This window comes from Rhodamnia argentea, chromosome 1 (genome assembly GCF_020921035.1).
Source record: "Rhodamnia argentea isolate NSW1041297 chromosome 1, ASM2092103v1, whole genome shotgun sequence".
In the NCBI taxonomy this organism is placed as follows: domain Eukaryota; kingdom Viridiplantae; phylum Streptophyta; class Magnoliopsida; order Myrtales; family Myrtaceae; genus Rhodamnia; species Rhodamnia argentea.
The window spans coordinates 13,481,655-13,593,640 of NC_063150.1; the positions used below are offsets into that span (position 1 = coordinate 13,481,655).

General features: G+C 40.8%; 8 protein-coding genes across 10 annotated transcripts in view; 3 read left to right on the forward strand and 5 right to left on the reverse strand.

Moving 5' to 3' along the window:
- The window catches only part of LOC115751360 (homeobox protein knotted-1-like 6), a 10,476-nt gene extending 7,137 nt beyond the window's left edge, over positions 1-3,339 (forward strand). For all 3 annotated transcript variants that reach the window (XM_030689251.2, XM_048271162.1, XM_048271152.1), the window contains exons 5-6: positions 2,507-2,748; positions 2,961-3,339. In XM_030689251.2, the coding sequence (XP_030545111.1) occupies positions 2,507-2,748; positions 2,961-3,119 (401 nt within the window). In that variant the 3' untranslated portion in view covers positions 3,120-3,339. The remainder of the gene's footprint in view (positions 1-2,506; positions 2,749-2,960) is intronic.
- Positions 3,340-40,238: 36,899 nt separating this feature from the next.
- LOC115751304 (octanoyltransferase LIP2p2, chloroplastic-like) lies at positions 40,239-44,375 on the reverse strand. The gene is made up of 4 exons (XM_030689147.2): positions 44,021-44,375; positions 43,671-43,935; positions 41,811-41,961; positions 40,239-40,894 (listed from the first exon to the last, which is right to left on the reverse strand). The coding sequence occupies exons 1-4, from the start codon at positions 44,191-44,193 to the stop codon at positions 40,566-40,568; spliced, it is 918 nt and encodes a 305-aa protein (XP_030545007.1). The 5' UTR covers positions 44,194-44,375; the 3' UTR covers positions 40,239-40,565.
- Positions 44,376-49,715: 5,340 nt separating this feature from the next.
- LOC115751303 (protein trichome birefringence-like 2) lies at positions 49,716-53,564 on the reverse strand. The gene is made up of 5 exons (XM_030689146.2): positions 52,315-53,564; positions 51,629-51,821; positions 51,344-51,534; positions 50,925-51,083; positions 49,716-50,095 (listed from the first exon to the last, which is right to left on the reverse strand). Exons 1-5 carry the CDS (start codon positions 53,157-53,159, stop codon positions 49,756-49,758), a joined length of 1,728 nt encoding a protein of 575 aa, XP_030545006.1. The 5' UTR covers positions 53,160-53,564; the 3' UTR covers positions 49,716-49,755.
- A 4,413-nt stretch (positions 53,565-57,977) lies between these two features.
- On the reverse strand, positions 57,978-64,293 carry LOC115751301 (protein NSP-INTERACTING KINASE 3). The gene is made up of 11 exons (XM_030689144.2): positions 63,158-64,293; positions 62,558-62,690; positions 62,341-62,412; positions 62,029-62,172; positions 61,857-61,928; positions 61,719-61,778; positions 61,532-61,629; positions 61,289-61,435; positions 60,387-60,728; positions 59,341-59,732; positions 57,978-58,588 (listed from the first exon to the last, which is right to left on the reverse strand). The coding sequence occupies exons 1-11, from the start codon at positions 63,264-63,266 to the stop codon at positions 58,271-58,273; spliced, it is 1,887 nt and encodes a 628-aa protein (XP_030545004.1). The 5' UTR covers positions 63,267-64,293; the 3' UTR covers positions 57,978-58,270.
- A 14,342-nt stretch (positions 64,294-78,635) lies between these two features.
- On the reverse strand, positions 78,636-80,082 carry LOC115751343 (F-box/kelch-repeat protein At1g23390-like). The gene has a single exon (XM_030689227.2). The coding sequence runs from the start codon at positions 79,988-79,990 to the stop codon at positions 78,788-78,790; it is 1,203 nt and encodes a 400-aa protein (XP_030545087.1). The 5' UTR covers positions 79,991-80,082; the 3' UTR covers positions 78,636-78,787.
- A 13,072-nt stretch (positions 80,083-93,154) lies between these two features.
- On the forward strand, positions 93,155-96,294 carry LOC115751344 (signal recognition particle receptor subunit beta-like). Its single transcript, XM_030689228.2, has 6 exons — positions 93,155-93,487; positions 93,603-93,685; positions 94,178-94,264; positions 94,484-94,632; positions 94,732-94,863; positions 95,715-96,294. Exons 1-6 carry the CDS (start codon positions 93,328-93,330, stop codon positions 95,902-95,904), a joined length of 801 nt encoding a protein of 266 aa, XP_030545088.1. The 5' UTR covers positions 93,155-93,327; the 3' UTR covers positions 95,905-96,294.
- A 186-nt stretch (positions 96,295-96,480) lies between these two features.
- Positions 96,481-100,665, reverse strand: LOC115751361 (CRS2-associated factor 2, chloroplastic). Its single transcript, XM_030689253.2, has 6 exons — positions 99,940-100,665; positions 99,715-99,842; positions 99,041-99,266; positions 98,395-98,522; positions 97,582-97,693; positions 96,481-97,094 (listed from the first exon to the last, which is right to left on the reverse strand). The coding sequence occupies exons 1-6, from the start codon at positions 100,628-100,630 to the stop codon at positions 96,649-96,651; spliced, it is 1,731 nt and encodes a 576-aa protein (XP_030545113.1). The 5' UTR covers positions 100,631-100,665; the 3' UTR covers positions 96,481-96,648.
- Positions 100,666-104,149: 3,484 nt separating this feature from the next.
- Positions 104,150-106,675, forward strand: LOC115751354 (purple acid phosphatase-like). Its single transcript, XM_030689244.2, has 8 exons — positions 104,150-104,356; positions 104,438-104,641; positions 104,768-104,879; positions 105,140-105,369; positions 105,458-105,596; positions 105,931-106,151; positions 106,228-106,349; positions 106,448-106,675. Exons 1-8 carry the CDS (start codon positions 104,165-104,167, stop codon positions 106,632-106,634), a joined length of 1,407 nt encoding a protein of 468 aa, XP_030545104.1. The 5' UTR covers positions 104,150-104,164; the 3' UTR covers positions 106,635-106,675.
- The last annotated feature ends 5,311 nt before the right edge of the window (positions 106,676-111,986 follow it).

Genomic DNA, 111,986 nt, shown 5'->3' on the forward strand with positions numbered 1-111,986 from the left:
CTAATTTTCCTATGTAGGCAACTAAACGTGACCTAGGAACCCACTTTGGTGGTGGCATGGCAGCCGCACGAGTCCCCCCCTTGCTTGGAGATTGCTCATGGAAAGTGTAAGTTGGCACCATTCGATCAAGGTCGTAGAAGATAAATTCAAAACTAGGGCATGAACGAAAGTTTCCATGGAGGTCATAAGAGACTTAGGAGCGAGGCTTGAATCTAGGGTTTGGACCGTGGGACAAGAACATGCTTACCGTTTGCCCCACCCATCCAAAGGGTTTTCTTTGTTCGCAACGTAGAATGGTGATGTTATTCTAATCTTATGCGCGGATTTGGTGGCTAATTTCATTTTCCCTATCTTGTTCTTCTTTCTTTGTCTTCTCTCCTTCTATCCTCTTTTTTTTCTTCCTTTTCTGTTTCTTTGTGATTCGGTTCTTCTTCCTTTTCGCCTGAGTAGTAGCACGGTGGATCCACCATGCCACTCACCGTGGCTGCGCGACGCGCCGGCCTGCAACGTGAACCCCTCGCCCTCTTCCGCTTGAGTTGGGCAATGTCCCTCTCTCTCTCTCTCTCTCTCTCTCTCTCTCTGGCGGAGGTCATCGGCCTCCATAGCCTCGGGTCGGGGCTCAACTGGATCGGTTTCACCTTAATCACGCCGGTGGTGAGTGGTACTAAGAGGTGGCGATGGCGGTGGTTTACAGATTTTTATGGTGAAATTGCAATCCCTTCAATAGTAATAACGAGTTGCTACGCACGTAGGTGGTGGTCAAAGTCAAACCCCTAGGGGTTAGTGGGCAGGGGTCATAGTGGGCCAAATTGGCCCCACATGCTTTAGCTCCTACAACTTAATAGTGGGCCCACATGGGGATGGAGAAGAAGTGAAAGGCCGTGCCTTGCGGGGATATCTAATCTCCTCCCCTGCCCAGATATGATTGATTTGACGGCCGTACCGCCTTGTCTCCCCTCCATTTCCCACGCGCGCTCTCTCTCTCTCTCTCTCTCTCTTTCACTCTCCCGGACTGGACGTTTGACACAACCTTTCACTGAGGCTTTTGTCTCCACGTTTTCATTTACCCCTTTTTCTGATCTTTTACAGTAGGGGGTGTGTGTATGATGTGTACGTGTGTATCGTGGTTGATTATACAGTGAGATTTAACGGTATTTGATTGGCTAATCCTTTGTGTTCAAATGGGTGAAGTGATAAATGTTTCGGCATTTCCTTGATGCATGGCATCCTGGTCTGGCTTGATATTCCGATTTGATATATCGACGAAAGTATCGGACTACTATGACGCTTCACGGCTAGGCGGGTGCTCCTCGGTTGGCGGGAGCACCTCCCCTTTGTGGCCGACACTGTCGAAGGTGTGTAGTTCACGAGTGCCCCCACCATGTGTGGAGGCTTTCTGGATCTGGGCCCTGGCCCATTATCTTGTAGTATCGCCAAGCTAGGTACTTTGCTTTGTTTTGGTACCTCTTTTTCTCTCTCTCTCTTTTTGGTCCAAAAGCTCAGCATGGCGCTTCTTCTTTTTGCCTTTCTTTTGAGCTGAGAAAAGCTCAATATGGCACGTACTGTGCAAAAGAGAAACTACCAATTCCGTGTAGTATGTACTACTTGTCTGACTAAGTCACGAGTGAAATGCATCATCTTCCACAAATTATTGATGGCTATAGTCATGTATCAAAAGGGTGCTTGGAATCTCAGGTTCTGTTGTAGGGGTTAAGGATTATTCAAAGTGATAAAGGATGAATTGGCATGAATGACATTTAGATTTGTCGGAGAGCTTTTACATCTCAAGCATTGTTGTTTCGGTTTCCCGTTTGGAAGTTGCTGGAAATGATGACATCAATGTAATTTGACAGTCGATTTGCATAGTTTATAAGGCGGTGGTGCATGCACAGCAAGTTAAAGTTCTTCCATCTTTTTTACTTCTGTAGATGGTCTACAGATTATACTGTATGCTAGCAGCTGTGTTGGGTTTGTGTTTGTTCAAGCTGTTGATGAGAATGTAACTTGACTTGTGGTTGTAGTACTAGGGTTGCATAAGGACACTCAGATTACAATAACTTGGTTGGCAATGTCACATGAACTTCCAAACTCTTAATACGATGTTTGTAAGACATACTTTATGCCAAGCTGTGTAATATACACTATTTACCACCACTAGGACAGTGGGATCAAAGTATTTGACCCAACAACTTGAAATTGTAATTCCTAATGATAAAACTGATTGCCAGTTCAATCGAAGCAAGTCATGGCGTCTTATATTTCATGTTCACGTTCAGTATTTTGGGTCACCTGTTGCATCGACATCACTAAGGATTGATGATCTTGTTTGATGCAATGTTCGGTTCGATGCTCGTCTCGGTTTTTGGTCCTTATTGAACAAATTTGGTTTGTCTCCAGTGAGGTCAGTTACACTTAGCTACATGTTTCTTGTGACGCATAATGAGTTATTCATTTGGGATAAATGTAACGACCGTGATTCCTGAGATTTGCTCGTGCAATTGTTTAGCAAATGAAGGCGATGCGTCATCGGACGAGGACTTCAGCGGCGGGGAAGTGGAGGCACCTGAGTCTCAACCGAGGGGCGAGGACAGAGATCTCAAGGACAGACTCCTGCGCAAGTTTGGGAGTCATATTAGCACGTTGAAGCTGGAATTCTCAAAAAAGAAGAAGAAAGGGAAGTTACCAAAGGAGGCAAGGCAAACACTGCTCGAGTGGTGGAACGTCCACAATAAGTGGCCTTACCCGACGGTAACCCCCGATATTCGAACTCATACTTATGTCCAACCTACAAATAACCTAGTCAGAAGATCTATTGATTACTTGTTTTCGCTATGTTATCATATGAATATGCAACATCAATTCCATTTTTCTTTGTTCGATACTCAGAAATGCAATTCGAATCTTTGTCGATTTGAATGTCCTTGATCATAATGCTCTCCTTTTGTTGGACTTTGATGCAGGAAGCCGACAAGATTGCGCTGGCCAAATCCACTGGCCTCGACCAGAAGCAGATAAACAATTGGTTCATAAATCAGAGGAAGCGTCATTGGAAGCCCTCGGAGAACATGCAATTCGCTCTCATGGACAATCTTCCTGGGCAATTTTATGCGGCTGATTGAGGTGAACTGGATGTCGTGCTTGCTCCGACATTAGGTGATCACTTGCTGCTGCGCTCATGTCGTGTCTTTGTGTACATCACATCCTTTGCAACTCTCTAATTCCCCCAAAAAAGGGGGAAGCCATTGTGATTTTACATGCTGTGTAATTGAACTCATGCAAGACTGTTTAACAAAATGTCTATATGACTTAAAATGTGTGATCTTTAGCCGCACACAGCAACGATCACTCTAACCTATGCACTACTGGGTCGATAACTGGTATTCTTAGTCAATATCATCTTGTCTAAAAACTCTGCTGAGGCAGAATGGGTGACAGATTCACTCGTGGCCGAGGTCGATCAATATAAGTTTGTAAAATTCGCACTTCATAGGGAATAGGGGATTCAGAGTTCAGTGCCAAAGTCATCTTGGTAGAGAAGATGATTCGTATGGTACTGGTATAAACCATGCACACAGAGAAGCCCGAGTATCTTTGCTTCGTCATCTATGTCCTCACGTTTCATTACTATTGACCATTATTGCGAGACACCAATTAATGAATGTGCAACACCCGTACGTCTGGTCTCAATTTGTTGTAGCCGCCTATAAGTATTCGTATGTGTAGAATAACGTTGATGGACAAACCTGAAACCAAACGTAATGAATAGTCTGAATTTAAAGGAATGATTCGAGCCCAACGAAATGACGTTGTGTCCTTAAGACAAATTTGTCCCCTCAATCGGTATCCAATGGTCTTGGACAATTGCCTCTCATAATAGAATGAATCGCCTTTCCTCTAAAGCAGTACTTCTTCAAAGGAAACCTTTGAACGCACTTCGTAGAATAATCGCACAAATGATGAATAGTGAAATGATAATGATGAAAATGGTAGTAATTTTTAATGCGACGGTCAATGCTCTATTTATAGACAATAATACGAAGAGTCACGAAATAGAGGTTAAAAATGAAGAGTCACTAATCCGAACAGTTCTCTTTCAAACGAATGAAGAGTTACGAAACCGAATGGACATCTTCCAATAGAATGAAGAGTCACAAAATCGAATAGACATCTTCCAAAAGAATGAAGAGTCACGAAATCGAATAGACATCTTCCAAAAGAACATGTTTGTTCAAAGAAAAATCAGACAGACATGTTTGTTCGGATTTTGCTTCATCTTTCACTTCTCATTTATCTTCTTACGGGATTTGGAGATCAAAGTCCCAACATTTCTAACTAAGATGACGATGGAACGGTCCAAGGGTATGGGGTTGTACCTCCACACTCACCTTGGAGAGTCATCGTAAAGACCAGCTCCATCGTCTAAGATGAATTATGTTATGATAAAGGCTAACCAAATCCGACGTAGGTATGCCGTTTGTGACATGGCCATTCTCTTGGCCTTTTAAAGGAATTAGATACCAGTAAAACCAACTCATCTTATTTATAGAGCTTGTAGTCGGACCTTTTCATCACGGATAATACTTGACTCGACCCACACTAACCAGCCCTATATTAGGCTAATTAAGAAACTTTATATCTTTACTTTATTAGACCAATTGATTAGTTATAATATTAATTAATGTAAACCACACAAAAAAATTCTCACATTTGTTCCATTTAGGCTATATTAATTAAAATTGTATTGTATATGCGATTTTTATATTGGTCCGGAGATAATTCTTAATAGTCAATCGGATCTCATAAAATCTCAAACACCAAATTATACCAGTTATTGCATCAAAAGACACAGAGCCATTCATGATCACAAGTACTTTTAATTTTACTAATATAGATTCAATATGGTAGTAGCAAACGAATAACACCTCATAGAATAGAGATACTTTATGTGTCATGCCTTTGTTAGTCACCATTCTCTCCCTTTAAGTATACTGAAACCTAATATGCCACCAGAGGATATCCTTATGGTTCCAATGAACCCATATATATTTTACATTTATAGTTAACTTTACTCTATGTGTAACAAGACATTCTTAAAGCTAACAACCGAAAAGCCCTAGCATTTTGTTGACACCTAATTTTGGTGATCCCATATTATTATTATTATTATTATTATTATTATTATTATTATTTGTTAAATAAGAATACGTCTAATTTATTTTTGTCTTATTGCAAAATAGAAAAGTAAAAAAATTATTGTAAAACAAGAAAATTGCGAATAAAAAAAAAAAAAAAACGATCGGGTGGGACCACGTTTTCTCCACCTCTTGGGCCGGCACATTTCGCCCATTTGCCTCTTTTTATTGTCCGTGGTCAAGAAGCCCACACATGCACCCTCACGCTCCGCCACCCCGACCACATACTCCTCAAGGCCGTAAATCACCCACCTCACTCAGCTCCATGCCCACACACTTTGCACGGTCAAGGAGGGACCACATCTCACGTCCATTTTGGTCCACAAAATCAGACTTGGTCAGCAAGTTGGGTGGGCTCTCTCTTACAAAAGAGGACTCTGGGGAACAAAACAAAAAAGAAAAAAAAGAAAAGAAGGTCTCTCACACGTTGAGAGCAGAGGAGGAAAAAGAAGCAGAGCTGGTGGGACACAGAGGATGGCGAGCAAGGGAAAGAGCACGCAGAGGCTCTCGGCAATCGAGGGCGTAAAGAAAATCAAGAGGGCCCATGGTGGAAGATAAAGGAGGTGAAGAGGGAAACAAAGAACAGAGAGCGGGAGGGAGGCTTGAGTGTGGTTCGGATCGCGAGAGAATGAGAGAAAAAATCAGAGAGCACGCATAAAAAAATCGACGCATCTCCTGGTTGAATGAAGGTTCACTTACATCGAAACTCCTCTCCCACGACAAGGTAGTTTCTATTTCCCTTCACCCTTGCACCGCGAACCAAAAGATCGACAACGCACATCCTTATTTGATGCAGTTGATGCCGTTGTTTGTCTTTTCCGAATATATTTGTCTTCTTACCGATATGGAGTTCGATCTCGAGTCCTCGTTAAGAGCTTGCCCTCTCAGCCTTAATTTGCACCTGTAATTCGTCGGGGTGGGCTGTCCGCTGGTCGAGGGTGTCTAGGTCAGAGTCCGTTTTGGCGTTTTGAGGTTGAGCCGGCTCAAGCGGTTCGTGTCGCCCACCATCTTGCACCCGACATTCAATAGTGTCCCGTGAGCGTGAGCAGAGGAAACGTGGGTTCGAATCGGTGGCGACGCCCACATGAGTGAAGGTGGAGCGCAAGCGGGTCATGGCGGTGAAGCAAGCGGAACCGGTGTTTGCGCGTGAGGTCCGGAGGTGATTACGAGTTTGGGCCGAGGCGACGCGAGCCCGAATCGAGGCGAGGTGAGGCCAAACAGAAGCAACGCAGGTGTGAATAGAGGGCGACGCAAGGGTGAGCGGGATGGCACTAGAGCTCGAACTCACGACGACACCAACGCGAACAGAGAAAGGGAATGCCGAATCGGATCGGTAGAGCCTTGCAAGGTAGGCGGACCACACGTTCGTGCTAGCGGACCAAAACGAGCGAGTTCTGATAGTAGTTGCTGGCTCCCAGAAGTGATGGACGGTGGTTGGGCGAGTCGGTCGACGACGATCGCGGGTGGAGGCGACGCAAACGTCAAGACATGGTGACACCGGTTCGGCGGACGTGCTCCGGCAATGGTGCGGTGAACGGTCTCCGACGGAATGGAGGCGACGCAAGCGGAGGATGATGGTGTCGGAAGTGCACTGTCGCGTTTGAGCGCTTCTGTTTGCGGACGCACGGAGAAAGAGAAGATGAACAGTAGAAATGTGGTGTTCTTCATTTTCGTTGGCTTCATTGGGCCGGCTCGATGGGCTAACGAGGAAAGAAAAAAAAAAGAAGGGCATCCATTTGGGCTACTCGAACAAGCTGGTGGAATAAAAAATTGGCCCAAGCGGGTGGGGTGTCGTGGGGAAAAGAAGAGAGGATTGGGCCTGTGCTAGTTGGTTTCGGAAATGAGTGGTGTGGGATGTCATGTGGGTCGTTCGAATGGGCTGGCATAAAAAGAAAAAGGAGCTATTTGGGCTGTCTTTGTTTTGGGCGTGAGAGAGATGGGCCAGAAGGAGGCCTGGAACCCGGTTCGGTCTAAATAAAAAATTGGACCCGAACCCTTTTGTGTCCACCGGGCCCGGGTCTCTCCCGCGGATCGGATCGAGCCCGACGACCCGATCCAGGTTCGGGTCCGGGAACCCGACCCGGGCCCCGTTCCCTTTAATAAAATATTAATAAAAATAAAAAAAATATAAATAAAAATTCAAAAAAATCAGAAAAATTTTGAAAATTTAGAAAAATGGTTTCTTTGACCTTTTTACCCCTAATGTGAATTTTAAGCCTAAAATTGGCGTTGATTGAAGACCGATATCCAATCCGGTCTGATAATTTTTGTAATTCGACCTTCGAGTCGAATTTGTTTGTTTAAATATCGCCATCATAGATTTGGTTTGCATGTGCTTATCCCGATCTTTATTTGGCATATTTACTCGATTGAGTGTTTACATACACTGTCTTTTGAAAAATTGCCTGTTAATCGCTTTTCCTATCTGTTAGGTTAAGAATAAATAGGTAATTGCACGAAATGACGGAAAAACATTATGCATGATCATTTAGTACTTGTTAGATACCTGGTGAGTTTAAAATGATATGCAGAATGTGTGGTCACCTTAAGAAATATCAACTGGTTAGGTACCGAAAGGGCGCTAATTATCTAGTTAGCGTAAACAAGTCCCCGAACCTAGAAGCTCGGGTTGCGTAGGAATTGAGATAACCCTCCCGCGTCTCGATTGGTTTCTAGCCGACCCCAATAGGCTAGTGGCGACTATTAATAGTATTTTAATTTGCTAATAAGTAAAAAGAAATCCAATGTCACGCGAGGTAGGACTTGGGAGAGTCCATGCCATTGACCTATGGCAATACCTCTAAACCCCGCCGGACCCTCTCGCGGGAGGCCGAAGGCGAGGTCGCGACAGCTTGGCGACTCCACCGGGGATAAATAGGTTAAAAATCTATGTAGACTTAGGCCGTAATAACCAGTTGATTATTTCCTAACTTGATCACCATTTTGCTGTATTGGTAGAAAAATCAGGTTAATCTGCTAATTTTGTGATTAGATGTTCTTGCGGGTTTGGGAGTCATAAGGGGGCGGAGTGATTGTTGACATATCCGTTTTGCGGGAAGTCGTAGGAATGTATGCTTTTCGTATGTATATAGAAGCGGTGTTTAATATACCCCGCTATGCATGCTTTTCATACACTACACTTTTTGCACATACATCCAGTGGTCAAACCCGGACTGCGATCCCGGGAAACCCTTAGGAGGTGTCAGAAATAGATTCGGCCATACGCAAGTCCGCAAATGGCACGATCATTTCTGATCCCGCTCATCATCTCGGAATATGTGCCCCGACTCGATTATCTTGTCAGCATTTTTGGGGGCGGTACATCATTTGGTTGTGGTGGGAACCTTTAGCCATTAGTTTACTCTACCATTTATGTGTCGAACCTCACTGTTAGCATGCCCATGTCAATGCCATTAACAGGTACCGTTCACCGACCACTGTGAGTTGATTTCAGATTTCCTTGGTTCACTCCAAATTTTATTTCCGATAGTTCGCGAAAATCAATTGAGTGCCTTGCATGATATAAGTACGCAATTGAAAAATTTTGGCGATCACTTTTTGTAGTGAATTTGAAAAGTAAATTTCAAATGAACAAATCATTTTATCACAATTTTCATGTTGTTTTTGCAAAAGGATTGTCCTAAAGCAATTTTTCAAAATTGATGCCATTTTATGTGTGTTAAACTTTTGAAATTGAATGGGCATCCTATTGATAATCGCGAACGATCTTTTAATGATATCCCCTCTTACAATGAAATTGTAGCAAAGTACCGAATGCCTTTAGATTGAGATTACGGGGTAGGTATCGTCGCCTCATTTTCATATAAGAGGCGATATCATTGAAAGATCGGTTCTCTTTTCAGGTGCTAACATTATTGTCTTTTCCTTGTAGGATATGAATGAAGATCATTCTTTGAGATTCTCTTGACCGACTATGCAAAGATTGTGTCGCAAAGTGACGCCTAAGATGTTAAACCCGTGTTCATTCCGTAATTGGGCGAAGAGCGTGAAGGCCACGCTTCCAAACTAGTCGATGACCTATCATCCAGTTCAGCAGAAGGGGAAAGTCTCATTCCTCGTTGTTTTTCAAGCCAAAGTCGGTTAGAGAAAGATGCGCCGAAATGGAGAAGAAGAACCAATCTAGAGCAACTCCCCGAAAGACGGACCTATTATGATGATAGTAGAGGATAGTCACTATGGAGGAGCAATCGCGCCAATGTGTGAATAAAAAGGAAGTCGTTCTCGATCTCTCTCATTCTGAATTATATGCTAGATATCGTCCCCTTTTTGCACGTGCAGTAAAACGAACTAAACGTGGACAAGATAGCGATATCGGATGATCACCTGCCTGGAGGTGATGAACATGGATTCAAATGTGATGGCTAGCCCTCCTACCGAGGAAAAGTGACCTCAACCTCCGAGCCAAAAAAAAAAAAAAAGCCGAAGATTGCTCAAACTCGAAAAGGATCGCTAGACGGACTCAATGGAGCACCTGGTGTTAAGACCTTTCGGACAAAGGACGAAAGAGGATAAAAATGATATATCTCGTTCCTGTTCTTAGTCCGAATCATTGCAAACAGTTGATCTGTTTTGTATTTACCATGTAGGAAGTTCTTAATTAGAAGAAAGCGCACAATAGGTCATGAACATGAAATGTCATGGTCACCCAACTCAAATGAAGAAAGGTTCAACATAAACCAGACGATCCGATGAATGATACGATACGCATCCAATCATGTGGATAATACTAATCCTCCTTGTTAGAAAAGCTCGATAGAATGCAATCGCCCAAGCCTGTTTCAAAAGTCAAATGGGGCAATGGACCCGGTCATTGAGGCAACCTCTAGACGCCAAGCGTAACGAGATCATGTGATCCGGGGAAAAGGATGTGTCGTTCCAAATTATCGTTTGAATTCATTTTCGGAATGACGTGTTATAAACCTTTCCTTGCAGATGACAAATGGAAAAGTCATGATAACAACCACAGTAGTAGAGTTTGAAATGTTCAAGAAAGCGGCATCGATCCACGAGGAGGTCATTATCTTGTTGATGCCATCAAGGAGTTGGAGCAACAAGTCAAGCCACGGGAGTTCCCTCCTCGGTCGTTAGTTTTCTTCAAGGAAAAGACCAATGACATTGCTGAATCCCAAGAGGAAGGCTCTGGAGGAGCACCAACACTTAATTCTCCAAGTACACCTCGGAATCAAGGACACGGCCATCATGCTGCGAAGACAAGATGTACATGGCTAAAGTGGTTTAGTATCGACGTTTTCATATATGAGGACCTCGATGACGATCCCGATAAAGTCGTAACCCTACACCGCCAAAGATCCAAAAACCCATCCCATGTGCTACGACGGTTGCAGAGTTTCGAAAAGAGGACCTCGACTGGAGGACGGTCGCTGAAAGCAGAGAGCCTATTCTAGATGCGATGACTCTCGCCAACGAATTTGGATCAGAAAGAATCATTCGACTTCGGTAGCAAGGTGTATCGTTTCAAACTTAGCTCAATTGAGAATATGAAATGACTCGTTCTATCTCTCAATTTGCAGATAAATGAGTGTGCTCAACCGTAGTGACAATGCATCCTACGTGGAAGAGACGATCGAAATGAGCCGTCTACTCAAGATAGAAGGGGGTATTTTGCTCCCAAAGTCGAGTTCATTTGAAATGCAAGCTAACGAATTATTTTCGCTTACGCAGGTGAAAATGAAGAATGGCCCAAGCGAGGAGCATAGGAAATCAAGCATGCTATCTTGTATGTTCGTAATGAAAGCACCTATGACTCGGATTCGTGAGAAGGGAGTTCTTCAAATTTAGATAGTGACACGAGAATCCAAATGAAATAAAGTTCAAATGGAACCATTGTAAGGAGTCGAAGCTGGCGACGGTAGAGCCAACATATGCCGGTAAACCTAGGAGATACATACAGTGTCAGAAAAGTCTAAAGCTGGGTGGGATTGCAAGAAGTAGAAGTCGCCAGATTGGCTAATATTCTTCGAGAAATCCAGATCACTTGGTCTTGCACCGACACACCAAGGCTGAACCCGGGCATTATGTAGTGCTTTGGCAACCAATCCAGATATGATACTAAAGAAACATCGGTTGAGAAGGACAAAGCCTGAGTTGTCCAAGGAGATCGAGTAGGAGGTGATGAAGCCCCTAAAGAATGTCGGAGCCGCGTAGTAGAGAGCCCAGGAAGCATGGAAAGCCGTCAAGCATATTTACGCCTCTTCTAGAGTGCATCTAATCGGGGCAAATGCCCAAGATGCGATCAATCCTTGAGGGCAAAGCGGGTCTCCGTCGGCGGACGTGTGGATTCAAAAGACACATTTAATGACCAATCAAGTTTGGTACTAGAATGTCTGAGTCACCCAATCTGTTGAAAAGAGCTACAATCAAAAGGTCATATCACAATGTGGCAAAGTAACCGAAGAGCCTTTTCTCCCAACGATGGAAAGGTGGAAATCCAGACATGAGGGTAGTTTTCTCCCTATCCGTTCGTCGAGTGCATGGATTCCTCATCAAACAAATATGCGGCAGTTCAACTAGGAGGCAATACCCCCCAAGCGCCACAAAAGGGATTTTTGAGTAACTTCAAGTCGGGAATGGCAAAGCTCAAGCGAGTTCGAAGAAGGGTAACTTTGTATCGTTTCCAATTTACCCTTAATTATTTCAATTATAACATGAGTTTATTTTATTCTTGATAGGGAATTGTCAACCGACTTGAGATTAGTACAAGGCGTGGCCGTCCGACGTAACATCAAGAGTCGTGTCGTCCGAGATTAGCGCTTAAATAAAAGGCAAAGCACCTCAAGGACGCCAACAGCGCCGCGGCCTGGTGGCATGGGGAGTGACAACGGTCCGAGCGCCCCGGGTTCGATCCCCGCGGTCGGCATCAATGTATATATTGTATAAAGATTAATAAAAACCTTTTTGCACTTCCCTTATTTTGCAGAAAAAGGCGAGAATACAACCCAAATCAATTCCCTCATAATGATGGCTTCAACAGTCCAGTTCTCAACGAAGTTTAAAGGAGTTAACCTGGATGGGTGCGGAATCTCGGACAATACTTGAACCTTGGGCGCTGTTGATCCATTCAACCATCATCGCCGAGTGGCGAAACCGGTAAAGGAAAAGTGCCGAACATCTAAATGGCAAGTCGACAAAAGGGGAGGTGCAAAGCACCTTAAAAGACGAAATCAAAGCGAAGGGTAGCTCGGTATCGATTCCAGTTTATCCATTTTAATCACACATCTGACATGCTTTTGACTCTCTGACAAGAGATGTAGACATTGGAAAAACAAGCCTACGATTAGTAGGGAAATGTGGACCCTCGAAGTCAACGAGTTTGCTTGAATGCTTTCGCTCGGGTCTCGGATGATACTTCAGCAAAAAAAAAAAAACAAAAAAGAAAAAAAAAAGAAAAAGGAATCAAGGCATCGCAGATTATTTTTCATTCCTCAAGCAGCCTGAAGAATTACCCAAGAAGCTCGGATGAAGTCATTAGAAGAGCAAACATGAAGAATCGCCTAGTCGACGCGGATCAACATCCGGTGTAGCCAAGCCCAAGACGAATCAATATTTAGTCCGCCCGAGAAGATTCCTTTCCTAACAATGAGAGTTGGAACTTCAACATCAAGAAGTTAGGTGAGCCAACAAAGATAAAAGGGTTGCACTATTCTGTCAACCGGAATAGGGAAGCGAAATTAGTGAGTCCATGCAGGTCTTAAACAATGAATTAGACCATGGCAACAAAGGTTGTAGACCCCCTAAACAGAGGCAATCTCTAGTTCATTGGACCATACAACGAAGCTTGTCATCCCTGTAATTGGGACTTCTATCCCTAAACATATGTGGAGATGATTGGAACAACCGGATCCATCACTACCATGTATTAAGGGATGAAGTCAATTCTCTAGCCGATAATCGAGAATCTCATCAAAGGGTTATCGGATCGTTTCGCTACATGCAAGTCCCTTGAAGAAAAGCAAAAATCGGATGAGAAACTCTCTCACAAGGAGAGAGCTACAAGCGAAAAGGATCAGCCTTCCGGCATGGATCGAGTAAGTATCCTTCTCACCGAAGCCCTCCAAGAAGAAAGGTTCCCTAAATGTCGTGCTTCCCGTAAAGTCCTAGATGCGGAATCTAGGCATTCCGGAAAGTCCTAGATGAGGAATGTGGACATTCCGCCAATTCCTAGGTTCCCCGAAAGGAGGAGATTCCCGGAATAGTAGTAATTGTTGCTTAGGAAAATTGTCATGTAGATTTATCCCCAGCGGGACCATCGTGCAAATTTTCCCTAGGGATTCCTGAAGAAGAATGTGTATCCCTAATCTAGAGGGAATACATCTCCAGCAAGCGTCAGAGATAAAAAGTTTTGTCATCCTCGCAATAATGACTTCTATCTCTATGTGTAAGATATGTTATCAGCATCATTCCCCGGGAAAGCGGACACAAAGGGATCGGTCTGTCAGAGTGATCCAGGTAAGTATCCTTTCCCTAACCTCTGCAGAAAGCTGTCCAAATGTTTTCATTCCCGGCCGGATCACGAACAATGTTCGTTCCATGAGCATAATTGAAACATCTCATCCCGACATGAAGCCCGAGTCAATGTTTCATCATTAAAAAAAAAAAAAGGAAGCAAAGCATCCACGTTCACTCAACGGGTGCGTCCATTCGTGCATACATGCATCTTGCATTGAAATTTCTTGCGGGTTCATTTGATGAAATGATTTTACCAAATGAAGCAAAGATATTGAGTATGTCAAGTGAGAGTGCTTAGGATGAAAAACAAGCCCCACCTAAACACATTCCTAATACACTCTGAGATTGAGTGAAGTGAGAACAAAATTCGTGGCTTGGGACAGAGGATTCATTCGCAATGTATACATGGGTCGAAGTGACGAAAGACAGGTTCTTTTTCTCCCCATACACAATATATCCCTTGCTAGCCACTTTGAGCCCGAGAAAGGAGAAATTCAAAATACCCCTGTCAAGAACCACCCCACACCGGGGCAAATGCATGAGATCGTAATTGAAAATCAATTGGAGAAAAGGTCAGAAAGATTTAATTGTCTTCACTTGCATTAATCTTTGTGTGGTAACTTCAGGTGAATCTTTATGGAGGCTCGAAGCGTCCCAAAATGAAGAAGAGCATTTCTTTCTCTATCCAAACACCAATATCCTTTGATAGCCAAGTTGAGCCTGAAATCATTCATTTCTAAACCATAGTGGTGATCATTTCCCCAAATTGGCGCAAGACATGTGATTTACCGGAAAATCGGTATCGATGTCAAATGTCTCAAGAGTCCAGGGAGCTCATGAAAATAGCAAAGAAGAGAAGAAAAGGAAAATGAAAATCAAAGGGCTAAAAAAAGCAAAGTGCTTAGTAAAAGCAAGGCCAAAGCCCAGAGAGGAAAAGGCCAAATGCAGAAAAGCATTGAGCTTACCTCGAACGTAAACAAATGCAGAAAATAGAGAAAAACTCTTTTCTTGCCAAGCAAAAACAGACGGCTCATTGGACTCTCGAGGCAGGTTGTAATCCCCAGAGTCAAATGCTTTCCCCAAATGGAGCGAGATTGGTAAAAACACCAGGATGGTCACCAGCTCATAAACCCCATTAAAAAAAAATTCATCAGAGCCTACAAGCCTTCCCAAACCGACATTACAACCCATCCGAAGACTCTTCCGATTGGGATGTTTCGAGTTGACATGAAGGCTTTACAAAGGAGCTACCGCTCGAAGGAGTGGAGTCAATCATTTCTTGTCTTATCTTCTAGGTTCTTGACTTGTAAACTCGGTAAAGGTAGTCATTTCAAATATTTCCCCCGGTCTGGCCTCAAAGCGGTAGAAACCCCTTGTGTAAGCCCATTGACCAAACCAACATTTCGGTCCCCGAAAGACCTTTCGGATTGATCAATAATGTATGCATTGCGAATATGTCTGAAACCTTAGACATGAAAAGATTGCGAGGTCTCGAGAGTATTTGTTCCAGAAACCTCCAAGTGAGCGATTGGGATCGACAAAATATCCCCCAGCGAGAGTGTGTGAGAAACCCTTTCGGATTAAGGATTTTAGCCTGGCATGCTCAATAAACCCTTTTCATGAAGCAAAATTGTTGTTTTCATTAACCAAGGTTTTCATAAAAAAAAAAAATCAAAAATCAAAATCATTTCTAGGAACGACGGTTCTCTCATCAATCAATTTTCCCCATGAAGTCTAATAGTCGGCGATGTCATCTAACCGAGCGATAAGCTTTCGGTATCGCGTTGTGCCAAGTAGCTTCCCCAGCAAGTAGATGTAGCTTTATCCGCCCATGCATTTAATGTCATCTGTGCATCATTCTAAAATTGTTTCGAAATTCCTAAGTTGCGTAAGCACCTGGCTTGAGCGATTCGGTTATTGGCGACAAGTTCCAAGCTATGAAGTGAACATATCACGGATGTTCATTGGCGTTAGTATTTGTTCGAGTTAACCTTGTTTGGACAGATATGACGCTAAGTAGTTATCAAGAGCCAAGTCACGCGAGTGTAAGTCACGGTGGCAGAGTTCGTTCACAATATTTTCACTTCATTCAGCAAGTTCCGATCGACATGTAAGCACTAAGGTTGAAAGCTTGTCCCATGCAATCCAGAGAACGTACTCCAGAGGCCGAAGTGTTAGTTCAGCCCCGAGCAAGACTCTCTCTTCATTGAAATTATTATTTGTTGGAGCTAACTTTTTTTGGACGAGTAAAGTGAACTTTAGCTTCCCGAAGCCTGTTTCATAAGCAGGTTTCCTCATTCTCGTGAGCATGATACAATGCTAAGCCCACCCCGTGACTTTTTCAAAATAGCCTTTTCACGAGTTAAAGACTCTGAATTGAGACTTTCTAATAGCCTTTTCACGGGTCAAAGACCCTAAACCGTGACTTTTTCAAAATAGCCTTTTCACGAGTTAAAGACTCTGAACCGAGACTTTCTAATAGCCTTTTCACGGGTCAAAGACCCCGAACCGTGACTTTTTCAAAATAGCTTTTTCACGAGTCAAAGACTACGAACCGAGACTTTTCAACAGCCTTTTCATAGGTCAAAGACCTTGAATTGAGACTTTTCAAAATAGCCTTTTCATTGGTCAAAGACCTCGAATCGCGACTTTTCAATCGCCTTTTCACGGGTTAGAATACCGTGAACTGTGTTGTTCCCTTTGGGGCCAAGCCCGTATCATTTATACGGTCGTCCCGCAGGTGTATTTGTTTGAGCTAACCTTGCCTCGAGCGGTACGAAGAGGCGCGGAGCCCCGAAGGCCGTTCCCCGAGCAAGTCCCCTCAAGTCCGGTGAGCCTTAAAGCCCAGAGCAAATGCATTACCAAGTGAAGGCCAAGCCCGTATCGTTTACACGGTCGTGCCATTTTCCTCTGATGACTAAGCCTGTATAGTTTATACGGTCGTCCCAGAGTTTTGTTTGTTTCAATTAACCTTGCATGCGCAGGTATTGAGAGGATTGGAGCCCCGGAACATATTCTCCGAGTGAGTCTCCCCATTTTAGGTCTCGATAGTTGCTTTGGCGATTCTTCCCAAACACTGTCAAGTTAGTTTACTAACAAAATTAGGTGTCCTTTCGTCTTGAAATGGAACCTCTTTGAGCTCCCATTCCAAGAGGGGCAGTTGTTGACACCTAATTTTGGTGATCCCATATTATTATTATTATTATTATTATTATTATTATTATTATTATTATTATTATTCGTTAAATAAGAATACGTCTAATTTATTTTTGTCTTATTGCAAAATAGAAAAGTAAAAAATTATTGTAAAACAAGAAAATTGCGAATAAAAAAAAAAAACGATCGGGTGGGACCACGTTTTCTCCACCTCTTGGGCCGGCACATTTCGCCTATTTGCCTCTTTTTATTGTCCGTGGTCAAGAAGCCCACACATGCACCCTCACGCTCCACCACCCCGACCACATACTCCTCAAGGCCGTAAATCACCCACCTCACTCAGCTCCATGCCCACACACTTTGCACGGTCAAGGAGGGACCACATCTCACGTCCATTTTGGTCCACAAAATCAGACTTGGTCAGCAAGTTGGGTGGGCTCTCTCTTACAAAAGAGGACTCTGGGGAACAAAACAAAAAAGAAAAAAAGAAAAAGAAGGTCTCTCACACGTTGAGAGCAGAGGAGGAAAAAGAAGCAGAGCTGGTGGGACACAGAGGATGGCGAGCAAGGGAAAGAGCACGCAGAGGCTCTCGGCAATCGAGGGCGTAAAGAAAATCAAGAGGGCCCTTGGTGGAAGATAAAGGAGGTGAAGAGGGAAACAAAGAACAGAGAGCGGGAGGGAGGCTTGAGTGTGGTTCGGATCGGCGGAGAATGAGAGAAAAAATCAGAGAGCACGCATAAAAAAATCGACGCATCTCCTGGTTGAATGAAGGTTCACTTACATCGAAACTCCTCTCCCACGACAAGGTAGTTTCTATTTCCCTTCACCCTTGCACCGCGAACCAAAAGATCGACAACGCACATCCTTATTTGTTGCAGTTGATGCCGTTGTTTGTCTTTTCCGAATATATTTGTCTTCTTACCGATATGGAGTTCGATCTCGAGTCCTCGTTAAGAGCTTGCCCTCTCAACCTTAATTTGCACCCGTAATTCATCGGGGTGGGCTGTCCGCCGGTCGAGGGTGTCTAGGTCAGAGTCCGTTTTGACGTTTTGAGGTTGAATCGGCTCAAGCGGTTCGTGTCGCCCACCATCTTGCACCCGACATTCAATAGTGTCCCGTGAGCGTAAGCGGAGGAAACGTGGGTTCGAATAAGTGGCGACGCCCACGTGAGTGAAGGTGGAGCGCAAGCGTGTCATGGCGGTGAAGCAAGCGGAACCGGTGTTTGCGCGTGAGGTCCGGAGGTGATTACGAGTTTGGGCCGAGGCAACGCGAGCCCGAACCGAGGCGAGGTGAGGCCAAACAGAAGTGACGCAGGTGTGAATAGAGGGCGACGCAAGGGTGAGCGGGATGGCACTCGAGCTCGAACTCACGACGACACCAACGCGAACAGAGAAAGGGAATGCCGAATCGGATCGGTAGAGCCTTGCGAGGTAGGCGGACCACACGTTCGTGCTAGCGGACCAAAACGAGCGAGTTCTGATAGTAGTTGCTGGCTCCCAGAAGTGATGGACAGTGGTTGGGCGAGTCGGTCGACGACGATCGCGGGTGGAGGCGACGCAAACGTCAAGACATGGTGACACCGGTTCGGCGGACGTGCTCTGGCAATGGTGCGGTGAACGGTCTCCGACGGAATGGAGGCGACGCAAGCGGAGGATGATGGTGTCGGAAGTGCATTGTCGCGTTTGAGCGCTTCTGTTTGCAGACGCACGGAGAAAGAGAAGATGAACAGTAGAAATGTGGTGTTCTTCATTTTCGTTGGCTTCATTGGGGTGGCTCGATGGGCTACCGAGGAAAGAAAAAAAAAAGAAGGGCATCCATTTGGGCTACTCGAACAAGCTGGTGGAATAAAAAATTGGCCCAAGCGGTTGGAATGTCGTGGGGAAAAGAAGAGAGGATTGGGCCTGTGCTAGTTGGTTTCGGAAATGAGTGGTGTGGGCTGTCATGTGGGCTGTTCGAATGGGCTGGCATAAAAAGAAAAAGGAGAAACCGCTGGGCCTGTCTTGTTTTGGGCGTGAGAGAGATGGGCCAGAAGGAGGCCTGGAACCCGGTTCAGCCTAAATAAAAAATTAGGCCCGAACCCTTTTGTGTCCACCGGGCCCGGGTCTCTCCCGCGGACCGAATCGAGCCCGACGACCCGATCCAAGTTCGGGTCCGGGAACCCGACCCGGGCCCGGTTCCCTTTAATAAAATATTAATAAAAATAAATAAATATAAATAAAAATTCAAAAAAATCAGAAAAATTTTGAAAATTTAGAAAAATGGTTTCTTTGACCTTTTTACCCCTAATGTGAATTTTAAGCCTAAAATTGGCATTGATTGAAGACCGATGTCCAATCCGGTCTGATAATTTTTGTTATTCGACCTTCGAGTCGAATTTGTTTGTTTAAATATCGCCATCATAGATTTGGTTTGCATGTGCTTATCCCGATCTTTATTTGGCATATTTACTCGATTGAGTGTTTACATACACCGTCTTTTGAAAAATTGCCTGTTAATCGCTTTTCCTATCTGTTAGGTTAAGAATAAATAGGTAATTGCACGAAATGACGGAAAAACATTATGCATGATCATTTAGTACTTGTTAGATACCTGGTGAGTTTAAAATGATATGCAGAATGTGTGGTCACCTTAAGAAATATCAACCGGTTAGGTACCGAAAGGGCGCTAATTATCTAGTTAGCGTAAACAAGTCCCCGAACCTAGAAGCTCCGGTTGCGTAGGAATTGAGATAACCCTCCCGCGTCTCGATTGGTTTCTAGCCGACCCCAATAGGCTAGTGGCGACTATTAATAGTATTTTAATTTGCTAATAAGTAAAAAGAAATCCAATGTCACGCGAGGTAGGACTTGGGAGAGTCCATGCCATTGACCTATGGCAATACCTCTAAACCCCGCCGAACCCTCTCGCGGGAGGCCGAAGGCAAGGTCGCGACACATTTACTCAAGGTTTATATAATGCCTTAAGATTTTAATCGGGTATATATGTACTCAACATAAACATGTTCATAAATACTTAGTTGCATGCAAAAGTGTTGGTACATGCCTAAATGTTACAAAATGTAACAACCATAGAAGTAAATTTTATTAGAGCAAAACTGAAAACAACTCCCATTAAACAACATACCATGATACTTCTAAGCCCAGCAAATAACATGTCATAACAGCATCCTCTGATGCTTCTAAGCCTATGCTAATGACATACCGTTCAAATAAAAAAGGGCAAAGATCTTTAGTTAGTGGGTTTGCAACCATATCATCTACGGAAATATGCTCTACGTAATATCACCATTCTCATCTGTTACCTTTATGGTCAGAAACTTGTGAGCTAGATGGTTAGATCCATTGAGACATTTGTTGTTGTTAATAAATAACGCTACTGAGTTATTGTCACAATATATAACCATATATGTCTATCCATAAAGTCAAATATGATCAACTTCTTCATAAGGTTCAGGAGCCAAATAACCCGACTAGTAGTAGAAAAGCATGCTATAAACTCCTCTTGCGTGATAGGGGATGACATATGTTTTTGATTCTTGCTTTTCCATAAAACTGCACCTACCTTCAACATACAGATTTATCTAGTTGTCAACTTCATGTCATCTTAATAGTTTGCGAAGTTTGAATCCCGAATACCCTACTAGTTACAGGTCTTGACCATGTCTGTAAATCAACATATAGTCTTTTGTCTTCTTTAAGTATCTTAAACTTTTTTAGCAACAATCCATTGATCGTATATTGGATTTGATTGTTATCTGCTTAGAAGTCCCATTGCAAAAGCAATATCTAGTTTGGTGCAAACTTGAGCATACATGATGCTTCTAAGTGCTCCAGCATATGGTACATTCTTTATTTGGATTTTCTCAATATCCGTATGAGGACACCGTGACGGGTTCGGTTTATCTCCCTTAATCAAAGGCGCAATTCCCGACTTGCAATGCCGTATACTAAATCCTTTCAAAATACAATCAACAAAAGCCCTCAAAGATAAACCCAATACACGATAAGAATGATCCCTAAGACAAAAGACGGCTTACCATGTTGATTCATGTCAAAATACTTTGATAACATCTGTTTCATCTCATATAATAATCCGAGATTACCGCTTGCAAGCAAGATATCGTCTACATAAAACGCTTGGAAAATAAATTTTCTCCCACTAACCTTGCAGTATATACACTAATCTACTTTGTTCTTGATATACCCGAATGAAGTGACAATACTAAGAAACTTCAAGTGCCATTATCTAAAAACTTACTTGAGGCCATGAATAGACTTTTCATTCTACACACAAGCTTACCCGAATTATCTACTGCAAAACCTTCGAGTTGCATCATATAAACTTCCTCATCAAGGTCTCCATTTAGAAAAGATGTTTTAACATCTATCCGGTGAAGCTCCATATTATAATAAGCTACTAATGCCATAATCACTATGAGAGAATCTTTAGAAGAGACTAGAGAAAATAGTTGGTTTATAGTCTACTTTTGTCTGAGTGACATCTTTAGCTACCAGCCTAGTTTTAAGCTTCTTAATATTTTCTTTGGAGTCCCTTATAGTTTTATATACCTAATTGCAGCCGATGGGCTTGTGGTCTTTAGGCATGGCAACAAGCTTTCAAACACCATTATGCTCCATAGTTTGCATCTCTTCTTTTAATGTGTCCAACCACAACTCTGATTGAGGACAAGAAACAATATTTGTATAAGTTCTTGGATCAACCACACACTCGATATCGTAGTCATGCTCTCTTAGCTAGACTATATAGTGTGGTGGTATAGCCGATCAAATCTGTTTGATAGATCTTTTAAGTGGAGCAATTTCAACCTTATCCTACGCTTATGGGGCTTGATGGACTTCATCAAGCACTATGTCAATAACAGAATCCTAAATCCCAACAGGCTCGGTTTATCATGTGAGAGGCTTTACGATCGACCGTATAAGCAGAAAAAAACGACACACTAGTACATACAATACTATTATCCTAAATAGTCCGTGAGGAGCTACCTTATTCAGCCACATCATACTCCAGAAACTTCGTTGTCCGTAATTTCACAATTCTCGTGCCTTTGTTGGAATCATAAAATTGATGCCTCTTCAAATGATCTAGGTAAGATATAAAGTAAACCGAGTAATTCTTGAATCCAACTTACTTGATATTGGATTATATAACTTCATTTTTGCAAGACAATCCCAAAACGTAATATAGTTCAAACTAAGTTTACATCCGGTCCATAACACAAAAGAAGTCAATGGAACAACTTTGGTAGAAATGCAGTTCATAATGTAATGGGTTGCTTTAAAAGTTTCACACCACATAAAATCTGGCAAGTTAGTTTTACTAATCATACTCTTCATCATATCCATAAGGGTGCGACTGTGCCTTTTCGCCACACCTTTTGGTTCAAGAATCTCAGGCATAGTAAACTAAGTTAATATCCAACATTGTCATGCTTGCCAAAATACTCACCACCTTGGTCAAATCTGATAACTTTTATGACTTTTCTCAACTGTTTCTTGACTTTAGCTCGAAAAATCTTAAACTTGTCAAAACATCCAAACTTTTCCTTAATCAAGTACAAAAAATCATATAGGGAATAATCGTCAATAAAAGTGATGAAATTAAAAAAAAAATCCACACAAGTGTTGACGTATAGGGTTCACTTATATAAGTGTGAATGATGTCCAACGTGTCAGAACTATGAACTATAGTTTTCTTCTTTATCTTAGTCATCTTACCTCTATAATAGTTTACACATATCTCTTGGTCACTTTTAAGAGTAGGCGGGATGTCAACCTTTATCATCACTTCAACTCTTTCCCTAAAAATGTGACCAACTCATTTATGCCACAATGCATATAACTGTCCTTTAGGAAGAGGTTATTTTGAAAATAATATTTTCAGCTGTATAAATGATGTATATATCATTGGGAGTTAAACATAATTTGTACAATCCATTGGATGTATAGCAGCATTCAACTTATTTGAATTAAAGAACATAAAAAAAATATTGTTCCTTATTTCTATTGGGGCTAACAATCAAATTAGAAGGGGGGTTGAATAGGTTGAGTGATGATCTTTAAAAACTTTTGCGGAATAATAAACAATCACCAGTAATAATGTTTTAGTGCGGTGAACCGGTGTGAGTGATGCAGATATGTAAAGTAGATAATAGCAAAGCAAATCACACACGGAAGTGTAGTGATTTGGCTTATGAGGAAACTTATGTCCACTCTCAAACTAACAACCTTAACAGAAGCTGAATTCCACTAGTAATCGGCACTAAAGATTACAATCGGCAAGTGTTGTTCCTATATTATGATAGATCACATTATTAGGACATGAGTACTACTCTTACACTTATATGAATGCCCAGGCCACTACAGTGATCACAGACAATCACGTAAAAGGAGCAATGATGCTGGTAGAACAAGTGGCTCGAAGGTGTTTATGAGGTTCTGAGTAGGTTCACTTTTTTTCTCAACTCTTTACTCACTCTTTTCAGCTCAACTAAACACTTAGCATTATACTTCGACTCAACTCTTTTTCGCTCAAATTTTTCCATACTTGCTCTTCCTTATCCTTCTATAGACCTAGGGACTTCATACTAGCCGTTAGATTTCTTCAAGGATGGATAGCTGGCCATCGGAGAATGTATAGTTGGATAACATGTACACTAGAGATCCTTATCCGCATGAGAGACAATGGCGGAATTGATCCAGGCAAAAGACAAATAGTATTGGTCCTGGTCAGAGACAATCCATATGTGTCAATACGACTTTAGTCTTCGTCGGGAGATCAACGGTTTCAGTCTTTATCGGAAAATCAATTGGTACAACTCCAAATCACATGCAAAGGATGATCCTGGATAAATACTATTCATCCGTACTATGTATAATGTCAACCTTCAACAGTCCTTTTGCAAGATTTTCTATGAAATCCAAAGCATCAAACGACTACGTTATGAAGTATCGCGATCATCTTTGGTGTACGAATATCACATGTTTATCACACCAATATTGTTACTCTAAAACCAACAAGCACACGCATAATCTCCAGTACAAACGCTCAATTACCAATGATCTTGCGAGTAACTTGGCGTACAATCATCGGTGGTGATATCGACTCGATAACATGTTGATTCAACAACAATGATTTTGCCAACTTTCATCAATACCAAAGACTTCCAAGAACACAATTTGGATTGGTCTTTCCAAGTTGCCATGATATACCTTCTTGGCACTTATTCACTCATTTGTTACAATAATTGGGATCACCAGAATTGGGATAAAGATCTCCAACCATTTTGGGCTTTTTCTCTGATGGGAATATGCCATTGTAGAATGTGCATCTACTATTGGGTCTTAATCTAGCACGAGTACTCAAAATGGAATTGGCATTAGAACTTCAATTGCTTCTTCTCCTAGTTTCATCCCGCCAACAACCGGATCTCATATGGGGCCCTTTCTATTTTTCCTTGGTCAACTAGTTGCTTTTAATCTCAATCTGCTAGTAGTGAATCAACAAGTGAAACTAAAATTGCTGCGGGATTAGTGCTGCTTTCATTTTTTGAATTGCCTTTACCTTCGCTTATGGTGGCAAATCAAGCGATTCTTTGACTGGTGTTTCAACGGGGGCATTGGAATGGGATAAACTAGATCAATGGATGAAACCTTTGCTTGTGCGTATCCTTTTCCTTTGATGCTTCCGCCCCTATTGCTCCTTCTTATGTCTTTGAAAAAGGCTCTATCTTTATCTATGCTTCCTTTCCATCAATTGGTTATGAATTCATTGTTGGGTAGTTTTGCAACTACTCGCTTCAAAATTGGAAGAACTAGATCTGTAGCCGGGCTAAGAGAAGCTGGGACTGGATCTTGACCTAGAAGAGATGCTACTAAGTAAACTCAATCAATTTGTGTTGGTTCTTTGGCATTGGGACTATAATTGATTCGGATGCTTACAAAGCAATAGCCACTAAGACGGATGAGGGGGTAAGAATGAAGAGAAGGCAACTAACCAATCTCTTTTCCGGATGCCGGAGATGTTTGATTCGTAGGGCGAAGAAGAGGGCCCAACAAGCAAGAAGTTCTTCCATTATGGCTACTCTGAAATATTGAACTACCACCTTATCCATCCATTACCGAAGACGGAAGCTGCTATCCCTAATGCCTTGCCCCTCTTCTTCCAGTTAAGAGCTAAACCCCGGGAGTGAGAGAGATTGAATGACCCGGCAAGCAGCAAGCAATATTTGATTCCACTTTATCGGCGATGGTCTGTTTCAAAATGGGATATGCAAGGGATTCCCTACTTCGGATATAGAGGAAGCGTTAAGGTCCATCCCCAACATTGATTTCTATTTTGCCGATTTCGGGGCTCATTTACTATCTATTTTCATTTAGGAGGCAAGACGATGAGTTAGGAAAGGCTGGACGAGAAGAAGATTGTCAAGTTGTTGTTATTATTATTATTATTATTATATATACATATATATTAGTTGGGGAATTGAATTTTGTTGGAATAGCATATAATTAGTCCGCTTTTACGTTCCTAAATATGTTAATAACAAGACAATCTCCATCTTCAATTAGAAGTTACTAAAATGTATTCTTATAATATTATTATTAAGTAAGAAGAATACATTTTGGCAAGCATGAAGCAATGAGCAAAGTTCGCAGAGGAAGTGCTAACATTGAGAAAAGGCCAACCAAGAGGAGAGGGGAGGTGGGTAGGCATATAGAATTTGCTTGACAAGAGCAATGCCACATGTAAAGCTCTTTTGTTGTGTGTGCAATCATGACGGGACTCGAGGAAGAAGCCCCAGCTAACCCCGTACCAGCAATCGCGGTAAGACAGGGGGGCAAGTATTCTTCAAAATGAACGGGCATAAAGGGCACATAAGCAATGAATTGGGTTGAAAGTGAAAGCAGCCAAAAAATGGCGGAATGCTCCTAAAACCAGTTCACTTGAGTGAGACAGAGGAGAGGAATTTCGTGTGTAGTGGTGAAATCCGGAGATCTACGAAGGAAGGCCAAAAGCGAAGGCAGCTCTTTGGGTCCCTACTAAAGTTGGTGTGCGAAAGCGTGGGGAGAGAACATGATTAGATATCCTAGTAGTCTATGCCATAAACGATGAGGGTTCACCCTTGGTCCATGCGGATTAGGGGCCCAACTAACTCGTGAAACACTCTACGTGGGGAGTATAATCACAAGATGAAACTTAAAGGAATTGATGGGGGCCCACACAAGTGGTGGGGCATGTGGTTTAATTCGATACAACGCGCAAACCTTACCAGCCCTTGACATATGAACAACAAAACCTATCCTTAACGGGATGGTACTAACTTTCATACATGTGCTGCATAGTTATCGACGGCTCATATCATGAGATGTTTGGTTAAGTCCTATAACAAGTGAAACCCTCATTTTATGTCGGCGAGACATGTGCCTAAGGAGAAAGTCTTTGCAATCGCAGTGAGTCGATTAGCCGAGTGACGTGCCGGCGCTACTAATCGAGTGCCGGCATGCAACTATCTTTGTCGGTCGAAGGGAGCCGACACCTTTTGAAGCACTTTTCGGTGTGCGCTAACGTTTGATTGTAGCTAGTGCACTTGACTACATAAAAAGGGTTTTTGTCGCTTGTTATGGAAATCAAATTATTGGCCTTATCTTGCGGGTGACGAAGATGTCGAGTTAGCGGCGAAGAAAGGTTCGGCATTCAGGCGAGTCGCCTAGTGGTGTGATACGTAGTGGTTTTAGTACGTCCTATCAAAAGGGTTTCGAAACAAGCAAAAGTGTGTGCCGCACTCACGATGGACTGCCAATAATATCTTGGAGGAAAGTAGGGACGACGTTAAGTCCGCATGGTCCTTATGGGCTGGGCCACACACATGCTATAATGGCAATTACAATGGAAAGAAGGGCTATAAGGCATAGCGAATCCAAAAGGATTGCCTCGGTTTGGATTGTTCTCGGCAACCGGGGAATATGAAGTTGGAATCACTAGTAATTGCAGATCAGCATACCGCGGTGAATATGTACCCGAGCCCTATACACACCACCCGTTACACCCTGGGAATTCGTTTTGCTTGAAGCATTGGGCCAATGATCACCCATGACTTCTGTGTACTACTAGTACCACAAAGGCTTTTGGTGGTTTTATTGACGTATACCACGGCGGGGTCTTCGACTGGGGTGAAACCATAACAAGGTAGCCATAGGGGAACTTATGGCTAGATTGAATCTTGCGCAATGGAAATGTTCTCTTCCCCCGCAAGCACTTACGCCTAACAAAATGAAAAGCAACGAGCTTCGCCACAAAAGTGAAGTGAGCCTCGCTAGTAGCGCACATCCGTTTTCCAACCGGTTTTATTCCAAACCTAACCTAGGTAGGGAAAAGCCCTCTCCATGTTCTTAGTCAAACCTAAATTGCAATCAAATATTAGAGCTAACAAGCACAAGTTGCTCAATCCCTTACTTCTTAATTTCGAGCCCAACCTTATATTTGCTTAGCTAGGTTGCTTTAGTTGCACAAAAAGTTACTTTTCGAAAACTATTCTATAATGGCGCCTTAGCCTATCAATAGTCGGGGGCTTTTTCTTCTTGGGCTTGAAAAATTACCAACAACCTAGAGAAAGGATCAAGGGGCAACCAACATAAGGGGCTAGCTTATATTGAAGTAGATTCAAAGATATTGTACACAAGTGAAGCATTGTGTCTTTCTTTGTAGACCTCTACGGGGCTTTCCAAACAGAACGAATAGTAAACAATCTATTAACGTTAGTGAGTTTGGGTCCCTTGGTTTTCTAACTAACATTTTTCCTTTACTATTTCTAAAACTTCAATCGTGGGTCATCTCTTCTCTATATCTATGCAAATTCATCCTTTCATTTCCTATAGGAAGAAACTCCGTTCATCTGCTCTTCTTGATTACGGGTAAACTACACCGTTTGCCTATTCGAATGCATCCGAAACCGCTTCTTTTTTGTGTTTCAAAATGGAAGTGAAGACTTCATGCTTTAATCGGGAAGACCCCTTTCTATCCCAGCCCTCAAGGGCAAGGATGAGCATAAATTCTGTCATTTGATCCGTCTCATAGCCGGAATTTCGTGTGACCTCCAGATAGAAAATGATTTTGGCCGGGTGTCTAATGAGGAAGAATGTCACATTGAAAATCATGAGATGGGAAAGCATTGAAAGGTTGGTTTGGCTAGCCCAGTCGGGCGTAGTATGTGGAAGCATTGGGTAATGCGTCCAGGTGAGCTACACTTCCATTATGTACAACATTTCCTTGCCAATCCGCACTCTACACAGGCCTTGCCTCCCAAACCTTTCCTGGATGAATAGTCCCCCGACCTTCCTTAAGCCGACCTCTTTCTTTTCCCCTTTCTTTGAAAATTTCCCACCCGAACGACTCTCATCTACCCGAATTACCCTATTCTAATTTGTTGAAGCTCTCTTATATCAAAATCCTTATTCTCATTATTCTCATTATTTAGTGCCGAATATGAAGAAGGATTCAAAACAGAAGTTGCATCTTAATTCGCTAATCCGGGACGAAGGGTGGTTTTTGGGAGGACTGCTTAGTATGGCTTGACTCGGTAAAGGAAGATAAGAAAGTAGAATAAAAGGATTGATTTGAACATGTAGCCAAGCCAAGGTGAAAGGTGGGCCTAGGCTTCGGAAGCATAACCGAAATAGCCTAAATCTTCCTTAGAAAAAAGCCCAAAAGCATAAATTAGGTTAGGCCTTCGGGGTCGCTTAGCATGGTGAGTGAATCGGATCAAAGTGACACGGTCGTCCAAAGCTTTTGAACCATAAAAAAGATGGAATTTTCCTTTAAAAGAAGCCAATCTTCATAAAGACGCCGGCCAACCTAGCTCATTATTGGATGAAGAGCCCCTTTTCATATGCAAATCCAATCTTCAAACCAAAAGCCAAATCTTGCTACCACATCGGGGCAAGTGGCTATTACACTTTATTTTTAAAAAGAGATTTAAAGGGATGCTACAATCTTGTCTAGGTAGGAAGGGCTTTTGTATTCACACTATTGAAAAAAAAAAATTATGAATAGCATGAAACATAGGGGCCTTATTGACCAAGAAGGAACTAGGGATAAAATTTTTATTGATTCATCTATTTCAAATAGGGAAAACTGAATTAAGAAGGGATCAACCGAGCTCGCTAGGGGTAGTCGATCGTCGGCTAGGAGCTCTGGTTGGCAATGAAGCTAAAGCTTCACATTGGTCCACTCGCAACTTACATGGCTAAGTTTAAACTCTGTTGATAAGAAAAAAGAAAATCCCCTAAGAAGAAGACTTTCCACTATTCCAAAAGAAAGGGCCCATTTAAATGCTCCATAGAGAATCCCCTCTATCTCGTTCCTGTCCAATTCATTGGGAGATCGAAGAGCGATTTGCTCCCGAGCCTCCAATACTAATAGATGCTTAGATACCTGCAACCAAATCTATAAGTAGTGTAAAGCAAGATGGACGAGAAAAGCGGCAAGAAGAAGACAAAAAGAGAGGGGGACCTACTTCTACTACCTTCCCTAGTTAGATCGGGTCCAGCAATTCGGTTGAACCGGTCAATGACCGGTCTAGTCGAAAGGCCCGAGTTAAATGGTTAACAAGCCGAGTCGGGTCAACCAAGTCGGATCGGGTTGGACTTCGGGCTAAGGTGATGTTGTGATGACGTCAGCCCTGTACATGTAGGCGAAGCCCTTGCTCGTGGTTTACCTTTTGGAGTGTGGCCGCCATGCGCTCTATGTCTAGTGGTACGTTCGATGGTTGTGGGTAACGATATACCCACGATTTTACTCGTCTCATCGAGCACAATCGATATATGTGATCAAAATTAATTTTTACCGAATAAAAAATTCAAAAATTAGCCAAAACGTGATTTCGAGTTCTAAATTATAGAGGCTCTAATACCACATCTAAGTTGCAATTAATACCGTAAGCGGTAACTTTAGATCTTCATAATTTGATACAAGAATCAAGATATCAAAGTAAAAGAATTTACACACCTTGTTTAGGATCTATCATTCTTGATGTAGAATATTGATGACTCAACACTGAAGAGTTTCTTCTCTATAACTCTCTGAATCATTGGCTCCAATGAGACCGCCCTTCATGTATCATGTTCTGTGACGACTCTTTATGTGAGGCTATTTGTGCATTAGGGTTAGAGGAGAGACTTGAGCTCTATTTATAGAGTTTATAGCTAGACCTTCTCATCACGGACCGAGTTCTCAGTCCACACTAACCAGCCCTATATTATACTAATTAAGAAAATTTATATCTTTGCTTTGTTAGACCATTTAATTAATTACAACATTAATTAATATAGCTCGCACGAAAAAATTCTTGTAGTCTCGGGGGTTTGCATCCCCATACCCACCTTGGAGAGTCATCGCAATGACTAGCTCCACCATGACGTCCAAGAAATTCAAATTCCGCTTAGTAGTAGAATTCAATATATGGAATGACTGTGAATTCCAGTTTGTTGCTCAGAATTGAATTTCTAAGGATTAAGTGACGGAAATTGGAAATTTCCCGATTCGTCAATCGAATTAGTTTAGGTTTTGATCGTTTAGTTGTCACACTGTAGAATTGGAATTCTAGTGCCCGAGCCTCGTTTTGACCAAATCGACCCGAGATTGGAGTAAATTACCCTCCGTTGGATTTTCGGATGTCAGAATTAACCTTGGTTGCAAAATGACCAAAAAGGCCAAACCAAAATAGGAAATGGCGATTTTTCCCCTAGGTTTTCATGAATGCCAAGACAAGAAAATAAATGAAGTGGGGCCCACTCTTATCTCTTTCCCTCTTGGTCAAAGGCGGCAGCTACCACTCCCTTCTTCTCTTTCTCTTTCCCCCTCTTTTCCTCTTCATGCTACTTTTCCCCATAACTAACTCCGCCCTTTTCCTTCTTCTTTCTTCTTTTTTTGTGTGATAACACCATACCGAGCCGCCGCCGCCGCCTCTCTCAGCAACCACACTACCTACACGTTCCCCTCGGACTATCGCACGCTACCGTGAAACCGCCGGATAGCCCCCGAAGCCTAGCCGACCCGCTCGCTCATTACGTTTCCGCTGGCTATGGTCGCTTCCTTTCTCGCTTTTGTACCGTTGTTGCTCTTGCTTCCAAAGACCACCGATGACCACCCACCACCACACCAATACCCTTACGGCCGCCTCAAACCCCTCTCACCACCGGCGGATAGCCCGGAAGCTGGTGGACAACCCTGTAGAACCCGGCGATCCCTGTTTCGCCTCCCTTGTTTCGGGCCGGTGCGCGCTACTACTGCTGTTCCGCTTACGTCCGTTGTCTTAGCCGCCTTTCTCAGCCACTAGCGACCACCACCATGACCCCTAAAGCCTCATCGATAATTCAGCAAAGCCTCGACACCGGTGGAGTCCCAAGCGACCCTAAATCGTAATTGCCTAGCCTTTCCTGTTTTGATTCCCCTGTTCCCGCGCCACTACGACTTCTGGTTGCAGCTACTCGCCCCTACGCCGGCCACCAATAATCACCAACAACGTCCCCCAATACTCCCTTAGACCCCTACCAGCCTCACTCCTCGTTGCCTCGGCCATCGACCGTCCAAAGAAGCCCCGGAACAGCATATCTTGCCCCCCGCCCTGTTCTAGATGTGCCCTATTTTAGGCCGGATTTGTAGGCCAATTGGCTGGGCCTTGTCATGTGAAGTGGACCGAGAGCCCGGGCCCATGAGCTCGGTCCGTAGGCCAAGTTGGCCGAGGAATTACGCCCGGTGAGCCTACGCCGCGAGCCAAGAATTTAGGCTAATTGACCAAAAGAGTTAGCCCCGTGAGCCCACAAGTTCGAGCCGCATTCGATGTTCATGCTCGAGGATTTTCAAGGATCGCCATCGTACTTGCCTCGTATAGTTGATTGTTAGTTAACCCCTAATCCTTGGTTAAGTCACTAATTGCGTTCGGAATTAGTGCGATTAGATTATTTAGGCGTTTAAGTAGATCGATTAGGAATGAAGTTGGTCCTCAAAGTGCTTATGTTTGTTATGGAATTGGCTATTCATGTTATTTGCTTGATTGCCTAGATTATGCAATTATGTGATTTGATTGATTAAGGATCGGTTAAATGATCGTTTGGGATTATTGACCTTATATATTCTTGCTATGTCTAATGATTGTTAGCATGCATTTAAATGATCTCAAATGACGCAAGAGGCACGTTTTAGCATGAAAATGGCTCGGGGCCTAGTCTTTGAGTACAAATGTGTGAGCATCCAACTAAATTCAAAGATAAGAGTGAATTGATTATTGGATGAGTTGATTGATCATATAACGGAATGATGATGCGTGGCCCGATGAATTCGTATCATGTCTATGGCATGAACCACATGAGTTGTTGGTTGCCCGACCTTCTATGTTGTGTCATGGATCGTTTGATGTCGATCGTAGCTTGTGATGAGCCGATGCTCCTTAGGGAATGCCTACTTGATATATTAGATTATCACTTGTATTTTTCGTCGCCGAGAGGAAATGGGACGATGCCTGGCTTACCGGATAACGGCCACAGCATTGTGTTGCGTGGATCGTATTAATAGATTCTAGCATTGAGTTGTATGGATCTAACCATATCAATCATGCGAATCATCGTTAATAAATGGACTTCATATGGTGTTCAAGTTCTGATTTGGTCTGCCGTGCCTTATGATTATTTGATTGCCTTGATGGTCGATTTGAATAGATACGACTACATACCACGTTCACATTGCTTTATGTGTGGCATCCCCGATAGGTAAGTTGCTTGTGACCGATATGTATATGTTTTGCGATATGTGATTAATTGATAGGACATTCTAGACGAATCAACGCCTTAGCCGAGCTTGGGCATTGACTCACCGAGATTATATCTCACCCTTTTGTGGTTCCCACTTTTCGGGATCAAGGTAATGATGTCAAATCAACCGCGTCCGGTTAGGTTTGGGATCCCATCTCACACTGAAATTCAAGTTAATCGTCACTCGATACCTAGCATAGAAAAGGTTTGGGAAGAACATATCACAACTATCTACGTGAAGGAGGGAATGGAGGATTTGGTACCTCATCCCTTCAAAGCATGGGTTCTTCATGATGGCGATTGCTTTTTTAGCTCGTGCTAGGATCACTTTGGTTCGATGGCGAGATAGTGGATCCCGACCCTAAACCCGACCCAACCGACGATGACATAGTTGAAGTTTCTCCCGATTGTGACCCCTCGGTCTGATTGTTGGAGTTCGTAGTTCTGGAGCTATATCTTTGGAGTATATGAGAACTTAACCCCGCCCGACCTTTAGTCCCTTTTTAATGATTTTAGAGAGTCGTCCTAGAGTGTGAGGTTGTACATTACGGTAGCTTTGTGGGGTTAATTATCATTTGTTTTTTGTATTGTATTGACAGACATACTTTATTTTTGACTATCATGGTTGATCCTATGTTACTATCCTTGTTGTTTTATCCAATTGGGATTTTATACGTTTTTGTATGCGTGCTATAATATTGTAGGTCGATAGCGTACCTAGGACATTATCTATTATGACCCGAGGCGATTTGGTAGGGACGCCACATACTCGATAGTCAGGGCGTGACATCCATAGTCGAAGATGAATTAGGTTATGGTAAAGGCTAACCTAATCTAACAAAGGTATGTTGTTGTCGCAACCCGCCTTTCGATTTTCTATGATATATCGGGGATGGGTTAATGAATTGCCAAGATGCCCCGAAAACGGGCTCTTAGCTCGAGTCCTCCCAAACCATACCAAATCATGACGTCGAAATTCAAATTTCAATTTTAGTGTGATTGGATGGCATGTACGAGTGTACATGCGAAGGAGTTGCCACCGACCTTTGAGAAAGGTACGCCGAAAAACCCCATCGAGCGGTTGGGAGAAATCACTCGATTTCGCACAACCAAAGATTTTGGCTCCGGAGATTTGGTTACCCTAGTATTTCTACTAGAGTTCTTTTAGTTACCGTGAGGTTTATTTTGTTACCTAAATTGATCACGCAAGGTTTAGTCACTTTTAATTGCAAAAAATGTTTTTTTTAAATCATGCCAGGTGTTCATGCAAAATGGTCTTATAAAGGTTTGTTTCATGCCAATTTCTAATTTTAGATTTTATCTAAAAAAATAAAAATCAACCAAAGCATCCAAAGGGATAAAGGAGGAAACATTTAAAAAAAAAAAAAGCTACTATAAAGCGATAAATGAAAAACCCGTAGCCCTCGGGTATTTAATTACAAGGCTGAGAAATCGAAACTTGAGAAATGATTGGATGTACAACAAATTAGACCGAAATAGACATTGGTCATCCTCCATCGTGAATCAAAGTCTAATTGCGTCGAGCATGCAATAAAAGATCATTTTAAATTTTTCAAAAATTTTCAATTTTTCGGGATTTTTCTTTATCTTTTGGAATTTTTTCGTGATTTTTCCCCTTTTTATTTTTTAATAAAAAGGATGACAGGACGGGCCAAGCACAACCGACGGTGAGTCGAACGAAAACGCAACAAAAATCTTACTTGAAATCGCGGTTTTGGCTCATTTTCCAAAAACAACCTTCGTTTGAAAAACCAACCATCGGGGTGTTTTCTCGTGAGCAAATCTCGATTTTCGTGCACAATTAGAAAACATTGTTCATACCTTACAAAACTAGGCAAAACAAGGTTTCCAAAACAACCAAGGCTTAGGAAATGATCAACCGAGCACATCGTAATAGTTCATGAATGTGGCAAATCACATACCAACACTCAACAAATTTCGACCTAACTTTACTGCTCACCGAGGCATTTTATTTGGTGATTATCTCGGTGCTTAAATCAAACCAAGTAAAACTAATTATACCACATGGAACTAGGTATAATCAGTATAATCAGGTTTCTAAAACAATCAATGGCTTAGGAAATGATCAACCGAGCACGTTGTAATAGTGTCGTAAATGTGCTCGGATGCAAATCCAGACCCGGAAAAATCTCGGGCCCTTGACTTTGCGGTTCATCGAGGCTTTTTCAATGGTGATTATCTTGGTGCTCACAAACGATCAAGGAAAACCGATCATACCACATGAAACTAGGTAAAACCATGTTTCCAAAACAATCAACGGCTTGGGAAATGATCAATCGAGTGAGTTGTAATTGTGTCATGAAAGTGCTCATACGCAAACTTAGACTTAGAAAAATCTCATCTAGCTTTGCAGCTCACTAAGACATATTCTCGGGTAATTACCTTAGTGCACAAACTTAATCAAGATCATAACCAAACATTAATGTGAAGTACTACACATGAGGAATGACATAGAAAAAGAACGGCTCTTGAATCGCACGAAAACACCATGAAAACTAACCCCGAAGTTGGGGGTCCGAACTTTTAATGCAACAAACGGAAATCTCCGGACTCGAAATAGTCTGTTCACAGAGGCAACTTTCAAGGAATTTATCTCACACCTCGATCATAACTAACAGCCAAACATCATACCAATACGAAAAGCTACTTACGGGCAATGATATGAAATAAAAACAACTCTTAAAGCAAGTAACATGAAAGAGAAAAACAACCTCGAAGTAAGGGGTTTGCACTATTTTGTGCATAATTTAAGCTTAAACTAGACCGACGAGGCATATTCCTAACCTCATATCTCAACACCCGAGCACAAGTGACTACGAAATTAAGCACAAACATGGAGCACTACACACATAGAACATGCTTGAACAAGATATGTCCAGCAAAACATGTAAAACACCAACGAAAAATAGATCTAAAGTTGAGGGTTTGAACCACTCAAGATATTTCACTAAACACGTAATATGCGACCCCAAAAAATCAAATTGGGGCAGAAAATGTGAAACCAAAATACATGAAAGGTCGAATTTGGGTATATGAACACAGACCAATGAATGGGAGTAGTCGGTTTGGCTTCGTTGGACCCGAAAGTCGAACGGAACCAAACTTGGTAAAAAACTGAGCAAAAACAGGTTAGGGGAGAACTCGGGAGTTGCAGCCCACCTTTTGAGTGGCGTTGGGGATGAAAAAAGCTCACCGACGGTGTAGAGGCTACCTTGGATAGAGGTAGTGGTGTGTCGTGGCTCTCGAGTCATTCAGAAATTCTCGCGCCCCTCCAACTCTCTCGGCTTCCTCTCTCCCTCAATCTCGATTTTCACCTCATTCTCCTCTCTCTTTTTTCGAAAAATTTGAACCCCCGTCCACAGACCTCTCTCCCCTCTTTATCAAGCTCCACCGACCAGCTCATAGCCTCCCCTCTCTCTATATGTTGCGGCCCTCAACAAATTCCTTGATTGGGAATCCACAAAAACCGTTACTTCCCTCCCCCCAAAACGCTAGCTCATAGTATCACCTTGTACTGAAAATGGATTGCTTGCACCTTGGATGAAGGTTCTGGAATTGAGTGATGAGAGGACGTCGTTTTTGGTTGGGTGGTGGAGTATGTGTACGTGAAAATGGAAGAAAAACAGGTTATATTCTCTACCGCAAACCCAAGTTGGTCGGGTCGAGTCGGGTCCAACCAGGCTAACTTGATTCAACGTTTTCGTTAAATTCAACATCAATTCGACCCATTTTCCCAAAATTGATGCTGAAATTGGGTTCTACAACATGTTTTTCATGTAAGAGTTGTGTTTTTAGGACTGAACAATTTAATTTGGTATAGAAACCCCAAATATAAAGTTTGACCCAAAAATGATTTTTGAGAAATCCAAACCCCAAACGACAAAATTGAAACCAATTCAACCCCACCATTGGATTCAAAATGACAAAAAGTATAGGGTAGTGGTCTTGGATTTGCGTGGGCATCCCTAAAAAAATGACTAATAATTAGATGATTGATGCAAATCATTTCATATGGTTCAACCATAGACAGCATCAACAGACCGATAATAACAAGCACATGCAATTATAAACCGATAAGAAGTAATGCAACATGTTGATATCAAGTCTTAAGATATACCGGTGAAAGTGTTCATCCGAAGATGACTACTAGACATAAAAGAATATAGCCATTGGCAAGCTAAGGGTTGTGCGCATGATAACACTTTTGGAAGTGAATTTTTGCTCTAGAAGCACTTCTAGAGCAGAAATTCGTTTGCTAATACTGCTTCTGAAGCAAAAAATCAGTTTGGTAAAAAGTTTTACTTTTGAAAGAATTTTCTATTTTTGAAGTAAATTTTCACTTTTGAAGTTGTTTTCCCCCTAATTTGAAAAATTAAAAAAAGTTACTTTTCAACTCAAGAAATACTTCTCGCATCACTCTCATCTTCTTTTAACTACGCCTCTCTCGCTCAACCATGCCTTCGATGTTGCCACCCACCACCTCCAAACGCCAACCTCCGCCACCCAACGCCGCCAACCCCCTCCCCCCGGCTGCCCACCGTCCCGCGGCGGCCGCTGCCGTCCCCAACCTTCGCCTGCAATCGCCGACCACCGCCTCCCACCGCCGCCCTCGCCAACCACCTCATATTGCTACCGCCAACCATCACCTTTGACCTCTATCGGCCTCCTTCGACTACCACCCGCCTTTGACCTCCACCGGCCGCTGCTTCCCATCGCCGTTACCGGTGGCCGCCGCCGCCTAGTCGCCATCTCCGGCCGACGAAGTAAAAAGCAAATAATAATTTTATTTTTATTTTTAAAAAATCTGAATCACTATAAATTGTTGTGTGTCCGATAGCATCTTTTGCGGGGTTTTAAGTAGCTCTTGCATAGCTAATGCCATTTTTGTGGACATTCTGGTCAACAAGGTCAAGTTTGACCTGGACTGTTGAAAGTTGTGAGTTGACTTGAACACTTTGTTTTGGGCAAGGGTATTTTTATTTTGCCAGTTCAAACGGCTTCAGCAATGCTTGTTTTCTTTGTTATTCCCGACTCATAAAAAAAAAAGATTTCTCTAAGAAGTCTCTAAATAAGTAAATCAAGACAACCAACTTTTCTTAGGCTTCCTTTGTTCCACGAAAAAGGAAAATATTACTAGAAAGTCATTTTCCAAGAAAAGGATAATACTTTCCTTTAGTCGTTTGGAAAGGAAAATCTAATTTATTTTCTAAATGCACATACATTATTCGGGGGCTAATAACTTGCCCAAGAGCATTCGGAGAACTCACACGTGCATCTAGTCCGGCCTCGATGGACCATAACCCAAGCACTAAGGACACGGGCATTGACAATTGCGTCCCAAGCAAGAGCACAGGCACCAATCCCAAGTCCACAAAGGTAGGTCTAAGGCCCCGGTGCTCGTGCTCGGATCCTTGGCACTCGTGCCCCGGTCCACAAAAGCCGGGTGCTGAATCTTAGTGCTTGAGCCTAGGCCCGATCCATAAAGGCTGAGTTGGGGACTTAACGTTCGAGCTCATATCCCTAACACTCATTCCCCGGTCCATTAAGGCTAGGCTCGAAATGCTAATTTCTATGCTTGGGTCCCCAAATACTAGGCCCAAGTCATCGGTGCCCAAGCCCAAATCCATAGAGGCGACGCTTGGAGGCCGGGTTAGGAACCCCGGTGCACGTGCTCGAGTCCCCGGTACTTAGGCTAAAGACCCCAATGCCCGTGCCAAGATCCCCGGCACCCGGGCTCGAGCCTCGATGGACCCGGGCACGGGCGCTTCTACAAACTTGGAACGAGCATGAAGAAATTAAGGTCCCAAGTCGCAATCTCAACGGACCTGAGCAAGGGCACAAGGGATTTAAGCAAGGGAACTAGGGTGCCAGGCCTTGCCTTGATGTACTTGGGCCCAACCTAGATAGATCCGGGCCCAAGCATTGGGGACCCAGGCATGGGTAATGGGTCCCCGGCCTTGGCCTCGATGGGCCCCAGCTCAAGCATGGGGGATCCAAGCACAGGCACTCGAATCCCTAACTCGACCTCGATGGACCTAAGCATGGGCACCAAGGACCCGAGCACGGGAATAGGGACCCGGGCTCGCCCACCGAGTTTCCGAGCCCGACCTCAATGGACCATGGTGTAGGCACCGGGGTCTCGGTCCTCATTCTCAATGGACTCGAGCTTGGGCATGGGGTCTCTAGGCGTGGGCATAGGAAACCCGAGCCTAAGCACTGGGGACCCGAGTTCGAGGTCAAGAACCAAAGCACAACCTTTGTGGAACCGGGTCGGGCATTGGGGACCCAAACATGGGTAACGAGTTCCCATGCTCGGCCTTTGTGGATCGGGACCCGGGTGCGGGGCATTGGGTACGAGCACCCCGGCCTCGGGACCGGCCCCGATGGATCCAAGCACTAGCACCGGGGTCCCAAGCCTAGCATCGATGGATGCGAGCTCGGGTGTTGGGGACCCGGCAATGAGCATTAGGATTTTCGTGCCTAAGTGCAGAGTTTTTAGTCCAAGCGTTGTAATCTAGTCATGTTGCAAAAAATGATTTCTGATTTTTTAAAGAGGAAATCGTTTTTCTGGATTTAAGTATAGATTTTCCGTTGACTTGGAATACATTTTTCGTGGACTCATAGTCGTAAGCTATTCGAATGCCAAAAAATGTTTTCCGCGTAACGAGCAAATAATAGGCATCCGAGGACTACTAGGCCAACACAGAAAGATGGGTAGAAGAAAACTATAATGGAAAAAAGAATCCCGATGATTCTAACACAAGTAAGCAGAGATTGGACCTCGCGTGCTCGGTAGTAATGTGCCCGAAAGTTCTAAATGTGTTTTCTAGTATCGTTTAGTTTTTAGTTGAGGTCCCGTTGGCATTGTTTCTTCGTAGAGTAACAAGTAAAAGGGGTAGATATAATTGGGAAAAAAAAATTCTAACAAAAAACTTTTCTACGGTTTAAGCTTTATAATTTTGAAAAGGAGATTTTCCGATTTCGCATCGAATTCAATTGTGGAAAAAATGGAGAGAAAGAAATAGTATAGAAACTGGCGAAATGGGATATTGTATAGTACATGCATGACTATATCGACAAGCAACAAGAAAATAATAAAATAATTATCTAGTACTTCTTCTTTATACTACTGAATAAAATTGCGTTGCTGTGTTAGAATTAGGATAGCTATACCGTGGTATACTTGAAAAACACCCTAGGTACAATATTGACAATCTAACACGAATGGAACTCCAGTGTTCACGTTCTATTGACAAAAATCTATAAATGATTTGAGTTCTTTGTAAAATTTGCACAAATTTACTATGGATATCCATCGGCAGTGAAGTGTATCCGCACATACTTCTATTAATTTAGACTCAGCCCATAACTTATAGGTATGGCAGCTCTTCGTTTTGGAGTCATATTTCAAGACGAGAATTACTTGGGAATGGATACTTTTGAGTTTTTCAAGAGGTAAATTAATAAGATTTCAGATAGTTTGGGTCATTTTGCAATCTACAAAATTGCGATGTCACAGAACACCATGAGGTCGGGCTCAACCAACAAAGCCAGCGGGTAGTGTTCTGCGTCCACAAGAAGGAAAACCAAAGTAACAGGCGACCAGCAATTAAGGATGTCATTACCAATGCCAAAGTTACAAAGAATAATCTGCGTTTTTCTCCTATTACACAATGGTCGCAGCAGCCGCGATAACCAGTACCTGATCGTTGCAATGAGCATGCTTCTCTCACTTGTCGTGGCTGCCATTGCAAACGCCTTTCCATAACTGTCACGGCTGTGAGAAAAAACAGGACATTCCTAAAACAGACAAGAACAGATCCTCCACAAATTTTGAAAACTCAAAGCATGTTGAGTATACAAGTCAGAATGATTTCCCCATTAAAAATGCCTCTGTGAGTGGTTTCCGGCAAACTTCAAGCTGAAAAACTTCCGCAAATGCTTCAATCAGAGCATCGCAAGCAATATCAACTAAATGGCATTCACCAGGAATAAGTACATCGACATATCCACAATTAATGGACGAATAAGCTTCTCTGAGAATTCCCTTTATGCTTCCGACTCGTCGATTTCGTAGCCCACATGGAATTATCCATTGGAAGGGTGTCAGATCTGCAGTGACATTCAGAGCTAACCCATGATATGCTATCCATTGGGATACTCGAATTCCAATGGCTGCCAATTTCTCATCTCCTGAAGGTTAATACAGCGAATGATCTTATATCAATAGGACGCCAGTAATTGTTGTGAAAGAAACAAAACGTCAGGCAAATAACAATCAACAAGTTTCTTAAGAAATCACTTCCGAAGCCTTTAGTATCACACAAATGCACATTGATCCATGACTAGCTGTGCCATTTTGTTAAATTATAAAACATACATGCTAGTGAACAATAGGATGTGCAATTATCAGTGGACGCATAGATCATCTTTTCTCTTATGGTAACAGGGTATCCACCGTGTTTTGAACCTTGGATCAGAGTCACCAGACCAACCAGTTGGACAGTCTGAGGTCGAGCCCAGTTCAGTGTTAGACCCCTAAAATCTCCATGGTCAGAACATGGATAACTGATGGTTGAACCAGTCGAACAAAGAGAATAGATGTGACAATCCTAAATACATTGAAAGCCTGCCAAGAACCTCTCAGCTATGTTCTTTTGTGTTGCTGCTTGAAGAGAAATTGTTTGGAAGGGACAATATTCCAACAGAACCAGTGATTGACCTGTTCAACCACTAGTCTGGGAGTCATAAAATTATTTATTTAGGCCTTTTTTTGTCACCTCACTAATCCTCAGGCACATAAAGAGCCCCTAATTCTACACAACCAAGTATTTCAATATCAGGAGGCCTATGGTAAGAGGTCATCTAGATCTATCTATCGGAAGATACTTATTCACTCTAGCTTGCGAGTACAATAACCGCAGGTCAACACAGGAGATTCTATTATATCTAGCTATAATGTTTGGATCAACAAGAAATAACAGAAGCACACAGAAAATAATTTGGAAGAAAAGGACAGACGCGTAATGTACAGTATTCACATAGATGAATGATCACCAATATATAATTCAAACAAAATATCCATACAAGAACAATTTATATAGCATACCAACCCAGACACCAGTAAAGCCCTCGAGACGGGAGGCCTTGATAGAAAAGGCTGATAGCAAAGCACGAAGAACCACTTCTTCAAGCGACCTGAGATACCAATGCAGATCCATCTTGTGATTCCGTAGATTGATGATGGGATACATAACTAGCTAGAATGCAACATGAGGACGAAAGGAGTTAGGCATATGTTGCATATATGGAAATAACGAATGGCAATAATCCCCATTTGTACGTCTAGGATCACTGAATCAATTAGAATTTCAAGACTAATAGAAAAACCAAGAAAAGATATGAAGGACAACTGCATCCCTTAATTGCCATGCAAAATTGCATGATACTCAACCGCATGTAATCTTCTGTGTACAGTTTCAGATACTTCCATATATCCTCCCTGCCTAATACCACAACTGCATGTTTTAATTATTAAAACCTAGTTCAACTTCATTCAGTTTCTCAGCAGCTAACTTAAAAACCGCGAAAAGGAATAAGAAAAAGATGAGACTTCTGAAAAATGGAGTTTTGTTTCCAAAAAACGATGCAAGGGGGATGTAACATGTCAGTGTCTATTACACTGCAAAACCAGAGAACCTCAACGACTTGACATTAAAACTGAATTGGTGAAAGCTAGTCCCTGAACTGTTTCTCAATGACTATTCTATCACAAAGACACCTCTGGAAGCTGCTGATTAACCCTGGAAACAATATCAGGAAGAGCTAACATTCACATAAATATCCTTCCTGAATGGTATAGTTCTTCAACTCCCTTATTTTCCTTTGGTGTAGAATTTTGAGATAACAAACATGAAATGCCTTGCCCTCAAGAGTATGGTTTGCAAAACTAATGTCGTTATTCAATTATTAAGCATCAGAGACTGTCAAAATGCAAAAGAATGTTTCGGTTTCTCTAGATAAATCCCTGCCTTCTCGATCATTTCCAAAAGAGAAGCAAAAATTCACCTGCACTTGATTCTACCAAGAGTCTATGCTGTTTGTTCATGGTTTGATGTTAGAATATGTAGATAACTAACCAGATTCCAGGATATAACCATATAGACGGGCTGATGATGAGAATGGCTATTCCTACTTTATGTATATCAACATTATCATTTTGAGAAATAAGAAATGCCATTGCTCCAACTGTAGTTCATTTTCTTTGTCGCTAAATTGGACTTCTCTCAAATATTTCTCAGCTTATCATTCACCTAAAACCTATTTACATGGACATGGGTGATGTTTACCAAAATAAGTTGGCTAGAACCTTGCCTACATGTAGAGCTTCTACATTTGGAGCGAGACAGGAATACTTTTCAAGTTTGCATATCTAGAAGTAGTCTTTGCGGTGAAGTGAATAGTCCATTGGACAAAGTCCCATAACATGCTCTCTACTTGCTGTTTGAGAAGGCAGGAGGCTTGAGATTTCTATGCTCAAGGGCATCAAATTGTTGCATCACCATTCAAGTCTCTTTTCCTTTTAACAGAGAATTGTCTCCCTGAAACTGTGTCTTTTTCACCATCCACGAAACTCCAAAACAATACCTACAATTGGTGGCGTCCACAATATTCCACTCTGACTTTCAGATATGTCCATCAACCCTGATCTACAGAGTCCTCAAACCAATAGGTCTTTGTGGCGATACCAACATAATCTTTGGCATATAAAATCAGTATCTTTAATTCAAGATGATACTTTCTAAGATCCCAACTGTATCAGCTACATGGTATTAAGTTAGCTACTAGTTTCAAACCAGCTGCGACATCGTATTTTAAGAAAATCGTTAAATCACATTCTGCACATTAGTAATCGCCAAATTGAAACATCAATTGTACTACAAAACGGTTAAAAAACAAAACGACATACCTGGCCAGGACCGTGATAAGTCACCTCCCCGCCGCGTTCAGTCCGATGAACATCGAAAGGAGCATTCTTCGTGTCGAAATTAAGATACTCCTCCGAACTACCAGTGCCCATAGTGTAAACAGGCTGATGCTGGAGTACGATCAACGTGTCTGGGCAATCTCCACCGCTTTGGATCGATGCTTTCTTTTGCCTCACCAGTTCCTTTTGCCATGCCCATGCCTTCCCATACGGGACCAGCTCGTTATGCAGATCAAAGCATTCACACCTGCACCAAAGGAATTTGCTAATTGAAGGCAACGCGTTGAAGGTGTTTGAGGAAATGTCCGAGAGAGAGAGAGAGAGACACCCACGTTCGACTATCTGGGTCGGCGATTGAGTTGACTGATACAGAGAGCGTAGATTTTGATACGTGGTTCGACATTGTCGAAACTGTTCGACAGTAAGATTGGCTTTTGCGTTGTGAAAGTCGTCGGCTTGGGCATGAAGTGACTGAGGGCGAAGTTGAAATAGCTGCCGGCACCATCTCTCTCTCTCTCTCTCTCTCTCTCTAAATGGCCTGCGTTGGCACTTGGGTTTGAGCGGGAAGGCCGACGTCGACGCCGTCGTCAGTAGCGAAGTTGTTTTCGTCGCCCCCGAGGCGTTATTTCTTAATTCCCATCACGTGTTTGAGAATTTGCATCAGCCAGGTTCAACATAAATGTTCTCTGAGTTTTCGTTCAACATTCAAACGAATTTTTAATTTATTTAATATAGTTCTTAAACTATACATATATGTTTAGTCTAAATCCCGAAACTTTGACACAAAAAAAAATTCTAAATTATATGAAAATATTCAATATTATTATTCGGTTAATTCAAGTTAATGAAGTCTCGTGACGTGGCTAATTTTGAATAGTGGATCAAAAGAACGTTATAAAATCATGATATAATAATCTAAACTCAAATAACAATGGACACGTGAATGCCCTAATTTTTTTTTTCTTTTGAAAAGTAGACGGATAAAAACAATGGACATGCTAGACTCATCATTTTCCAAATCCAAGTCAGCATTTAATAATCTATGTTACCAAACAACGTCTGATGCGTCATTTTGAGCAAACGAAATGACTACATTGAATATTTAATAGTAGTTCCGATATCATATTGAATATTTTGAAAGTTCAAAAATGACTAAGGGTGATCGATTTTCGGTCCGGGTCCTTTTTTTGGGAACCAATCCTTCCCGCAGGTTTTCGGGTGGTATAATGGAACCGGTTGCACATGCTTGAAATACATATTCACAATGTGCAAATTTACCCTCAATAATTAATAGTTTAAATGATTTTTTTAAAGATCTTTAAGAAATAAAATTAAAATTAAAAAAAATCGGTTCGGTTCGGGCGGTCCGGGTGGGCGATTCCACCATTGAAACCAGGAACCGGACCGACAATTACCGGTTCTAATTTTATGGAACCGGGAATCTGACCGAACAAGCCTATTCGATCCAATAAGGGCAGTTCCCGGTCCAATCTGTTCTTTTTGCTCACCCCATGAACGATATTATATATTGGACTAAAAATTCATGGGCCATTTATATCATTTTTCTTATAAACTAATTATTATTTGTTGGGCCGGCTTTTTCTCAAATTTCTTGGGAAGATGCCTGACTATGACCTGCAATGGGAATTTCATGTCCACAATCAAAAGCCGAGGAATTGCCAGTTCCAAATCCCAAGTCGTATCGAGCCCAAAGTGATAGGAACGAACTCTCTGCTGGGGCTTTGGGCTTCCAATTTATGTGAAGGCAAACCTTGAGTCCACACTTCATTCCACAGCCAGTCAGTGCAGGGGAGAGGAGGGCGGCCTAGGGTTGGCGCAGAAACGAAAGTTATCTCCGTTCCCCGTCGAGCGCAGGGCCATAAATAAAAGCTCAGATTCCATTTCTAGGTCCCGTCTTCCTCTTGGCATTGGCTGATTGGCTGTCAAGATGGGGGGGGCATCATTCTGATGCGACATGGCTCCCTCTCAATGGGGCTGGGAAGAAAGAAAAAAAAAAGGCATGAATCAGCAGCAAAATCGCTGTCTCAGTTCATCCCAATCGCTGTGTACAATGATGAACGGTTCCAACTCCGATAAGACTCTGGAGATGATAAGAGACAAGACATGCAGAACGTTTGGGACATCATCAACTGCCCTCACTCGTAATCATCAAAAGATTCAAGAGGGGGGCATAGACCATGATGCTGAATTGCCAATTATTAATCCTGGGTGAGCAGCAACAGCTCTAGTTGTATGAGTTCCTTCAAGCTCTAAGGTTGTTCACAGGTAGGGGGCAGGCCATAGCATGGCAACTTTAATGGAAGTCATTAGCATGGAAAGCTAACAGTTTGAGAAGGAAACTTTTCTAAAAGGTGGCAAAATTAGGTGGAGATCCAGACAGAAAAAATGAAAAGTGCTTGTACATAAAACATGGTGTGTATGCATTTCTTCTCTTTGGCCAATACAAACAGCTATAGAACAGAAATATAGATTCACCAATAAAAATGAGTAGTCACTAAACAAAAAATTTGCTTTAAATTGTTACATTTCCACTACACATGTTCTAAATAATTGCCCAAGATGATCTTTGGATAAAAAAAATTGAAGAATTTCTTTGGATCATGAACTCCAATAGGAAGCACAATCTAACATTCCATTTCTTGCGAAACCGGATTGTCATTTTTAGTTGATTTTTCCCTATCTCGTGCTTACATTACTGTTCCTTCTCTGCACGGAAATTGTTGCTCCACTATGGAATTTAGCAGTCTTCTCTCTTTGCTTTTTGCCCCCCTTCTTCATTTTGGCTGGGAAGATTTACCAGAGGTCTGTTATATACACTGTTATTTCTAGAGCAACCTTGCAAAAGTAACACAAGCCGAGCCTCTTCATCTTTTCAGAGAACAAGGAAATTCAAATTGTCTTTGCAGGTCAAGGTAAAAATGTTCTCAAGAGTGCTTTTGGAGCCCCATGAAAAAAAAAATCAGATCAAAAGGGAAGATTTTCTCTGGTGTTTTGTTTATTCTCATGTCAAACTTTCTCCTCATTCCCTGTGACCAATGGAGAGCATCATGACCATAATGACCACAATGATGACTACTAGAATACCGACTTGTCCCAAGACAAATGGGGAGTGAAAGAGGATCAAAGCAACCAAAACTTTCTCCAAACAATCAGAGTCAAAATCACTAATGAGTGAGCATAAAAAGCAATACCGTATGGAGGAGAGTTGAAGTTATTTTCAGGGATCCTAAAGTCCCGAATTTTCTCTCATAGCCACACATCATTCCCCAACACCTTTTGCCCCCAACTTGCTAAAAGTGGTTTGCTCGTCAATTGTTTATAATCAATGATTAAGCATCCAGACAACACCTGTAAACCCCCACATACTATAATGGGATATATTCCTCTGATGTAAGCATCAACTGCAATAACAGCAAAACAGAACAATTTGAAAGAAATGGGCTGAAACAGATTCTCTCTGAAGAGGAGGAACAGCAGAAAGGGGAGGCTGTTTTGTTTGTTTGCATTAAACAAAAGGAGGTGAGAAAATGAGTGAGTGGATAGTCTAACTGTTATCATTTGGGTGCATTTCTGAGAAGGAAATCACTGCTTTTCAACAAGCAAAAGACCTCATTAAGCTTGATGGGAGGCAGTGAGAGAGATTTAGTAAGAGGACATGACTGTAAAGGCCAAACTATGAACTTGCAACTTTTTTTCCCACTTAAGAAATTAGATTGGCCATTGAAGCGACGGCACGTCTTCTTTTCCGCCCCAGGAGCGATTATGGGGAAGACTGTGGCAATCTCCCTAAAGAGAAGCCCCACAAGAGATTGCAGAGTGAGAGTGAAGGTGAGTGTTCATTTTGGTTAGGCGAGACCAGCTCGATCGGCTCAAATTTGGCTAAAAGACGAAGTTGAAGTCGACACCATTAAGGTTTTTTAATGCGTTGCGGGACTTAGTTGAGAAAGTCGGAGAGAAAAAGCTGGTTTCAGATCTGATTAGTGGGATATTAGGAGGCTTAATGGAGTGGGAAAAAAAAAGGCATAAGATGAGCATGAGTTAGTGGATCCACTGGTGCAATTCCAAAAGCCAGAAGGCTCCAATAATCGAAAGCATTACACAACGAGAAAGGAAAAAAGTGAGTCTAGGGGGGCACCAACCCTCTTCCAATTTGACACCAATGTCCTCATTCCAACAGCAAATTTCACAGACTTATGTTGAGTGAAACAGTGCAGATCTTTTCTGTGCTGACACGGTTTGCTCGGTCTCGACAGCTTCGTCTCTTGGTCACTCGCTTTGCTCGGTCTCGACAGCTTCGTCTCTTGGTCACTCGTTCAAATATTCACAGTATTTGCACACTGCAGAGCCATGGCTGTACCTAGGAAGCAGGAAAAAGACGGCAACTTTGAGACCTTAAGATGGCAGAAATTCAATGGCAAATGCAAGAGAATGAACCAAGAGGGTAAGATGGTATAATCACATGACAAGAGGAGACAAGCACAAATTATTTCATGCTTTCCAACCCTGGCAAGGCAACTTTCAATGGTGAAATCATAAAGTGAACAAAAAAAAAGGCCTTTGTTCTGGATAATGAACCAAAACACGTTGGAATTTAATTTTTCATCCTGGTCTGCTTAACACCACCACTTCTCAAAAACAATGACTTTGCCTATTTAAGGGGCTCAATCTCTGATACTAACACCTCCACTTGGCTCTTGTGAGAGAACCCATTGGTGCGCATCACCATAAACCCACCTATCAGTTTGCTCTGAAATCTGATATGGAAGGCTTTTGGCAGGTATCTCTCCACGGGTCTTGAAAAAGAAGCAATTGGCTATATGGGGATGGAGAGGGATTCCTCTCACTCCTCATGAACATCCATCAGTTTGCCAGGACTTTAACCAATAGCATCGGCACCCGTCGGGCCGCATCAGAGGGAGTTTCCAACTAACAGAGACGGAGGCTTTTGGGTATCGCCCTGGCAAACCGGCAAGTCACACAACGGCAACGGACTCAGTCTCGAGTCTTTCAAGACTTTTAATTTTCAGGTCTTTCGTTTATCTTCGTGTTGTTTGCATGTCGCGTGTTTATCTTTACTTCTTCGAAATGGAAACCTTGTTGTATGTCTTCTCTTAAGAACTTCGACCTGGAGTTAGCATGCTGGTTTTATAATAGTTCCTGCTCTTGCACGTCTCTCTCTCTCTCTTCCCCACAATGAATGTAAGGTGCTAATCAGAAGCAGATGCAGGGGGGCTACATTTAGAGCAGCGTTCTCCAATTCTGTTCTCATTGCTGCGCATACTAATGGTAATAATTCCACATCCTATAATCTGAACCTAAACTATGCCCTCAACTGTCGCTACCTAGAAAGATTCAGCAAGAAGTTATGTCAATTGAAATACAGAGGCCTTTTCTGGTATATCTTCCAAAATTTATGGACCGATAAAACCAGAAGAGCACCAAATGTCAATTGGAATACACAAGTACTCATCATTTGAACAATCAACTCGCCATATTGAGCGAGTAGAGCTTCATGTCTTAGTCCATCTAGACTTCGTTTGAAGGACAAAGGAAATCATATTTTTTTAGCATATGTTGTTTAGGCCTGCGTGAGATTCACGATCGATTTGACCTGCATATACCAATTGAAAGGCATTACGGCATTAGTTCAGCCGTCAATATGTAAGATTGTTTTTGCTCGATCAATCAAAGGCCGAGCAAACCGGTTTACACAAATCTTAGCTACTTGTACACATGATCCGAGAAACGAAAAATCACTCCTCACAGATATTCTTGATAAACAGCCAAGCTCCAGGCATAAGGTATGTACATATGATGATACCTGCACTATGAAGCCACAAAATCATCGAAGAAACTTGATGTGCTTTGTATTTCTTGTCAGCATCTTGGAACGTGTTATGTACACTTTTCAACTAAGTGGGAAAAAAAATCTAAATAAGGATAACCTACGATCTGGGTAGAGTTGAAGTTCCCTGAACATTCAATACACTGGAACTTCTGACAAAATTTCAAGAAAAAAAGCTGCTGTCCGTGCCAATCTGTTTCACTACGTCGGAGATCCCCACCCCATTTTCAACAGAGAAGCATATAGCAACTCATTCCAGGTATCAGGAACACCAGGTAAGCACCAATGGCTGCAATCTTGGGATTGCTCGGCAGTGACTCGTTCTTGTGTGGTCCTGTAAGCCAGTCTGTAAACAGAAGGGTGCCCGTCTTTTCTGTAGTCAGTAAGTCTACTAATGTTTAAATATGTTACCGGAGTTCTCATTTCTTGAAGCACATGCTCCAGCACCCTCATTTTCGAAGGGTAATTTTCCAAGTATGTATCGTTGAAAATAGGTTCCGTTTCCTTATGACACTGTCCCCCCGAGTTCCACTGCCCGCCCCTGCGAGCACACGAAATTCCATGGTACTCAATATGGAATGTCAGGCGGGCCAAAAATCTAAGAATCCTCGTGTTAAATCGACATAACTGACCGTGAACGTCATTTTTGTGTAATTCAATATACATAGGGGAATAACAAAATTTCTCACTGGTGCTTCATCTGTTCACCTACACCTTATCATGTTGTTTGGGTGATACAGGTAGCTGATGGAGATTATCTTCTCTCATAGACTAAACAAAAACTTGAACAAATTAGAGCTCTAAGAGGATCAAGATCTCTCAGCTTTGCATTGTTTTGCATGACACATATCTGATGGAGGGCAGTGAATTACCTCACTAGCCGAAAAGATGTTGAGATCATTTTAACGAACACAAGCAAAATCTTCTCTCATAGACTAAACAAAAACTTGAACAAATTAGAGCTCTAAGAGGATCAAAATCTCTCAGCTTTGCATCGTTTGGCATGACACATCCCTGACCAAGGGCACTGAATTACTTCACAAGTGGAAATAATGTTGAGATCATTTTAACAAACAAAAGGAACATTTTCTTTTGAAGTTGTCCATGTCAGTCCCCAATCCTCATTCTTACTATCTTGTATTTTTTGCTTCCGAAACTTTCTACTTCTGAAATTTTAAGTGTGAGGATGCACGGGTAGTGGCCAAGTTCACGGCAAGGTAGCTCACAAACTTGAGCACCTTCTGTTTTAAAGTGTGTGTGTGTGTGTGTGTGTGTGTGTGTGTGTGTGTGTGTGTGTGTGTGTGTGTGTATCTTTGTCATGGGCACGGGGCATGATATTTAGAGGTAATAACGAGGAAACAGTCGGCTACCTGAAATGAGTGACTGAATATCCTCTGAAGAAAACCTGTGTTCGGTTCCGGTGGATGTTTTTGTCTATCCATTTGGCCCAAGTCCTAAGAGCTCTCTTATATGCCTCCAGGACCTTGAGTCTTGGGTGCACATACTTGCCTTCTTGATAATAGTGTTCCCTGTCCGAAGTTCAGATCCACAGAGAACAAAATAAAAAGAAAGTTTACTTTGTCGATTCAAATTAAGTTTTCTTGTCATATGTTTGAAGCTCTCAATTTCCTTTCAAGATCATTTTACTCAAGCCCCATCACAGGTAATCAGGAATTCCAAGTTGAGATGAACTTGCCATACCAATTACTGGCTAACTTTTTAACCTTCTGTGTTACAAACCAACAAGGTCATAAAGATGACGAAGGTAAAGAGAAGTGACAGCACTCACCCTCTAGTTGTCTTCTCATGGGTCCACCAGTGACCTGTGTTGAAGACTATTATATCAGCATCACGATACATTCGTGCTGTGCGGTCCATCAAATCTAACCTCAACGTCCCGAACGACCGGTTCCTAATGCTAAAAGAGGATTCTCTAACAAGAAATGGAGCACTAACAAAGTCGACCGAACAATTGTACCCCTGAAACCATAGAAATAAATGAATGAGATGCGAATCAGCAATTATAATATTTCAGATTTGCTACACCAAATGGAGAATCTTCCTGGTGACGTGCCTCAAATCTGAAGGCATAAACTCCCTTCTTTTTGAACTCCACCCTTCCAGATATCTCATGGACTCTTTTCTTATCTTTGACGCTATGGCGGAGGATGCAGACGAGAGATTCCCACATGTTCCTGTTCAGCGAATCCCCCACAAAAACCAGCCTCCTTCCTCTTAATCTCTCTAGAAAATCAGTCTCGTTCAAACTGAGGAAAATGTTTTCAATCATCAATTAGGAATTCAATTACAGACATGTCCCAATAAACTGACAGATAAAGCATTCTATGCAAAGGACTATACATATCAATCGCTTGAACCAATCATGAATTGACCATCCTAGGCTATCTCCAAATGTCGTCCCACAACCAAAGATTACTTAAAGTAGTCCATCCATTTATAATATACATAAAGAACCATATCTCCGGATTGATGCCTCACAGCAAAACCAAATTTATCGTAGTCAGTTGACAAAGATAATACAGAATATAACAAAAGCATGCGACCAAGATAATCCGGAATATATCAAAAGCATGCGATTAACTTCAACTCATTACACAACAAGCACGAATGTCCATTGTGCTATTGTGCAAAGCAAAAGTTCGCGCATCCTTCCTAGAGACTAAAGCAAAGTAATGCTTATCAGATTGCATTCTATAATCCTAACACACATCCCACCAAAAGCACCAAGCTAGCACATACCTCGGTATGTCACATCCATTAGGCTGCCACTTCCATTTTACAAATCCATCATCTGGCCTACCATTAAGGTGGCAATTGAAGTCCCTATCAACATAAGGGCACGAATTCGCAGGATAATACGGCTTCAAATCATCCCTCACCCATCTACCATCAAATATATCACATTCCCCACCACGAATTCCCAATACTTGGGAGCCGTGGCTCGCGATCCTCAGGTTAGGCTCCTCCGTGGCGACGGGAGAGCTTGAATTACCACTCCCTCCCTTCTCTAGAGAGAAATTACCACCCTCGTGATGATTTTCATAAGACACCACAGCTTCCTCGCCTAGATTCGCGCCGTGCCTCGCTTTAGAATCATCCACTAACCTACTAGCTGCTTCATAGGTCTTCACTCCAAAACTCCCTCTATGAACCGTCAAGCTTCTATTTTTCGAATCCCCTGCAGGATTTCCCGGCACCCTCTCTGTTTCAGCTTCTCTTGTCACATTTGCCTCGTATGTTGAGTTCAAAACCCTTTCTTGAGAACCGCCATCCAAGAAATTCAAAGACTTCCCAACACCCGACGTCGCATTTCCACAGCAGTGACGGGCATTGGTCGTCAAGTTCGCAACATGAGCCGAGGACGAAACGAGGGTGGCGTCGGTGGGGGCGGTCGAGGAAGAGAACGGCCAGAGCGAAACAGAGGAACTAGACAACTCTAGACACAGAGGAGTCACGCTCAGAGTGAAGGCCACCATGAGAGCGACGAAGAAGAGCGAAGCACCAACGCTGAGCCCGAACTTAGAGGCCACCATCCTCTTGGCGTGGAGAAGCTGCTCTGAGAATGCAAGCTTCAGGGACTCCATTCGCTTCGGCTCCGCATTTACCCTCTGAGAAGCGACAGGGCACAGAGCGAAACCAAACTTGAGAGGTCGTTAATAAATGAGTTGGAGACGATGAAACAGAGACAGAATGTTCGTGCCGTTTGTGTCGTAGCGTCTGGTTGCGTTCGAAAAGGATCGAAGAGACAAGGAGAACGACGAGAGAGAGAGAGAGAGAGAGAAGAGACAGAGTAGAGAACCTGTGTCAACGGAATTACGAGGATGCCCGTGACAACGAAGGAGGATGATTGGTCGGAATTGCCCCTGGACTTTTGCCCCATTCTCGCGCCTGGGACTGGAACCCGCCGGTGGTATCATGTCTTTTCGCAGGGGGCCTTCGGTTTTCGGAGGTGGTTTGCTTATCAAAAGATTTCGACCGAAGACAAATCTTAATTCTCGCCAAAAAAAAAAAAACAAATCTAAATTGAAGTTGAACTTAATTTTGGGCTTCGGAAAACTTATCTATAACCAAAAGAAATCTTTTTTTTTTTTTTTGGCTGTGTTATTGTCTATGACTACAAAACCTATTGGAGATTCAAGAATAAAGATTAAGATGAATGCCGGATAATTCAAAAAATTTATAAGTATGTATTATCTACAAGTAATCTATGTACAAATTACGGTGAGCATATCTCGTTGTTTACCTTAAAAAGTACATTAAAATAGATATGCATAGTTGCTATCTAATTTAAAATTGATGATTTCACGAGTCTTGCTTGATTTTTTTTTTTTCTTATTGAACTAGCGTATTAAGTTGCAATCATTTAACTAATAGCATCGATGGAAAAAGGCAGTCCTGTTTGATTAAAAAAGAAGGAGGAGGAGTACATGATCTGCATGAATATGATATGAAGCCACCGGATCATTGACACACGAGTAATATTTCAAATGCTAAACATAATTATGGGATTAAAAATAAATATGACGCAATACGTTTTGTGTACGAGTATAATTTATTTTATTTCGAGAAAGAAACTTCGTTAAAAAATCACGTTCATTTATGTTTAAGTATACATAAAAATGTATGCAAGTTTTTTTGCCAAAAAAAAGCCCATCTTAAACTCACTCGACAATCTTCTGACCAAAAAGAAACAATCTCTCTCGACAATCTGACCCAAAAAAAAAAAAAAACTCACTCGACATTCGACCAAAATAAAAAATAAATAAATAAAATAAACTCACTCGACGTGTTCTATCTAGAAATTGCATGTTCTCTTAAAAGTATTACTTAAGAATTATCCCTCAATATTAACACCTAGAAAAGTCAAAGGTCCAGCTTGAGGGTGTATATGTCATTTTGACCTCCCACGGTTCTGGACGAGTCGGAGGGGTAAAAAGGTCAGACCGCGTGCTCCCTTTTCCAACCGTTATGGGGCGAAGGGCGAGAACTGCAAATCTCTTTCCCGCCGGATCTTACGAGGCGACACGTGGCCGATGGCGACCGCGAGGGAGATTCTGAGGTCCGAGCGCGTGCGGCGCGTGGCGGGACCTTGGCCTTTTTGTCTCGACGGTGCAAAGTGCGCAACCGCAATGAGCAACCGATGGGCGGCGGACACGTGGCAGGGCGACGTAGGGTGTGGGGCCCCCTCTCTGGTGGGTCAGTTCAGCGGCTGCAGGTTGCACGCTGCTCTCTAGGTCTCAATCATATTGCATGGAATTTTGTTAACGAGAGCCATCCTATGCTTTTAAGAAACGGAAAATGACAAAAATCAACTTTGATTCGATATATAATATGATTTCTAAACCTATAATTTATCCAATATGATCTATAAATCCTAGTACAACATACAATATGATCCTCAAACTTTTCATGTGTTTAACGTGGTCTCTAAACTTTTAATATATGTTCAATTTAATTCATAAATTTGGACTTGAATTAATAGAATGATAACATTAAATATTTTAATACACTTTAGAGATTAAGTTGAACATGTTTCAAAAGTTCAAGAATCACATTGAGTAAATTGAAAGTTCATGAATCACATTGTGCATTAGGTCAAAGTTCATAGATCACATTGAATAAATTAAAACTTTATGGATCATTGTGAGTCTCTCCGATTACTCAAATGAGCATGTTTAATGAGTTAAAAACTCCTCCACAACAAGCTCCTAGCAACTAGACTCTCTCTTCATCTCTCATTTGGCATTAGAGTCCACTGGAATTGTTCTCTTCTTCTCTCGTGCTCTCTCGGCTTTGCCTCCTTTTCGGCCTTACCGTTGCGGGACACCAACCCTTTTGGCGAGGTTGTGGGATCGCGAGAGCAAACCTTCTCCGCATGAAGTAGCATCTTCAGCACGTAAAATGTTCATCCTCCGTAGTCGAACATATTATTATGTCCGAGTAGAAAAGTGAAAAATTATGAGAAGCACAAAGGTCAGGCTAAACAAATTCCATTTGATCACTTGATAAGTTGCAATAAGGAAATCAAATTAAATTGACTGAAAGAATTACTCGGGACTCCACCTTCATCACGTCAGTGTTTTCTCATGCTGAAAGAGTAGATTTAAGCCCTTCACGTATGGCCCAAAGTTATGCTTTCAAGGTTTACAAAATCAACAAATGCATACACTAACTCCCCTAAGTCCAAGCTTTTAGGATCCTGTGATTAATTCATTTAACAATAAAATGAGTTTTACATAATTAGGAACGACATGAGTCGGTTTTAATAGGGTACCTGACCCGTTCCGAAGCCTAATAGGACTCAAATGGGTTGCATAATAAGTTTGAGATTTCGTTTGCAAAACCGTATGGCTACGTCTGGTCGTCTGGATTTCTAATCATGATAGAATGGGATATAAAATCCAAGAACTTTGATATATCATATCCACCTTTCAGTGAATCATAACAATAAAGCCAAATATTTTCACATCCTATCATGTCCATTGTTTGATGTAAATGGCATATTAGTGTAAACGAACTTAAAATTTGCAAAAAAAAAAAAAAAAAAAAAAAAGATGGTAAGAATCTCTCCAACACACTTGCCTACTTCATTTTAATTTGCTTATTTTTTGTTATTTTTCCACTATTTTTATAATTCTTTTTCCCCTTCCATCATTCTCTAATTGATATTTATTAATAGTAAACTATACTAATATACATAAAATTACGTAAGATATGAACTAAACGTAAACACTAAATGCAAACATACATATTTATTGGACTTATATTATAAGATGGAAAGAAATTAGAATATAAAAATAAAAGTACGAATAAATAAAAATGATTTTTTTGTTTTTTTTTTTTTTTGTTGTTTTGAATTTCTTTCATCTTAAAATTCAAATAATATTCAGGTCAAGTATTATTTTAATATTATTAACTTAAGAAGTTTGTTATTTGAAAAAAAAAATAACATTATTATAGATAATAGAAATCATATCCAGCTTTATCCCACTTCTCCCATTAGATAATTTTATTCGGGCTATATATATCTTATATATGAGTTTATCCTATTTTGAAAAGGCACCAAAACAAGATAAGGAAAAATTTTATCATCTGATGTATTTTATCCCGACTACCAACTTAGCCTATAAGGTTGCAGATATGTCTTGTTGGAAACCCGAAATCCAAATCTCATAACCATTTTACAAAATTATTTTCACTCTTTCTAAATTTACAATGTATTCACATGATTTCATATATCCGGAGATAGAAATCACTTGTGCTCATTTCCCTTCTTGTGCAAAATCCTGATCTTCATGATTGCATATATGTAACTGCAAGCAAAATGGATTATCATTTGTTTGTCGTTAGATAACTTTATTCCAAAACATTATGTGTAAGAAAGTAATATGAGGAGAAGCTTCGATAATCTGTTGAGATCTCAATGACTAGCTCGATACTTAAATGGAACCGGCTTGGGATTCTATCAGCATAACTGATAGAGTTTGGATGGATTCAATAAGAGTATTAGCTTTAATCGAATTGAAAGATATTTTACGAATTACTTATTTGGACTTTCACACATTAATGATCAATCAACGGAAAACCATTTACGGCCAAAGAAAATATACATGCTTAAAGTTAGAGAAAAGAATTTCGGAAAAACTATTTTCCTGAGAAATAATTGCCCGGTTCATTCATTGTGAAGTTTTCTCTGAAACAAACGCACCCAAAATTGTTTTGTCGACATAAATGTGTCCAACCAAAAATACATTGAGATTCTCGTGCAAGCTGTGTTGGGGAAGTCCCACATCAAAAAATTGATGTGGTGTTGAATAGTTAATATACCCAAATTGACTCATAACTTCTTTTAAATAAAAATGGGTCCAACTTGATATGTTGACAGGCTTGAACTTAGGCCCACTCTTAGCGATCTCTCCTGGTAAAACTACCGGTTTTCTGATGCACGTTCTCTAATATACTCCCACAAAAAGGAAAATCACAATGTCCTGTGGAAATCACCCACGGCGGAATCAGTACTTGTTCTCGGTGATCATCTGGTGACTCTGCTCTGGCAACAGGCATTCAACAAGAGAGACTGGAACTCCTCTTGTGAGTTCAAAAGGCATCGATGTGTAGATACATTACCTGTTCGCGGGGGCCAAAACTTAGGCAAATTACCCAAGTCTGACCTTAGATCAACCCTCCTACAATTTCGCACTTCCGGCCAACCAGGCCAAGGAGCGAGCGCATGAACAGCAGAAACAGATAACATGCCCTCCATCGATCTTTCGAATCTTATTTTCCTTGTTTTTAATAAGAATGTTAGATCATTAGCAAGCCATAACACCCCCGAAACAATCCCGAACTCGAATGCTTAAACAGTAGGGAAAGTACCAGTACAGGTGTGACAACAGGCTGTCCCGAGAAACAGTAGACTAGCGAATCGGAACTAATCGGTTAGATCAGTAGGGGAATAATACTTACGGTGAACTTTTGTTTACTTATGTCAAAATTTTCTTGCACAGCTCAACCAGCTGAAGTTGATTCCTGGCAAAGAACAATCAAAGCTCGTACATGACTTTCCTTTTTACCTTTTTTACAGACTAAATACATTCACTAAGCGCTATCAATAATGACAACGACCTTCATTCGCTCGAACCTCTAAGACCAGATGATGTGTACGGAAACGTGTGTGGAAAAGGGTAATCATCCGTCACCTAGGACCAGACAGCTCCATTGCTTCTACCACAAGGGAAGACTCTTCTATGAAATCCGAGTATCTTGGAGTTGGGTTTTCGCATGATCTGAACCTTGGCGTCTCTACCTTCTGAGAAGCCTCCCACTTCTCAGCTAAACCATCACCCTCCAACATCCTGAGTACTTCGGACATCTTGGGGCGCTCGGATGGATTGAACTTGGTACATAGAAGAGCAACCTTGACCATCTCTTCCAATTCAATCCTGTCGAAATTGGTCCTGAGATCTTTGTCTACCAGTTGGTTTAGTTTTCCATCCTTGTGCAACTTATTTACCTGCAAACATTCAGCACAAAATAATTCAGCGGAGGATAAAAAACATCTTGAAAAACATTAAAATCAAATAACTACAGGTATGAAACTTCCTTGCAGATAAAACGAAAATTCAGGGTTTCAATCACACTGTTCATCACATTAATTACGGATGAGCAACATGAGTCTAAAACCGATACAAGTACTCAATGGTTTGCAAGTTGCAACCATGAGGTGAGTTTACTGGGAGACCATTATGCATCAAATGCAATTCGAAATAAGTTCAGGATCTCATTATCTCACTTCCATGGACTAGCATTCTCATATCGCATTGGCAGTAACGGAAGAACATCTGCATTTTGATGATTCGCTCCACTAAATCCAACATACTGTGACTACAACTCCATTGTGGCGTCGCTTCTTTTAAACGTAACAAGAGCACTATACAATTCTCTTTCATTTTTCGTAACTGGGGACATGTAGTATCCACAAAAACTAAGATCTTACACTCAAGCAACATGAGATAGAGGTATTACTTGGCGATATTTGACAGATAAATATTGCTTGAAGAAATGCTACAACAGCTCTTAGGACACGGGATGCATGAATTCATGTCAAAATAGTTTTGTGTTTAGTCAGAGATGCCAGATTTGGAGAGCAAGTTTCATGTATAAACCTCTCTTTTGACGCATGTCTTGAGGAACCTAGTCCTTCAGCACCAACAAGCAGATCCATCTTAAAACATTGAGAGAGAGAGAGAGAGAGAGAGAGAGTACCCAATCAAGCATGACTCCTTTCTGGTTCGCTACTCGCCCAAAATCTAGGGCTTTTTGACCTGTGATGAGCTCAAGGAGCAAGATACCAAACCCAAATACATCTGTTTTTTCAGATGATTGGCCTGTTGATAAGTACTCAGGAGCAATATGGCCTACCGTGCCACGCACTGCTGTTGTCACATGGGAGTCCCTATGATCCAAAAGCTTCGCTAACCCAAAATCTCCAACAACAGCCTCAAAGTCTTCATCAAGTAAAATATTGGCTGCTTTAACATCCCGGTGAATAATTTTGGGGTCACACTGTTCATGTAAATAAACCAATCCCCTTGCTGTACCTAAGGCAATCCTCTTTCGCCTTGACCAGTCCAAAGCTGGCTTCCCATGAATATGATCTGCAGAGAAAGTGCACACAGGTCATTAAATTATTCTAGGTTCTGGCAACGGTCAGAAGCACACTAATAAACCTAATGCAACCATTCAAAAAGACGTCACAGCATAAGGTAAGAAAAAAGAAGAAGAGACTGGTGTAGCTAGAGGCTTCGCATATTGTTTTAGCTTTATGGGTAGAACAGATTGATGGATGGGCATTACCAACATGAGAACAGCAGATTATTCAATTTCAGCAAGGTCAGAATAGTCAGTAATCAGCAATCCCAAGGTTATATGCCAGATTACCAAAAGCATCTTCGCGGGTTCATTAGATGTACAGAGAAGGTACAACTGAACTTTGAACAAAAGGAGATGATTGCAGGCTGGCCAACATCAAGATGGTTTAGGAGTCATCATAGCGTTGTGTCCAATCAACCAAAGAATCTATCAAACTGACGTGCTCAGTGTTAAACAAGATTATTGATTGAGGTTCCCTGATAAGGCTTTATATTGTTGTTAGCAAGTGAAGCAATAACTTAGGTGGAAATATTAGAGTATGCAATAAGGTGGAACAACATTGGTGTATCAATGCCAGCAGCAAATCAAAACTGCATCAAGCAGAAGCACACGAGAAACTATGAGAGATGATTCCATGGCTTGAAGTGAAGTTGGCTAACCTCTTAAGCGAGAAGCTACACTTCCATTCAGCATGTAGGGGTACACAAGGAGTCTTTCATTCTCCGTTGAGCAGAAACCACAAAGCCTGAGAAGATTCCGATGAACAGCCAGGCTAATCATTTCCACTTCTGTCTGAAATTGGATTTCACCTCCTGCAGTGTTATAGTCCTTCAACCTTTTGACAGCTACTAGAGTACCATCATTGAGGCATCCCTTGTATACAATCCCGAATCCACCTCTCCCTAAAATATTCTTCGAGTTGAAGTGGTCGGTCGCAGCCCTCAATTCCTTAAATGTATACCTTTTCAGATGTCCCAAGCAAACCTCAGGGTCGTATTGGTCTGCACTACATAGAAAACCGAGAACTTGATCATTAAAAACTGAAAAAAGAACATTGCAGTGTATATTCACGTCGAAGTTAATAGACTATAGCTAACCCATGAGGTTAGCCGAGTGGTGACTATTCCTTAAAAATTAAAGGACAACAGTAATATCATGGAATCTAAGGCAGCTAGCTAAAGAATCTTTGAAGACGGGGAGTCTAGATTTATTGACTCTCAAGCCATTCATTAAGCACTGCTAGAAATGTTAAAGTTCTTTGGCTGGTGCCTTTACATAGATATATAAAATCAAGTCCCATTCTCACAAATAGGTTCTTTTGGCTGGTACTTTCCCATAGACAAACTGAAACTGCTATGTGACAAGGCCCCTTTCTATTTTCCATTCTCACAGAAAGCAAGTATGGACAAACAGCGCATGGATGAGGAGCTTCAGTCCTCGCAGACGCTGCACAAAAAGCTAACACAACAGATCCGATGGAACAACAATTGCACACATGACCTATAGAAGTGGTGTGTTCAACAGCAAAAGCACTGACAGAAAGAGAGGGCAAAGGACTGACCGTTGACATCAAAGAAAACTTGTTGATTCCGTCTGTAACGCCACCACATAAGTAAAGCGATGACAATGACTGCAGAGAAGGCACCACCAAAGCTTGCACCAAAAGCAATTGCCATGTGATGACTTTTTGATCCAGAATCTGGTTGATCTAACAATCACAAAGATGCAGATGCACATTTCCTTAAGATTTCTGGAATCACAAATGTTTATTTTAGCATCTATACATATTAAGGCATGTGCATACCTTTTAAAACATCTGGTGGAAAAGAAAGTGGTTCAGGAAAGACAGAAGTACAGTTGTTGCCAGCTTTTGGTCCACATATTAGAGGGTTGCCAATGATTCTGAGATCAGCAAAAAGTACGATGACTATGTAAATGACTTCATAACAGGTACATATAGCAATGACGTTCCAGTGGAAAGGTCAACTTACTTAAAAGTTCTTGCTGATATTTTTGGCAAAGAACCACTCAAATTGTTAAATGAAAGGTCTCTGCATATACTTCAATAATGAGTGTTCTCACCGTAAAACAAATAAACATGACCTCGTAAATGATGAAGAAAGACATACACAAGAGTAAGGCCCTCGATATTAGACAACGACTCAGGGCAGGATCCAGAAAGACTGTTGTTGTTCAACCGCCTGATTAAATGAAAGAGATGAAAATCATCAGTTGAAAGATCAGTCCTCCATGAACATAATCACAAAAAATCTCCAAAAAAGTCACAAGTTTGGAAATTACAGGTAATTCAAGTTCCTCAGGTCCCCAAGAGAACTAGGTATTTCTCCACTAAATGTGTTACTGGAGAGATCGAGTGTCTGAAGCTTCTGTAGATTCCCTAATGTTGCTGGAATAGCACCCGAGATGAAATTATTCTGCAGCAACCTAAACATTCAAGGAATCATAAGTCAAGAATGCCGGATAGCATTCCCTAGGAAACTGCTTCAATGTAAATAAAGAACAAGCAGATCTATTAGAGTATCCCACCACCCTTAGATCAACTAACATACACACATGAAGCAATTATAAGACAGAACGAAGGTAAGAGCATACACAGATTGCAAGTTCGATAAGTTCCCGATTTCTGGAGACAAGGTTCCCGATAAGCTCTGACTCGGAAGTCCCCTGTTCAAGGATGATAAGAAATCATCTATCGGCAAAAAGACCGTCTTCAAAACATATTATTTCACTTAACATTCATCGACTGTTATTTGCCATCATGCAAGATATCTTGAAATTAACACACAGCACAAGACTAAGACAAACTCACAAAGATGAAACAAAGCCGTCGCCTGTGCAAGTGACCATCCTCCAGCTACAAGGATCCACAGAAGTTACATCCCAACCCTCCAAAACATTGTAGGGGTCATGGAGAGCATTTTTTATAGCCATTAAAGCCACAACTGCTCAAATATTCAAAAGGAAGATGTAAGTATAAAGATCCATTGCTATCAGTACGAGCTTCGTTCATTGTCCTCAGCAACTTAAAAGGACAAATTAACAAGCCTAGATTAACAGACGCATAGCTAAATGAAGTGCGAGCGCGCGCGCGCGTGAGAGAGAGAGAGAGAGAGAGAGAGAGAGAACTGGGTAACAGAGAATAAGTCTACCCCTAGATAAGTGGCAATTCATCTTCAATATTGACAGAGATCAATATCTTGGGCTAATACATTGATTCAAAAGGAAAAGAGGAAGTACAATTTAAGTGGGAACAGTATAAGAAAGATAAACTTTACATTTTCTAGAAAAACTAAACACAAAGCATGCAATATCCAGGAAACTATGCCTATGTTTCAAATTTCTTTCTGTTAAATAAGGAAAGAACAAAAAGAGGGGAGGCAGAGATCCAGAGAGACAGAGAGAGACTAACCTTCATAGTTAACACCAGCAGCAGAAAGAGAAGCAGAGCAACTCCCCAACCAAGCCAAGACAAGAAAACATCTCACTCTCCACAACATCACTCTTCTCTCTATCTCCATACTCTCTTCCAACACTTCCTTATACTTCACTTCATCTGCAAAACATCTCGCACCCACTTCTCAAAAGCACCACGAGAAACCAAAAGGCAAGCCATTTTCACTTGCAGCGCCTAAAAACCAATCTCTTTCCCTTATTCCAGTCAAATAGAAAGAAAGAAAGAAAGAAAGAAAAGCTCCAGAATAAGAACCTCCAATGCCACAACAAAAATGAATGATTCTATCTTCTAACTTTCCCCCCCTTCTCTTTTGCCTCCTTTTTCAAACAAACTTCACGCTTTCACTGACCCCTCAACACTAACTCCATGTAACTCAAGACCCAGATGCTAAAAATCACTTGCTCATAAAACGCCTAGCTTAGAAAAAGACACTGAGAATCAAAGCTAGAGGGATAAGCACCGTCTGAGCCAGGACAAACAGCTAAAAAAGATGAGAATGCGAACGTGAATGAGAGTGTTCTTCTCGAGAAACAGGGCAAACTACAAAAAATGCCTAAAATTCTGAGATCCTAGAGATCTGGGAAACCAATGGTCGTGTTATCTACGTGTTTTCCCGCGACCCCCACAAAACACACTTTGGTGCGCTTGTCGTTGGTTTTTACCTCCCCTTCGCTGATTCCACCACCAGCATTATTTTTTTCTCTCTTCTCCTCCCTGCCGCTATTTTTAACCACGCAGGCAGAGCAAGAAAGGCGAGCGAAAACCCACTTCAATCTCAGAAAGAAAGGGAAAGAGGAAGAGAACACGAGAATGAGGCCAGAGCAAAATGCCGAATTCGACAAAGTTACAGACTGGGAAGACAGTAACGAAACATATCTCTCTCTCTCTCTCTCGCCAAAGGATCGAGAATTGGGTTTCTATGTATTGCTTTTTTTCTTGGAATTTACTGTTATTTTTCTAAAGTCTCTCTCTCTCTCTCTCTCTTTCCTTTTCTTCCTTTGCTTCAAGTGACGGGACTGAAAGGATCTGTGGGATTGATCAGACTCAGAGAGACAATGCCAATGGGATGTCCGCTGTGTAGATGGAGGAAAAAGCAGAGACCCCTTTTGCAGTGACGGTAAAGTTGAAGTTTTTATGTCGGGCAGGTCACGTGCTTGGACTGTCTTCGGCTTTGTTGTCTTCTACCCTGAATTCTAACTTTTTTCCAACTTTTCCCCCTCCTTTTTTTTTTTCGAATGAAAAAGAGAAAAGATAAATTAATTAAATAAATCAGTGGTGTGCATTATTTATAATCAAATTCTCTTAAAAGCTCTGGCATGCCGTGGCCCCCCCGCGCTAAAATGCGCCAGGAATAATTCTCAGTTTTGGCAAAAATGGACAAGGCATGTTCTATCTAACTAGCTTGCCTTCCCTCCTTTCTAGGTAAAGGGTAAAATGCTCTTAGCCTCGTTCCATCGCCAAAGACTCTTTATTCGATGGAATGGGAGCAAACTTAGCATGTGGGCTGCACTATAGCTCCAAATGACCGGTCAAAGAAGAGAAACATCATTTTTGTGTGCGCCACCTTACCGTTTGGAAAGAGTTATTGACTCCTCGACGGCGGTACCGATCCTTAATTTAAGAAAATGGCGACTCCGTTGATCGATTAAAACTCGCGGCATCGCCGGCAAAAGCTCGCGTCCTTTGTCGTGTGAGGCGAGAATTTCAATTGACCACTCTAGTGCGAAGACGGCCCCGACGGAACCAGATATCTAATCCATCCTGTATTTCAAGGAGATGTTTGAGTAGATTGCTCTTTCGCTATATTAAAATGATTTGACCCGACCAAGAATATAACACCATCCGCATAATCCTAATATGAATAAGTTGTTTATTATGCGACAATGATAACGGTTTTTAATTTATGGTGACGGTGACTTCGGTGATCGATTAAACTCTACGCATCACCCAAATAAGTTTGTGCTCTTTGTCGTGTGGGCAAGAATTTCAGCAGACCGCTCTAGTGCGGAGACATTCCGGACAAATTCGGGAATCCAATCCATCCAGTACTTGGGGAAATGTTTGAGTAAATTGCTTTTCGCCATATTAAAACGATGGGACTCACCCGATCGAAAACATAACATCATTCGCATGATCCTTATTTCAAGAAGGAAATAAGTAATCTTTCAAGAACGAAATAAATTATCATCTAGAACCATTGCTAAAAAGTTCAATTGTACCATAAGAAATATATAATGAATTCGATGGCACTGAATTTGCTTGGGCCTAGTCCCTATTGGGGAGCCGCCTTGGCAAGGCTCTCAAGGAGGCAACGCCCTCCGAACACCAGAGGGTTTTTATGGTTTGAGTTCATAATTTTTCATTAGTAGTTTAGGTTTGAGCCCATGAATAGCGATCGTTATATATACCCTTTTTTCGCTTGTAATTGAGTGATGTAATGAGAAGTGTGAACTCTTAATTATAGTGATAAACTTTGTGTCGATTTTCTCTTTCTCGCTTTACGTTTTTTTTTCTTTTACTTCGTTGTGGTTGAGTATCGAATCCTAACAATCCATTCCAAGTGGATGTAAGTGTAAGTCGATACAATTTTCGCTTCGGGATTAGTCGAAGTTAAAAATAAAAAACACATACTAAATACTACACATATTTAAACAATTTCATTAATCCGACAACATTCAATTATAAAAGCACAATAAAGTAACACAGAGGGCCTGATGGATGAAATGGAGTGGCTCCCACCCGGACATGGAAGGTTAGTTTCGGATGCTACGCATCCATCCACATGAACATGTGGAGAGTGGTGGTGGACCTGGTGGTGGCACGACCAATTTTGTTTGCTTCCAATCCCCGACAATAATACAACAAATTATAGATGGAATATCTTTCTCCCGATAACACGAAAATGGCATCTTTATAATTCGCAAAGTTCATGCGGACCGCCAATAGGCATACATGCGGTCCTTCTAATAAATGAATCGGGAGGTGAAAACTCTAGCATTATAAGTACGGGGACCGATTTTCATTGCTCTACGAAGAGGAGGAGCAAAAATTGGAGAAAATCCGCGCATATTGAATTCTACATGTGTTTTTAAAGATAGTTTGGCAACTTTTTTTAGTAGGCCGGTTATCGAATAATGAGTCTGTAAGAATTGGACCCAATGAATATTTAAATTTTGTAATGAGGAAAATAAAAATAAAAATAGAAATAAAAAATCGAATTCTAAAGTACGCTTGGGGTGGAGATGCGTGCCCCAGCTTTTGTACCCTCTTGTTATTCTTTTGTTGGATTCCGGGGAAAGAATCTCCACTGTGAGCCCACCGGGACATATGCCCCATGCTTAGGCCCGCATGTACGTATGTTATGTTATATTATGTTATGTTATGTCCTTCCTCAAAACTTTCAAAATAATATTATTATTTAAAAAAATAAAGACAAATGATAGTAATCATGGTATGGCGTGAATTATTGCCTGTTCACTGGACAATAAGTCACTCATGTCTCAAATCAATATTTAAAAAAAAAAAATGGGTGCTCCTCCAATCAAAAGGGCATTTAATAATTTTTCTGTGATAAAAATTTTGGCTTTTTTTTTTTTTCTAAAGGACACGAACGTGTTTTCAATTGGGCAAGAATGGTGCTCGGGGACAGCTTTCAATATGAACTTCTCAACTCAACCGGAATTGATTATGTAACAATGTTTGAGCGGCTGTCACGATAACAGACTATTTTTTGTCATAAAAATATAAATGTTAATTGATTAAAAATTATTGTCGGGATCCGCTCTTTTAAGAATTTGCAGCTCGTAATGTACTGGAATTCTCACCGCCATCCAAAGATTGTTATGCCAACAAAGTCATAGTCCAATATGTTCTTGAAAAGAAAACGAATTAGTATCCATAAGAAGAAGTATTTCTGTGTTTGGGTTGTAGCATGCATGGTTTTATGCAATCCTAAGTTCTATATCTGAACTAACCTTAATCCTACTCCTAAGGCTGCGTTTACCATGTACGGAATTAACACAGTGAAATTAAATAGGATAATTAATCCTTGGGTTCTAACATTCGATCTCATACTTGGCAAAATATTAGGTATGATGACGTAATGGCGAGTTCTATCTCACATTTTGTTTGGTAAACCTAGATAGGATATAAAGTTAAAACGAAAAATCCAGGTAAAACTTTGGAAGAAATCAGGCGAAAAAAAAAATAGCAAACAATAGAAAATAAAAATACTAATTTACCACCACATCTGTTGCCGCCGCCGTAGTGGTTACTCCTTCTCAACCACCATTGTGGCGGTGGTTGCCTTCGTTGGGATGGTCATTAGAGGTCATTCAGTTTTCGAATCTTTCAATTTTACCAATCGAATCTTAAATCTTTTGTCATTTTATCGGTTGAGTCTATTTATTCAATTTCGGTCAGAAATCCACGACGTAAACGCCAATGCATGAACGTACAAATTATGAATAATTCGAGTAAAAAGTGAGCATATACACATGCAAATAGCAAGGAAAGAAAAATGAACCAATGCAAGTATGCACACATTATACATATTTTATTTAAAAAACAGTTCATATCATGAAAAACCTCAAATTAGTACATCCGTGACAAATTTATCCCAAACTATTTTTTTATCACGAAAAACCCTAAATTGATATAACCGTGACAAATTTACCCCAAACTATTTTATTGACCACCAAGAATCTTAAACTGGTACACTTGTAATAGATTTATCCTAAATTATTTTTTTTAACCATGAAGAACCCTAAACTGGTACATATGTGACAAATTTACCCTCCCTTAAACTGAGTTAATATCACGAAAAATTACAAACTAATACACATGTGACAAATATAGGATAAAAATTTCAAGTTGGTACACCCCGTCAATTACCACGTGTCATATAATTTAGTATTTTAACGGTTAGATTTACCAAGAGTTAATACCACGAAAAATCTCAAACCGGTACAACGGTGACAAATTATCCCAAATTATTTTTTTGACCACAAAAAACCCTAAACTAGTATACCCGTGACAAATTTACCCCGAACTAATTTTTTACCACAAAAAATCTCAAATTAATACACACATGACAAATCTACCCCGTATTAGTTTCCGTTAAATTAAGTTAATACCACGAAAAATCCCAAATTGATGCACTTGTAACAAACAGAGGATAACGTGTACACCCGACAATTGACACGTGTCATCCAACTCAACGATGTGATGGTGAAATTTAATGAAAACTAACGGGAGGTAAATTTATCACAACTATACCAGTTTGGGATAAATTTGTCGTAGGTGTACTAGTTTAGGGTTTTCGGCGGTCAAAAAAATAATTTGTGGTAAATTTATCACAGCTATACTAGTTTGGAAATTTTGATGGTATTAACTAATTGGGAAAAAATACCAAAAACCCTGAACTATGTCAAGCGTAACGCATTTACCCCAAACTTTTCTTGTAACACTAAAAACCCCAAACTTTTACTCATGTGACACATTTACCCCAAACTTTTTCTTGTGACATCGAAAATCTTAAACTTATACCCGTGTGACATATTTACCCCAAAATATTTTTTTGTGACATCAAAAATCCTAAACTTATATCCGTGTGACACATTTACCTCAAAATTTGGGATAAATGTGTCACATACCTATAAGTTTGGAGTTTTTAGTGTTACAACAAAAAGTTTAGGGTAAATGTGTCACACGAGTACAAGTTTGGAGTAAATATGTCACATGCGTACAAGTTTAGGATTTTTTGTGTCACAAAGAAAAGTTTGGGATAAACGTGTCACATGATTTTAAGTTTATGATTTTATGTGTCACATGCGGGCATTGTTTAGGATTTTTTGTGGTTTTTTCCCTAACAAATTTAATAAAAACTAACGAGGGTAAATTTGTCACAGATGTACCAGTTTGAAGTAAATTGTGACAAGTGTACTAATTTAAAATTTTTTGTTATTAAAAAAATAGTTTTAGGTAAATTTATCATAGGTGTACCAGCTTGAGATTTTCTGTGTTATTAATCCTAAAAAAAAAATGCACCAAATATATATTCATCCCCGCAAAACAATAACAGACGGAAAAAGTGAAATTAAGTAAAAATTAGAGCACATCATTGAGGGGTTCATAGTTTAATGAGGAGATTGTGTCTTGGTGTGCTCTCCAAAAGCACAAACCCAAAGCCCGAGAGCATTTTTGTCGCTTTGGGAAGCCTGAAAATATTCTCTGCCCGGTTATAATAAACCCACCCGGGCTTCTTTTACACTCCATCGAGCAGTAAATATAAAAAAAATTAAAAATTAAAATCACTGACCAAAATAAAATAAAATAAATTAAATTAAATTAATTTCAGAATAAAAGCGCGCAAAAGAATTCCCAGAAAACTGTGCTCCAGATCCATTCACGAGCACAAAGTTCATCGTAGTTTAATGAAGGTTTGCTTTTCTTGTAGGTCGTAATTTAATATATCGGGGAAAAATACCATTGATAGTACAAAATTTCGTCTCTAAACTTTTCATTTGTTCAACGTGGCTCTCGAACTTTAGCCCAATGTGCATTAACATTCTTGAACTTTCAATTTTTTTCGGTATAAGCCCCGAACTTTTGGTAAGCGTTCGGTTTCGTCCCTAAATTGTGTTACATTTAATTCAAGCTAACGGATTCGCGGATTTGGCTTCCGTTCCCGTACGTTTGAACAGCGGACCCCAAAAAGAAAAAGCTACCCGTGAATTATTCACGTAAGATACTCAACGGAATTGGCGAAAAAATATTCCTTTTCATTTTGTTCAATCCGTTCGATTTGCAAGGGCACGTGACATGGCACAAGATCTGTAGTCGCGAGATGAATCGAGGCTCTACATGCCACGTGCAAAGCCATCAATATTTTAAAAAAAAAACCATTTTTTCTAATTCTGATTGCTTCTTATTCCCTAAATTAATGCGTTAATGAAAATATACTCTTGTTACCGATATCGAATTATGCCTAAACATGTTTTTTTTTTCACGATAACAATAATGTTATTTACCTATTTTCCTAAGCAATATAAAGCGGTCACGAAATTCGTCAAATCTTTTCCGAATCGCGAATTTTACGCGAAACGGATAAGAACCCTAAATAGATTAAGGTCATCATCAACTTCACCCCAAGCAGAACCAATGTCGCCCCTAATTTTCCGTATCATGATCGATAGTCAAGACATGATGTATTATTGGTCATATCATCGTACCAAAGCGACAACTGCCCTCGTCTCTGCTGCTGTTGAATGAGATCCCAGCTAACAAATTCTACATGCCAAAACAAACGCGTCCCACCAAGCCACTGTCTCTCCACACCTTCATTACCAATCATTATCTTCATCCCTAAGCATGCTTTCACGTAAAAACAAGTCAAAGGGCGGAGAAAAGCGTCGGAAAAGTCCTGAATTTACTGCATTGATGTATGTTTAATCCTAAACCTTTTAATCGTACCGATTTTATCACAAATATTTTGCTCTGCTGCCAATTCAGCCCTTCCGTCTAATTTTGGCCGGATATTGCCGGCGCGACACATTTTCCCCGGCCAGGACGTGAACCGCGACATCTTCAAAGTGTACGGGCGGGATCGAGCAAGGGCAGGAGGAGGTCGAGGGAGGCGGGCCCCAGACGGAATGGAATTCCGGAGAACCCAAGGGAGAAAGATGGGGGGGTGGTGCGGTGGTTGATGGACGGATGGGTCCAAAGGAGCAGATGCATATGATTCGGTGGATGCCCTCTTTTTCTCCTCAGCATGGAAAAGGTGAGCGGTGACCAAATAAAGCAGAAGCTTTTCGTGATGGGAGAGCTACCCCTCTCTTCTTTCAAAAGAAAGACGAGACTGGGATGGGAGTGGGACGAATAGTTTCGATTCAAACTTCATCACGAGCTCTGACCCAAAAAAAAAAAAAAAAATTCAATCACGAGGCCCATAGGGAGGAAACGATTCACTTCTGTTGGATCCTTAGGGAAGAAGAAGGATGATTCACATTCACCTTTCGCTCTTTTAACTTTTCATTTCATTCTCAACTTTCCGATTTACGCGTTCTGAGAAGCTTTCCACGTTCACGGCATGGGAGCCTTTCGTAAAATGCAAATGTTTTAAGAATGAATTCACGTATGGATTATTCAAAAAATGCCCGCGATTTTAACTCGTCTACGCAAAAAATTTGTTTTGAATGTTCCGTCGTTTCTGCTCGAGCTTTCGTTCTCTATAGTTTTCTCAATTTCCCGCTAAACTAGTCGAATCGGCTAGCTTCTCGTGCGCTAAAATTATTAATCTTTTCGGTTGTAATGGAAGGCAGTGAAGAGCCGAAAGAGGTGAACTTCCTTGTTGTTAGGATTATTATTAGGTTCATTGCCGGTGTTCGGAAAATTGCTTACCCGACCATCATTGGCTGGTAGACAGGTGAAAGAACGTGTTTAGAAAACTAACTCCCGACACACATGTCACACATCCAACCTCGAATGCACCCGATTGTTGAATCTTAAACTAATACAAAGGAGAAGATAGAAAAACGAAATCGCCAATGAGCAATGCAGAACTATTCTCGTGCTCTTTTGTTTCTGTAAGAACGTGCTTACATTAGCAGTGAACTTAACGGTAATTTTTGTTCTAATCTTCTTTTACAACATAAAAAAACAAACAAGGGTCATCAATTCTCTGTGTTATTTCTTCAATTTCTATTCTAAATTGGATAAGAAGCTCGCCGAAAACGTCTTTAAGTTAGGGACAGCAAATTTCGCACGAGGGGACATTGATTTGGCTAGGAAATAACCGGAGTGGTGACTAGTAAACAAAAAATCAAACTGATGAAAAACTCTTTCTGGCAACGAAAAAAAAAAGTGAAAAATCTCTTCAAATCAGACAATAATAACAACTAAAAAATTATTTGAGAAGAAAGGCAGACAAGAACCGGATTCCGTTTGTTTCGCGAAAAATAAATGGTATGTATAATATTTTCTTTAAAAAAAACAGCTTACATCACTTGAAATAATTAGTCTTGGAAAATATTTTTCATTATCGAGAGCAATTTATGTCTAAACGTTCTTCGTGAATGATGAAAATTTTTTAATTCGGAGTCCCAGTGAACGCATTCTAGCAAATTAGGGGATTTCACTTAGTTAAGGACCAAATTAAGAAAAACGATCAACAAAATGAATTGAAGTGGACATCCAGGGGGTTTTTTTTTTTTTTGGGTCGAAATGCACGGCTTTATTACTAAGTTGGGAGATGTGTATAACTAGGAAGGGCCTCGGAGAAGAGAACAGACCTGAGTAAAGAGGGGAGTGAGTCAAGCCAGTCGCTAGATAAAGATCCACGTTGCAAGGCCTGAAAGAGCCAATGCGCGGCCCTATTCTACTCCCTAGGGCATATTGAAAGCCCAAAAGTAGCAAAGCCCGGTCCATGAGTTGAAGCCAATCGTACGGGATGGGAGTGGATGACCAGGACAACGCATTGTTGTCGATACTCTCGGTAATACCCTCAATGAAGCCAGTTGAAGGCAAATGGCCAAATCACTCGATATTGGCAACAATGTGGTTGCGGTTTGATTCAATAATTACCTGCGGAATGCTGGAGACGGAAGGATCTTGTGACCGTTGTCGATCAATGCAAAATTGGAGGGCGGTCCGAGAAGCTAGGGCTTCCACTTACTCCGTCTTGGTGGCGTGCACTGTTTGAGCAAAATTGCCGCTACGGCATCCCTGGTGGTCTCAAAGAGTACCCGTGACGGCGCCGGTTGTATTGCCTTGATGGAAGGAGCCATCGACGTTGAGTTTGAGGGTACCGGATTTTTTTTTGGTTTTGGGGGGGGGTGCCGGTGTCCAGGTAGGTCTTCTCCAGTGTTGGGTGGCTTGTAAGTTTTAACATTCCATCGCTGGTAGCTTAGGGTGTGAGCAAGCATTCCATTAATTGTATGTTAGGGATTAGGGGCTTATTTGCAAAAGATGAGGAGAGAGGTTTTTTCTTTCGACCATAGTTCGATTGTTAATACGATATATAAGGACCGCTACTACAAATAGTACTACACCCGTGGTAGATTGGATATCATTTGCCTAGGGTAAGTCCCACTCTACCCACCCTAAGTCTTCCAATCGTGTATGATTCATCAAATTTAAAGCACATTCGACCAAGCTAGGACTAATCACAAAGTTGCTTATTCTAGTGGATATGGCCCTTAGTCCGAATTTGTTAGAAGGGTGTGTTTGTTCTGCGAAAAATAAATTATTAGGAGCATATTTTACTAAAAATGATCGTTTGTATCGCTCGCAAAAATGATATTTTCATAATCTACGAAAATTGTTTAAACATAAATTGTTGCTGACAATGAAGATATTTTTCATCGACTAATTAGTTCAATCAATCATTTTTAGGAAATTAATTTTCAAATTATTTATATTTTCTGTGAAGCAAACGGATGCTAGTGTTGATAGATGTGTTGAGCCCATTCCTTGCCCTTGTTTTGTGGTGTTATTAGGCCCATGATGTTTGCTACTGCTATATTTACTGTTTTTTTGCTTGTAATTGAGTGATGTAATAAGATGTACAAGGTGCTGATTATAGTGAAATCCTCTACTAGACGTAACCCTAGTTTAAGGATAAACTAGAATAAAATCTCGTATCTCGATTTCTCTTTCTAGTTATTTTATGCTTTACTTCGCTCCGATTGTGCGTTGAATCCTAACATATATGTCATGGACAATCACGATTAGGAGGTGGGTTAAGACAACCAATCGCATGTGACGCCTTCCTTTAAGATCGATCACTTGGCATATTTTAAGATCGAACATGGACACGTAATGGAAAAGAACCTCATGAATCACTTGGAAGACAAGCAAAATACCAAAGGGACACTAATTTAGATAATTAGTGCGATCAAGCGCCCGGCCTTACAATTTCTGGCTTGTAAGAAGTGGGATGTCCTCTCCATATCCTACTTCACTCCTGGCCAGCCTCAATAGGCTAGCGGCGATTCCTGAGCAAGATAAAATCTCATGGCTAGACGAAAGTGGATCGAAATTTCCCAATGCTGTCCGAGTAAGGGTTTGGGAGACCTTGTGCCGAACGAAGACGATCACCTCAAGTATGAGGACTATTTGTCCCTGCTCGACATTACCTCTAAATCCACTTTTCGCTCTAAACCCCGACGCCTTAGGGAGGGTCGTGACAGAGTAAAGCCAAATTTGCCACCCCGCACAAGGTAATAACTACTAATAAGGATGGATCTAGGGGTAACTTTTTTTTTTTTAAAATCAATTGTGGCAACCCTTTTACCAACTAAACACGAATCTCTATTTTGCAAGGCCATGAAAGACAGCTTGATCTTCTTCTTTTTTTTCCTCTCCTATTAGATTACAAATAGCAAAGTGTTAAAAATTATTTTTTTTACTCCGTTAAAGGATTATGAAGTCCAATTCGGCGCTAGCATTCAATCAATCAACTGAAGATAGACAAAAACAAAAGCAAAAACAAAAAAACTGTTTCTACTTATGTTTTCTCCTCTCCTTTTTTCCCTCAATAAAAGGGGATGGTCAAAACCCCACGCCTCTTCGTCAATAACGCACATAACATGTTTTTCCCTTTAAAACATTGGCCAATGAGTTGGCACATCACATGTTGCCTACGTGGAGAGAGGGAAAAAAAAAAAAAAACAAGCGAGCAAATAGTTAACTAAACATAACAAGAAAATAAATCCGATTTCGCCGTTGCATAGTTCGACCGCTGAAACCCACTTCACGGGAAGAACAACACGTGATTTTACCATAGATCGAGCGATATAAAGAAGAATACGGTTACACTCGAGTCATGGAAATACTATCGGTGTTTCTTAGCCCCAATCAAACCAAAATAACTCACACTATGTTTAACGCTCAAGATCCGTCACGAAACATTCTCTCAATCTGATAAAAAGGATTTGCATATTTTACCACAAAATCTATTAGCTTGAAAATCAAAAACTTCTCTTTGATGCATATGAAAACTATTTTATCCCAAAATCTAACTCGTGATCCGAAACTACTAGATTAAAAAAATACACCAATCCTAAAGACCCATTACTTGGATTGGGTTTTCTTTCGAGATATATTCTGCACAATCTCCACCTTGAGTCAACGCTGCTATTCTGTCACAGCCCCTCATGGGCTCAATCATCACAGACATCTCCATGACCGTGGACCTATCAGAACGAGAACAGAGTGACAACCATCATCAGCAGTATTGAATGAGCAATGGCAAGCGTTGGGCCAGGCTATTAATCTGAAAATAATCTGGGGTTCTCTTCGGCCTGCTCGGATGAAGCGTTTTGCAATGAATCAGCACGGGCCTTGAGAGTGGAGGTCCCAGTCTACCAACGTCGGGGAGATGCTTTGGAATTCCTACGACTACGGTCGCTCGAGCATGGAAGTTTTCGAATGGATTGCAGATCGAATTAGCGGCGCGGAAGGAACCTTTCTTCTCCAAAGCTAGAAAGGAGGTCTTGAATAAATCCGCAGTGCAAGCAATTCCCCGGTTTGCAATGCCGGCCTTTAAGATCAACCGATTCTATTTGCGGAAGGTATGAACAACCCGATGGCGAACTGTCAACTGAAATCTAACTCGGAAAGGTGAGGGGATTCGCTTGGAGGTTTGGTCGGAGTTAAGACCACTTTCTTGTGGGGCTGGACAAGCATCAACGCAGGGGAGTACGGTTGCTTTCGGAGCAAACTATATTGCGAATTGTAGACGGACGGCATGTCGAGATGGTTGGCCACCGAAAGGAACTCCGATGGGTCCCTTTAGCGACTAGAGGATGAGGATGGCCCTTGGGATGCTGTTATTGCGGAGCAGTTTCGCAGACGAAGTAGAGAAGAACATGAACTTAATCCGCCGGAGGGCCATGATCAGAACGAAGGATCCAATCTTGTAGCGATTCCAAGGTTACCCAACTAATGTTTCGGTCCACTTACTTCGTGAAAACCGTGTTTTGACTCCTCACCGAAAACGAGAGCTCAACAATCTTAAACCTTATCTATCATAAGCTCAAGAGCAAGATGATCACCTTGCGATGATCGACTTCAAATTTGAGTCCCACCTAATATCCATAAACCCAAAATCTAGACGCATCAAAGCGAGTCATAAACTCATTTCTTAACCCATATATGATTAGTTGAGTTGTTATATGGGTAAGTTATATATGATAAATGAGCCATACATGAATTTAAATATTATATGAGTGTTAAATGGGTCGTAAATGTGTAATGAATTGATTTACAACTTATTTAAACTTAAATCCATCAAATAGGTGGTTAGGGTCGAGTTTGAGTAGGGTCATAAATAGTCCGACCCAAATTGACTCATTAACCCATTAATGACTCATTTATTTACAATGCAAATTTCTTGACCCATACCCAACCAGTCACATACCCAACCCATACCCGACCCGACCTATATTGCTAATACGCTTCCATATTTATCCTAATCTAAGAAAAGCTTTTTTTTTTTTATAATTCTTAAAAAATTATATTGCTAAAACACTTTCATGCAATACGAATTTAGTGAACAAAAATTTTATAATTCTATATTTTTTTCATTTTTATAATTTTTTTTATTTTTTTCTTACGAAGTCCGGCATGACGGGGAAAAATGAAAAAAAAATTAAAAATTAAAAATAAAGAATTATAAAGAAATTCAAAAAATTATAAAAATCCTGTTAATTGTTAGGTCTCTTAAAAGGGTTAATTCCATAGGAAAAAAAAATGGGTTAAGTCCACTTGATAATGAAAGGGTAGAGGACTCTTAAGTGGGTTGTCTTAAGGGGGTTGTAAATGAGTTCATAATGACCCATTTATAAAAATAAAAATTATAAAAAACCTGTTAATTGTTAGGTCTCTTAAATTGGTTAAGTTCATAGAAAACAAAATGGATTAAGTCCACTTGATAATGAAAGGTTAGAGGATATATATATGTTGTCAAAGGGTAGAGGACACTTAAGTGGGTTGTCTTAATGGGATTGTAAATAGGTTCACAATGACCTATATATAACCCACTGATTTTGGCATCTTTGTTTTATATACCTATTATATTGGTCTATTAAGTTTGTCATGATTCATTTAAATGCTTATGGGTTATTAAATTAGTTTTGAATCTATTTTGACAACTCTACTTAAACCAACCCATCTCTATGACTCTCTTCATTCTCTCTCGTCCTCACTCAATTTTGCGTTCGCTCGCTCCGCATGCTTATCTCAATATGGGTGTGAATTTTTCTAGTTTAGATGTAAGAGTGATTTATGAATATGACTCGAGTCACTTATGTGTTACTAGATTTATATCGTGTTATATGAAAATTGATCAAAATAGATTTACAATCTATTTTGGTCGAATTATTTTGAACCCGAATCAGCCGTCTGACGGGTCTACCTAAACCCCGCCAACGGCCACAAATCATAGCATGTCGTCCACGTTTCATTCGAGCTCGCAGGGCGTGCAATGTCCGCTATTGTGGCTTTGGTATTGTCTTCCACCTGTGTCCGTACCTCCACCAACCCCACCGAACTCAAACCGTAAACACAACGTTCTTACACATGGCAAAAAATTCCTCCAACAGTAAGAAAAGATGGGAATGTGACGGGAAACCGAACCCCAGTTGACTTCGCCATAGTTTGATTTGATGCGACTTGCTCCCCGACAAACATGTGAATAGACGATCACCGGACATTCCATTCTTTGCAAGCAATCTCGTACTGTCGTAATACTAATTAGGAGTGAGCAAAAAAGACCGTTCGGATTGAGACGGCCCGGATCGGATCGGGATCGATGGTCCGGTTCCCGACTTTAGGGGGATTCGGTCCGGTTCCCGGTTCCTAAAATTGGAATCGGTGAGCCGGCGATCCGGTTCCCGGTTGAGGATCCAGGACCGAGGCCGGACCGGACGGCCCGGATTGGACCGGTCTCTTTTTTTTTTTATTTTTTTTCAAAAAACAAACCTAACGTTTACTTGTTGTTTAGGTTTAGGTCATTTAGGGTTCGATACGTAGGCGCCAATTGACTCCATCGAGCTCGTGGTACACCGACCCTTGTTTCCTTGACCTCGAGCTCGATCGCGTCTTCTATCAAAGTGTGCATTCACTTTTCGAAACCGCGGACCGGAAACCCTTAGAATCGCTCGGGAACCGGACCGGACCAACGGTTCGGTCCGGTTCCCGATTCCGAGGGTGGCCATGCCGGTCCGCGGTTCCGAAAAGTGGAAACCAAGACCACCGGTTCGGTTCCCGATTTTTTATGGGAACCGGACCGGACCGGGAACTGCTCACCCCTAATACTAATCAATTCTGGCCACTGTTGACCATGGTGTCGAAACAATTTTGTCGCCGGATAATTTGTGAGAATGTTGTTGAGAAACCGAAAGCATCCATCCTTACATGAGGCAAAAGGTACAAATATATATTGGAATTTTATAGCATGTAATATTATTAACTGTTACGGAAGAAGTAGTTAAAAAAGAAAGAATTTTCATACAATCGTATTTTGTGCATGATTTACGCAAAACAAAATAGGCTTCCCCGGAGTTCCACTTTGGCCCTCGCCGATCACCGCCCCTCCATCACCACGAACCTCCCGTTCCCGGTTGCCGCCGCCTCCCGCAACTCCCCGATCCCGACTTCGGCGCAGGTGTATGCCACCCTCTGACCCAGACTCCGGCCTCTAGCCGCCGGGTCACGCGCGGTCCCCCACCTCCACACCCCCGATGCGTCTTCCCTTTCGCACCAAAACACAATCTCGGGCTTCGAGTTGCTGCACACAAACACAAAATCGCCCCTCGAGCACATGCTGATAGAAGAGACGCGGCAACTGTCGTCCTTCAATTCCTTCACCAGCTCCTCCGGCATCTCGCAGATCTCCTCGAGCTCGTCCGCCCCGACGGCGATCGATCCCCACAATTTCACGCCCTTCACGTCCTCTGAATTGCCCAGGAGCCCCACCACGACAAGGCGGTCGCCGGCGAATCCGATCACGGAGTAGAAAACACCGTGGTCTGGGCGCAGGTCGTATGGCCCGAGCCACGCCCCAACCTCCGGATCAAATGCGTGTGTCGCGCCAGTCAGCTTCTCCATGACGTACATCCTCCGCCGGTCGGTGGCGACCGAGAGCCACACGGACGCTGAGGTGTCCTTGAGCGGGGCAGGCATGGAGGCGCACACGCTCCACGTGTGGGCCTGCAAGTCGTAGACCTCGACGGAGAGGGGGTCGTCCTCGAAGTCGCAGGCGCCACCAGCGACGACGAGGCGGCTGCCGACGAGGGCGACCACCGGGTCGACCCGCCACGCGGAGGGGGGGCTCGCATGGCGCCACGTCAGGTGGAGCGGGTCGGACGAGAAGGAGAGCCTTGCCGGGGAGACCCCATAGAGCAGCGTCGAGTGCGACGACCGGAGGGCCGACGCCAGCTTCGCCGGCGGCTGGCGCCGGCCGGGCCCCACCTCCATGTCCATCCAGACGAGCGAGCGGGGGTCGTAGGCGCGCGTGGAGACCACGTGCGGCGACCGCGTGCTCTGGTAATGGACCAGGAGCCACGGCTTGGGCTTGCGGAAGTGGCGGAGGGAGGAGGAGACGGCGAGGCTCCAGGACCTGGACACGCGCGCGGCGTGGACGAGGTCGACGAGGGGCACGTGCGAGAGCGTGAGGTCGAGGACGTCGCCATGGAGAGGCGAATGGGTCGAGACGGCAACTGCTCCCGCTTCTTCCTCTTCTTCGTTGTCGTCGAGGTTCGTGGGTTTCTGCTGCGTTACCGCCATTTTCTTTTCCCTTTTTCGGAGGAAGACGAGGAGGCAACGTGCGAGACAGCGGGTTTAAATAGGGCCGGGTCGGGTGGGTCGGACTTTGTCACTATCTTTCTCTCCTGGATAAGCCAGCGACAATTTCTTAGAATTTTTTAATCTGATGTATTTATTCAGAAAATAGGAAATTATAATCTCATAAGGGTCAGATCTGACTTCACCAACCCACACACACCCACCACCCAAAAAAAAACCCCAAAAAAAAGGAAATTCCTCTTTTGCCCCCACATGTCCATGTTCAGTTTAAATATTATATAGTTTCTCGACCAAACTCGTCTGAAATATGCTTTTATAAAACTAGGGCTTTGTAAAACTAATGGCTACAAACCAACCAAACGGCATTATCGAAATACATCATCACCTAATTCGATAATAGTCAAATGTACATTATCCCATGTCGAAATATCATAATCACGTTTGTGGTTTTCTTCTCCCGAACATGGTTCCCAAGTGATACGATGGGCGTGCAGAATAACACTCCCGCTTCAGAAATCAACTTACGGTTAGAAGCTAATTTTTCTATTTCTACGGAGAAGCAAAAGTTGATTTTTCTACTGCTGTTCCAAAATTATATTTCTAATCATAAAAATTTGTTTGGTGATGGTTGAAAATTTCTATTTCTAAAACATTATTAACGGAAAATCTTCTATGAAGAATAAATGTCGGCGGCCGAAAAATTTCAACTTTATTTTTAAACCTTTTGAATTTCTTTAAAAAATAAATTTTATTATTAAAAAATATTATTTACTTTTTAAAAACAAAAAAAAACATTAATATTGATATTTTACTTCAACTGTTGGAGATGGCGACTCTATGGCGGCGGGCGGCAGAGGACGTTGATGGTCGGCGACCATGAGCGGCGGCGGGCGAGGGGAGGCAGCGGGTAATGGTTGGCGGTGGCCGTGAGCGGTGATGGGTGTTGGCCAGCGATGATTGGTGATGGCGGTTGCCGATGATTGTCGGCGGTGATTGCCGACAGCGGTGGTGGGTGTTGATGGTCGGCGGTGAGCGGCAACGGAAGTCAAAGGAGGCGGGCTTAATCAAAAAGAGGGTGAGAGCGTAATAAAAAGAAGGTAAGGCGATGAGTACTTTGTGATTTTTTTTTTTTTTTGGTCCAAGGAGTACTTCTTGAGTTGAGAAACTACTTTTTTTAACTTTTTAAATTGGGAAAAAAATAACTTCAGAAGTGAAAATTCACTTCATAATTAAAAATTTCTTTTAGAAGTAAAAGTTTTTACCAAACGAATTTCTGCTTCATAATTTATATTACTAAACGGATTTCTACTCCATAAGTACTTCTGGAGCGAAAATCCACTTCCAGAAGTGTTACCATGTGCACCCTAAAATATCAAAATTGGTTTCTCTTGCAATATTGCCCAATACTCCGAAATAGAAAATCTATATGCTATAATGAAAATTAGATAATAGTTAAATGCACATAAAAAATTTTACTTAGAATTTCCGCCAACATATTTTTATATCTCTTCCTTGTTATTTTCTTGTAAGAGGTTGCGATTTTTCGACGACGTTTTACGTGCCTTTGTCCAAAGGACGATCTTTGTTATGTGCTTGAGATGTTCGACACTTCGAAACATGAGACATTCTAGCGAAAAGATCTTGACAAAAACATAATTTACGAGATTTTATATAATTTCAAATGATGCTCATCGAGGGAAAAGATATTTCTACTGTCAACGTGATTAACCCCCACAGGCATGAAGATATAAAATGTTCCACTTGACATAACTCTGTTATGGTAGTTCTTCAAATTTACTTTGAAAAATTCACCATAAGTGAAATAATTGTTTTCACCATGTCGAATTTGCCGACGTCGCTTAAGTAAGCATTTTTTAAAAATTATAACACTCAAGTGGTCGATTGAAAAATTATTGCATCAAAATGGCCACCGTATGATAGTTGTGATATTTGTGAGACCGGTTTTTCGAGAAGTTGATTTAACTTTGTTTAATTTAAGGATTCATTGAGTCGGGATTTTTACCACACTTACCTACAATATCCAGAATGCCATTATTCTACAACTTCTCGATGAAATTTTGTACGATAGATTTCCAAGAAGAGGCACAGAATTCTTCAATGCATGCGGGATGAATATTTGAGACTATACATATGGTACAATCGTAGCTCCATACGTAGCATATACTTCTCGGACTACATGTTCGAGATTATGTTTATACGTCTCGATGATGAAGTTTAAGGCTCGAAGTCGTCGTTATCATGCAAAGAAACCCTAACTTACGCATCGGAAATGACTCTTTTTTGGGGGGAAAACAAGATCAATTATTGGTAAGACTTTGGTGGATTATACTATATGCCTTATATATCTGGACGAAGGCTGTAAATTCCAATTCCAGCAACAACAACAAATAAAAAAAAAAAAAAAAGAAATGGTGATATAAATTAGTGTGCAAATCAAATCTTTATAAGTACGATTCATATGGCACGTCAGATAACGCGTTGCTCTTGCTTGACCTTTGCAAATAAAGATCATACGATTAACATTTGGAAAGAGCTAGGTTTTCTCTCTCTCTCTTTTTTTTGTTGTTGTTAATATTGACTTAGACCTAATTTGATATGGGTTTAAGACTCTCATTTTACGCAGCGTTATTAAAACTCAAAGTGGCACATGCCAGGTATGCAATACGGTCTATATATGTACTTTATTTTGGAATGAATCCTCCAATTGGGTTTTTTTTTTTAATCTTATTCATACTTGAGGTTAAAATATGTATAAAAAAACTAAGGAAAATTATTCTAAACCTATTGTACTTGTGCCAATTCAATTTTAAACCTTTCAATTTGACTAATTTTGTCCTAAACATTTTGACAATTTGCTAATTAAGTCATAAATATTTCAGTTATACCACATTAGCCTTAATTTTTTTTTTTACGATTTGCCAATTTAATAGTTGTAGCCAATATTAGTTGTTGTTAACGTAATGATCCGGTTGGCACCAGTTGTCTTATATGGCACGATCAACATTGACATATATAGCTTTCTCCACTTTTTTAATTTTTTGAATTTTTTCTTCTTTTCTTTTCTAATTTTAACAGCTTGGGCTGTCGACCTTTGCCTGGTCGGGTGAGGGCACAAACAAAAAGATAAAATATAAAAGGAAAAAAGGAAAAAAAATAAAGGAATGGAAAAAGGAAAAAAAGAAAAAAATAATACATTTCGAGAAATTTAAATAATAAAAAAATTATATATATTATCCACTTGAGTTCCGGTCATGTCTCATAGGGTGGTCGACGCTACCCGGACCACCATGTCACTAATTCCCAATCAAAATTTGTTGGGAATGATTAAATCGGGAAATAGTCAAAAGGTTTATGACTAATTTGACAAATCATCAAATATTTATGATAAAATTAGTACAATTTAAAAGTTTATGACTCAACCAACAAATTACAAATGGTTTAGAACCAATCCAAATTGAAAAGCTCATGACTAAATTAGCACAAGCGTAGCAGATTTAAGACCTTTTTTTTTTATAATCTTTCCGATTAAAAAAAAAAGTGAACGTGGGAATCGACGTCAGCGAGAGAGGAGGGGCGGTTGGGCTATCATCCGGCCACCGGCAAAGGTAACGGTCATAGGAATTCAAGACTTTCTTAATGGGCTATCCGTCCAACCACCGGTAGTGGCCAATGAGAATTCAAGACTTTCTCAACTTCTCCCCTTTCGAATAATTCGCCAGCTAACTATTACGTCGACCCGAACCTTAGTTTTTCGAAATCCACAAGCCATCGCGAAGCAAATCATAAAAGGTTTGACGTCAGGCTGCGTCTAGACATTTGCTTGTAGAATACATCGAGTGATATTGTAAAATGATTTCATGAGCAGATGGACGACACTTCATTGGAGTTCGCGCAAGATTAGGCGGAACATATGACATGATTAACAATTAAACTATTGTTGTTATTACTTTTGACCAAAATAAAAAAGAGGGATTTGCCACCCGTTGTCTTCTCCATGTTAGCTTCCAAACCCCAACAACATGCTTAAAAGAAAAAGGAGAAGCTAATTTCCATGTGACTGCCGTTCCCTCAACGCCTTGAAAAAAGGAGAAACAATAAATGAAAAGGAGTAGAAAAAACATAAAATAAAGGGAAAATTTCAAATAATGACCCGAAGTCCTCTCGTTTTCTCAAATAATAGTTCTAAGTGAATCATGCTTCAAATAAGGGTCTGAAATGCCATTATTTGAGAAAATAAGAGGGTTTTGGGCCATTTTTTGAAATTTTTCCTAAAATAAACAAAGACGGATGGATTCTACATGGCGTTAGGTTTCCCTGCCGTGATAACAACCTCACAGGACACGTTCAATGCTCCCAGTCCTTGGGGCATCTTGCACCGCACGATCTCGCCCCCCAACTCTATGCGGGACCCACTAGCTTGGACGCATCACACGGTCTAGGATGCATCACCATCTCGGCACCGTCGGCAGCCGATTTGGACATGGTCTGGGCAGGCGATTACGTGAAAGCCAATTAGCCGATTTGGACACGGGACATGATCCTTAAGAGTGGTTCGGAACATTTGTTAAGTGTGTTTAATTTAAAAATATTTCGATTTAAAAAATAATAAATATACATGATTTGAGGAAATTATTACACAGAGTATTGTGAAAAAAAAAAAGATGGCACGGTTAATAACAAATTTCTTTGGGGCAGTTGTTTTATAGAATTTAATATGTTGGAGTATAGAACTTCTGAAAATGAAAAAAAGAATTGAAAATTGATTTGTAATAGAATAACTCTGTTTGCTAACTAAATAAAAAAAACTTAAATCATAATTTTTCAATTTAATCATTTCGATCAATTTTGATCGGAAACTACTGACATGAACGCTAGCCTTTATGGTAAAGCCGATCTTGACATGGATAGTTTTTTTAATTTAAAAAAACTGAATTTTTCATACTTTTTATTTTGTTATTTTTTTTCTTCCTTTCTTTTTCTTTTTTCCTTTTTCACTTCTAAGCTTGGCAAGGGTCGTGGCTCTCGTCTAGTGGTCATCTAGGCAAGGGCCACGACCCTCGCTCTCTGCCGGCAAGGGCTTCGCGGCCCTCGCACGTGCTTTGTAGATAAGAAGGGAATATAAAATATAAAATATAAAGAAATTCGGAATTTTTTCTAAGAAATTCAGAAAAAATTTAAAAAGTTTTAAAAATTGTCAAGGGTAGAGCCAGCCGTCCTGCATGGCCCTGTCGGCAATCACGTCAATATTTCTCGGGTTAAATTGGCCACCCCGACCAACGGCCCAAAGTGGATGGAAATTGGATCAGAAGATAGAAATATTTTCCTGGGCATGTCCTTTTCGGATCCATAACAATAATACAAAAAATATTGCGATGTCGATGAGGATGGAAGTACATGAACGCGAGTTGGTGAAGGCTCAGACAGTTGAACTAGGAGTCATGCGAATCACATCAAGCCTCTCCCATATCCTCCACGGAGTATAGATATATCAATTTAAATGCCCGATGAATCCCCACGGTACGTTGTTGACATATATATATTTTTGGGTCCAACGTTGTTGACATATTAAAAGGAAGGAAAACTGTCTAAAATGTCCTAAACCTAAACCTATTGACTATTCAGTCATGAACATTTTAACGCCTCGGTGAATTGAGTCCATCAAATCAATTTTGGCCGAAAATCGCTGATGTGAATGCCTGTTGTCTCGCATGGCTGCATGGCACGGTTAACACCGGCATTGACAATTTTTAATAATATTGTAACATTATATTTATTTTGTTGATTTTTTCTCCTTCTTTTTTTTCCTCTTCCTTTTTCTTCTTCCCTTCTTCGGGCCTCGGTGACTGGCCAACGGAAGAAGGGAAGGAAAAAAAAAAAGAAAGAGAAAGAAAATAAAAAATCAATTAAAAATTTGCATAATATCTAAACATTATTAAAAATTATTCACGTCGGCGTTGTCCGTGCGGGTGTCTTAGTCTGCGATTTCCGACTAAAATTGACGTGCCAATTGAAAAATTTATAATTGAATTGACAAAAGTACAATAAATATGAGACTTTTTAGATAACTTTCCTACTAAAACGGTGAGAAAGGCGATGGCGGCCGTCGGCGGTATAAATCTAATCTTGCTTTGTTTGCTCATTCATTCCTCCTGAATACGATAGAGAGACATTGTCTCGTTTCCCTTTAGAAGTGTCGGCATCATTTTTGTACTGGTTTGTCTACCAAACTTCGTAAAATACTAATATAACCCATGAATTTTTCCGAATCCAAACATGTTTTGTGCGATCACATGCTCTCTTTGACCAGCTAACAAGTCACAATACAACGATGACCACAAGATGGGATGATGTGGGATTAGTCAATCGAGGGAAAATTACCAAAAAATTTTTTTAGACCTGAACCTTGGTTTTCGAAATTCAATGAGCTATCACAAAGCGGGTCGTAGCAATTTAACATCAAGTTGCGTCTCAATGTCAACTTCAGAATACACGGAGGGATAGAATTTTTTTAAGAGCAAATTGACACGTTCATATGACCCACTTTATTACATCTCTATTAGCAATTAAACTATTGTTGTTACTACTTTTGGAAAAAGGTTTTTCCTCCCATGTTAAAGCTACCAAACCCTAGCAACATGCTGAACGCCGTGGACTTGGGACGCTAATTTCGACGGACTGGCGTTCCTTCTGCAAGGAGAAACAATAAAAAATAAATATAACATAAACAAAGACGGAGGGATTCAAACGCGACGTTAGGTGCCCCGCCGCCGTGATAGCAACAGCCGCCGAGGACACAATCAACGGCCCCCGATCCTTGGGGCCTCCTGCGCCGTATGATCTCGCCTCAACCTATGCGGGACCCGCTAGCTTGGACCCATCGCACGGCCTTGGATGCATCCCCGTCTCAACACCGTGGGCGGCCGATTTCCGTGAAAGCCAATCAAGCGCTGAGCGCCAGAATTGGAGCAAGCGGAAAACTCTTGACAATTGATCAAAAATAATTTTTCGATGGTTGATTAAGACCTGAAAATAACATTAAAAAGATTTACCATAGTTTAGTAACGAAAATGCATTTTTCCTAAAAGAACATGCACTGTTCGAGCACCAATGACTTTGGGCACTGGGGTTTCAAGCCTGGATCCTCACCTCTCGAGCACGAGCACGAGCATTGATCTTGGGTCTATCAAAATCGTGCCCAAGAACTCGATGCCCATGCTCGGCTTCCTAGGGCCTTGACTCGAGTAGACGGAGGCGGGGCCCTCCCTGGTCAAAGGTGCCTAGGCCTGAGTCCATCGAAGTCTGGCACAAGACTTCAATACAGGTGCCTGCACCCAGGTCCACGGAGGCCATGGGTGGTCCGAGTGGTGGTTCCACACTAGGAACCAGCAATTGAAACGGTTTTCGATCTGGTCCGATCCTTTTATTCACCCCTGATCTGGCAAGTCAACCGAAACGGTTTGGGGAATGCCAATCATGGAGGCTGACCGCCCCATCGTCAAAGGACCCCGAAGTGGATGAGAAACGGATCAGAAGATATTAGGTAATTTTTTAGTATTTTTCTTGGCATGTCCATTTCAGATATATATAAATAAATAGTTGTTTGAATGATGAAGAGGATGCAAGCTAATGAATGTGAGTTGGTGAGGGACATAGTTGGACCGGGTGTTATTCGATTCACACATGAAGCCTCGAATATCCTCCACGGAGTCTAGTTATTTATGTTCAAAATGCCTGGTGAATTCCCACGACATACATGCAGTTCTTTCTTTAATATGTTAAAAAGGGTGAGGCCGAGGTTCGGGGTTGACTGTGTAATTTTTTTTTTGTCTGGTTATATCCTATCATATTTTATTATACAAGACATATTGTGCGCGCGCTATGTGTTATGTGCCATGTGTAGGTTGCGAACTCCTATTCTCTTCTTACGCTTTCTCACCCCACTACTTCGAAAGTGTGGATTCGAACCCCCCATCTTCCTCTTTCCAAATGAGAAAAGTGGCTACTAGGGCAATCCCTCATGGTTGACTATGTAAATCTTGCTTGAGCATCTTTGGTTTCTTGTTTATTACTAGAACAAATGCATTGGGTCTTAAAAAAATAAAATAAAAATTATTTTTTCTCTTGGCATCTTTTTTCTTTATTCTCTCTAACTTCCCTCAAACGCCTCGCCTCTCTCTCTCTCTAGCAACTTTACCCTCCTCATTGCTTACTTGGGACTCATCCTTACTTGTTCAAACCTCAAAACCCTCGCTCGTTCCTAACTCGTTTTTGCTTGCTCGCCATCGTTCGTCTTTTATTTTGAAACGTTTTGTTGTTCATGCTATCTTGCTGTGAAAAATGAAAAAAAAAAGAAGGAAAAACAAATAGGTTCTCGAGTAGATATTGAAATTGGACCGAAAAAAAAAGGTCGGTTCCGGGGTATACAAGGTAACTTCCAAATTTCAAAAACTAGGAATTGGATAGTTATGAGTTCCAAGTTCGAAATGTGCCTACCCTGAAATCGATCACCCTTGCAATTGATTAACACACTCGAGTAGGACATTTTCATATAATCAATTCACATTATTGCCTTTTTCCAAATGATTCCACAAATTATATTGCTGCGTTTCGTTGTCGAGATATAAGTTAGCATAGAATATGTTTTATCCTATCCTATATTTGACAGCCATCAAAGATAGAATAAATGAGGGATATACGAGGATATAACCAGGATAAAAAAATCCCGGGGATGGGAGTACGATAGACCAGGATAGGATTTCTCAAGAGAGTAGATACGAGGAGAACCTAATTTTTCTTTCAACTATCGTCTCTCCTCCGTGTTGGTCCACCTCTCCACCGCACCAAGCCGCCTCTCTAGTGGGGGGGGGGCGCCTCTCGGGCGGTGGTAATTGTCAAGTGTGGCCGCCTCTCCGATGATACCGAACTAGGGTCTCCGGCCACAAAGATGAGTATCTCCATGACCTCGTTATTTGGTTGATTGTTTGGCATGATATGAGATGACGTCCCTCGTTCTTTAACCGCTTAAACATTTTTACAATTCGAAAGGGTCTCAACATATTATGAAGAACTCGATATTGATTGTCGACTTTCAAAAGAAGTCTCAATATTCGAAAGGGCTTTCTTGGACGACTTACATGAGTGCATCTTCAACTTGCGCATGGAGGCTGAATAATTAGATTGATTAGCTTACTCACTTGACAAGATAACGAGCAAGGCCAGCGGATCATTCTCAAATTAATCAACTTCAAACCAAGACCCCTGATTCCACGAGGTCTACTCGGCCGATATTGTGCACGGATTCGGATGACAAAAACTATTGCTCAACGATAACCGACTCACTAGAACTCATTATTGAGTAATTTCTAAAGCATCTTGATGTTTCAATAAAATAGAGTTGATTTAAGCCACGCCTTGCATATGCTTATCCCACTTTAAATTCGTAGTTCACCAAACAGTAGATATGATACGAGAAATCCTTGGATTTATTATTTTGTCATATCCAATCATATCCCGATTAGAAATTCGGACGACCAATCCTATCATGACTAGAAATTCAGTTGACCAAATGTAACAAGTGTGCAACAGATGAATCCTCCTTAACCCAACGTGAATCAAAGCGTGGCCCAACCCTCTGTGGTGTCCGGTTCAAGGGCCCAAATGAACGGTTCCAACACCCTCGAGCTCGGCTCAACACCCAATTGATCCGGCCCAGCAAGCCATTTCCAGTATTTTAAAATCTCAGATAACCCTGGGGAAATCCCGCCTAGTTCAAGGTGGGTATGGATCGAAGAAATCGGGACAACATTTAGGTCGGATTTTCAATCTTTCCTCTTTCTAAGTGAAATAGTGATCCTAGTGCTAGAATTATGTTAGTAAATTAAATGAAACTCAGTCGTTACTCTGTTGAATAAGAGAATAGTGGGCTTTTGATGAATAAATAGGCCGTCACAACGCTAGAATTGGCATTTTGAAAAATTGCCAACATGAAGGAGATTTCACAATTTGCCTGGGCTATTATCCTACTCGTTTAAACCCCTGCACTAAAAAACGCATTGCGTGAAGTCAATACGCAGGTCGAAATACCGAAAGCTGAAGAGGCTTGGGCCTTGGATTTTGAACTTAAGCCCCCCATGAAAATGTTCTTATAGCTGTAGTAATTTTGTCTTATTTATATACAAATATGTATACGTATAATAACATGCTTTCTTTAATAGCAAAACTGAGCATGCATTATCCAATGAAATGCCATTTAGGCAATTGCTCGTGCATGCACATGGGAAAAATTTCAAATAAGAGCTTGAAGTGCATTCATTTTCTCGAATAAGGGTTTAAAATGAATATTGTTTCGAATAAGGGATTGAAGCGTTCTTATTTTTTCAAATAATAACCTAAAGTGCTTTTATTTTTTTTTTCAAATAAGAGCCTCAAGTGAACCTTGTTTCAAATAAGGGCATGAAGTGAAAAGTCTTAAAAAAGGGCTTGGTCTCAAGAGCATTTTCATTATTTTCCTTTAATTGGTTATTTTTCTTTTTTCTTTTTTTTTTTACTTTCTTTTTCGTATTTCCTACCCCTCCCGCCTATGGTCGCCGATGGGGGGTCGGCGCAAGCTCTTGCCAAAATCGGAAGAGTGTCGAGCTCTTTCCTGGCCTTGGGGAGGGTTTGCTCGCCCTTGTCTAGACACGGGCGATGCCGGCCTTGGTTAGGAAGAGGATAGGCGACCCTCGCCAAGACGTGGTCCGAGAGGGGGCCGGTGACTTGCCAAGACTCGGGAGAGGGTCTGCTGCCTTTCGCTGAGTCCTTGGTGACCACATCGTCTTGTGCCGACCTCGCACCGGCGGTGGGGTGGTCAATAAAGAAAAAAAAAGAAAAAAATTAAAAAATCAAAAAGAAAAAAATAACGAAAATGCTTTTTAGGTCAGACTCTTTTTTGATACTTCATGGCCACTTTAGACCCTTCTTTGAAATAGTGAAGTTACTTGAGATCCTTATTTGAAATAATATTCATTTCGGACCCTTATTTGAGAAAAATGAAAGCACTTCAAGTCCTTATTTAAAACTTTTCCTACGGATTTTCTTCTATTTATATAATTTCACAAACACAAAAGCAAACAGAGAACCGTGGAGGCATGCGGAAGCATAATCCGGAAAAGAATCGCATTATAATTTTAGGAAATCATTTGATAATTACATTTTAAATACTTAATTTAAAAAAAGGGTACGGAAATGACGTTGTGAGGACGCTAATCCCTCGCCGCACGTGATTGAACACCCTTCACACGTGCGTTGGGTATCCAATCGACCTAGTTTTCTTGAATTGATTGACGGCAACTCCATCTATAATACCATTGCGAAACTCCAAATTTTCTCGAGATTAAAAAAAAATCGTTATTATTATTTTTTTACAGACCCTTACTTTTGACGTTTCACGTCCTATCTTGGGGATGGGCCACAGCAATTTCTTTTAAAGAGGAAAAAGTCATTTAAACTTGAAAACATCATGACTTATATGATAATTTACATATTAGATTCGTATGTTATGAAGGATTTCATTTGTTTCGGCAAAATTTTCAAAAAAAATATGATTTCAAATAAGGGTTTGTATTTGGCAAGCTAAATATTTCGATCTATCAATGGCATTGTCATCCAAAGACAATTCTAATCATATATTTTCTTTTCTTTTCTTTTTCTCATTTTTTTTTCTTTGCTACAACCAGCAAGAGCCCGGCGACCCTTGCCGTCTGCGGGTAAGGGTGGCCTCACCTATAGATGCCTTCACTAATCGAGGGCGAAGCGATCCTCACCCATATTTAGCGAGGGCCGGCCTCACCTAGGGCTTGCCTATGCACGATGAGGGTGGCCCTCGCGCATTGGGTGAGGACCACCCCTCACCTAGCCCTCTCCGCCGGCCACCAACAAAAAGAAAAGAGAAAAGAAAGAAAGAAAATTCAAAAGAAAAAGATGAAAATGCTTTTCGGCCAGCTTAAAGGTCAAATCATTCTTTGAGACTAATATAGTCACTTTAGGCTCTCATGTGAAATAAGGTCTACTTCAGGTCTTTATTTGAAAAAATAAAGACATTTCATGCCCTTAGTCGCGACAAAATCTAATTAGGCCCTTCTTCAAAACAAGATCTAATCGGACATTTATTTGACAAAATGAGAGCACTTCAAGTCCTCATTTGTGCTCTCATTTGAAATCTTCCCATTGTTTTGTCTGAGTAAAATTCAAAGTGTTTGAGCGCAAGATTCTAAAAAACATAACAAGGAAGAGTGGTGCAAAACAAATGTTTATAGAGATACAAAATTGAAAAAAAAAAAAAAAGGAAATGCAAATTTGACCTAGTCATTAAACTTGCACCGTTTTTCAACATGATCCTTGAACTTGTAATTCATACAATCCAAGCTCTTAATATCATAAAATTTTTCCAATCATGTCCCGTTTCTGGCCAATTTTTTTTACAAATTGAAGCTAACAAGTCTATTTGTCTCGTTCAAAAGTTGAATATTGGAATAATCATGTCCAAAAGTCGGATGTCGAAATAATCATGCTACCATACAATGAGAAGCTATTGAAAAATTTGTTCAATTGTATCTTGGACTAGCTCTTCCCCCGATTTGGTCCATCTAAATTGATTATCCATGGTGCCAGGCAGAGATGTCTTTCCAATATTAATAGACACTTAGCTTTAGCCTTCGATTTGTTTAAATCATAGACCGACGGACTGAACTGTAAAAATTTGCAAGTTCGTGAACCATATTGAGAAACAGTGTAAGTCTCGAGGGCCAGAAAAATGTTCAAATGAATGCTCGTTTGTTTCGCAAAGAATAAATTATTTCGAAATATTTTTTTTTTCAAAATGATTGCTTGTAAAAATAAGTGAACAAAAAGTATTTTCATTGTTCTTGAAAATATTTAGGCATAAATTATACTCGACTTCGAAAATATTTTTTACTAGTTAATTATTTCAATATATAAATAATCATTCTTTAAAAAATATTTTTATTTTTGTCGAAACCAACGAAGCCGAAGAAAGGGAAAAAAAAAAAAGGGCTAAAAGCCAAAGAGGAATTTACACTTATGCCCTCGAGGCTGCCAGGGGGACCGGGGACCGCTGGAAATTTCTCGCTCAATTCCGAGAAGAAAAAGGAGGAGGGAGAGCTCTCACGGAAGACTCGCCAATTCTCACCGGCATCGTCTTCTTCGTCTAGGGCTTCTCTCTCGTTCTCTCCGATCTGCTTCTCTCGAGCAAATCTTGACCTCGTCCCCCCTCTCAAACCGCAGAGAAAGCGAAAAAAAAAATGGAAGGGATGGAGCAATGGAAGGTTCAGGTCGAGAACTGGAGCAGCCAGCTTCGCGAATTGCTCCATCAGTTCCTTCAGCACGTCCACCAAATCCCTCCCGCTCAACTCTACGCCGCCATCGCCGTCCTCTCCTTGACAACCCTCTTCCTCTTGTCGAGTAAGTCTCGCTAATTAGCCCTAGATTTTTCCTTTGCGATCGCGCAATGCGCTTCGTGCTCTGGATTCTCGTCGTCGGGTTGGCCGTTGTGATGGGAGTGGTTTTTGGCTCGCAGTTAGGTTGTTTAGGCGGAAGAAGTCCAACACCATCGTGCTCACCGGGCAAGGTGGGAGTGGCAAGACTGTTCTCTTTTATCAAGTGAGCACCTTTCTCTACGCCATTGAAAGTGTTTATATGCGTTTTGGAATGTACAATTAGGTTTTTGTTATGTTGGGGTTGTGTGTGGTCAAATCGTCGTGCCAGTTCTTAATGAGGATGGCGTTTTGCATTGTGCCCTTATGGTGTGTAATGGAGTTCTGGATTCTACATGATGTGGTCACTTGAGAAATCGAGATGAGATAGCTCGGTATGCGTCTAACTAGAGCTTAGGAGTTCCTCTGCAAAATTCTGCTCTTATGGTTTGAGGTCTCGTTAACATGTGTAATTCTGTGAGGAGCTAGTTCTCTTGGTAGTTGATTTTGAATTTGAGAATCCTTTCTTCTTAAATTAAATGCATGCAGTTTAAATTGTTTGACCATCTTAACTCGTCTATGTCTCTGTGCTTATCATACTTGTGATAAATATTTCAGTTTTACTGCTTTAATATTTTGTTTCTTGAAGACTTTTCTCACCTTCTGATGCCTATGTCAGCTGCGAGATGGATCTTCTCATCTGGGCACCGTCACTTCGATGGAGCCAAATGAGGGCACTTTCATTCTGCACTCTGAGGCCTCTAAGGTCGTTAATTTTTCCTATGCTTGAATCTGCAGTGTATTGTTACTATTTTTGTCATCACTTTAAACAGCTCTTGATGTTTTGCCCTGACATCTTCACATTAGGTATCTGCTGCCGACATTAGAGACGTGTCCATTTATCTTGAATTTATCATGTGTACCATATACTTGCTTCAGTGGTGGTTTTGTTGTAATTTTGATGAGTCCTTTTGTCTCCTTCCAGAAAGGCAAAATCAGACCTGTTCATGTCATTGATGTTCCTGGGCATTCTCGTCTGATGCCCAAACTAGATGAGGTTTTGCCACTGGCTGCTGGCTTAGTTTTTGTTGTTGACGCCCTGGATTTTTTGCGGAACTGCCGTGCGGCTTCTGAGTATGTACTGCGTCCTTTCATATGGTTTGGATTAACTTGTGCTCTTGGCGCATTGTGATGCATTGTAGTACGACTGACAGCTCAAAATCTTGAAAATAGGTACCTGTATGATATTTTAACAAATGCAAGTGTTGTCAAGAAGAAAATTCCTGTACTCATCCTGTGCAATAAGACTGACAAAGTGAGTGCACATACTAAGGAGTTCATTCGAAAGCAGCTGGAGAAGGAACTGTATGGTTTGATATTCTTGACTTTGCTTTTTAGCTGAGAATATCTGCTTTCTTGCATTCGTCAAGCGGCATTGATGAGAACTATATTGCCTGACATAAACAAACTTGATGTTATCATTTAGATGACATTTTATGCGTCACTATACCATTCCTCTAGTGTGGTTCAACAATCCAAGATACGGTAACTGTGTTTTTCGTATTGATAACTCAGCATGAAGTGTGGTAAATTATATTTTGGTACAAAAATTACAACCCTTCAAACTGATTTGCCCGCACAAAAGATGTGTTTACCATGCCGGATAGGTCTTTACCACCCCTTGCACCATGCATATAGGCTGTCTAGACTTGCTCATGTCAGATGATCTTCAGAGGAGTGGAAGTTTACTCTCAACTACATCTCTTCCATTAGAAACAAAACCTTTTTCTCCAAGTAGGTGTGGAATTCTTGAAAAATGGTCATACATAATCTTTTGTTTATGATCTCTAAAAGCAAGTAATTTCATTCTATTCTGTACATATATCAATGAATACAGTAATTTTTTATTTTTGGGAGTATAGAAATGTAGATATACAAGTCCACAGCACTAATAGAACTATAGCAATGTGGCACGAAGTAGAATGTCAATTACCAAGACCTATCTTGATGATCATGGACCAAAATTTACTCGAGACTTGTGGTATGTGTGGTTAAAAAAGTAAATTCCTCATTCTCATTGAAGTTTCGGAGATCAGTTACAAATTGCTATTCTGCTCAATTTTATAGTACTGTAATCCGATTCATGAATACTGCACATTTGCACACGCACAACTCTTGGCCTTTGTTCTTATAGATTTGTCTCTTTTTATTGACAGTGACAAATTGAGGGCATCAAGAAGTGCAATATCAGCAGCTGATATTGCCAATGACTTCACCCTCGGAATACCAGGAGAAGCTTTTGCATTTACTCAATGCCAGAACAGGGTTACAGTTGCGGAGGCTTCTGGTTTGACAGGAGAAATAGCTCAAGTGGAAGAGTTCATTAGGGAACATGTAAAGCCCTAACAATGGTGCACCTTCAGACATGAGATGTCTTGTGAACTTGCTCTGATTATCAGACGAACGTCAAGAAGCTGTAAAATTCCTATGTAGGTGCTTAAGGAAAGAGTACAGTGAAGGAAATTGTTGAGGACAAATTCTTTTTTTAATCTTTCAGAGGCTTTGATTGCGGTTGTCCAAATATGGTAGAACTGATTCTTTCAGTTAGATAAATTTCTGAGGCCTTTTAACTGGGTTCTCTTCCTCGGGATGGACTTAGCCATGCCTCTTCTGGCTAATGTAAAATGTCAGTTGCTATGGGGTTGTGGTGTCCAATTTCTTCACCCAAATTGGAGCATCATTCTGTATTTTGCCAAATTTGGAGTGCGCGAAACTTGGGGCTATTGGTTGCGTGAATGACCTCATGCTTCTGTAGCATTTTCCCTTCGCTTGTTTTTGATGAATGGTTGGCTTTTTCTTAGAGATATAATGCGAAAATCCGACATCAATTACTTCTGTTTCTGACAAAAGCTACTGATGCAGAATAAACCCTGAATGCCATTGTCGGATGTCCGACGACAGTCTCATTAGGCGACCGAAAGATCACACTACAACCTTGCTATACATTTAGCTATACAATTGGGACAGATTTGGTTTGAATCAATGATATTTCAGATCCATTTTATGGGTCACAAGGCTGTCCCTATGTGATTCAAATCGAAGGCGGCCCAACTATGACAGAATTACATGTCAACATCTCAATTTTAAAGGTTAACTATCTGGTCTTTTCTGATCCTGGGAAAGTTTCTCCGTTAAACGATCAACAGGTAATGACCCAAGAGGGGCCGACCAGTCCGCCTCTGCCTCTTCAAACGGATCATTCTCGCAAATATCATCATACTCATCCATGTCACCAGAAGGAAAGCTATCTTCGCCATAGTCCTCACTTCGAGAAGTAAAACCATCTTCATATGCTGCCAATGAACTATTGGTAGCACTTTCACTTGACAAAACTAATGCAGGGTATGAATGCTCTGTAGCCTGTGTAATCCCTTCAAACTCCTCCACTTTCTTTAAAAGATCATCAGGGCTGAGGTTTAACTCATCCAGCAACAATGCCTTACTTGATTGAATTGCACGCTCCCATAAGGATGTCATTTTAGGGCTGGACATGACTTTCTTCACATCTCTATCCTTGTGAGCATCATCAATTTCACCTGAAAATTGATGATCCAGTCAGAACAGAAATATAATATGTTTGCAAGGAAACAAGGAGGTAATCGAAAAAAGGATATGCAGTATGGCAGAACAGATTCGTAGGAACCAGAAACTATTATGAAGAGATTAAATAGGGCATCGGAAGTAACTAAATGAAACGATCGAGCTGTTAGCATGTGAACTTCAGATAAGCAGTGAAGATGCCATATAAAAGTTTAACATATGCAGATTGTCTAACATCGCACAGTACTGGTGATTTCCTCCATTGCCTCAGGTGATGCCATTGACAGAATTTTGGAGAAGCGCAGGTAAGTTTATCTTTCCCCAATGCCTAGTTACATAGCTTGGAGCTACAATGGGCCCAGTAGGTTTACGACTTCCCTTAGACAAAACTCCACTCTCGAGGACAAGAAAAAATTCACTGTGGTCTCTAGTTAATGCATACATTACATAATGTTGCCTACAAAAGTCTTGTATTAATGTTACCTTCTTCAGCAAGAGGAACAGTTGGTTCTGGGTACATGGATTTCCAATCTTTTCCCCTCCACATCAATATCTGTTCATCATCAAAAGAAAGCAGCACACATGGAACCAAATCCTGCTAAAAAAAAAAGAAGGGAGTGAAGCGTCGAGAAAGAAAGTTTGTGTGGTAACATAGAACTCTAAGAAACAGGGAAGTGAAGTGGATGACATATGCTCAATCACCAATAGAAACACCCGACAGAAAGACGAGCCCAGTGAAAAGTTCCTTGAACTTTTTATTTTGTCCACAAAATCCTTGGAACTTGTAACTTTTCAGGCAAAAGAAGAAGAACGAAAGCCAGAGTGGATAGAGGGACTGTCGGCTAACATGCTGTTGTCACAAATGTTCTAAAGGAACACGAACTTAGGAGGGAAAAACCTAGAGGTGGGACCTTCTTTTGTTTGAAAGATTGAGTCCGGTCTACGATGACCTCAACTTGCTGATAATTCCTCCTATAAGAGCTGCAGTATCAATATTTTAAAGTTCTCAGTCAAAAAACATCCTGGGTCGCCGGAGCGTCCAAGAATGTAGCACATAGTCTGATTTCACAAATATTTTTTATAAGTACAGATAGGCAAACTGTAAGGCTATAAAGCTGGGGAAAGTTGGAATAGAAAAGACAGAATTGTCATCAATTTAAGGTCTTTTAAAATTTCAGTCACATAAATGGGCGCGTGTTTTGACAAAAATGTAAAAGCACCAGGCAATAACAAAGTTCTGTTGACAATTAAGAATGTCAAACATGGAAGAATTATGAACATGATAGGAACCACGACCTTAAGCTTAGCTCCTAGTTTCTTGTAGTCACTCGCATGCATCCCCTGGCAGTCGATCTTCACCAATGGACTTCCTTCGAAAGCATTTCTTACATCCTTTACAAGAGTTAAATATATTCCATTTTTCGCTGCATAAGAGACAAGTAATTAATGGTTAGAACCAACAACATGGGAATTCAACAGCCTTAATTTTGTTGCAGAAACATACTCTCATGCAGATCAGACAATAAATTCAATGCATAGCACAAACTCAAAACTAGAAGCTGCAAATGTACATAGCAACCAACAAAAACTCATCAAGATGAAAAACATGAGGGTTGTGAACAAGTTCATATAATAAGATAACGATTTGAAAAACAGGGAGAACCTACCCTTAATGCATTATACAGACCATGCCATGAAATGTAAGGACAAGGCAAAATGTACACAAATTGATGTATATTCTCCATAAACAAGGAACTTGTACTTTAGGAAGACATTGACATGCTTATTCAGACAGTCCATCAACTTAGCATGCAAGACAAAGCGATGGATTCATCAAAAGGGTAACTACTCTTTGTTAGTAAGACAAGGAAAAAAGGAGGTTGCAATACATGAATCTGATTGGCTGTGGAGTAGCTGCTTGGACGAATCATTGATCACTTACCTAATTTACAAATTGGCAAAAGATTTTTGCCTCTTTTCCTGAATTCATTGGCTTCGGCTTTCGTGAGTCCCTCTGGAGCTTCCTTGATAAGCTTTGGGTAAACCGGAGCAGCTGGCTTCCAGAGCATCAATGGATACTGGGGACGAGTGCGGTAATTGTAGTTTCTGCCACGGAAGAGATAAACGATGCCGCCGACTCTATGAATGATTCTACCTCCAGTCTTTTCCTGAATAAACATACTAGCATTTCAACTTCTTTGCAAGAACCTAAGATAATGGCTTTGATATTGCACCAAAAACTGCAGAGATCAACTCCTCGGGCAAATTTCCTAAACCATTAGCATAGTAGGACATAAGAACTCCAATAGGTCAAAGTATAAAAAAGAGCTAAAACCTAAAAAGCATATCCATGCAAATGCCCTGCCACACACATAAACTATTCATACATCGACAAGAAAGGGATAGTAGGATACTGCCAATTGTCATGTTTATCAGACAAGAGACTCAAGGAAGGTTGGGGAAAACATGGTTCTTCCCTAGGATTCACTAAAAGCATTGTCTTGCATACAAAAAGTAAGTAACCAAACAATAATTGCACTGAAACAACGAAAGATGATCAGTATCATTTGGACAGCACGAGCCGGGTACTAGAAACAGAAATTGCATCAAACTGACCTCGAGATGCCGGCAGACATTATCCATATCCACTGTGGGGACTCCTCGGCAACGGACCTTACAGACTCGCCGCCTCTTCCAATGCAAGTGTACAAGCTCCAACATATTATGAGTCAACCCATCTCTACCTAAACCCCACGAACACGTCTCAAAATCTAAAAAAAAAAAAAAAAACGAAATGCACCAATCTGTATCTACGTATACGAAAAGTTTTAGAACACTAACCAAGATTAACCTGACGATTATCAGACAAGTGAGGCTTGACCAGCATCTTAATCTCCCACCTCTTGAGAGGCTCCCCCAAAATCTCCTCCCTCGTCCTCCCTTCCTTGGGTCGCTTCCCCAAATCGAACGGCCCCGGCATCTCCACGTACTTGACCCCCTTCTTCCCCGGCGGGGGCGGGTTGAACGAGTCGAACAGCGGGACCTTCTTCTTGGAGCCCTTCAGGGGGGCCTTCCCGGTCCACGGCCGCGGCATGGTCGGGGGCGCAAAGGGCAGGAAGGCGGGCTCGCGCATCGCGAGGGGCCGAGCGCTCGGGGTCTCGGAGTAGCTGAACTGGAACTCGAAGGGGGCCCCCGGGAGGAGGTAGGAGACGCCGGACTCGCCGATGACGACGGAGCGGTCGCCATCAGAGGAGACCACGGGGGAATCGGGCTTGATGGGCTTGTAGTAGCGGGAATTGCGGTGATGGGTCTTGAAAGCGGGGTTAGGAGGGGACTTGGGGGTTGGGGTTGGAGGAGGAGGAGGAGGAGGGGGGTTTTCGGATTTTCGGGACTTGAGAGGTGGTGGGTATTTGGGGATGGGGATGGGCGGGGAGTGGGAGGAGGTGCCGGCGGCGGTGGGCGGCGGCGTGAGGCGGTTGGAGGGGAGGGAGGGGAAGAGGTTGGGGCTGAGCAGCTTAGCGAGAGCGGGCATTGAGAGAGAGTGAAAGGAGCAATGGAGATGGCGGAGGGGAGAAAGAGGTGGACGTCTTGAAGGAGCAGAGGAAGAGGAGGAGATAAGAGGGCGAGAGAGGCTTCAGAGTAGGGGGGTTTTGCAGTTTTTTCTGTTGCTGTGAGAAGACAGGGACATTTTTGTAATTTTAAGGGGTTATTTTTTTTTTTCTATTTTGTATTATTGACGTGGGACGAAGAGAAATATTTCCTTCTCTCCTTTTCCTTTTATTAAATTTTTTGCCCATCCTTTTATTGATAATTGAATATCCTTAAATTCCAACCACAAAAAAAAAAAAAAAAGAACATCCTTAAATTATTTAGGAAAATATGGCACGATCGGACACATCTGCGAGCCCATTTTGGCTAAATCTATGAGCCATTTAATTTGGTAATTTTTGATTGAATTTGACTGTCATGATAATCAAGTACAATCACTTGAATCAACGGAGAAATTTTGATTAGGTTGCACCACCCTAAACAATGAACAGGAATACAGGAAAGCGTTACGGTGAACTCTGGTCAAGAAATATATTCAAGATAATTTGTTTTAAAAGAAAATAATTTAATTTTCTTTACCATTTAGTTCGATCTTATTTTTTTTTTTTTTGGCATTTCTCCTAAATTAAAAGTGATTTTTCGATACTTATTGTTAAAAAAAGATGAAACGCTCTTTGGCAAAAAAAAGAAAAAAAGAAGGGGATTCGAAATCCTATGCGTTGGAACTGAAATAGGGACATAGAAACAGTCCAAATGATTCAATATCATCCGGCGCTAGGATCGCAGTTCATGATGTTGGTTTCCAATTTTTGAGAGGGACACCTAAGATGATGTTGCGGTGGTGGAAGTCTAATTTTATTGTGGAAAGTGAGTTTTCCACAATAACATCCGACACGACATGGCGCAACGCACCAACATTGATTATATTTTTATATATAAAAATTTCAGAGGTGAATTTCTTCTTTTTCATCTGTTAGGGACTCACGACCAGGTTTTTTTCTTGGGATGGCTAGGTATATTAATATTGTGATAGCTGGGTGTATGACTTAAGTATACATATATATTTTGATAAATTTACATTTTGACTCCTAATTTATTGAAAACGCTTAAAATTGACCTTGTTCTTGTCGGAATGTTGGACTTGCATGTCGTTGGCGTGTCTAGAATGTTGACCACGTGTGGGTTGCATGTCGAAGAGTGTCGGTGCTTCCTCGAATTCTAGTATTATAGGTGTGGGGTTCGACTCCTGCGCTCTGCGAAGAGGTAAAGTAAAAATCGGAGAGATAAAAGTTTGAGATAGGACAAACCAAAAAAAAAAAAAAATTCAGAAAAGAAAGTTATTTTTTTAATTTTAACATTGATTTTCATTGATTATACAAAAGAACTGGTCTAATGTTCCGAGATCTAAATGATAAAAAAAATGGGTAGGATATTTTCCAAATTTAACTTACGCAAGACAAAGGAGTATTGAAATAGTAGTTACTCTTGAATTCCTCCAAATCACCAAAGAAAAAAAAAAAAAAGAATTCCTCTAAATCTGCCATTTTTTCGGCGATTTAGAGGGATGAAGTCGATAATAAGATTAAGATTTATGGAGTCTCACATCGCTTGACAATGTAGGATTTGCCTTCTTAATAGCTAGCCGGATATTGCACGAACCTAGTCATGTGATGATACCGTGCATAAATTAATCATCTATCCATTATTTCGCGAAAACTAAATAATTCAAAAAACAATTTTTTTTTAAAGAATCATTTATATTGCCCACATAGATGAATGTACAAAAATATATTTTTATAATTCACTAAAATGTTTGAATAAAAAATTATTATCGAAAATGATGAAATTTTTTTCATTGACTAATTATTTCAAATTATAAAGCTATCATTTTTCAAAAACTATTTTTCAATTTTTGTCTTCATGGACACTTCGGCCCATTATACAAGAATGTAAAGAGAAGCTCGATTGGTCCAGTTCGATTAAGCTTGCATTTGGCCCACGGGAATCAAACCAAGTAGCAGTACCACCATTACCTTTATGTGACCTTTTATGTTCAGAAACTCGTAACTCATGTTATCTTTGGTGCTTTAATGAATGAAAAGTTTCGTTTCGACCCAAAAAAAAAAAAAAAAATCTCTAGGCATTCACACGATTCTCATTGGCAATTCCACTTCATTCACGTATGTATCGGATTATTGTCTTTTCTAGTCATGCAGAAAGGGCAGCGATGGCGACGGTGTTGCATATAGGAAACCTCATACTTAGCTTGATATTGATTTGTGTCTAGTGTTCATCTTGTATCAACGGGCAAAAGTACCAAAAAAAAAAAAAGTTGTAAACTTATTATATTGATGGAACAATTCAGTTCCAAACCCTTCAATTGATATCGGTTCGTGCAATCGATCTAATTTAGCCGGAAATTTTTTTGCATTTGTACCCATTCGGTTCGTTCGACCAACTTCGGCGGGACATGGACATTTTATTTTTAGTAATGCTTGAATATTTTTTAAATTTTTTTTCCTTTTCTTCCCTCCCCTTTTGTTTTTGCCGGTGGCCGGTCGCGATTAGGCTCGTTCGAGTTTATAGTACTATGTTTTTGCAACAGATTTTTTTTTTCCTGTGAGTGAAAGATTCATACCGAAATTTCAGTAAATGTAACATTTTTTTTATTGCTGAAGTTCCTAATAAAAAAATCTGTAAAATTTTTTATTTCTCAGTAAAATTCCTATGTTGCGGTGATGAGTGACATATCTAAAGAGATACACGTGAAGGACATACCTTTCAGGTCACCACAATACAATTTTTTAGATTGACATGCGATAATTCTTTAAGTATAATCCTTCGAATGGACAAAGATATGGTTTTGCCAGAGACCCAGTAAACATATATCCGATGATTCACTGAACCAAAAACATGTTAGGTAGTCCTGAGGAGGAGTGTGTAGTTTCGAATCAAATTGAGGACTTTGGCTTAAGAAAACTAATTGAACACAGAATCAAGCTCTAGGATAAGGATGAGCACGTTTTGTTTATCCGAGAGGGCATGCGATACGATGCGTGCGTGATAATTTTCGTGTTTATCAAATATGTGATAGTTGTCATGTTGATCAGTATGTGATTGTAGATTGATACATCATTGTAAAACGTAACTATAGACTAATAAATTTCATTGACGGTAGTAGGGAGGAGATATAGTTTCACGAAAAATTTCGACTTCATCATTATCCAGGCGCAAATTTTTGAACGCGTGAAAAATCTACATAGACCAAATCAAAGAAATATTCCAATTTCACTGTAAATAACGAAAAATATAGATATTGTTGGCTGTTTGAATACGATCCGATCTCTTAAGTAATCAAATTCAGATAAACTAACCATCCCTCAAACCTCTGGGAAGATCATAATATTCCCCTCATTATCCAGGTGAACCTATCACATAAACAAAGCACTCGACTCTATTAATAGGAATACCTTGACTCTTTGACTAAAAGTTAACGAAGATTCACAGGCTGAGAAGAATGGGTTCGCGTTCGTCTTTCGCGCCCGGCTCATCCGCCTTGGCTTGTTGCCTGGCTGCTCTGGCGATTTTCGCCGTGCTCTGCGATGGAGGAACAACGAGTCCTTTTGTTAGGACAATTTGGCCATCAGTAGACATGCCTTTTGACAGTGACGTGTTTGCGACGCCTCCCGGATATAATGCGCCGCAACAGGTGGATTTCGATTTTTCTCTTTTTCCTCTTTGACGAGGCTCACACGTTCTGCTGAATCGGGGATTGTTGTGAATGTTTCAGGTTCACATTACACAAGGAGACCATGTCGGCAAGGCAGTGATTGTGTCGTGGGTGACACCCGATGAACCCGGCTCCAATAGGGTGCGTTACTGGAGCGAAAAGAGCCAGAAGAAGAGGTATTCGGAAGACACTGTCGTCACCTCTTACAAGTACTACAACTATACTTCTGGATACATCCACCATTGCACTATCAAAGATTTAGAGGTGAGTTTTTTGGATTGCTCAATTAATCTTGTCTGTCATTCCGCTACTTTTCGTTTGAAGGAAGCAGCAGCGATACCAGCTTTGGCAACTTCTTTTTAATCCATCTACATGATTACATGATTGCAGCCTGATACGAAGTATCACTATGTAGTCGGATCTGGACACGTAGAGCGACAGTTCTGGTTTGTGACCCCTCCTGAAGTTGGCCCTGACGTCCCGTACACTTTCGGTCTTATTGGTAAGTTCCTCTGTAGGGCTAAAGAGTTGTTCTGGTGTCCAATGTCAATGTTTGGTTTCAGAGCTAGACATGATGATTCGTGAAAAAGAAAACTCTGTCAGACGAGATTACATAACTTGATCTCTGTGCATATCGCAATGCTAAATTCCCAGTTTAAGGTTAAGTAGCGCTCTACACACAATTCCTGAGGATTCTCTTTGGAAATTCAAGATCTAACTCTTTTTATCTGGTTTATTTTTTGTCTGTTCATTTTCTTGCAGGGGATCTAGGTCAGACACATGATTCGAATGTGACGCTGACTCATTATGAGCAAAATCCATACAAACCAAAGGCATTGTTGTTCCTCGGGGACCTCTCTTACGCAGATGATCATCCACTGCACAACAACATGAGGTGGGATAGTTGGGGGAGGTTTGTTGAGAGAAGCGTGGCTTATCAGCATTGGATTTGGGTTGCAGGAAATCATGAGATTGATTACTGTCCTGAAATTGTAAGCTTTAGTCTCTGAAAGCAGATATCTTTGTTTGATTCTCCCAGCCTGTTTGATTCTGAATGATCACTTGTCATTTGTGTTTCAGGGGGAATATACACCATTCAAACCATATTTGCATCGGTACGAAGTACCATACAAGGAGTCAAATAGTTCCAGCCCTTTGTGGTACTCAGTAAAGAGAGCTTCTGCCTATATCATAGTATTGTCTTCTTATTCGGCATATGGTAAGGATATTTACCGGTCATATTAGTTCCTTTACATGTATCATAAATCTTTACTGAATGTGACGTCGAATCTAATCATTTTCGAATGTCATCAAAACTATTTTAGTTAAAACTCTTTAGCTCACGCTGACTATTACCTAGTAAGAGGCAAAGAGAAAAGCTTTGAAATTCAACTATTTACATAAGGAAAGAAAAATAAACGATTCCTATTCTAGACACGGGGCCTTTTTTTTCGTTGACGGGGAATATTTCATTTCAAACTTGGCATGTTGTGAAAGGTGTTAGCAATTGTATGTTGCATTGTATACCTTTAATGCTTCATTCTGCCCTTCAGCTATATACACTCCTCAGTACCAATGGCTTAAAGAAGAGCTGCCAAAGGTGAACAGAAGCGAGACGCCATGGCTGATCGTTCTCATGCACTCTCCATTGTACAATAGCTACAATTACCACTACATGGAAGGAGAATCCATGAGGGTAGTTTTTGAGCCGTGGTTTGTTGAGCACAAGGTTGACGTCGTGATTGCTGGTCATGTACATGCTTATGAAAGAACAGTAAGTTTCACTTTATCTTTGTGTAAAGTAATGATTTTCACTTTTATGTTTGAAATATGATATTGTCTATTTGCAGAAACGCATATCAAACATAGCCTACAACATTACAAATGGTTTGGCTACTCCAGACTCTAATCCAAATGCGCCGGTCTATATAACCATTGGTGATGGAGGCAACATAGAAGGACTAGCAAACAAGTAATAGAATAAAACACTTTTTTTTTCTTCCAATCCAAAGTTTATTTGCCTGCATTTTGTGCTCTAGAAAATTGAATACAATATTTTGTGTGGCACAGCATGACAGAGCCACAGCCAGATTACTCTGCTTACCGTGAAGCAAGCTTTGGGCACGCCATTTTCGACATCAAGAACCGTACGCATGCATATTACGCATGGAATCGCAACGATGATGGAATTGCTGTAGAGGCCGATTCTGCATGGTTCCACAACCGATATTGGTATTCGGTCGAAGATTCCAGCTGATTTACTATTCTCCTGCTCGCTCCCATGCGAATCAATCTATCTCTTTCAATTACTGCTTCTTCTTTTTTCTCTAGTCATTTAGGTTTCTTTCAGATGTATGTTCCTTCGAGGAGGAACACGAGAATTAGGTATCTTGTTTGCCTTGTTCGCCGCACTAGCGAATTTCAATTTCATGATCGGACTCATATATTCCATTGACATGTTAGTTTGATACATCAACTTCATTAACGCAACAGTGACAGAATATTATTAGAAATTTGAAAATAAATATCAAACAAAAACAAACTTCCATACTTACAACATGCAAATATTCGTCTCTTTTAACAAGTCATAACAGAGTCATATTGTGCGTTGTTGAATTGGTTAAAGATAGAATGCTATCTATTTGTTGTGGCAGAGACATATTTTCGTTTTCAAATATCAAACACGAAAGGTCTGATTTTGCAATCTATGACGCAAATATTTATCTGTCTTCAGTCGAGAACGAGACACATGCACCAAAGGTCCGAAGGTAAACAAACTAAAAGTTCCGACATTGCACATTTAATCAATGTTCATGAACCATTTGTATTATTTTCTTTTGTTTTTAGAGTCACGACACCTAAGTGTCAAGTAAACACTTTATGAAAGTTATGCCGCATGTGTGGGTTTTTTTCCCTATTTTAAGGCATCTCAATATATATATCGAGATTATTAATGGCAACTTGGTTTATATCTCCTTTGGATAGAGCTTAAAAACAAATATGATGCTAGCTAACGGACAAAATCCGGCCGCTACAGATTATTAATGGCAACTTTTTGGTAGCAAGGTACTTTATTAGGCTCCGTTTATTTCACGAAAATAAATAATTTGGAAATTATTTCTTAAAAAAGGATCACTTGTATTGCTTATAAAAATGGACGAACGCAAAAAAAATTTCTTCATACACACATGAAAATGTTTAGACATAAACTGTCGTTGGTAACGATAATATTTTCTATTGACTAATTATTTCAAGTGATATGAGCGATTATTTTTAAGGAAAATATTTTCTAAATCATTTATTTTCTGCGAAATAACCGGAATATGAGCTAAGTAGCAACCAAATTTATTACTTTTGCCACAACCCTTGAAGTTGCTGCCAATTATCTTGAATTTTCAAAGAAAAAAATCAGACTTCAATTGAAAATCCAATTATTTTTTTTTTTAGTTGGGCAATATTTTTCTATAAGCATATGATTTATAACGATATTAAAAAGGGAAACCATCAATAGTATTCCTCAAATTTTTGGTTTTCGTACTAAAGGAACAATAACAAAACATGAAGAAATTTCAGTTTGTTATTTCATGCTACCCAATGGCTATGCTTGTCAAATTAAACTTACAGAGCACTTCAACAAACTTGTCATTCTAATCCCAACTTAAATTCCCTGTAAAATCCTAAAAGATGATTTCAACCTCAAATTCTTCCCGGTAAAATCCACAAAAGGTACAAGGTGAATTTCGACGATAAACTAGTAAATGCGGCATACGATTGAAATTCATAAAAAAAAATTTAATCTCTAAATTGTCGGATCATACTTCATTTAACTTCTAACTCTTTGGATCACAATTCCTCAAATCTCCAGCACTTTTCAAACTTAAATTATTATCAAAGTGGATTTGCAAATTCGATTGACTTTGGTTGAAATTTGGGTCTCTTAAGTTCCTTTCCACGCCATAAAATGGATCGACACCGAATAAAAGCATAATCTTTTGTCGTCATGACAATTTTAACACGATCTTTCAAACTTATCAGATAAACTTAATTACACATCACAGTTGCGCAATAAATCTACATTGTTAATTACTAGATACTCTGTTGCTATTTACAACTTCAATGTTTTACAGAATTGCCATTATGGCTGTATTTTGCTGAAAAAGAACTTTAATTTTACTTCAATCTCGTTCAATCATCTATTTTGTGTATACTTTTAATTGAAAGGGTCTGTCGTCTTTAGTGATCGAATGCAGTTTATATGTATATTTTAGGGATAATAACATAAATGATTTTAGAACTTTGGCACAATGTATAATGTGGTCATTGAATTGTAAATATATTTCAATGTGGTAGATGAGTTTAGCCCAATGCGCATTGTTGTTCATAAAATTTTGATTTGTTCAATATGAAATTGAACTTTTGATTAAGGGTGTGTAAAGGAATTGGGAACCGCCTGGACCGCCTAGAACTAGACCGGATCAGCTCAGAATCGGTGGTTTATGTGGTACCGGTTCCAAGTGTAGAACCGTCCACCTGCGCACTCAAATCGGACCAGTAATATTTAATAAGACAGAACCACCTACCCCGAACTTGACATTGCAGACGCATCAGCGTTGTTCGACGTAGCAGAGCGGACATGTTTTCCAGTGCGATTCTCATGTTTTTCGAGTACTAGGCACTGTTGTCTTGTTGCGCTCTTGCAGTAATGTTTTAGGTGCATGCTTCTAGGATTACCTTCCAGGATGGGCTACAAAAGCGTTGCATAAAGAGCCTAGAGCTAGAATGTCCTCACACATTTGCTACATATGCCTCCTAAATATGGAATTGATTTATATTGTCGAATTTAATCGGGTGCATGGAGCAGATACTTTTCGTTTGGGTGCACCGACGAGATGACACACAGAGACAATTTTCTTCCTCAAATACCTCAGGATCAGCAAGTGAAGAGGGTCAAGTTTAGGACTGATGCATGGGTTGCACCTGATGAAGCATTTGTTCATTATTCTACACCGAGTTACTGCCTTCGACAGAGAACGGTCCGATGTCAAAGCCTAAACCTTTGAAGGCAAAATAATATCACCGGCCCTACATTGGCTTCCTCGTGTAGTACGAGCATCGAGCCGGTGTCCTCATAATAGTGTATAGCTAGCATACTTTCTTGATGCGCATCAAATAAGGATTGGAGTAGGTCAATCGTTTCAATAATCAGAGGACAGGAGACCAAACTCTACCATGCTTTTTAGCCAACTGCGTTGAAGAGCCAATGCCTATTAGTATATTGACTTCTGCTGACACTGTGACCTCTTTGTGTAGACAAATTTCTTGTTCATGCTCTCTACAAAACCAGTTCGGAATTTCCTCTCAGCTCGCGTGCCTAAGCATACCCGGTTAAATGGCCAGTCCGGGCCATGAAACTCGACCGTCGTAGCAGGCGAAACCTGCTCGGCGCTGCCCCAGTGGTCACCAGACTCACCACTCACTTCCATTGTTGAGGATAGATTGAATTATTACATCCAGAATCTGAAACTTGAATAGTAGGAATGGCGCAAATATTCCTATATGCAACTGAGCTTCAGCAATCCACGGACATTTGGCCCACGTTCTATCTCCAAGCCCAAATAAAATGGCCCAAAAAGACCGCCCATAGATAACTTGTTAGTTTTTTTTTTTTTCGTTTTAATGGAAAGAAACTTCATTTTATTTTACTCCTATTTCCTACAATTTCACAATCTTCGTTAATTTTCATCCAAATTATCTTTGTTGTTGATAAATTTCTTGCGAGAATAGAATCACTCTCGAGGCATGATGCGAGCACATGTGACATCGTTTTTCTTAGAGATGAGTGCGTCAATTACAAAAGATCTATTTTGTTAATCGATGCATCGAGATATCGAGTGCTTAATAAAAATATTTCACTATTTTGGAGCTACAATGTAGTTAAGGATCATGAATGACTGCCCAATGAGATTAATCTCGAGTGATACTAAAATGCTTTGGCAAAAACTATTCACTAAGATATGTGACAGATTACGGCTAGGTATTCGGATTAGAGATCCATATCTAATCACTTCACAAAAAACCCATCATGCAACTTCAGCCATGTCAACGACGACGTGGCGCCGGCGGATTGGCCACGGGGTGCCACGTCAGCCCGAGGTTGTTATTTCAGTTTTCTAAAAAAAATAAAAAATAATTTCTGGATATTAAAAATTGACTTTTCGTAAAATAATAAAAATGGAGATCGGACAGTGGAGATGCTGCCACGTGTCGCAATCATGCTTTTTTCAAAATAAAAAGTCATTTTCTGATTTAAAATTGATTTTCGAAAATAAAAAAAAAATTGTGATCACGTGGCCCAGGTTTGGCCACACATCACGTTTCGACTGTCCGTCCTTTTTCTAAAAACTAAAAATTCAATTTCTGATTGGATGGTCAGAATTTTGCCATGTGTTACATCCTAGAGCGTTAGATTAAGAATAGGCGGGAAAATTGAAAAGGGTTAATACTTCTAAAAACTCAAAACTGATACACCCGTGATAAATTTACCTCAAATTATTTTTTTAATTGCAAAAAATCCCAAACCGATATATTTGTGACAAATTTACCCCAAATTAGTATACCCGTGACAAATTAAACCTTTGTTATCTTTCGTTAAATCTAATTATTAAATTGTTAAGTTAAATGGCGCGTGGTAGTGCATGGGTGTACCGGTTTGAGATTTTTACCATTTGTTTGTCACAAGTGTATCAATTTAAATTTTTTTATATTATTAACTTAATTTAACAGAGGGTAAATTTATCACGGGTGTAATAGTTTATGATTTTTTGTATTAAAAAAATTTAATTTATGGTAAATTTTTCACGGATGCACCGGTTTATGATTTTTTGTGGTTAAAAATCTAGTTTGGAGTAAATTTATCACAAGTGTATTAGTTTGGAGTTTTTAACAGTAAAAAAAAAATTTTGGGGTAAATTTATCACAAGTGAACCAGTTAATGATTTTTCATGATCTTAACCCAATTAAAAATGAATAAAAAATTTGAATTTTTTCAAAATTTCAAATAAAAATGTCGAAACGTCGTTGTTTTGGTCTTAGACTAACCCGAGACCCGTACGGTCTGGGCTGGTCAACCCAACCCAGTCCGGATAATATTTTTTAATAAAAAAATCCGAAAATAATAAAAAAAAATAGAAATTAATTTTAAAAAATCCAAAAAATGGAAAAATCAAAGAAAATTCATAAAAATTGGAAAAGATGAAAAATATAAAAATTCAGAAAATATAAAAAATTGGGAATTGGGTCATTTTGACTGGCCAATCCTATTTTTGATGATTTTGCTCTCTTATTCTTTTCGAAATGACAATTTGTCCATTATGGGCAAATTGTCCTGAAAATTCTTGAAAATTTCAAAAAATCTAAAAAAAAATTAGGAAATGGGTTATTTTAGCTGGCCAATCCTATTTTTGATGATTTTGCCTCCGATTCTTCCTAAAATGATGATTTTACCCCTCATGGGCAAATAGTTTGAAAATTCAAAAAAATTTCAAAAAATGTCGGAAAATAGGAAATGAGTACTTTCAACCGATTAATCCTATTTCTGACGCTTCTGATT

Excerpts from the sequence above, each read along its gene's own strand:
- LOC115751303 (XM_030689146.2), bottom strand. The coding sequence starts at position 53,159 with ATGGAGTCCCTGAAGCTTGCATTCTCAGAGCAGCTTCTCCACGCCAAG. Across the intron at positions 51,535-51,628 it reads TTTATGCCTTCAGATTTGAG|GGGTACAATTGTTCGGTCGA; the intron begins GCACGTCACCAG and ends CTATGGTTTCAG. Across the intron at positions 50,096-50,924 it reads TATTCAGTCACTCATTTCAG|GGGCGGGCAGTGGAACTCGG; the intron begins GTAGCCGACTGT and ends GTGTGCTCGCAG.
- LOC115751344 (XM_030689228.2), top strand. The coding sequence starts at position 93,328 with ATGGAAGGGATGGAGCAATGGAAGGTTCAGGTCGAGAACTGGAGCAGC. Across the intron at positions 94,633-94,731 it reads AACTGCCGTGCGGCTTCTGA|GTACCTGTATGATATTTTAA; the intron begins GTATGTACTGCG and ends TCTTGAAAATAG. Across the intron at positions 94,864-95,714 it reads AAGCAGCTGGAGAAGGAACT|TGACAAATTGAGGGCATCAA; the intron begins GTATGGTTTGAT and ends TTTTATTGACAG.
- LOC115751354 (XM_030689244.2), top strand. The coding sequence starts at position 104,165 with ATGGGTTCGCGTTCGTCTTTCGCGCCCGGCTCATCCGCCTTGGCTTGT. Across the intron at positions 104,642-104,767 it reads GCACTATCAAAGATTTAGAG|CCTGATACGAAGTATCACTA; the intron begins GTGAGTTTTTTG and ends ACATGATTGCAG. Across the intron at positions 105,597-105,930 it reads GTCTTCTTATTCGGCATATG|CTATATACACTCCTCAGTAC; the intron begins GTAAGGATATTT and ends TCTGCCCTTCAG.
- LOC115751304 (XM_030689147.2), bottom strand. The coding sequence starts at position 44,193 with ATGGTGCCGGCAGCTATTTCAACTTCGCCCTCAGTCACTTCATGCCCA. Across the intron at positions 41,962-43,670 it reads CTTATCACGGTCCTGGCCAG|CTAGTTATGTATCCCATCAT; the intron begins GTATGTCGTTTT and ends GTTGCATTCTAG. Across the intron at positions 40,895-41,810 it reads CTTTACTGGTGTCTGGGTTG|GAGATGAGAAATTGGCAGCC; the intron begins GTATGCTATATA and ends ATTAACCTTCAG.
- LOC115751301 (XM_030689144.2), bottom strand. The coding sequence starts at position 63,266 with ATGGAGATAGAGAGAAGAGTGATGTTGTGGAGAGTGAGATGTTTTCTT. Across the intron at positions 62,173-62,340 it reads TTATCGAACTTGCAATCTGT|GTTGCTGCAGAATAATTTCA; the intron begins GTATGCTCTTAC and ends TTGAATGTTTAG. Across the intron at positions 58,589-59,340 it reads AAGGAGTCATGCTTGATTGG|GTAAATAAGTTGCACAAGGA; the intron begins GTACTCTCTCTC and ends GAATGTTTGCAG.
- LOC115751361 (XM_030689253.2), bottom strand. The coding sequence starts at position 100,630 with ATGCCCGCTCTCGCTAAGCTGCTCAGCCCCAACCTCTTCCCCTCCCTC. Across the intron at positions 99,843-99,939 it reads TAATCGTCAGGTTAATCTTG|GTAGAGATGGGTTGACTCAT; the intron begins GTTAGTGTTCTA and ends CGTGGGGTTTAG. Across the intron at positions 99,267-99,714 it reads ATGTCTGCCGGCATCTCGAG|GAAAAGACTGGAGGTAGAAT; the intron begins GTCAGTTTGATG and ends ATGTTTATTCAG.
- LOC115751343 (XM_030689227.2), bottom strand. The coding sequence starts at position 79,990 with ATGGCGGTAACGCAGCAGAAACCCACGAACCTCGACGACAACGAAGAA.